Here is a 119,195-nt window from a genome sequence, read left to right on the forward strand (position 1 = left end):
ATAGAGTCCAGAAATAAACCCACGCACTTATGGTCAATTAATCTCTGACAAAGGAGGCAAGAATATACAATGGAGAAAAGACAGTCTCTTCAATAAGTGGTGCTGGGAAAATTAGAAAGCTACTTGTAAAAGAATGATATGAGAACATTTTCTCACAACATACTCAAAAACATTCAAAATGGGTTAAAGACCTAAATGTAAGACTGGAAGCCATAAAACTCCTAGAAGAAAACATAGGCAGAACATTTTTTGATATAAATCATAGCAATATTTTTTGGATATGTCTCCTAAAGCAAAGGAAATAAAAGCAAAAATAAACCAATGGGGGCTTCCCTGGTGGTGCAGTGGTTGAGAGTCTGCCTGCCGATGCAGGGAACACGGGTTCATGCCCCGGTCCGGGAAGATCCCACATGCCACGGAGTGGCTGGGTCTGTGAGCCATGGCCGCTGAACCTGTGCGTCTGGAGCCTGTGCTCCACAACGGGAGAGGCCACAGCAGTGAGAGGCCTGCGTATCACAAAATAAATAAATAAACCAATGGGACCTAATTAAACTTAAAATCTTTTGCACAACAAAGGAAACCACTGACAAAACAAAAAGACAATCTACTGAATGGGAGAAAATATTTGCAAATGAAAGACTGATAAAGGGTTAATATCCAAAATGTACAAGGAACTCATACAACTCATCACCAAAAAAAACAAAAACAAAACAAAACCTATTAAAAAATATGCAGGGTGTTGGCCTTGTTCTCTGCTATTGTTTTTCTTTTTGCAGATGCCACCCTGCTCTCATCAGCCTCTGGCCTGCCATCTCCTTGAGTCCTAACACCACACCTTCAATTAAGTTGCAGAGTTCTGGTGAAGAGATATTTGAAGTTGATGTTGAAATTGCAAAACAATCTGTGACTATTAAGACCATTTTGGAAGACTTGGGAATGGATGATGAAGGAGATGATGATCGAGTCCACTTGACAAATGTTAATGCAGCAATATTAAAAAAAGGTCATTCAGTGGTGCACCCACCACAAGGATGATCCTCCTCCTGAAAGTTGACCAAGGAATATTTTTGAGCTTATACTGGTAGCAAACTACTTAGACATCAAAGGTTTGCTTGATGTTACCTGCAAGACTGTTGCCAATATGATCAATATGTTGCCTGAGGAGATTCGAAAGACATTCAATATCAAAAATGATTTTACTGAAGAAGAGGAAGCCCAGGTACGCAAAGAGAACTAGTGGTGGGAGGAGAAGTGAAATTTTGTGTTTGATGCTGTAACACTGTAAGGATTGTTCCAAATACTAGTTGAACTGCTTTGTTTATAATTGTTAATATTAGAAAAACAGTCCACAAATGCAGCAGCAAATCAGTTATATTAGCAGAATGTTGCCCTCATTGCATGTGTAGTTTCAGTACAGATTCCAAACTTATGTCTGAGTTTCTTCTAGTATGACCAAAAGTTCATTTTTCTTTGCTCTGAATAAAATTGAACTGTAGGTTCTCTAGAGAAGTGGCATTTTGGGCTTTCCCTCTTTTTGTAAAGCAATTTCTGCCTAGTTTATTGTTCAGTTACCTTTAGTTTAGTGACTTGGCATTGTAAATAAAACAACTTGCAAAAAATTTTCTGAAATAGAATTAACATATTATCTTTATTTATGAGTTGGAAACTGGAAAAAGGCTACTTGAGGTAAATGCTATTAGAGTGGGGTTATCAGAATGTCTTCCAGCTTCCTGGAGTCAGAGTATGGCTGGTATTGATTAGCCTGTATGTAGCAGCGCTCCCTTAACTGGATCTGAGGACTTGTTTTTGCATTTTTAATCCTATCAGCTTTGAATATGTTGGCTAGAGGCTCAGTTTTTACTCAGTTTATAGTTTGGGAGGAAATAGAATTAGACAGTTTGCTGGCTTTTCAATTAAAGAAGACACTTAACCCAAGCAGTGTGTCATCTTTTTATAATCAGTAATCCTATGTGGGGAAAACCATAAACACTACTTGCATGTAAAAAATAATTTAACCTTTAATGTTAAAATGTGTGGCATAACCAGAAAGCATCAGTCACAAATGCAAGATACTTTCAATAAAAAGTTACATACTAGGTAAAAAAAAAAAAAAGGCAGAAGAACTGAATAGACATTTCTCCAATAAGGACATGCAGATAGCCAAGGTGCACATGAAAAGTTCAATCCCTGGTCAGGAAATTCCCACATGCCATGCAGTGCAGCCAAAAAAAACAACCTGATTACAAAACGGGATAAGGACATGAATAGACATTTTTCCAAAGAAGACATACAGATGGCCAGTAAACACATGGAAAGACGCTCAATGTCACTAATCATCAGGGAAATGCAAATCAAAACCACAATGAGATATCACCTCACACCTGTCAGAATGGCTATCATCCTAAAGACAAGAAATGACAAGTGTTGTTGAGGATGTGGAGAAAAGGAGACCCTTATAAACTCTTGGTGGGAACATAAAGGGGCACAGCCACTATGGAGAACAGTATGGAGGTTCCTCAAAAAATTAAAAATACAGTAAGTCCCCTATGTATGAGCAAGTTCCATTCCAAGAGCGTGTTCATAAGTTCAGTTTGTTCCTAAGTCCAAGAAAGTTAGCCTAGGTACCCAAATAACACAATCAGCTAGTTATGTAGTACTGTACTGTGATAGGTTTATAATACTTTTCACACAAATAATACATAAAAACAAACAAACACAAAAAATAAAGACAAAATTTTTAATCTTACAGTACAATACCTTGAAAAGTACAGTAGTCCAGTATAACAGCTAGCATACAGGAGCTGGAATCGAGTGAACAGGCAAGAAGAGTTACTGACTGGAGGAGGGAGAGGAGGTGGGAGATGGTAGAGCTAAAGGATGATCAGCAATAGGAGACGGAGGGCAAGCTGCAATTTCACTCACTCTGAAAGCATGTTTGCATCTTTGAAAGTTCACAACTTGAAGGTTCATTTGTAGGCAACTTACTGTAGAACTACCATATGATCCAGTAATTCTAATTCTGGGTATTTTTCCAAAGAAAATGAAAACACTGGTTCAAAAAGATATATGCACCCCTATGTTCATTTCAGCATTATTTACAATAGCCAAGCTATGGAAGCAACCTAAGTTCACATCAATAGATAAACGAATAAAGATGTGACACACACACACACACACACACACACACACACACACACAATGGAATATTACTCAGCCTTAAAAAGGAATGAAATCTTGCCATTTACGACAACATGAATAGAACTAGAAGGTCTTATGCTAAGTGAAATAAGTCAGACACAGAAATGAAAATACTGTATGGGAATTCCCTGACAATCCAGTGGTTAAGGCTCCATGCTTCCACTGCAGGGGGCACAGCTTCAACCCTTGGTCGGGGAACTAGTATCCCACATGCTGTGCAGTGTGGCCCAAAAATAAAAAATAAAAATAAATTTAAAAATAAAATAGCGTATGATTTCATGTATGTGGAAAATAAAGAGAAAATAACAAATGAATAAACATGACAAAACAGAAACAGAGTTATAGATACAGAAACCAAAGGGGTGGTTGGCAGAGGGGAGGGGGTGGGGGGAATGAGTGAAATAGCTGAAGGAGATTATGAGGTACAAACTTCCAGTTACAAAATAAATGAGGTATGGTTATGAAATGTACAGTATGGGGAATATAGCCAAAAACAATGTAATATCTTTGTATGGTGACATATGGTAACAAGACAATTGTGATCATTTTGAAATGTATAGAAAGATCAAATCACTATGTTGTGCAACAGAAACTAACATAGTGTTACAGGTCAATTATACTTCAAAAACAAACAAACGAACTCATAGATAAAGAGATCAGGTTTGTTGTTACAGATATGGGGTGTGGAGGTAGGCGTAATTTGATGTAGGTAGCCAAAGGGTACAAATTTCCAGTTGCAACATAAATAAGTACTACGGATGTATGTACAACATGATAAGTAACACTGTTGTATGTTATATATGAAAGTTGTTACAAGAGTAAAGCCTAAGAGTTCTCATCACAAGATAAAAAGCAACTAGCCAGGTGGGGGCACAGCCCAAACCGCTAGCAGGCTGGTTCCTTAAGACTCCCTGAGCCACTGCTGCTCAGGACAATGCCCTGTCTACCAGAGGGCCCAGGACTTGGCCACACACACCCGTGCACCAGCACCAGCCCTGGAACACCAGAAACTCTGCACTGAGAGACACTGGGACCCAGCTCTGCTCACCAGTAAGCCAGCACTAGACTGCGACCTCCCTGGGGCTATGCAGGCAGCCATTTTGTTACCTGGCCCCACCCACTAGTGGCTGGGAGCCTCCACACAAGGCATAGCTGGCAACCAACCAGACTGGGGGCTAGCCACATCTACCAGGCCACCCACAGTTGTCAGCTCGCCACAACAGAAGTACCAATGCAGCCCATATGGAGGCACCCCTAGAGAATATTGCTCTGGTGACCAGAGTGGGGTGCATTGCTGGGACACAGAGGATATTTTCTAAAAAGGCCATTTATCCAAGTTTGGGAGATGCAGCCAACCTCAAAGTACATAGAAATAAAAATAGCAAATCAGGCAAAATGAGGTGACAGAGGAACATGTTCAAACTGAAGGAACAATATAAAACCCCAGAAGAAGAACTAAGTGAAGTGGAGTTATCAATCTACACAATAAACAGTTCAGGGTAATGATTGTAAAGATGATCAAAGAACTTGGGATAAGAGTGGATGAACAGGGTAAGAAGTTAGAAGATTTTAACAAAGTTAGAAAATATAAAGAAGAACCAAAGAGATGAAGAAAATAATAACTGAAATGTAAAATGCACTAGAATGAATCAACAGGAGATTAGATGATACAAAGGAATGGATCAGTGAGCTGGAAGACAGAGGAGTGGAAATCACTGCACCTGAACAGAAAAAAAAAAAAGAATGAAAAGAAATGTATGATTTCTTTAAGAGTTTAAGAGACATCTGAGACAACATCAAGAGTAACTAACATTCCCATTATAGGGGTTCCCGAGAAGAATAGAGAGAGAAAGTGTAAGAGAACATATTTGAAGACATAGCTGAAAGCTTCCCTAACCTGGGAAAGGATACAGACGTGCAAGTGCACCAAGGAAAGCAAGTCCCAACTAAGTTCAATCCAAAGAGGACCACACCAAGACACATTGTAATTAAAATAAAAATTAAAGGTAAAGAGAAAATATTAAAAGCAGCAAGGGAAAAGCAACACGTTACTTACAAGGGAACTCCACAAAGCTATCAGCTGATGTTTTGGCAGACACTTTGCAGTCCAGAAGAGAGTGGCACAATATATTTAAAGTGATAAAAGGGAAAAACCTACAACAAAGAATACTCTACCTGGCAAGGATTTCATTCAGATTTATGGAAGAGAGAAAGAGTTTTACAGCAAGCAAAAGCTAAAAGAGCTCACTACCACCAAACTAGCTTTTAAAAAGTATTAAGGGATTTCTCTAAGTGAAAAAGAAAAGGCCACAACTAGAAACATGAAAATTACAAAAGAAAACATCTTATCGGTAAAGGCAAATACACAGTAAACATATTAAATCAACCACATATAAATCTAATAGGAAGGTTAAAAGACAAACACAATGGGCTTCCCTGGTGGCACAGTGGTTGAGTGTCCACCTGCTGATGCAGGGGACACGGGTTCGTGCCCCAGTCCAGGAAGATCCCACATGCTGTGGAGTGGCTAGGCCCGTGAACCACGGCTGCTGAGCCTGCATGTCCGGAGCCTGTGCTCCACAACGGGAGAGGCCACAACAGTGAGAGGCCTGTGTACCGCAAAAAAAAAAAAAAAAAAAAAAAAAGACAAACAGAGTAAAATCACCTATATCTGCAATAAGTAGTTAAGGGATGCAAAAAACAACTAGATGTAAAATATTATGTTAAGAACAGTAAATGTTGGGGGAGGGGAGTAATACTGTTGTTAAAATGAATTTGAACTTAAGAGATCACAGCTTAAAATAATCACATCTGTATAGATTGCTATACATAAACCTCATGATAACTACAAATCAAAAATCTATAATAGGTAGCCATGTAAAAAAGTAAAAGGTATTCAAACATAACACTAAAGATAGTCATTAATTAACAAGAGACAAGAACAAAAGAAGAACGAACAAAAATGAATTAAAAAACAATCCCAGGGCTTCCCTGGTGGCGCAGTGGTTGAGAGTCCACCTGCCGATGCAGGGGACTCGGGTTCGTGCCCTGGTCCGGGAGGATCCCACGTGCCGCAAAGCGGCTGGGCGCATGAGCCATGGCCGCTGAACCTGCGCGTCCGGGGCCTCTGCTCTGCGGCGGGAGAGGTCACAACGGTGAGAGGCCCGCGTACCGCAAAAAAAAAAAAAAAAAAAACAATCCCAAACCAATTAACAAAATAGCAATAAGCACATATCTATCAGTAATACTTTAAATGTAAATGGACTAATGCTCCAATCAAAAGATAAAGGGTGGCTGAATGGATACAAAAACAAGATCCATCTTTATGCTGCCTACAAGAGACTCACTTCAGATCTAAAGACACACACAGACTGAAAGTGAGAGGATGGAAAAGGTATTTCATGCTAATGGAAATGGAAAGAGAGCCAGGTTAGCAATACTTATATCAGACAAAATAGACTTTAAAACAGAGACTGTACCAGGGACAGAGACAAAAGTTACACTATGTAATGATTACAGGATCAATCCAACAAGAAGATACAACAATCATAAATATATATGCACCCAACATAAAGACACCTAAATACATAAAGCAAATATTAACATACATATAGGGAGAAATTGACAACAATACAATAATAGTAGGGGACTTTAACACCCCATAAAGTCTATGGAATGCAGCAAAACCAGTTTATAGGAATTTTCTACCTCAGGAAAAGGAGAAAATGCTAAAAACAAAACAAACGAACAAAAAACTTACCTTATACCTAAAGGAAATAGAAGAAGAACAAACAAACCCAAAAATAGTAGAAGGAAAGAAATCATAAATACTAAAGCAGAAATTAATGAAATGGAAATTTTAAAAACAGTAGAAAAGATCAATAAAACTAAAGCTGGATTTTTGAAAAGTTGATAAAATAAAAATGATAAACCTTTAACCAGACTCACTGAGAAAAAAAGAGAGTCCAAATAAATAAAATCAGGAATGAAAAAGAAGTTACTGACACCACAGAAATAAAAAGGCTCATTAGAGTTTACTACAAACAATTATATGCCTATAAAAGTGACATCCTAGAAGAAATGAACAAATTCCTAGAAATGTACAATCTTCCAAGAGTGAGTCAAGAAGAAATAGAACATATGAACGGACAAATTACCAGTAATATAATTGAATCAGCAACTTAAAAAATTCCCAACATACAGAAGTCCAAGACCAGATCGTTTCACAGGTCATTTCTACCAAACATTTAAACAAGAGTTAACACCTATCCATTTCAAACTATCCCAAAAATTTTCAGAGGAAGGAACACATCCAAACTCATTCTACAAGGCCAGCATCACACTGACACCAAAACCAGGCAAAGATACCAAGAAAAAAAATTACAAGCCAGTGTCACTGAGGAACACAGATGCAAAAATCCTCAATAAAACATTAGAAAACCAAATTCAGCAATTCATTGAAAGTATTATACATAATGATCAAGTGGGATTTATCACAGTGATGCAAGAATGGTTCAGTATCAGCAAATCATTCAGTGTGATACACCACAGTCACAGATTGAAGAATAAAAATCATACACTCATCACAATAGATACAGAAAAAGCTTTTGACCAAATTCAACACCATTTATGAGAAAAAGCTCTCAACAAAGTGAATATAGAGGGAACATAACTCAATATAATAAAGACCATATATGGTAAGCCCACAGCTAATGTCATAATGATGAAAATCTTAAAGCATTCATCTAAGATCAGGAACAAGACAAGGATACCCTCACTCACTACTTTCATTCAACATAATGTTGGAAGTCCTAACCAGAGCAATCAGACAAGGAAAAGAAATAAAAGACATCCAAATTGGAAGGGAAGAAGTAAAACTGTCACTATTTTAGATGACATGACACTATATAGAAAATCCTAAAGATGCACTAAAAAACCACTACAGTTCATCAATGAATTTGGTAAAATTGCAGGATAAAAAATTAAGATAGTAATCTGTTGCATTTCTATACACTAACAACAAACTATCAGAAAGAGAAACTGAGAAATCAATCCCATTTATAAGCTGATAAAAAAGAATAAAATACCTAGGAATAAATCTAAGGAGGTAAAAGTCCTGTACTCAGAAAACTATAAGACGCTGAAGAAAGAAATTGAAAATGACACAAGAAATGGAAATATATACCGTGCTCATGGATTGGAATAATTAATATTGTTAAAATGACCATATTACCCAAAGCAATCTACAGACTCAATTCCATTCGTATCAAAATACCAATGGCGGCTGGCCCGTGCCCTCCTCTCTCCTAGACTCCCCTGACTCTCTTCCTGGGGTCCCAGGAGACGCACGCCACGGTGACCACACTGAAAGACCCCGGACGCCTGCGGCAGGCCGGGCCCACCGGCCAGAGTCAGAATGAATTGAGATTTTTAAGTATCTAAAACACTCCATGTGGAAAAAGATATCTTACATTGAATTTTACTGAGACACTGTGGTTTCATTACCTGATGAAAAATAAAATACAAGATACACCAGAAATACATCTACACGTGGAACAACTCCTACAGAACACCTACTGAAGGCTGGCAGAAGATCTCAGACCTCCCAAAAGGCAAGAAACTCCCCACGTACCTGGGTAGGGCAAAAGAAAAAAAAGAAAAAACAGAGACAAAAGAATAGGGACGGCACCTGCACCAGTGGGAGGGAGCTGTGAAGGAAGAAAAGTTTCCACACACTAGGAAGCCCCTTCGCGGGCGGAGACTGCGGGAGGCGGAGGGGGGAGCTTCGAAGCCGCAGAGGAGTACACAGCAGCAACGGGTGCGGAAGGCAAAGCGGGGAGATTCCCGCACAGAGGATCGGTGCCGACCGGCACTCACCAGCCCGAGAGGCTTGTCTGCTCACCCGCCGGGACTGGCGGGGCTGCGAGCTGAGGCTCTGAGGGTCCGGTTTCGGACGGAGCGCAGGGAGAGGACTGGGCTTGGCGGCTTGAACATAGCCTGAAGGGGTTAGTGCACCATGGCTAGCCGGGAGGGAGTCCGGGGAAAAGTCTGCACCTGCCGAAGAGGCAAGAGACTTTTTCTTCCCTCTTTGTTTCCTGGTGCGTGAGGAGAGGGATTTAAGAACGCTGTTTAAAGGAACTCCAGAGACGGGCGCGAGCCGCGGCTAAAAGCGCGAACCCCAGAGACGGGCGGGAGACGCTAAGGCTGCTGCTGCCGCCACCAAGAAGCCTGTGTGCGAGCACAGGTCACTCTCCACACCCCTCTTCCGCTGAGCCTGTGCAGCCCGCCACTGCCAGGTTCCTAGGATCCAGGGACAACTTCCCCGGGAGAACGCACAGCGGGCCTCAGGCTGGTGCACAGTCACGCCGGCCTTTGCCGGCGCAGGCCCGCCCCGCACGCCGTGCCCCTCCCTCCCCGCCGGCCTGAGTGCGCCAGAGCCCCCGAATCAGCGGCTCCTTTAACCCCGTCCTGTCTGAGCAAAAAACAGACACCCTCCAGCGACCTACACGCAGAGGCAGGGCCAAATCCAAAGCTGAGCCCCGGTGACTGTGAGAACAAAGAAGAGAAAGGGAAATCTCTCCCAGCAGCCTCAGAAGCAGTGGATTAAAGCTCCACAATCAACTGATATACCCTGCATCTGTGGAATACCTGAATAGACAACCAATCATCCCAAATTAAGAAAGCGGACTTTAGGAGCAAGATCTATGATTTTTTTCCCTATTCCTCTTTTTGTGAATGTGTATGTGTATGCTTCTGTGTGAGATCTTGTCTGTATAGTCTTGCTTCCACCATTTGTCCTAGGGTTCTATCCGTCCATGGTTTTTTAAAAATTTTTTTCTTAATAATTAATTTTAATAACGTTATTATACTTTACCTTCGTTCTTTCTTTCTTTCTTTCCTTCCTTCCTTCCCTCCTTTAGACAACGAATCATCCCAAATTGAGGAGGTGGTCTCTGAGAGCAAGATTTATGATTTTTCCCCCTTTACCTCTTTTAGTGAGGGTGTATGTGTATGCTTCTGTGTAAGATTTTGTCTGTATAGCTTTGCTTCCAACATTTGTCCTAAGGTTCTATCCGTCCCTTTTTTTTTTCTAAATAAGAATTTTTTAATTCAATAACTTTATTATACTTTATTTTATTTTTACTGTATCTTCTTTCTTTCTGTCTTTTTTCCTTCTTTCCCTCCTTCCTTCCTCCCTCCCTCCCTCCCTCCTTTCTTTCCTTCCTGCCTTCTTTCCTTATTTGCTTCCTTCTTTCTTTCTTCCTTCCTTCCTTCCTTTCCTTCTTTCTTTCCTCATACTTCTACTAATTCTCTCTACTTTTTCTCCCTTTTATTCTGAGCTGTGTGGATGAAAGGCTCTTGGTGCTCCAGCCAGGAGTCAGGGTTCTGCCTCTGAGGTAGGAGAGCCAACTTCAGGACACTGGTCCACAAGAGACCTCCCAGCTCCACATAATATCAAATGGCGAAAATCTCCCAGAGACCTCCATCTTAACACCAGCATCCAGCTTCACTCAACGACCAGCAAGCCACAGTGCTGGACAACCTATGCCAAACAACTACAAAACAGGAACACAACCCCACCCATTAGCAGAGAGGCTGCCTAAAATCATAATAAGGCCACAGACACCCCAAAACACACCACCAGATGTGAACCTGCCCACTAGAGAGACAAGATCCAGCCTCTTCCACCACAACACAGGCACTAGTCCCCTCCACCAGGAAACCTACACAACCCACTGAACCAACCTTAGCCACTGGAGACAGACATCAAAAACAGCGGGAACTACGAACCTGCAGTCTGCAAAAAGGAGACCCCAAACACAGTAAGATAAGCAAAATGAGAAGACAGAAAAACACACAGCAGATAAAGGAGCAAGATAAAAATGCACCAGATCTAACAAATGAAGAGGAAATAGGCAGTCTACCTGAAAAAGAATTCAGAATAATGATAGTAAGGATGATCTGAAATCTTGGAAACAGAATGGACAAAATGCAAGAAACAGTTAACAAGGACCTAGAAGAAATAAAGATGAAACAAGCAACAATGAACAACACAATAAATGAAATTAAAAGTACTCTAGATGGGATCAATAGCAAAATAACTGAGGCAGAAGAACGGATAAGTGACCTGGAAGATAAAATAGTGGAAATAACTACTGCAGAGCAGAATAAAGAAAAAAGAATGAAAAGAACTGAGGACAGTCTCAGAGACCTCTGGGACAACATTAAACGCACCAACATTCTAATTATAGGGGTTCCAGAAGAAGAAGAGAAAAAGAAAGGGACTGAGAAACTATTTGAAGAGATTATAGTTGAAAACTTCCCTAATATGGGAAAGGAAATAGTTAATCAAGTCCAGGAAGCACAGAGAGTCCCATACAAGATAAATACAAGGAGAAATATGCCAAGACACATATTAATCAAACTGTCAAAAATTAAATACAAAGAAAGCATATTAAAAGCAGCAAGGGAAAAACAACAAATAACACATAAGGTAATCCCCATAAGGTTAACAGCTGCTCTCTCAGCAGAAACCCTACAAGCCAGAAGGGAGTGGCAGGTCATACTGAAAGTGATGAAGGAGAAAAACCTGCAGCCAAGACTACTCTACCCAGCAAGGATCTCATTCAGATTTGATGGAGAAATTAAAACCTTTACAGACAAGCAAAAGCTGGGAGAGTTCAGCACCACCAAACCAGCTTTACAACAAATGCTAAAGGAACTTCTCTCGGCAGGAAACACAAGAAAAGGAAAAGACCTATAATAACGAACCCAAAACAATTTAGAAAACGGGAATAGGAACATACATATCGATAATTACCTTAAATGTAAATGGACTAAATGCTCCCACCAAAAGACACAGATTGGCTGAATGGATACAAAAACAAGACCCTTATATATGCTGTCTACAAGAGACCCACTTCAGACCTAGAGACACATACAGACTGAAAGTAAGGGGATGGAAAAAGATATTCCATGCAAATGGAAACCAAAAGAAAGCTGGAGTAGCAATTCTCATATCAGAAAAAATAGACTTTAAAATAAGGACTATTAAAAGAGACAAAGAAGGACACTACATAATGATCAAGGGATCGATCCAAGAAGAAGATATAACAATTGTAAATATTTATGCACCCAACATAGGAGCACCTCAATACATAAGGCAAATACTAACAGCCATAAAAGGGGAAATCAACAGTAACACATTCATAGTAGGGGACTTTAACACGCCACTTTCACCCATGGACAGATCATCCAAAATGAAAATAAATAAGGAAACACAAGCTTTAAATGATACATTAAACAAGATGGACTTAATTGATATTTATAGGACACTCCATCCAAAAACAACAGAATACACATTTTTCTCAAGTGCTCATGGAATATTCTCCAGGATAGATCATATCTTGGGTCACAAATCAAACCTTGGTAAATTTAAGAAAATTGAAATTGTATCAAGTATCTTTTCTGACCACAACGCCATGAAACTAGATATCAATTACAGGAAAAGATCTGTAAAAAATACAAACACATGGAGGCTAAACAATACACTACTTAATAATGAAGTGATCACTGAAGAAATCAAAGAGGAAATAAAAAAATACCTAGAAACAAATGACAATGGAGACACAACGACCCAAAACGTATGGGATGCAGCAAAAGCAGTTCTAAGGGGGAAGTTTATAGCAATACAAGCCCACCTTAAGAAGCAGGAAACATCTCGAATAAACAACCTAACCTTGCACCTCAAGCAATTAGAGAAAGAAGAACAAAAAAACCCCAAAGCTAGCAGGAGGAAAGAAATCATAAAAATCAGATCAGAAATAAATGAAATAGAAATGAAGGAAACAATAGCAAAGATCAATAAAACTAAAAGCTGGTTCTTTGAGAAGATAAACAAAATAGATAAACTACTAGCCAGACTCATCAAGGACAAAAGGGAGAAGACTCAAATCAATAGAATTAGAAATGAAAAAGGAGAGGTAACAACTGACACTGCAGAAATAAAAAAGATCATGAGAGATTACTACAAGCAACTCTATGCCAATAAAATGGACAATCTGGAAGAAATGGACAAATTCTTAGAAATGCACAACCTGCCAAGACTGAATCAGGAAGAAATAGAAAATATGAACAGACCAATCACAAGCACTGAAATTGAAACTGTGATTAAAAATCTTCCAACAAACAAAAGCCCAGGACCAGATGGCTTCACAGGCGAATTCTATCAAACATTTAGAGAAGAGCTAACACCTATCCTCTCACACTCTTCCAAAATATAGCAGAGGGAAGAACACTCCCAAATTCCTTCTACGAGGTCACCATCACCTTGATACCAAAACCAGACAAGGATGTCACAAAGAAAGAAAACTACAGGCCAATATCACTGATGAACATAGATGCAAAAATCCTCAACAAAATACTAGCAAACAGAATCCAACAGCACATTAAAAGGATCATACACCATGATCAAGTGGGGTTTATTCCAGGAATGCAAGGATTCTTCAATATACGCAAATCTATCAATGTGATAAACCATATTAACAAATTGAAGGAGAAAAACCATATGATCATCTCAATAGATGCAGAGAAAGCTTTTGACAAAATTCAACACCCATTTATGATAAAAACCCTGCAGAAAGTAGGCAAAGAGGGAACTTTCCTCAACATAATAAAGGCCATATATGACAAGCCCACAGCCAACATCATCCTCAATGGTGAAAAACTGAAAGCATTTCCACTAAGATCAGGAACAAGACAAGGTTGCCCACTCTCACCACTCTTATTCAACATAGTTTTGGAAGTTTTAACCAGAGCAATCAGAGAAGAAAAGGAAATAAAATGAATCCAAATCGGAAAAGAAGAAGTAAAGCTGTCACTGTTTGCAGATGACATGATCCTATACATACAGAATCCTAAAGATGCTGCCAGAAAACTACTAGAGCGAATAAATGAATTTGGTAAAGTGGCAGGATACAAAATTAATGCACAGAAATCTCTAGCATTCCTATATACTAATGATGAAAAATCTGAAAGTGAAATCAAGAAAACACTCCCATTTACCATTGCAGCAAAAAGAATAAAGTATCTAGGAATAAATCTACCTAAGGAGACAAAAGACCTGTATGCAGAAAATTATAAGACACTGATGAAAGAAATTAAAGATGATACAAATAGATGGAGAGATATACCATGTTCTTGGATTGGAAGAATCAACATTGTGAAAATGACTGCACTACCCAAAGCAATCTATAGATTCAATGCAATCCCTATCAAACTACCACTGGCATTTTTCACAGAACTAGAACAAAAAATTTCGCAATTTGTATGGAAACACAAAAGACCCCGAATAGCCAAAGCAATCCTGAGAACGAAAAAAGGAGCTGGAGGAATCAGGCTCCCTGACTTCAGACTATACTACAAAGCTACAGTAATCAAGACAGTATGGTACTGGCACAAAAACAGAAAGATAGATCAATGGAACAGGATAGAAAGCCCAGAGATAAACCCACGCACATATGGACACCTTATCTTTGATATAGGTGGCAGGAATGTACAGTGGAGAAAGGACAGCGTCTTCAATAAGTGGTGCTGGGAAAACTGGACAGGTACATGTAAAAGTATGAGGTTAGATCACTCCCTAACACCATACACAAAAATAAGCTCAAAATGGATTAAAGACCTAAATGTAAGGCCAGAAACTATCAAACTCTTAGAGGAAAACATAGGCAGAACACTCTATGACGTAAATCACAGCAAGATCCTTTCTGACCCACCTCCTAGAGTAATGGAAATAAAAACAAAAATAAACAAATGGGACCTAATGAAACTTCAAAGCTTTTGCACAGCAAAGGAAACCATAAACAAGACCAAAAGACAACCCTCAGAATGGGAGAAAATATTTGCAAATGAAGCAACCGACAAAGTATTAATCTCCAAAATTTACAAGCAGCTCATGCAGCTCAATAACAAAAAAACAAACAACCCTATCCAAAAATGGGCAGAAGACCTAAATAGACATTTCTCCAAAGAAGATATACAGACTGCCAACAAACCCATGAAAGAATGCTCAACATCATTAATCATTAGAGAAATGCAAATCAAAACTACAATGAGATATCATCTCACACCAGTCAGAATGGCCATCATCAAAATATCTAGAAACAATAAATGCTGGAGAGGGTGTGGAGAAAAGGGAACACTCTTGCACTGCTGGTGGGAACGTGAATTGGTTCAGCCACTATGGAGAACAGTATGGAGGTTCCTTAAAAACTACAAATAGAACTACCATATGACCCAGCAATCCCACTACTGGGCATATACCCTGAGAAAACCAAAATTCAAAAAGAGTCATGTACCAAAATGTTCATTGCAGCTCTATTTACAATAGCCCGGAGATGGAAACAACCTAAGCGCCCATCATCGGATGAATGGATAAAGAAGATGTGGCACATATATACAATGGAATATTACTCAGCCATAAAAAGAAACGAAATTGAGCTATTTGTAATGAGGTGGATAGACCTAGAGTCTGTCATACAGAGTGAAGTAAGTCAGAAAGTAAAAGACAAATACCGTATGCTAACACATATATATGGAATTTAAGGGAAAAAAATGTCATGAAGAACCTAGGAGTAAGGCAGGAATAAAGACGCAGACCTACTAGAGAACGGACTTGAGGTTATGGGGAGGGGGAAGGGTGAGCTGTGACAGGGCGAGAGAGAGTCATGGACATATACACATTAACAAACGTAGTAAGGTAGATAGCTAGTGGGAAGCAGCCGCATGGCACAGGGATATTGGCTCGGTGCTTTGTGACAGCCTGGAGGGGTGGGATAGGGAGGGTGGGAGGGAGGGAGACGCAAGCGGGAAGACATATGGGAACATATGTATATGTATAACTGATTCACTTTGTTATAAAGCAGAAACTAACACCATTGTAAAACAATTATACCCCAATAAAGATGTTTAAAAAAAAAAATACCAATGGCATTTTTCACAGAACTAGAACAAATAATTCTGAAATTTGTATGGAAACACAAAAGACCCCCAACAGTCAAAACGATCATGAGAATGAAGAACAAAGCTGGAGGTATCATGCTCCCTGGCTTCAGACTATACTGCAAAGCTACTGTAATCAAAATAGTATGATACTGGCACAAAAACAGACACATTGATCAATGGAACAAAATAGAGAGCCCAGAAAGAACCCACAATTAGATGGGCAATTAACCTACGTCAAAGGAAGCAAGAAAATACAATGGAGAAAAGACAATTTCTTCAATAAATGGGGTTGGGAAAACTGAACAGCTACATGAAAAAGAGTCAAATTGACTACTCTCTCACACCACGCAGAAAAATAAACTCAAAATGGATTAAAGACTTAATGTAAGACCTGAAACCATAATACAATACTCCTAGAAGAAAACATCGGCAGTATGTTCTTTGACCTTGATCTCAGCAATATTTTGGGGGTATGTCTTGGGGGAATATTTCGGGGGTATATTTTGGGGGAAACAAAATCAAAAATATACAAATGAGACTACATCAAACTAAAATGTCTTTGTACAGTGAAGGAAACTACCAACAAAATGAAAAGGCCACGTGCTGAATGGAAGAAGATATTTGCAAACAATATATCCAGTAAGGGGTTATATCCAAAATATACATAGACTCAACATTTTATCTTCATGTTGTTTGTGGAGGGGAATATATTTAATGCTGTGGAGTATGTGAGTCGTATGTAGAAGTACAGGTTAAGTAGTGCTGTGGTGGCTATAACATAGGTAAGATAGTAGCATTGTTTTTTGTTATTTCTTGAATAATCATTCATTTAGGCATGAATCCTGATAGTGGCGGGAGTCCTCCTATTAAGAGTAGGGTGATTATGATGAGGGTTGTGATGACATGTGTTTTGTTCCATGTGTGTCATAGTGATAGTGTGGTGGTGGCTGAGCTGTGAATAAATAGTATGAATATAGTGAGGTTATTATGATATAAATTACTAGGTTGCAGATGGTTATAGTTGGATTATACAGTAAGATGGTTGTCATTCATCCTATGAGGGCGATTGGTGAGTAGACCATGATTTTTTTTTTTTTTTTGACCATGATTTTTTGGAGTTGTGTTTGAGTTAATCCTCCTTAACCACTGACTAGAATAGAAAGTATGGATAGAGATAGTATTACGCTTAAATTAATTGATGGTGAGATTTGATAGAGGATTGATAGGGGTGCCAAGTTTTCATCATGTTAATAGGATTAGACCTGCTGGGTTTTTTAATTAGTTATCCATTTTATACATATTAGTGTATATATATATATATATATATATCAATCGCAATCTCCCAAATCATCACACCACCATGACCCCCTACCACTTTCCCCCCTTGGTGTTCCTATGTTTGTTCTCTACATCTGTGTCTCAATTTCTGCCCTGCAAACTGGTTCATCTGTACCATTTTTCTAGGTTCCACATATATGCGTTAATATACGATATTTATTTTTCTCTTTCTGACTTACTTCACTCTATATGACAGACTCTAGATCCACCCACATTTCTAAAAAGGGCCCAATTTCATTCCTTTTTTATGGCTGAGTAATATTGCACTGTATATATGTGCACATCTTCTTTATCCATTTGTCTGTTGATGGGCATTTAGGTTGCTTCCATGACCTGGCTATTGTAAATAGTGCTGCAATGAACATTGGGGTGCATGTGTCCTTTTGAATTATGGTTTTCTCTGGGTATATGTCCGGTAGTGGATTACTGGGTCATATGGTAATTCTATTTTTAGTTTTTTAAGGAACCTCCATACTGTTCTCCATAGTGGCTGTATCAATTTACATTCCCACCAATGGTGCATGAGGGTTCCCTTTTCTCCACACCCTCTCCAGCATTGGTTGTTTGTAGATTTTCTGATGATGCCCATTCTAACTGGTGTGAGGTGATACCTCATTGTAGTTTTGATTTGCATTTTTCTAATAATTAGTGATGTTGAACAGCTTTTCATGTGCTTCTGGGCCATCTGTATATCTTCTTTGGAGAAATGTCTATTTAGGTCTTCTGCCCATTTTTGGATTGGGTTGTTTGTTTTTTTAATATTGAGCTGCATGAGCTGCTTGTTTATTTTGGAAATTAATCCTTTGTCAGTTGCTTTGTTTGAAAATATTTTCTCCCATTCTGAGAGTTGTCTTTTCGTCTTGTTTATGGTTTCCTTTTTTCTGCAAAAGCTTTTAAGTTTCATTAAGCCCCATTTGTTTATTTTTGTTTTTAATTCCATCTCTCTAAGAGGTGGGTCAAAACTGATCTTGCTGTGATTTATGTCATAGAATGTTCTGCTTATGTTTTCCTCTAAGAGTTTTATAGTGTCTGGGCTTAAATTTGGGTCTCTAATCCATTTTGAATTTATTTTTATGTATGGTGTTAGGGAGTGTTCTAATTTCATTCTTTTACATGTAGCTGTCCAGTTTTCCCAGCACCACTTATTTAAGAGACTGTCTTTTCTCCATTGTATATCCTTGCCTCCTTTGTCATAGATTAGTTGACCATAGGTGTGTGGGTTTATCTCTGGGCTGTCTATCCTGTTCCATTGATCTATATTTCTGTTTTTGTGCCAGTACCATATTGTCCTGATTACTGTAGCTTTGTAGTATAGTCTGAAGTCAGGGAGTCTGATTCCATCAGCTGCATTTTTTTCCCCTCAAGACTGCTTTGGCTATTCGGGGTCTTTTTTGTCTCCATACACATTTTAAGATTTTTTGTTCTAGTTCAGTAAAAAATGCCATTGATATCTTGATAGGGATTGCCTTGAGTCTGTAGATTGATTTGGGTAATATAGTCATTTTCACAATATTGATTCTTCCAATCCAAGAACATGGCTTATCTCTCCATCTGTTGGTATCATCTTTAATTTCTTTCATCAGTGTCTTATAATTTTCTGCATACAGCTCTTTTGTCTCCCTAGGTAGGTTTATTCCGAGGTATTTTATTCTTTTTGTTGCATTGGTAAATGGGATTGTTTCCTTAATTTCCCTTTCAGATTTTTCATCATTAGTGTATAGGAGTGCAAGGGATTTCTGTGCATTAATTTTGTATCCTGCAACTTTACCAAATTCATTGATTAGCTCTAGTAGTTTTCTGGTGGTATATTTAGGATTCTCTATGTATAGTATCATGTCATCTGCAAAGAGTGACAGTTTTACTTCTTCTTTTCTGATTTGTATTCCTTTTATTTCTTTTTCTTCTCTCATTGCCATGGTTAGGACTTGCAAAACTATGTTGAATAATAGTGGTGAGACTGAACATCCTTGTCTTGTTTCTGATCTTAGAGGAAATGCTTTCAGTTTTTCACCATTGAGAATGATGTTTGCTGTGGGCTTGTCATATATGTCCTTTATGATGTTGAGGTAAATTCCCTCTATGCCCACTTTCTGGAGAGCTTTTACCATAACTGGGTGTTGAATTTTGGTTTTTCTTCTTCAATTTGTTAATATGGTGTAGCACATTGATTGATTTGTGTATATTGAAGAATCCTTGCATCCCTGGGGTAAATCCCACTTGATCATGGGGTATGATCCTATTAATGTGTTGTTGGATTCTGTTTGCTAATATTTTATTGAGGATTTTTGCATGTATATTCATCAGTGATACTGGTCTGTAATTTTCTGTTTTTGTAGTATCTTTGTCTGGTTTTGGTATAAGGGTGATGGTGGCCTTGTAGAATGAGTTTGGGAGTATTCCTTCCTCTGCAATTTTTTGGAAGAGTTTGAGAAGGATGAGTGTTAGCTCTTCTCTAAATGTTTGATAGAATTCCCCTGTGATGCCATCTGGTCCTGGACTTTTGTTTGTTTGAAGATTTTTTTTTTTTTTTTTTGTGGTACGTGGGCCTCTCACCATTGTGGCCCCTCCTGTTGTGGAGCACAGGCTCTGGACGCGGTCTGTTCATATTTTCTATTTCTTCCTGGTTCAGTCTTGGAAGGTTATACCTTTCTAAGAATTTGTCCATTTCTTCCAGGTTGTCCATTTTATTGGCATAGAGTTTCTTGTAGTAGTCTCTTAGGGTGCTTTGTATTTCTGTGGTGTCTGTTGTAACTCTCCTTCTTCATTTCTAATTTTATTGATTTAAGTCCTCTCCCTCTTTTTCTTGATGAGTCTGGCTAATTTTTTATCAATTTTGTTTATCTTCTCAAGGAACCAGCTTTTAGTTTTATTGATTTTTACTATTGTTTTCTTTGTTTCTATTTCATTTATTTCTGCTCTTATCTTTATGATTTCTTCCCTTCTGCTAACTTTGGGTTTTGTTTGTTCTTCTTTCTCTAGTTCCTTTAGGTGTAAGGTTAGATTGTTTATTTGAGATTTTTCTTGTTTCTTGAGGTAGGCTTGTATAGCTATAAACTTCCCTCTTAGAACTGCTTTTGCTGCATCCCATAGGTTATGGATCATCATGTTTTGTTGTCATTTGTCTCTAGGTATTTTTTTATTTCCTCTTTGATTTCTTCAGTGATCTCTTGGTTATTTAGTAACGTATGGTTTAGCCTCCATGTGTTTGTGTTTTTTACGTTTTTTCCCCATAATTCATTTCTAATCTCATAGTGTTTTGGTCAGAAAAGATGCTTGATATGATTTCAATTTTCTTAAATTTACCAAGGCTTGATTTGTGACCCAAGATGTGATCTATCCTGGAGAAAGTTCTGTGCGCACTTGAGAAGAAAGTGTAATCTGCTGTTTTTGCATGGAATGTCCTACAAATATCAATTAAAACTATCTGCTCTGTTGTGTCATTTAAAGCTTGTGTTTCCTTATTAACTTTCTGTTTGGATGATTTGTCCATTGGTGTAAGTGAGGTGTCAAAGTCCCCCACTATTTTTGTGTTGCTGTCAATTTCCTCTTTATAGCTGTTAGCAGTTGCCTTATGTATTGAGGTGCTCCTATGTTTGGTGCACATATATTTATAATTGTTATATCTTCTTCTTCGATTGATCCCTTGATTATTATTATTATGTAGTGTCCTTCCTTGTCTCTTGTAACATTATGTATTTTAAAGTCTATTTTATCTTATATGAGTATTGCTACTCCAGCTTTCTTTTGATTTCCATTTGTATGGAATATCTTTTTCTATCCCCTCACTCTCAGTCTGTATATGTCCCTAGGTCTGAAGTGGGTCTCTTGTAGACAGCATATACATGGGTCTTGTTTTTGTATCCATTCAGCAAGCCTGTGTCATTTGCCTGGAGAATTTCATCCATTCACGTTTAAGGTATTATCTATATGTATGTTCCTGTTACCATTTTCTTAATTGTTTTGGTTTGTTTTTGTAGGTCCTTTTCTTCTCTTGTGTTTCCCACTTAAGGAAGTTCCTTTAGCATTTGTTGTAGAGCTGGTTTGGTGGCACTGAACTCTCTTAGCTTTTGCTTGTCTGTAATCTTTTGATTTCTCCATCAAATCTGAATGAGATTCCTGCCAGGTAGAGTAATTCTGGTTGTAGGTTCTTCCCTTTCATCACTTTAAATATGCCATGCCACTCCCTTGTGGCTGTGGAGCTTCTGCTGAGAAATCAGCTGTTAACCTTATGGGAGTTCCCTCATATGTTATTTGTCGTTTTCGCCTTGTTGCTTTCAATAATTTTTGTTTGTCTTTAATTTTTCCAATTTGATTACTGTGTGTCTTGGCATGTTTCTCCTTGGGTTTATCCTGTATGGGACTCTGTGCTTCCCTGACTTGGGTGGCTATTTCTTTTCCCATGTTAGGGAAGTTTTTGACTATAATCTCTTCAAATGTTTTTTCAGGTCCTTTCTCTCTCTCTTCTCCTTCTGGGATCCTTATAATGTGAATGTTGTTGTGTTTAAGGTTGTCCCAGAGGTCTCTTAGGTTGTCTTCATTTCTTTTCATTCCTTTTTCTTTATTCTGTTCTGCACCATTGAATTCCACCATTCTGTCTTCCAGGTCACTTATCTGTTCTTCTATCTCAGTTATTCTACTATTGTTTCCTTCTAGTGTAGTTTTCATTTCAGTTATTGTACTGTTAATCTTTGTTTGTTTGTTGTTTAATTTTTCTAGGTCTTTGTTAAACATTTCTTGCATCTTCTTGATCTTTGCCTCCATTCTTTTTCCGAGGTCCTGGATCATCTTCACTATCATTATTCTGAATTATTCTTCTGGAAGGTTGCCTTTCTCCACTTCATTTCATTGTTTTTCTGGGGTTTTATCTTGTTCCTTCATCTGGTACATAGCCCTTTGCCTTTTCATCTTGTCTATCTTTCTGTGAATATGTTTTTTGTTCCACAGGCTTCAGGATTATATTTCTTGCTTCTGCTGTCTGCCCTCTGGTGGATGAGGCTATATAAGAGGCTTGACTGGTGGTGGGTAGAGCTGGCTGTTGCTTTGGTGGGCAGAGCTCACTAAAACTTTGATCCACTTATCTGCTGATGGGTGGAGATGGGTTCCCTCCCTGTTGCTTGTTTGGCCTGAGGGAACCCAACACTGAAGCCGACCTGGGCTCTTTGGTGGGGCTAATAGCAGACTCTGGGAGGGCTCACGCCAAGGAGTACTTCCCATAACTTCTGCTGCAAGTGTCCTTGTCCTCATGGTGAGACACAGCCACCACCACTCCCACCTCTGCAGGAGACCCTACAACACTAGCAGGTAAGTCTGGTTCAGTCTCCAATGGGGTCACTGTTCTTTCCCCTGTGTCCTGATGCACACACTATTCTGTGTGTGCCCTCCAAGAATGGAGTCTCTGTTTCCCCATTCCTGTCGAAGTCCTGCAATCAAATCCCGCTAGCCTTCAAAGTCTGATTCTCTAGGAATTCCTCTTCCCGTTGCCGGACCCCCAGGTTGGGAGCCTGACATGGGGCTCAGAACCTTCACTCCAGTGGGTGGACTTCTCTTGTATAAGTGTTCTCTAGTTTGTGAGTCACCCACCCAGCAGTTATGGGATTTGATTTTACTGTGATTGTGCCCCTCCTACTGTCTCATTGTGGCTTCCCCTTTGTCTTTGGATGGGGGGTATCTTTTTTGGTGAGTTCATGTCTTCCTGTTGATGATTGTTCAACACTTAGTTGTGATTCTAGTGGTCTCACACGAGGGAGTGAGAGCACGTCCTTCTACTCTGCCATCTTGATCCAAAAACAGACCTGCTGTTAATGGTGCCTTGTGTTACTTCGGGCACTCAAAAGTGAAAAGGGGATAGTCCTAGTTTTATGGCTAGGGCTATCATTATTATGGTTGATGCTGTTGGGTTGAATAGTTTTGTGATAGTCCACTGGCCAGAGTGTAATAGGTAATGATGACTGCTATTTTAAGTAGTATTATTGTGGTAGCTTGTGTTAGAAAATATTTAGTGGAGGCTTTTATGGCTCGTGGGTTAAAGTTTTTTATTATAATAAGGATGATGGCTATTATATTTATTTCAAATCCAATTCAGGCTAGTAGTCAGTGAGAGCTGGTTATTACGATTATAGTTCCTAAAATGACAGTTGTTAGGATAATGATGGAGATGATGGGGTTTATTAGTACCAGAAGGATGTAAACCAACATTTTCAGGCTATGGGCCCAATAGCTTGTTTAGCTGACCCTACTGCAGAATGTAGTGTACTATGGTAGCATGGAGAATATTGAATTCTTAAGGGTACATTCAATTCCTATAATTCTAGAAACAAGAGGGCTTGAACCTTTATTATTTACTCTATCAAAATAATTATTTTGTCAGACATATTTCTTATGTTTGTGGGGGGATGCTTGCCATTATGATGGGTAGTGATATGTGTCATATGCATAGGGCTAGTGTTAGAGGCAGGAAGCTTTTTCAGAGTAGGTGTATTAATTGCTCATATCAGAATCGAGGGTAGGATGCTCAAATCCATAGGAAAGATATTGTTAGTAATAATGTTTTAATGGTGAAGTTGATTGTGTATAGTTCTGGTGTATAGGGGTTGTGGAATTCTCCTAGAAATAAGATTGTTGTGAACATATTTATTATAATGATGTTGACGTATTATGCTAGGAAGAACATGGCGAAGGGGTCTGCTGTGTATTCTATATTGAAGCCAGACATGAGTTCAGATTCTCCTTCTGTTAAATCAAAAGGGGCTCGGTTGTTTTCTGCTAGGGTAGAAATAAATCATATTATGGCTAGTAGTCACGATGGGAAGATCAGTCATAGTTGTTCTTGTGTTGTGGTTAGTGTTGATAGGGTGAAGGACCCATTTATTAAGAGCTCTGATAAGAGGATGATTGCTAGCATTACTTCATATGAGATTGTTTGTGCTACTGCTCATAGGGCCCCAATTAGTGCGTATTTTGAGTTGGAGGCCCATCTAGATCATAGGATAGAGTATACAGCTAGACTTGTTATTGCTAGTATGAATAACACTCCTAGGTTTATGTTGATGAGGGGGTATGTCATGGGTAGGGGGATTCATATTGTTAGGGCTAGGATTAGGGCTAAGATGGGTGTAATGATAAATATAGAGGTGGAGGACGTGGCTGGTCGTAGGGGTTCTTTAGTGAATAGTTTGATTGCGTCGGCAATAGGTTGGAGTAGGCCGTGTAGTCCTACAATGTTTGGCCCTTTTTGGAGTTGTATGTAGACTAGGATTTTTCATTCTATTAATGTTAGTAATGCCACAGCTAGGAGAATAGGAATGATGAGCATTAGAATGTTAATTATAAACATTTGTTAGAAAGAGGATTTGAACTTCTGGGCATAAAGGTTCAAGTTTTACACAATTCCAAGCTCTGTCACCCTAACTAAACCCTGGTCTCGGGTGATTGTTTTGTGCTTGTTTATTAAGTTGAGGTTAGATCATTAATTGTTTTGAAGGTGCTTGTTTAAAGTGGGCCTTATCTCTCTTGTTCTTTTGTACTGGGAGAAATGCATAATAGATAGAAACCAACCTGGATTACTCAGGTCTGAGCTCAGATCACGTAGGACTTTAATCATTGAACAAATGAACTCTTAATAGCAGTTACACGATTGGGATGTCCTGATCCAACATAGAGGTCGTAAACCCTATTGTCGATATGGACTCTAGAGTAGGGTTGTGCTGTTATCCCTAGGGTAACTGTTCCGTTGATCAATTTTTTCGATCAATAAGTGATATTATGCTTTGGCTAGTGGGTCTAGGCTTTAATCACTCGGAGGGTTTTTTGTGCCCTGAGGTCACCCCAACTGAAATTGTCAACTCATGTGAAATTTTGTTATTCCTTGGTGGTTTAAGATTATGATTTTGGGGGGTTGATTAATTGAAGCTCCATAGGGTCGTCTCGTCTAATTTTGTCATCCCCACATCTTCATGGGGAGGTCAATTTCACTGATTAAAAGTAAGAGACAGGGCTTCCCTGGTGGCGCAGTGGTTGAGAGTCTGCCTGCCGATGCAGGTGACACGCGTTCGTGCCCTGGTCCGGGAAGATCCCACATGCCGCGGAGCGGCTGGGCCCGTGAGCCATGGCCACTGGGCCTCCGCGTCCGGAGCCTGTGCTCTGCAACGGGAGAGGCCACAACAGTGAGATGCCCACGTACCGCCAAAAAAAAAAAAAAAAAAAGTAAGAGACAGTAAAACCCACGTGTAGCCATTCATACAAGTCCTTATTTAGAGAACAAATGATTATGCTACCTTTGCAAGGTCAGGATACCATGGCCGTTTAACGGTTGTCAGTGGGCAGGTGGTGCCTTTAATACTGGTGATGCTAGAGGTGATGTTTTTGGTAAACAGGCGGGGTTTATATTTGCCGAGTTCCTTTTACTTTTTTTAATCTTTCCTTGGGTGCACACCTGTGTTGGATTAACAGTGTATTTAATTAATAGTTTAGTGTTGGATTGTATTTATTTACTGTTAATTATCAATATATTATTAGTTGCTGATGTAAACTTGTGCAAGGAGAAATATTTCTTGTTACTCATATTAGCAGTATTGCTTCTATAATTTTATAGATTAGTCCAGTAGTATAACTAGGAGTTGATTTACTTAATATTGGAATTGAGATGTGTTTTGTTGTTGGGCTGGAACACTTTCTTAATTGGTGGCTGCTTTTAGGCCAACTATGGTGTTGTTTTTACTCTCTAGTTAAGGTTGTATCCATTTCTAAAAAGCTGCACCTTTTTAGACTAACATTTAAATATAAGTTGAAGCTTATTATGGGTTTTAGTATTATTTAACGTTGAACTGAATTCTTTTCCTGGTCAACCAACTATCACCAGGGTCGTTAGGCTTGTCACCTCTACTTATAAATCTTCTCACTATTTTGCCACATAGATGAGTTTGTTCTAGTAACTGTTCATAAGTAGCTCATCTGGTTTTGGGTAGTTTAGCTTAAGTTCTCTTTGTTAAGTTGTTGCTAGTTAAGTCATTATGCAAAAGGTACAAGGGATAAGCTTTGCCTTTTAATACTTTTAATGTTTCTTTCATCATTCCCTTATGGTACTTTCTCTATAGCACCATCAATGTCTAAATTTCTATCTTCTATACTTTAGATGTCTGATGAATGTTTTATTTGACTAGCTTGTGTTAGTATGATGGGAAGAGTGTGGGCTAGGCTTAGTTCAAGACATACATAGGTTATGAAATCTTCTAGGTGTAAACCAGATGCTTTATTTAAGCTATGCCTTGGTTTATCCAAGCACACTTTCCTGTATGCTTACCTTGTTATGACTTATCTCCTCTCATATAATTGTTTAGCTTATGTTAATGAACTGTGGCTTTGTCATAGCACTTGAGGAGGGTGACAGGAAGTGTGTGCATGCTTCATGGCCTTATTCAATTAAGCGCTCTATTCTTAATTTACTACTAAATCCTCCTTTAGTTTTTAGGTTTCATAAAAACTTTCGTATAAAGGGTATTCTTGGTGTAGAAAATGTAGCCCATTTCTTCCCACCGCATAGGTTACACATTGACCTAACATTTTTATGCATTATAATTGTGCTTACTTTTGCTTCTTTTTAGGATTTGCTGAAGATGGCGGTATATAGACTGGATTAGCAAGGGTTGGTGAGGTTTATCGGGGTTTATCGATTATAGAACAGGCTCCTCTAGAGGGGTGTGAAGCACCGCCAAGTCCTTTGAGTTTTAAGCTGTTGCTAGTAGTACTCTGGTGAATAGTCTAGTTCTTATGATTATTTGGGTTTAGGGCTAAGCATAGTGGGGTATCTAATCTCAGTTTGGGTCTTAGCTATCGTGTGATCAGGATATGTTAAAGTCACTTTTGTAGTTTATTTTTACTTTAATTATGGCTTTTTACAGCTTAATTAAGGTTTAACTTTATCTTGTATAATTCTTTAACATGCTTTATGCCATAATTCTATTAATTCGGGTCAATCGTATGGCCACGGTGGCTGGCATGAAATTTACCAACCCTGATTAATATGACTTAGTCAAACTTTCATTTATGGCTTAATTCTTGTCACTGTTGTCTCCCGTGGGGGTGTGATTGAGCAAGATGCTGTGAGCTGCTGGTGTGGCATGCTTGTTACCTGCTCCTTTGAATCTCAGTGATTTAGAGGGCATTCTCACGGGAGTGCACATACTTGCATGTGTAATTCTATTAAAAACTAATAGAGGGCTTCCCTGGTGGCACAGTGGTTGAGAGTCCACCTGCCGATGCAGGGGACGCGGGTTCGTGCCCCGGTCCGGGAAGATCCCACATGCCGCGGAACGGCTGGGCCCGTGAGCTATGGCCGCTGAGCCTGCGCGTCCGGAGCCTGTGCTCCGCAACGGGAGAGGCCACAACAGAGAGAGGCCCGCGTACCGCAAAAAAAAAAAAAAAAAAAAAAAAAAAAAAAACTAATAGAAAGGCTGGGACGAAAACTTTATTTTCATGGGGACAGTGAGCCCATCTAGACATTTTCAGTGTCTTGCTTTAAGAAGTGTTTAAGCTACATTAACTTGTTATATATAGGTGGTATTTGTATGGTTGTGTTGTGTGGTTTACGTCAGATTTAGTATTAAATTTTTGATAAAATGGCTGTCGAATCTATTTGTCTGTCTATATGGGTGGTGAATATCTAAGTAGCTCATTGGTATGATAGAGGGGGGGTTAAAGGTTAATTTATTCTGATAGGTAAATATTTTAAATCAGGGGGAGAATGGAGTGCTATATCCTGCGACCATTGAATTGCACAATGAAGGTTGTTCATGCTAGTAAATAATTTTAATTAAGTCCAGCTACCGTTTGCTTGACTGTGTTAAGAACTTTTAGGGTCATAACTGAGCCCAAGCATCCCCCCTCCCAAATTAAAAAATACCAAATGCATGAAGCCATAGTTATGTGTGAGCATGGGCTGATTAGTCATTAGTCCATTGAGATGTCTTATTTAAGGGGAAAGAGTGGGAGATTTTAGGTGAGATGGCCCTGAAGTAAGAACCAGATGTTTGATAAAGTTCACCAATAGAAACCCCCACAAGTTATGGGTCCAGAGCAAGAAGAGGGACATCAACCCACTCGGCAGGGTTGATGGTTTCATGCAGCCTGGTGATCAAGCTCGTGGTCCAATGGACAGGATTATAGGTACATTGGTCGAGACTGATTTAACCTAATGTATTATGTATGACCAATAAATTATATGTACGATGCAATACCAATGATTTAATGTACATGCTTATTAGGCATGTGGTGAATAATGTAATGCACGGTTATACATACAATTTATATATGTATGTATGGAATGCATGTATTTATTGATGTGACAGTGCAGACATGCACAAAATATATGACATGTATGTGATAAAATGGGTTGTTTTAGTACTGACATTGTACTGTAGTTTTATGAATGTCTTATATTTCAGGGAATAGTTTATATAGAATTTCAGCTTTGGGTGCTGGTGGTGAAGTTTAGGGCTTCTTCCTTGAGTCTTAGGGAGGTGTGTCATTCTCCTTTTCTGGTTTACAAGACCAGGGTATTGTGTTATACTACAACTCTTCATTTTAGAAATCTGTTTTCAATGATAGTAGTTACTGGTATTAACACTAGGATTAAAAAAAAGTATAAAATAGATGCAAGTTGTCCGATAATGTATGGATGTTCTACCGGTTGCCCTCCGATTCATGTTAGTGTTAGTAAGTCTGCTACTAACATTCAAAATAGGAGTTGGCTGAAAGGTCGGAATATCATGCTTCACTGTTTGTATGTGTGGAGTATTGGAATAAATGCCAGGGTTAGGACTGAGAGTAATAGGGCTAAGACTCCAACTAGTTTGTTAAGGATTGATAGTAGGATTGTATACGTGAATAGAAAGTACCATTCTGGCTTGATATGAGGTGGTGTATTGAGTGGGTTTCCTGGGGTGTAGTTGTCGCGGTCTCCTAACAAGTCAGCTGAGAATAGGGCTAGTATTAGTGAGGCTAGAATTAGTAGTAGGGCGCCTAGGATATCTGCTTGTGTAATAGGGGTGGAATGGGATTTTGTCTGTGTTGAATGGGATTCCTGTGGGGTTGTTGGATCCTGTTTCATGAAGAAATAGTAGGTGGACGGCGGCTAGCACTGTGATGATGAAAAGGAGAATGAAGTGGAAGGCAAAGAACCGTGTGAGTGTTGCTTTATCTACAGAAAAGCCACCTCAAATTCATTTGACAAGGGTGGTGCCAATATATGGGATTGCCGAGTAGGTTTGTGATGACTGTGCGTCTCAGAATATTTGTCCTCAAGGTAGTACGTAACTTATGAATGCGGTAGACATGACTCTAAGTAGTAGGATGATTCTAATGTTTCATGTTTCTTGAAAGGTGTAGGACCCATAGTATAGGCCACGTCCTACGTGAGTGTAGAGGCAGGTAGAGAATATGGAAGCTCCGTTTGCATGTATATATCGAATATTTCATCCATAGTTGACGTCTCGGCAGATGTGTGTTACTGATGAGAAGGCAGTTGTTGTGTCTGGTGTGTAGTGTATTGCTAGGAATAGGCCTGTTAGGATTTGTAGGATCAGGCAGATGCCTAGTAAAGAGCCAAAGTTTCATCATGACGAGATGTTTGACAGGGTTGGGAGGTCAATGAATGTGCTGTTGACGATCTTCATCAGCGGGTAGTTTTTTCGAATGTTGGTCATTGGTGTTCTTATAGTTGAATGACCATGATTATTTTTCATGTCATTGGTCATGGTTGGAGTCCATGTGAGAATAATAATGACATACATTGTATTTATTTTAAGTATTATTTTTGTGATTAGTTCTGTGGGGGTTTCTTCAAAACCTTTGCCTATTTATGGGGGTTTAGGGTTGATTGTGAGTGGTGGTGTTGGGTGTGGGATTGTGTTGAATTTTGGTGGCTCACTTTTAGGTCTGATAGTGTTTTTGATTTATATAGGGGGAATGTTAGTCGTGTTTGGTTATACAACAGCTATAGCCACTGAGCAGTATCCTGAGGTTTGAGTTTCTAATAAGGTTGTCTTGGGGGCATTTCTTTTAGGGTTAATAGTAGAGTTTTTTATGGTATTTTATATTTTGAAGGATGAGGAGGTGGGAATTGTGTTTAAGTTCAATGGGTTGGGGGACTGAGTTATTTACGATACTGGTGATTCTGGTTTTCTAAGTGAGAAGGCTATAGGGATTGCAGCCTTATATATTTATGGTACTTAGTGATTGTTACTGTTTATTGATGTTGTGGTTATTATGGAGATTACTTGGGGTAATTAAATAAGGGTATGCTAAGGGTGAGGGTGATGAGAAATGATGGGAAGTATAGTTTAATAAGGTCTTTGTGGTTTGAGATTAGCGTGGAGGATTTTAGTTGAATGAGGGATGTGGTTTTTAGTAAGATAGTTTCTAATCCGATTAAATATAGAAGAGAGGATGCTAATTTTTGGCTCATTAATAAGTTTAGATAAGGGGGTAGGTGGTGTATAATGGTGGGGGAATATCCTAGGAGAATCGAGAATTTAAAGGAGTTTGAGGGGTAGGTATATTTTAAGTTTTGTGTGTTGAGGTTAATTTCGAGTGCTAGCACGAAGCCCAGAGTTGTTACTATAAAGGCAGTTAGTTTTAAGTGCAGAGGTATGGTTATTAGGGGGATGGCTGTTGGGGGAATGTTGTTGGAGATGATGAATCCAGCAAAGATACCTCCGATTAGTAGGCGTTTGATAGAGTTAATTAGGAGGGGGTTGTTTTCATTGATAGGAGCTGAGGGGGAAAAGCGGGGTTGTCCCTGTAATGCGAAGAAGATAATGTGAGTACTATAAGATGGCTGTGAGGGAGGTGGCAGTTAGAGTTATTAATAGGGCTCAGGCCTTGGTATAAGACGTGTTGGCGGTTTCAATGATCAGGTCTTTAGAATAAAAACCGGTGAGGAAAAGCATTCCTGTCAGTGCTAGGCATCCAATGATAAGGGCTGTTGCAGTAAAAGGTAAGGTCTTGAATATGCCTCCTATTTTTCGAATATCTTGTTTGTTGTTTAAGCTGTGGATAATAGATCCAGAGCACATGAATAGTGTGGCTTTGAAGAAAGCATGTGTGCAAATATACAAGAAGGTTAGATAGGGCTGGTTGATGCTGATTGTTACCATCATTAGGCCTAATTGGCTTGAGGCAGAGAAAGCAATAATTTTTTTAATATCATTTTGGGTGAGAGCGCATATAGCTGTGAATAGAGTGGTAAGGGCTCCTAAGCATAACGTTATTGTTTGAATAAGTTTATTGTTTTCTGTTAGGGGGTAAAATCGGATAAGTAGGAAGACCCCTGCTATGACTATTGTGCTTCAGTGGAGTAGGGCTGATACGGTCATGGGACCTTCTATTGCTGAGGGGAGTCAGGGGTGAAGTCCAAATTGAGCTGATTTTCCGGCTGCGGCTAATACAAGTCCTGTAAGGGGGAGGTTTAAAGAGTAGGTCGAGTATAAAACTTTGTTGTACGTCTCATGCGTTTGAGTTAGATAGAAATCATGCTATTGATACAGTGAATCCGATAACCCTGATGCAGTTATATAAGATTGCTTGGAGGGCAGCTGTGTTTGCGTCTGCTCGTCCATATCATCACCCGATGAGTAGGAAAGATATGATTCCGACTCCCTCTCACCCAGTGAAAAGCTGGAAGAGATTGTTGGCAGTAACAAAGATTAGTATGGTAATGAGGAAGAGGAGTAGGTATTTGAAGAACTGATTAATGTAAGGATCTAAATGTATGTATCATATTGAGAATTCTATGATAGATCATGTAATAAACAATGCTACTAGTACATATATTATTGAGAAGTAATCTATTTTGAAGCTGAGCATTAATTTAAGGGTTTGGATGGTGCTCCAATGTCAGTTTGAAATGATTATTTCTTGGCCTGTGTGAAGGAATATTGTCATTGGGATTAGGCTTGTAATAAAAGCACATGAAACAGTATTTTTTACATATGATGGGTATTTATCACTTTTGTAGAAACTTGTGTTAGTTATTAGAATCAGGATAATTAGTACTCAACATCAAAAAAACAAACAACCTGATTAAAAATGGGAAAAGGACATGAATAGACATTTGTCCAAAGAAAACATACAGATGGCCAATAAACACATGAAAAGATGCTTAACATTGGTAATCATCAGAGCAATGCAAATTAAAACCACAATGAGATATTATTCACACCTGTTAGAATGGCTATCATCAAAAAGAACAAAAATAACAAATGTTGTCAAGGATGTGGAGAAAAGGGAACAGCGTACACTGTTGGTGGGAATGTAACTTGGTTCAGCCACTGTGGAAAACAGTATGGCAATTCCTAAATAAACTAAAACTAGAACTACCATATATACTGACTATATGTCTGAAAAAAAAAGAAAACACTAATTCCAAAGGGTACTTGCACCCCAGTGTTCATAGCAGCATTATTTACAGTTCCCAAGATATGGAAGCAAACTAAGTGTTCATCAACAGATGAATGGATAAAGAAGATGTGATATATATATATAGAATGGAATACTACTCAGCCACTAAAAAGAATGAAATTTGCAGCAACATGGTTGAACTTGGAGGGTATTATTTCACTGAAATAAGTCAGACAGAGAAAGACAAATACTGTATGTTATCATTTATATTTGGAATCTAAAAAATAAAACTAACTAGTGAATATAACAACAAAGAAACAGACGCACAGATATAGAGAACAATTTTGTGGTTACCAGTGGGGAAGGGTGGGGGGGAAGGGCAAAATGGGGGTAGGGGATTAAGAGGTACAAACTACTATGTATAAAATAAATAAACTACAAGGATATATTGTACAGCACAGGGTTTATAGCCAATATTTTATGATAACTATAAATAGAGTATAATCTTTCAAAATTGTGAATCACTACGTTGTACCCTTGGAATTTATATCATAAGTCAACTATACCTCAATAAAAAATAAGACAATGAACAAACATAACAGAAATAGAGTCATAGATAACAGAGAACAAACGGGTGTTTGCCAGAGGGAATGCGGGTAGGGAGAATGAAAGAAATAAGTGAGTGAGATCAAGAGGTACAAACTTCCAGCTGCACAGGAAATGAGTCATGGGTATGAAATGTACAGTGTGGGGAATATTGGCAATAACTATATAATATCTTTGGTGACATTGTAACCAGACTTATTCTGGTGATCACTTTGAAATGTATAGAAATACCGAATCACTATGTTGTATATCAGGAACTAACATAATGTTGTAGGTCAATTATGCTTCAAAACAAACATAGAAAAAGAGATCAGATTTGTAGTTACCAGAGGCACGGGGGTGGGAGGAGGGGGAATTGGAGGAAGGTGGTCAAAAGGTACAAACTTCCAGATACAAGGTAAATAAGTGCTAGGGATATCATTTATAACATGATAAATGTAATTAACATTTCTGTATGTAAAATAAGGAAGTTGTTTAGAGAGTAAATACTCAGTTCTCATCACAAGAATAAAAAAATTTTTTTTCTATTTCTTTAATTTTCTACCTATATGAGATGATGGATGTTCACTAAACTTATTATGATAATCACTTCATGATATATGTAAATCAAATTATTATTCTGTATACCTTAAACTTATACAGTGCTGTATGTCAATTATACTTCAATAAAACTGGAAGAAAAAGAAATCAGGGGACTTCCCTGGTGGCACAGTTGTTAAGAATCTTCCTGCCAGTGTAGGGAACACAGGTTCGAGCCCTGGTCCAGGAAGATCCCACATGCCGCAGAGTAACTAACCCCGTGTGCCACAACTACTGAACCTGCACTCTAAAGCCCAAGAGCCACAACTACTGAGCCTGTGTGCTATAACTACTGAAACCCTTGCACCCTAGAGCCTGCACACCTCAACTACTGAGCCCATGTGCCGCTACCACTGTAATGTCCATGCACTCTAAGGCTAACGTGCCACAACTACTTAGCCCACGTGGTGCAACTACTAAAGCCCATGCACCTAGAGGCCATGCTCCACAACAAGAGAAGCCACTGCAATGAGAAACCTGTGCTCCACAACGAAGAGAAGCCCCCACTCGCCACAGCTAGAGAAAGCCCATGCACAGCAACGAAGACCCAAGGCAGCCAAAAAAAAAAAAGAGAACTGTCTTGAGGGGAGCTGGTTTTAAAAAAAAAAGAAAAAGAAATCAGTATGAGATGTCACCTCATGGCTGTTAGAATGACCATCATCAAAAGACAAGGGATAAGAATTTCTTGTGTGAATGTGGAGAAAAGGGAACATTTGTGCACTCTTGGTGGGAATGTAAATTGGTATAGCTCATATGGAAAACAGTATGGAGGCTCCTCAAAAAATTAAAAACAGAACTACTGTATGATCCAGCAATTCTACTTCTGGGAATATACCCAAAGAAAATGAAAACATTAGCTCAAAAATATATCTGCACCCCATGTTCATAGCAGCATTATGTACAATAGCCAAGACAGGTAAACAATCTAATGTCTACCAATGGATCAATGGATAAAGAAGTCATGATATATAGATATATACTATAGATAGATAGATAGATAGATACTATATATATATATAGTATGAAATATTATTCAGCCATGAAAATGAGGAAGTCCTACCATTTGCAACAACATGGACAGATGGTGAAGGCACTATACTGAGCGAAATAAGTCAGACAGAGAAAGACAAATAGTGTATGATCTCACTTGTATGTGGAATCTTTTTATATTTTATATATTCATTATATATATATTTTATATATAAAAAAGAACAAACTCATAGAAAAAAGGAATCAGACTTGTGGTTACCATAGGCAGAGGTTCAAGGGAGAGAAACTGTAGGAAGGTGGTAGAAAGGTATAAACTTCCAGTTATAAGATAAATAGGTACTAGGATGTAATGTACAACATGATGCCTATAGTTAACACTGCTGTGTGATGTATAGGAAAGTTGTTAAGAGTATATCCTATGAGTTCTCATTACAAAAAGAAAATATTCCCCTTTCTCTCTTTTTTTCTTTCTTTTCTTTTATTGTATCTTTATGAGAAGATGGATATTCACTAAACCTATTGTAGTAATCATATTACAATATATGTAAATCAAACTATCATGCTCTATGCCTAAAACTTATACAGTGATGTATGTCAATTATTTCTCAATAAAACTGGAAAAAATTACAATCATTTAGCTTTGTAAGAAATGGCAGAATGTAGCCTTAATAATGGTCTTCAGACTTGAAATGTTTTTGCCAAAACAGTAACAATTTTGAATCTCTCTTGGGTACAGAACAAGAAATGTTTTTGAATGCTCAGTGTTAGCAAATACACCTGCTACTTTTCCTTATGACCCTTTACACAAAATAGTCTGATGTTCTTATCTGTAGTTTTCTTGGTCTGTATATTAACTGATGCTTATTGGCCTTCTCAATGTAAGGATATTCATGAAGAAAAAGTGATTTCTAATCTGCTTCCCCCTTATACTACTGTATTATGGAATACAAAAGATAATGATAAGGAATGTTGGTGTGTGAGCTCCATGCTGAAAGCCTGCATTTTGACAGCCACGAAGAACCTTGTTAAAGGCTATTTCTAGCACTAAAAAGAAAACTCAGGCTGAGACCTCCCATAGAAGACCTTCTCTCTTGACTTATGAGAGGACTGACTGGGCCACACCCCAACAGGGGGCTTGAGAAAACTTTTGTCTTTTTACTCAGGATCATGAAGAGAAAGAGTCCACACGGCTGCCATATTAGAAGAGAAGAAAAAGGAATGCTTCCGTTGATGACTTGTATGTCTCTTTACAGGCATACATGTCATCAAGACTGCCCACAGCCCTCATAGATTGGAGGGGAAAAGCAGTCTCTGGTCAAATGTGGCTGCATAAGATAATAAAGTGCATAAAATAATAGAGTCCATAAAATGTGTCAGTCTTTCACCAAAAGTGTAATGCACATTATTGCTTCCAGTCCTGTCAATAAAACCTCAGGAAGTAGAACCTACTCCCACTTTATTACGGGTGAGAAAGCTGAAACTCAAAATGGCTAAGTAACTTAAAGTCACAGCCAGAAAGAATTTAAGCTGAGATTTAAGAACATGATTGTCTTCTTAACCACACTATATGGCTCCCCTGATTCACAGGGACTCTAATCAGAACACTCCGCCAGGAAAGCTGCTAGAGCAGGACACAGGCTACAGGGTCAGCATGCACCAGCTCTCATGGAAAGGAAGCACAAGGTTACCTTGACTTCCAACAGCAAAGCAGAGATTAAAAAGTAAGTATTGAGCTTCCCCTGGCCTGAGGCCCCTGCAAAATTCAAACCCTGTGTAAGCAGGCCAGAGTGAAGAATTAAAGCCCCTAGGACTAGGATCATGGATAAGAAATCAGCATGCAGCAGCCTAAGTTAAGTATTGTGGAGTGAAATGTCCAGGCTGACATAAGGCTTAAGCCAATTCTGAAAAAACAGGAATAGAATTGAGTTTAGACCTGTTTGGATCAGCATCACAGACTCTTTAAAAATAGAGGGTATCCACAGAAGAGTAACATTGGTCAGGACTGACTCACTACCCCAAGGACAGGGCCTTTCTGTCCTATGCTCTCACTTTAAGTTGTTGTATGTGGGTGAATACAGCCAAGTCAGTGTGTTTAGCTATCAAATCAAGGCAAGGTTCTGTGTATTCCCTTAAGAGAAGAAGATTTGGTCTTCTGCAGAGCCTTCTTAGTTCTAATGGAGCTGATGTAAACATAAAAGAGATGACATTTATAATAATCTGCACCAGTTGGAGTAAAGGTACAAATATTGCAAATTAACATATATATATGCAAACCCAAATGCAAGAGCACCAGTTTTCTTACCCAACAGTTTTTTTTTAACATCTTTATTTGTTTACAATCTCGTGTTAGTTTCTGCTGTAGAACAAAGTGAATCAGCTATACATATACGTATATCCCCTTATCCCCTCCCTCTTGCGTCTCCCTCCCACCCTCCCTATCCCACCCCTTTAGGTGGTCACAAAGCCCGAGCTGATCTCCCTGTGCTATGCAGCTTCTTCCCAAGAGCTATCTTTTTTACATTTGGTAGTGTATATATTTCAATGCTACTCTCTCACTTCGTCCCAGCTTACACTTCCCCTTCCCTGTGTCCTTAAGTCCATTCCCTACGTCTGCATCTTTATTCCCATCATGCCCTTAGGCTCGTCAGATCTTTTTTTTTTTTCTGGATTCCATATATATGTGTTAGCATACAGTACTTGTTTTTCTCTTTATGACTTACTTCACTCTGTATGACAGACTCTAGGTCCATCCACCTCACTACAAATAACTCAATTTCGTTTCTTTTTTATTTTTAACATCTTTATTGGAGTATAATTGCTTTACAATGGTGTGCTAGTTTCTGTTGTATAACAAAGTGAATCAATTATACATATACATATGTCCCCATATCTCTTCCTTCTTGCATCTCCCTCCCTCCCACACTCCCTATCCCACCCCTCTGGTGTCACAAAGCACCGAGCTGATCTCCCTGTGTTATGCGGCGGCTTCCCACTAGCTATCTATTTTACATTTGGTAGTGTATATATGTCCATGCCACTGTCTCACTTTGTGCCAGCTTACTCTTCCCCCTCCCCGTATCCTCAAGTCCATTCTCTAGTAGGTCTGCATCTTTATTCCCATCTTGCCCCTAGGTTCTTCTGACCACTGTTTTTTCTTTTTCCTTTTTTTAGATTCCATATATATGTGTTAGCATACGGTATTTGTTTTTCTCTTTCGGACTTACTTCACTCTGTATGACAATCTCTAGGTCCAACCACCTCACTACAAATAACTCAGTTTCGTTCCTTTTTATGGCTGAGTAATATTCCATTTTATATATGTGCCACATCTTCTTTCTCCATTCATCTGTCGATGGACACTTAGGTTGCTTCCATGTCCTGGCTATTGTGAATAGAGCTGCAGTGAATATTGTGGTACATGTCTCTTTTTGAATTATGGTTTTATCAGGGTATATGCCCAGTAGTGGGATTGCTGGGTCATATGGTAGTTCTATTTTTAGTTTTTTAAGGAACTTCCATACTGTTCTCCATAGTGGCTGTATCAATTTACATTCCCACCAACAGTGCAAGGGAGTTCCCTTTTTGCCACACCCTCTCCAGCATCTACTGTTGTAGAATTTTTGATGATGGCCATTCTGACCGGTGTGAGGTGACACCTCATTGTACTTTTGATTTTCATTTCTCTAATGATTAGTGAGGTTGAGCGTCCTTTCACGTGTTTGTTGGCAATCTGTATATCTTCTTAGAGAAATGTCTATTTAGGTCTTCTGCCCATTTTTGGATTGGGGTGTGTGTTTTTTTGATATTGGCTGCATGAGCTGCTTGTATATTTTGGAGATTAATCCTTTGTCAGTTGCTTTGTTTGCAAATATTTTCTCCCATTCTGAGAGTTGTCTTTTTGTCTTGTTTATGGTTTCCTTTGCTGTGCAAAAGCTTTTAAGTTTCATTAGGTCCCATTTGTTTATTTTTGTTTTTAATTCCATTTCTCTAGGAGGTGGCTCAAAAGGGATCTTGCTGTGATTTATGTCATAGAGTTTTCTGCCTATGTTTTCCTCTAAGAGTTTTATAGTGTTTGGGCTTACACTTAGATTTTTTTTTTTTGTGGTACGCGGGCCTCTCACTGCTGTGGCCTCTCCCGCTGCGGAGCACAGGCTCCGGACACGCAGGCTCAGCAGCCACGGCTCACGGGCCCAGCCACTTCGTGGCATGTGGGATCTCCCCAGACTGGGGCACGAACCCGAGTCCCCCGCATCGGCAGGCGGACTGTCAACCACTGCGCCACCAGGGATGCCCACATTTAGATCTTTAACCCATTTTGGGTTTATTTTTGTACACAGTGTTAGGGAGTGTTCTAATTTCATTCTTTCACATGTAGCTGTCCAGTTCTCACAGCACCACTTGAAGAGGCTGTCTTTTCTCAATTGTATACTCTTGCCCCCTTTGACAAAGATAAGGTGACCATATGTGTGTGGGTTCATCTCTGGGCTTTCTATCCTGTTCCACTGATCTATATTTCTGTTTTTGTGCCAGTACTATACTGTCTTGATTACTGTAGCTTTGTAGTATAGTCTGAAGTCTGGGAGCCTGATTCCTCCAGCTCCGTTTTTCGTTCTCAAGACAGCTTTGGCTATTCGGGGTCTTTTGTGTTTCCATAGAAACTGTGAAATTTTCGTTCTAGTTCTGTGAAAAATGCCATTACTAGTTTGATAGGGATAGCATTGAATTTGCTTTTGGTAGTATAGTCATTTTCACAATGTTGATTTTTCCAATCCAAGAACATGGTATATCACTCCATATATTTGTGTCATCTTTAATTTCTTTCATCAGTGTGTTACAGTTTTCTGCATACAGGTCTTTTGTCTCCTTATGTAGGATTATTCCTAAGTGTTTTATTCTTTTAGTTTCAGTGGTAAATGGGAGTGTTTCCTTAATTTCTCTTTCAGAATTTTCATCATTAGTGTATAGGAATGCAAGAGATTTCTGTGCATTAATTTTGTATCCTGTTACTTTACCAAATTCATTGATTAGCTCTAGTAGTTTTCTGGTAGCATCTTTAGGATTCTCTATGTATGGTATCAAGTCATCTGCAAACAATGACAGTTTTACTTCTTCTTTTCTGATTTGTTTTCCTTTTATTTATTTTACTTGCCTGATTGCTGTGGCTAAAAATCCCAAAACTATGTTGAATAATAGTGGTGAGAGTGGGCAACCCTGTCTTGTTCCTGATCTTAGAGGAAATGGTTTAAGTTTTTCACCATTGAGAACGACGTTGGCTGTGGGTCTGTCATATATGGCTTTTAATATGTTGATGTATGTTCCTTCTATGCCTACTTTCTAGAGAGTTTTTATCATAAATGGGTGTTGAATTTTGTCAAAAGCTTTTTCTCATCTATTGAGATTATCATATGGTTTTTGTCCTTCAAGTTGTTAATATGATGTATCACATTGATTAATTTGCATATACTGAAGAATCTTTGCATCCCTGGAATAAACCCAACTTGATCATGGTGTATGATACTTTTAATGTGCTATTGGATTCTGTTTGGTAGTATTTTGTTGAGGATTTTTGCATCTACGTTCTTCAGTGATATTGGCCTGTAGTTTTCTTTTCTTGTGACACCTTTGTCTGGTTTTGGTATCAGGTTGATGGTGGCCTCGTAGAATGAGTTTGAGAGTGTTCCTCCCTCTGCTATATTTTGGAAGAGCTTGAGAAGGATAGGTGTTAGCTCTTCTCTAAATGTTTGATACAATTCGTCTGTGAAGCCATCTGGTCCTGGACTATTGTTTGTTGGAATGTGATTTTTAATCACAGTTTCAATTTCATTGCTTGTGATTGGTCTGTTTATATTTTCTATTTCTTCCTGGTTCAGTCTCAGAAGGTTGTGCTTTTCTAAGAATTTATCCATTTCTTCCAGGTTGTCCATTTTATTGGCATATAGTTGCTTGTAGTAATCTCTCATGATCCTTTGTATTTCTTCATTGTCAGTTGTTACTTCTCCTTTTTCATTTCTAATTTTGTTGCTTTGAGTCTTTTCCCATTTTTTTCTTGATGAGTCTGGCTAATGGTTTATCAATTTTGTTTATCTTCTCAAAGAACCAGCTTTCAGTTTTATTGATCTTTGCTATTGTTTCCTTCATTTCTTTTTCATTTATTTCTGATCTGATCTTTATGATTTATTTCCTTCTGCTAACTTTGGGGGGTTTTTTGTTCTTTTTTCTCTAATTGCTTTAGGTGTAAGGTTAGATTGTTTATTTGAGATTCTTCTTGTTTCTTGAGGTAGGCTTGTATTCCTATAAACTTCCCTCTTAGAACTCCTTTTACTGCATCCCACAGGTTTTGGATCATTGTGTTTTCATTGTCATTTGTCTCTAGGTATTTTTTGATTTCCTCTTTGAATTCTTCAGTGATCTCTTGGTTATTTAGTAGTGTATTGCTTAACCTACATTTGTTTCTATTTTTTACAGTTTTTTCCTATAACTGATAGCTAGTCTCATAGAATTGTGGTCAGAAAAGATTTGATAATGGTTTCAATTTTCTTAAATTAACCAACACTTGATTTGTGACCCAAGATATGATCTATCTTGGAGAATGTTCCATGAGCACGTGATAAGAAAGTGTATTCTGTTGTTTTTCGATGGAATATTCTATAAATATCAATTAAGTTCATCTTGTCTAATGTGTCATTTAAAGCTTGTGTTTCCTTATTTATTTTCATTTTGGATGATCTGTGCATTGGTGAAAGGGGTGTGTTGAAGTTCCCTAGTGTTATTGTGTTACTGTTGATTTCCCCTTTTATGGCTGTTATCATTTGCCTTATGTATTGAGGTGCTCTTATGTTGGGTGCATAAATATTTACAATTGTCATATCTTTTTCTTGGATTGATCATTATGTAGTGTCCTTCTGTGTCTCTTGTAATAGTCTTTATTTTAAAGTCTATTTTGTCTGATATAAGAATTGCTACTCCAGCTTTCTTTTGATTTCCATTTGCATGGAATATCTTTTTCCATCACCTCACTTTCAGTCTGTATGTGTCCTTAGGTGTGAAGTGGGTCTCTTGAAGATAGCATATATATGGGTCTTGTTTTCGTATGTATTCAGCCAGTCTATGTCTTTTGGTTGGAGCATTTAATCCATTTATATTTAAGGTAATTATCAATATGTATGCTCCTATTACCATTTTCTTAATTGTTTTGGGTTTGTGATTGTAGGTCTTTTCCTTCTCTTGTGTTTCCTGCCTAGAGAAGTTCCTTTAGCATTTGTTTTAAAGCTGGTTTGGTGGTGCTGAATTCTCTTAACTTTTGCTTGTCCGTAAAACTTTTAATTTCTCCTTCAAATCTGAATGAGATCCTTGCTGGGTGGAGTAATCTTGGTTGTAGGTTTTTCCCTTTCATCACTTTAAATATGTCCTGCCACTCCCTTCAGGGTTGCAGAGTTTCTGCTGAAAGATCTGCTGTTAACCTAATGGGGATTCCCTTGTATGTTATTTGCTGCTTTTCCCTTGCTGCTTTTAATATTTTTTCTTCATTTTTAATTTTTGATAGTTTGATTAAAACGTGTCCAGGTGTGTTTCTCCTTGGCTTTATCCTGTATGGGACTCTGTGCTTCCTGGACTTGATTGACTATTTCCTTTCCTATGTTAGGGATGTTTTCAACTATAATCTCTTCAAATATTTTCTCAGTCCCTTTCTTTTTCTCTTCTTCTTCTGGGACCCCTATAATTTGAATGTTGGTGTGTTTAATGTTTTCCCAGAGGTCTCTGAGACTGTCCTCGATTCTTTTTATTCTTTTTTCTTTATTCTGCTCTGCAGTAGTTATTTCCACTCTTTTATCTTCCAGGTCACTTATCCATTCTTCTGCATCAGTTATTCTGCTATTGATTCCTTCTAGAGAATTTTCAGTTTCATTTATTGTGTTGTTCATCATTGTTTGCTGTTTAGTTCTCCTAGGTCCTTGTTAAACATTTCTTGTATTTTTTCCATTCTATTTCCAAGATTTTGGATCATCTTTATTATCATTACTCTGAATTCTTTCTCAGGTAGACTGCCTATTTCCTCTTCATTTGTTTGGTCTGGTGCGTTTTTACCTTGTTCCTTCAACTACTGCGTATTTCTCTGTCTTCTCTTTTTGTTTAACTTACTGTGTTTGGGGTCTCCTTTTCGCAGGCTGTAGGTTCGTAGTTCCTATTGTTTTTGGTGTCTGTCCCCAGTGGGTGAGGTTGGTTCAGTGGCTTGTGTATGTTTCCTGGTGGAGGGGACTGTGCCTGTGTTCTGGTGGGTGGGGCTGGATCTTGTCTTTCTGGTGGGCAGGGCCGTGTCCGGTGGTGTGTTTTGGAGTATCTGCGAACTTAGTATGATTTTATGCAGCCTCTCTGCTAATGGAGGGGGGTTGTGTTCCTGTCTTGCTAGTTGTTTGGCATAGGGTGTCCAGCACTGGAGCTTGCTGACCACGGGTTGGAGTTGGGTGTTAGCATTGAGGCGGAGATATCTGGGAGAACTCTCATCGTTTGATATTATGTGGGGCTGGGAAGTCTTTGGTGGTCCAATGTCCTGAACTTGGCTGTCCTACCTCAGAGGCTCAGGCTTGACACCAGGCCGGAGCACCAAGACCCTGTCAGCCACACAGCAACAACAACTCTGTCAACTGTCTTCATCCACCAAATGAGCAATGCCAATGTGGGACCCAGGACCACTCACTCAGTGCAAGAATCCCAGGTTCAGGCAGGGGACAGGCAGAGTGCAGGTAATATCTGGATATTGCTTGATATCACTCCTTCATTCATTCAGTCAGTATTTGTTGAGAACAAACTGTTGGATGCTTTTCTAGGACATTTACAGTCTGTTCTCAGTGGATTTACCTTCTTTGCTGAGCTTCAAAGCTTCCACGATCTTGGCAGCTGGGAAGTGAAAGGCAGAGGGAGGGAATGCAGGGCAGGAGCAACTCCTGGCCCTGTGCCCACAGGGGTGGCTGCCTGAGGGACCCTCCTGCCCAATAGTTGCAACCACCGTCCACTCTTTAGCCTTTGTATATTTTCAGTTCAGAGCTCTGGACATACTGTTGCCATCTTCCCTGCCAATAGGACTTCATTTACACCCTAAATGTTTTCAACTGGAGAGAACACTGAACTATATCTTTGCTCAGTAGGGTGACTTCATTTGAGGCATTAACAGGAATATCTTTTTATCCAAAGAAGCACACCTGGAAGCTTTGTTCTTCATCTGAACAAACAAGTCCTATGAAAATGACTTATTCTTGCTTTTTGGTTTATAAAACCTAACATTACTCTTCTATCTTAAAGTGAATATATTTTGAAGCCAAAGCCATTGCAGTTAGTATGATGCAAGTTTATAGGCTTAGGGTGAAGTTTAGATGGAAGGCTCACTTCTGTCATCTCACTGTGCCCAGGCCAGGACAAGGAAGCAATAAACCCATAAATTCATTTGTCTAATAGGAGCTGATTTTGAATTTATTATTGAGAATAATCATAATGCTTTAGTCTTAAAAATTATATATTTCACATTTCCACCACATATACTGCTTTATGTGATTTTACAAAGGTTAATTGGAGGTTAATTGAATCAACAAATGAATACGTGAGTTCCTCCTAACTATAAAGCACAATACCCAGTATTATTAAGGACACATTATTCACTCTCATATTCCTGGTAAAAATTGCCAATACCTATAAAACTTAAAATTACATATCTTTTGATCAGCAATTGAATTCCTAGGAATTCATACTACAGATGCATTAGTACATATATCAAATAGCATGTGTAAGATGATTCATGCAGCAGGATTTGATTCATGCAGCAGGATTTGTACTAGCTAAAGATTAGTGCTATTGATCATCAGTAAGTATTGGTTAAACAAATTAAACAAAAGACAAGACATGGAAGCAACCTAAGTGTCTATCAATAGATGAATGGATAAAGAAAATGTGGTATATATACACAATAGGATATTATTCAGCCATAAGAAAAAGAATGAGGGACTTCCCTGGTGGTCCAGTGGTTAAGACTCCATGCTTCCACTGCAGGGAGCACAGGTTCGATCCCTGGTCAGGTAACTAAGATCCCACATGCCACACAGTGCGGCCAAATAAAAAAATAATAATAGTAATAAAATAAAATAAATAAGTCATGGGAATGTAATGTTCAGCAAATGACTATAGTTAATAATACTGTATTGTGGGGACTTCCCTGGTGGTCCAGTGGTAAAGAATCCACCTTCCAATGCAGGGGATGCAGGTTCAATCCCTGGTCAGGGAACTAGATCCCACATGCCATGGGGCAACTAAGCCTGAGCACCACAACTGCTGAGCTCGCGCACCTCAACAAGAAAGCTCGTGCCACTAACTGCAGAGCCCACGTGCCCTGAAGCCCATGCACCGCAGCTAGAGAGAAGCCCACACACTGAAACAAAAAAGATCCCACGTGCCTCAACAAGGATCCCACATGCCTCAACTAAGACCTGGTGCAGCCAAAAAAAAAGAAAATAAATAAATAACATTTAAAAAAGAAAAAAGAAAAACTATCACAAACAATTTTTTTAATTAAAAAAAATACTGTATTGCATATTTGAAATTTGCTAAGTAAGTAGATCTTGAGTTCTCATCACAAGAAAAAAACTTTGTAACTATGGTGACAGATGCTAACTATTGTGGTAATAATTTCACAATATACAAATATCAAAACATTATGTGTATACCTGAAACTAATATAAAGTTATATGTCAATTATATTTCAACTAAAACAGAAAATAAATAAATAAAATTACAGCTTTTCATGAGATTATAAAAAAGAATGAGGGTGCTCTTCCCGTACTGACTAGTAACTTTGCCAAGATATAATGTTAAATAAGAAAGAAAGATGCAGAACAGTCTGTATAGCATGTCATTATTAGTGTTATATATGATGTATTTGAAAAGATACAAAAGAAACTTAAAGCAATGGTTGTCTTCTGGAAGAAAACTGGACCTATCTAAATGCCTCAAATTTGATCCATAGGCTTTTTTTTTTTTTTTTTTTTTTTGCAGTACGCGGGCCTCTTGCTGTTGTGGCCTCTCCCGTTGCGGAGCACAGGCTCCGGACACGCAGGCCCAGCGGCCATAGCTCACAGGCCCAGCCGCTCCGTGGCATGTGGGATTCTCCCAGACCGGGGCACGAACCCGTGTCCCCTGCATCGGCAGGCGGACTCCCAACCACTGTGCCACCAGGGAAGCCCTGATCCATAGGCTTTTGATGTTGATCCTGGGATATGATGGCCAAATGGCTGAGGTCATAGGTCTCATTATGTATTAAAGATTTACCTTTCTCATTCTCAGAGTTCCTGGTACATGCCTCTTCCCTTGGGTGGATTCTTGGCTTTTCTCTCAGCATGGTCCCCAAACACCAGTCTTCACTTCCACCCCAAGCAAAGAAGCCGAGACTGACTCCTATCTCCAGGCCAGAGGAAACGTCTGCTTCTCTGAACTTGCTGAAGGAAGAAAAAGAACTGCAAGAAGCAATTGAACGTATTGATGAAGTACAAAATGAAACAGACAGACTTAACGAACAAGCTAGTGAGGAGATTTTGAAAGTAGAACAGTAATATAACACACTCTACCAAGCATTTTTTCAGAAGAGGTCAAAATTGATTGGCAAAATCCCAGATTTGGGGGTAATGACATTTGTTAACCATCCACAAGTGTCTACACTGCTTGGGAAGGAGGATAAAGTTTAAAATGACTCTTTTAAAAAAAATTCTCTCCTAGTGAAAAAATTAAAAATAATAGTTATGTTTCTAGTGAAAAGTAATTGATGTCTTATTTCTATTCATGCCTCTTTAATATTTTTTACATGTGGGAAATCCCAATTTACTTTCCAATGTTCCAGCCAATTGGCAATTTAACCAGTCTTTGAATGGCTTCCAGGTCCTTTCCATCTTGTGCTGAATCCCAGTGGTGTCTAAAAGAAATCATTCCCTTCTTGCTTGCATGTGCATCCTGTCAATTTTTCTGGGAACAATATTTTGTAAAACCAATGTAAGTGCAGGAATTCCTTGGCTGTCCAGTGGTTAGGACTCCATGCTTTCACTGCCAAGGGCCCGGGTTCAATCCCTGGTCAGGGAACTAAGATTCTGCAAGCGATGGGGCGTGGTCAAAACAAAATTCAATGTAAATACATGTCTTTAAATGTTAAAATGTGATGGAAAACAGACTGCCTGAGAGAAAATAAGACTGCAAATAAGACATACAGATGGCCAACAAACACATGAAAGGATGCTCAACGTCACTAATCATTAGAGAAATGAAAATCAAAACTACAATGAGGTATCACTTCATACCAGTCAGAATGGCCATCATCAAAATATCTACAAACAATAAATGCTGGAGAGGGTGTGGAGAAAAGCGAACGCTCTTGCACTGTTGGTGGGAATGTAAATTGATACGGCCACTATGGAAAACAGTATGGAAGTTCCTTAAAAAACTAAAAATAGAACTACCATACGACCCAGCAATCCCACTACTGGGCATATACCCCGAAAAAACCATAATTCAAAAAGAGTCATGTACCACAATGTTCACTGCAGCTCTATTAACAATAGCCAGGACATGGAAGCAACCTAAGTGTCCATCGACAGAGGAATGGATAAAGATGTGGCACATATATACAATGGAATATTACTCAGCCATAAAAGGAAATGAAATTGAGTTATTTGTAGTGAGGTGGATAGACCTAGAGTCAGTCATACAGAGTGAAGTAAGTCAGAAAGAGGTAAACAAATAACGTATGCTAATACATATATATGGAATCTAAAAATATGTATAAATAAAAAGGTTATGAAGAACCTAGGAGCAGGACAGGAATAAAGATGCAGGCATAAAGAATGGACTTGAGGACATGGGGAGGGGGAAGGGTAAGCTGGGACGAAGTGAAAGAGTGGCATGGACTTATATATACTACCAAATGTAAAATAGCTAGCTAGTGGGAAGCAGCCACATAGCACAGGGAGATCAGCTCAGTGCTTTGTGACCACCTAGAGGGGTGGGATAGGAAGGGTGGGAGGGAAATGCAAGAGGGAGGAGATATGGGAACATATGTATATGTATAGCTGACTCACTTTGTTATAAAGCAGAAACTAACACACCACTGTAAAGCAATTATACTCCAATAAAGAAAAAAGTAGACTGCTAATAAGAAGAGTGAGCAAAAGAAGTCAAAAAAGAATGAGAAAAATCAAGGATTAAGTTAGTTAAGGCTTGAAGTAAGAAGGATTACATGTATGCCTTAAGAAACTAAAATGCCATTAAAAACTACTATATGTGGTAAATTTAAAATTGTTTTTTACCCTAAGAAACTTAGTGTCATCCTGGTGGTGATTTGGGATCCAAGACCTGCAGGGAAAAGATCAAAGGGAAAAGAATTATAATCTTGACATTTTAGACTCAAAGGAAGAGCCATCTTCAGTGCCTGAGGAGCCACAAAAGAAATTTGGTAGAAGAACAGAGATTATGTTCTAATAATTCCTCTCACATTTTATGATTCAATCAAAAATATTTATAGAGGCACTTCTACTTCCACCAAGATGAAGCAACTGGTAGCAGACTTGTCTTTCCACTGTAAACAACTAGAAAACTAAACAAAAATATGTGAAACAACTGGCTTTAGACCTGAGACAACAGACACTCCAGGACTTTGATCACTGAGAGAAGAGAATAAAATGAAGCAAGCCCTACAATCACCTCTGCTTTCTGCCTGTATACATTTTCCAGTCCACAGCATAGTGAGGGGGGTCCAACCAGAGAACAGCAGTTGTCACCAGGTAAAGAGAGAAAATTATTCAGGAAAGTTGAGAAAATATCATCATCAGTTGAGCAGTGAGAAAATGGAAATGTATAAAAGTTTGTGAATCATTTTGCTTTTATTTAACAAATTATAGCAGAAATTACAAATACATACATAGATGTATTGCAATAACAATGTCATTTTTGCTCATGGTGAATTCTAACATGCTTTCTGGAATGAGAGGTAAAAGCAAAGGTCATGTGGTTTTCATGCATGTGAATGTCACCCATTATGTATGTTGTGGAAAATTGTTCTAAAAATTATTTTAACGACTACAAAATATATCATCTTACAGATATATAGTAACAGTGATGTCTAAGAACAGGGCTTTGATTAGGTCATGAGGGCCTGTCCTCTGCTTTGAGAGTCCAAAGAAAGTGTGTGAAAGTCAGACACATATTAGTAATATCAATAACAATAACTATAGGAATAACACAACTGTCATTTATCAACTTTTATTATGTACAAAGCACTTATACAAGGTGGCATTTAATCTCCGTGACAACCCTGTGAGGTACATTAGCATCACTATTAATATTTTACAGTAAGGAAACTGAGACTTCTAAAGGTTAAGTGACTTGCCTATGATCATTGGAGAAGATCTGATCCCAAATCTGATTCCAGAGGTTATACTTAGCCATTACACAGACTGCCTATCAAATCATGATAGGATGGCTGCTTAGGGAGCATGAAACTAGAACCAGGAGAGTGAAGTGAGTCAAATGAGAATTGAGATGTCAGTCAATATTCAGTGCAGGAAACAAACAACTCCAGGTATTTAAGACAAGGGATTTAATAAGGAATCATCACTGTTGGAAGGAACAAAGAGGTAGGAGTAAAGGGGCTGCCACTGGAGCTTCTGTGGTTCAGTAATAGGGGGATCAGAAAGCTGGAACCAGCAAGCCATAGCTGCTTCTACTACTTCCATAACTGCCTCTCAGCACTAGACACCAGAACACTGAGTCTGGCCCCTACAGTCACGCTTTTCACCTCTTGACACATTTCCATGGCTTGTTTGCCAGCAGAAACAGCATCAGAAAGATGGCTTCAAAGAATAGACAATGGGGAAAGGATAATCTCTTTAATAAATGGTATTGGGAAAACTGGACAGCCACATGCACAAGACTAAACTGGACCACTATCTTACACCATACACAAAAATCAACTTAAAATGGATTAAAGACTTTTTTATGAATTAAAGCTCTATAAGGACAAGAGTCATCTGTCTTCCCCTCTGTTAAGTTCTCATGAACCTAATACAGGTCTAATACATATCTCTTGAGTGAAAAACTACTTAAAAATCTTATATGTTCTTTGTTGTCAGAAAGATCTGGATTCAAGTACTGATGTCTCTTCATCTGTGAACTAAATACAAATAATGAAATTTCTCTCAAGAGTTTTTGGTGAGAATTAAAAAATGCATGTAAAGCACTTACCACAAGGCCTAGTACATAGCATTCAATGTTTGTTGTTATTATTGGTATATCATTATTATTATTCCTGCCCCTTTTACCTAACTCTACATTATGGATCAACTTGCCAGTCATCATCATGGATGTATTCCAAGTCAGAAGGCTATACCTCCCTGTCTTCCCTGGACAGTGGCTGAGTGAGCATTACCAAGGCTCTCCTTGTGGATCTTTTACTCTGTGCTCGCAAGGCTGCCCAATCGCTCATCTGAGTAGTACTGTAGGCTTATTTATATAGAGATATGCTTTAAATCTGCTATATCTTTAGTTTTATAAGATCAACTCCTGCTGCCTTATAAGTCAGTCAGTCACTTCAAACACCAAAACATTTTATATGAGGAAAATATGGCTTTAAACTACAGTTCTTTAATAACTGGTGAGCCTGAGCATTTTCTGAAATTATTTTATTGGCCACTGGGCTTTCTGTGTATGTGTGCTGTGATTTCCTTATTCATTTACCTATTAGAGTATTAGCCTTCTTCTCATTAATTACTAAGCACTCTTTACATATCTGAGATATGTTTAATAAGTTAGATGTTTCTTGTATGCATTATATTTTTATTTTTATCATTGTATTTTTTTACAAACATAAATTCTTAATCTCTTCATGTATGTTCCCACCATTATTTTTAATCTTAGAGAATTCTTTCCCACCTTAATATGAAATATGTATACTTTTTTTTTGTTTGCAGTACGCATGGCGTGCAGGATCTTAGTTCCCCGACAAAGGATCAAACCCATGCCCCCTGCAGAGGAAGCGCAGAGTCTTAACCACTGGACCTCCAGGGAAGTCCCAAAATAGGTATACTTTTGTTTCTGATTTTACTTAATATTTTATAACCATAATTTTAGTGGCTACAAAACATACCAGTAGGGTTTATGCTGTAATATAATTAATATAATTAATCAGTCCTCTATCTTTAGATATTTCATTTTCTCCCAACAGTTCACTATTAAAATAATAACCTGATTCAATCCTTGTGCCCATCCTCCTGTATTCCATATGATCAAGACCAAAATACATAAACATTCCATTATTCTTTCATATTTATTTATTTATTTATTTAATTTATTTATTTGGCCTTGCCGGATCTTAGTTGTGGCACGCGGGATCTTCATGGCCATATGTGGGATCTTCTTTGCAGCATGTGGGACCTTTTTTTAGTTGTGGCATGCAAACTCTTAGTTGCAGTCTGTGGGATCTAGTTCCCTGACCAGGGATTGAACCCTGGTCCCCTGTTGGGAGCACAGAGTCTTAGTCACTGGACTGCCAGAGAAGTCCCTCATTATTCTTTATACATGTTGCCATTTCAGTACTGTAGGACTAACCTACTAACCAGTTCTGTATGCCCATTCACCCTACCATTTTTTTTTTTTTTTGTGGTATGTGGGCCTCTCACTGTTGTGGCCTCTCCCGTTGTGGAGCACAGGCTCTGGACACGCAGGCTCAGCGGCCATGGCTCACGGGCCCAGCCGCTCTGCGGCATGTGGGATCTTCCTGGACCGGGGCACGAACCCGTGTCCCCTGCATCGGCAGGCGGACTCTCAACCACTGCGCCACCAGGGAAGCCCCACCCTACTATTTTGACTATTAAAAACTCATATTAATATGGAGAATAAATTCATATCCAAGAATCCTCCAAAAAATATATTAAAACCTCCTAATAAAATAAATGTGGATTAACTGTTTTCCAGGGTAGAAACTTTAGATAGAAATACCATATAATTTATTGTCAAAACAGCACACTTTTGAGAGTAAAAGGGACATATTAAGAATTAGTCTGAGGTGGCCAAGATGGCAGAGTAGGAAGACCTCCTCCTATGGGCACCCCAAAATTACAACTATTTACAGAGCAAGTATCAATGAGAACAACCTAAAGACTAGCAGGAACAAAATTTCCACACCTAAACACATAAAGAAGGAACCACAACAAGACAGGTAGGAAGGGCAGAGACATGGTATAGTTAAGACCCACACCCTCAGGGTAAGTGACTTACAAACGAGAGGATAATCACAAGTGCATACGTTCTCCCTAAGGTGCAAGGGGTTCAGACTCCATATCAGGCTCCCCAACCTGGGGGTTTTGCACCAGGAGGATAAGCCCCCTGGGAAAGCTGGCTTTGAAGGCTGGAAGGTGGGGTGGGGGGCGCTAGATACAGGAGAGCTGGAGGGCTATAGAAAACAGAGACTCCATTTTTTTTCAATTTTTATTGGAGTATAGTTGATTTACAATGTTGTGTTAGTTTCAGGTGTACAGCAAAGTGAACCAGTTGCACATACACATATATCCACTCTCTCTCTTTTTCCTTTTTTTTTAGATTCTTTTCCCACATAGGCCATTACAGAGTATTGAGTAGAGTTCCCTGTGCTATCAGAGACTCCACTCTTAAAGGCACACGCAAAACCTCACATGAAATTCTCACACACTCAAGACCCAGCACAGAGGGAATAATTTGAAAAAGGATTAGATGATAGTTGATTAGATGATACAGAGGAACAGATCAGCAAACTGGAAGACAGAGTTGTGGAACTCATCCAAGCTGATGAGAAAAACTAAAAAAGATTTTTTAAAAAATAAGAACATGGGGCTTCCCTGGTGGTGCGGTGGTTGGGGGTCCACCTGCCGATGCAGGGGACACGGGTTCGTGCCCCGGTCCGGGAAGATCCCACATGCCGTGGAGCGGCTGGGCCCGTGAGCCATGGCCACTGAGCCTGCGTGTCTGGAGCCTGTGCTCCGCAACGGGAGAGGCCACAGCAGTGAGAGGCCCGCATAACGCAAAAAAATAAAAAAAAATAAAAAAATAAGGACAGTTTAAGAGACCTCTGGGACAACATCAAGCATACTAATATTCACATTGTAAGGGTCAGAAGGAGAAGAGAAAAAGGGGCAGATAACTTACTTTAAGAAATATTAGCTGAAAACTTACTTAACCTGGGAAAGGAAACAGACATCCAGGTCTAGGAAGTACAGAAAGACTCATTTACAAAACAATTCCAGTTATAATTGCATTGAAAAGAATAAAATACTTAGGAATAAATCATATAAGACATTGAGAAAAGAAATTGAAGATGACACAAAGAAATGGAAAGATAAACTGTGCTCATGGATTTGGAATAATTAATAGAGTTAAAATGATCCTACTACTCAAGGCAATCTACAGATTCAATGATATCCCTATCAAAATACCAATGGCATTTTTCACAGAACTAGAACAAATAATCCTGAAATTTGTATGGAAACACAAAAGACCCCCAGTAGTCAAAACAATATAGAGAAAGAAGAACAAAGCTGGAGGTATCATGCTCCTTGACTTCAAACTATTCTACAAAGCTACAGTAATCAAAACAGTATGATCCTGGCACAAAAACAGACACATAGATCAATGGAAAAGAATAGAGAGCCCAGAAATGAACCCACACTTAGACTGGCAATTAACCTACATCAAAGGAGGCAAGAAAATACAATGCAGAAAAGACAGCTTCTTCAATAAATGGTGTTGTGAAAACTGGACATCTACATGCAAAAGAATCAAACTGACTACTCTCTCCCACCATGCAGAAAAACACACTTAAAGTGGATTAAAGACTTAATGTAAAACCTGAAACCATAAAACTCCTGGAAGAAAACATAGGCTGTAAGCTCCCTGACATTGATCTTGGTGATGATTTTTTGGAAATGTCTCCTCAGGCAAGGGAAACAAAAGCACAAATAAACAAATGGGACTAAATCAAACTAAAAAGCTTTTGCACAGTAAAGGAAACTAAATTAAAAGGCTGCCTACTAAATGGGAGAAGATATTTGCAAACTATATATCTGATAAGAGGTTAATATCCAAAATTATACAACTCAACATTAAAAAAAAACTTGATTAAAAAATGGGAAAAGGACATGAATAGACATTTTTTCAAAGAAAACATACAGATGGCCAGTAAACACATGAAAAGATGCTCAACATCACTAATCATCAGGGAAATGCAAAACAAAACCACAGTGAGATATCACCTCACATCTGTCAGAATGGCTATTATCCAAAAGACAAGAAATAACAAGTGTTGGTGAGGATGTGGAGAAAAAGGAACACTTGTACACTGTTGGTGGGAATGTAAGTTGGTGCAACCACTATGGAAAACAGCATGGAAGTTTCTAAAAAAATTTAAAATTGTACTATCATATGATCCAAGAATTCCACTCCTGGGTATTTTTCCGAATAAAAGGAAAACAGTAATTCAAAAAGATATACCCAGCCCTATGTTCATTGCAGCACTATTTACAATAGACAACATTTGGAAGCAACCTAAGTACACATTGATAGATGAATGGATAAAGAAACTGTGGAATGTGTGTGTGTGTGTGTGTGTGTGTGTGTGTGTGTGTGTGATGGAATCTTAAAAAAGAATAAAATCTTGCCATTTGCAACAACATGGATGGACCTAGAAGGTATTATGCTAAGTGAAATAAATCAGACAAAGACAAATACCATATGATTTCACTTTTATGTGGAATCTAAAAAAACAAGGGAACAAATATAACAAACAGAAACAGACTCACATAGAAAACAAACAAGTAGTTGGCAGAGGAGAGGGGAGTGGGGGATGAATGAAATAGGTGAGGGAAATTAAGAGGTGCAAAATTCCATTTACAAAATAAATGAGTCACAGGGATGAAACGTACAGTGTGAGGAATATAGTCAATAATGTTGTAATAACTTTGTATGGTAACAAATGGTAACTAGACTTATTGTGGTGATAATTTTGAAATGTATAGACATATCAAATCACTATGTTGTGCACCAGGAACTAACACAGTGTTGTAGGTCAATTGTACTTCAATAAGAAAGAGAGAGAAAGAGAAAGAATTAGGCTGAGACAAGAGGCCTCTAAACCAGGGCTTATGGTCACCTACTTACAGGATGCATTCTCAAGTGTGTAGTATAAAGTAATAATTAGGAGTTCATAGGGAAGGTGTCTCAATTAGTGTATGTATTTGGTCACAATCTGACACCAACAAAAGTGTCCCTGATTCCCGCTACCTTAAATCTTCCTTAAACTCCATGCTTGGAGAAAAGTTTCATAAAATGTATAATGAAGAGGGGCATGGGTACTCAAGATTTCCTCTGGTTTCAGAAAAAATAGCTCTGAGCATACAGAGGAGTCATTCTCATTTGCCTTCTCTGTTAGTGAGACCCTTCCAGTTTGATTTCTCATCCATGGACAGCTCTGAATGAGATCACTGTGGACTAAAACTAAACATTTCTGCAAATATGATCCATGTTTCATTGGTTAATTGTCACTTTCTAAATCTTCATTTTTCAAATGTTATCATAAAACAATTTGACTCTAATTACAGCCATGTAGACATTGACTTAAACTTGCTTCTACTACTTCAGTAAATCAATAGGGGAGGAGATAGATGAACACACTTTTGACGTCCTCTCTTGTGTGGCAGCTTAAATAATGAAGATAAAGTTAAGAAACAATAAACTAGAACTTTGACTAATCTAATAGCAAACAGGCATCTCAGAATTTTAGAGCTGGATGGGATTTTAGAGATAACCTACTCTAGCCCTTTTATCTGTAAAATGAGGACACTAAGGCCTATAGTGTTAAGTGGCTTATCTAAGGAGTACAACTAGTGGAGGCTGAGCTGAGACAACTACCCAGTTCTATGACTCCTAGTCCTTTGTACCACAAATCAGAACCACGTTTTCTTGTTGTTCTGAGGATAAAGGAAGTGATGTTTGACTTTTCTGTTTGAGACAAGTAAATGTAAGGTATTTGTTCTCATTATAGAATAGTTAGAAGATGTTTCCTGACTTGCTTCTTATTGGATAATTGGCCATAGTGCTTACACAGAAGCACATAAAGCCTATACGGAAGACACTAAAAAGAAAAATACAAAAATAGATTGAATCAAAATGGAAATGCTCTACAAAACATAGACTGATTGCTTATTGTATTACTTCTTCTCTCATGGAGACATAAATTCAGTTGGCCATGATGGAAAGACAATGATGAGTTGATTGTCTCATTTGTACACTATGTCAAAGAGACAGAAAATTACTAAGGTAAATTGAGAAATAGGAAAATTCAAAAATTATCTTGCCTGAAGACATTATTTTTTTGCACTAATCTTTTCAAAATACAATCAAAACTGATGTCTCCAAGATTCCATCACATTGTCAAACAAATAAGTAGCTCCCGTGGCTTGCCAATAACCCCTGAAGCATGATCCTGTGAAACAAAATGTTGGTGTGGACTGCACCAGCTATCACCAAACTCAGAGCAGAAAAGAAGGTGTTGGGGAAAGAGTTATTTTAGGAAAAAAAATTCAACGCTGCAATATTGAAGGAAGACATAACTGCAGATCGAAAGGGGAAGATCAGTTTGAATTCTTTGGCCCAGGATCCCTTTAACTCTACATCACTCTTCCACAAGGGGTATCCTTCTCTTGTCATATTCTCCACAATGCTTCTCTCCCATAGCCCCATCCTAACTTGCATGTTCCTGGAACAATAACCTTGGAGTCATTCCCTCTCTCTGCTCCAAGGCCTAGGAGTGGAAAAGGACCCTGGGTCAGAAAAAGGAAGTTGGTGAAGAATAGGACCACTCAGTGAAACATAACTTCATAAGCAATTTCATCTCCACTAGGGCTGGGATCTTTCTTTGGTTGAATGTGTCTGAGACATTAGAACAGTACCTGATTCATTGAATACTTTTAATAAAAATTTGTTAAGTGAATGAACAAAGTTCTGAGTCCTTAACAACTAGAATGGTGGAAAATTGCTTCTCCATCATCATTGGGCTTCTTTCTCTCCCCTTCCAGGTTTTCATCAAAATTTGATCATCCTTCATGAGTCCCAGGAAATAATAATCTCCAACCTATTCTGATCACTCTAGCCATCTTTGTTGGTCAAGCCCACGGCAGTTCTCTGAGGCCTCCAGTTAGTGCTGAGGCACTACCCTGTCTCAAATGGAGCAGAGGCATCTTTGGTGAGGCCAGGAACCCCAGGCCTGAGGTACATCAGGACCATCTCCTTGAGGCCAGGCAGCACTGCATAGCTCCTCTTGCAAACAGGGTCAACAACCCAGGCTCTCCTGCCCAGGATTAGGGCCCTCCTTAACAAGGAGAATCCTGTCACTTTCTCCAAGCTTATTTCCTCAAACTTTAGCCTGTCCCTAGGTTTTTGACTTTTGGAAATAAAAGTCACAAAAATTCCAGACTTATTCTGCATTCCTCCCTGACTTCCCCCAGGCACTGACACATGGAACTTTCTGTCAGATTAAATGGATAGAATAGAAAGGGGAAAATGAAGGATTAAAAAAAAAAAAAAACATAAATATCTCAAAACATTATCCAGCCACGTCGGTATGTGATCAGGTGCATATACTTAAAGCAACTGTGAACCCTATAGGTTATTCCACTGACTACAAAAGTAGCATAACAAAGAATGAACACCTGTTTGTGTCCTTTAAACTCCAGTACAGAAAGAAAATTCACATTTAGTAACAGGTTTTGGGGGGGTTTGTTTTTTGGTCTAATATGCTCCTGCAACCAACAGCTTCAAAGAACTAAACTCTTCTGAAAAATGTTTGGATGTTAAGATGACCACCAACTCAAAAAGCATCAGAGCCACTTCAATAAAAGGATGTAGACTAGGTTTCAAGGCACTTGATCTGCATAAATTTATACTTTTAACCAAATTTAATGGACTTTCTTGTGAGAAGGGTGAGCATTACTAATTTCACATTTTAATATATTTTAGGGACATGAAAACTTGGATAGTGAAAACATCCCACCTAATGCAAAGGAAACTTCCTAGAAGGAATCTGTTTGGAATGAAATGGGAAGGGTTGGCTTACAGGTAAGGGTGGACAGGGTGGCAGGATTCTTTAGGATTTATGGTGTTTCAAGAATATTTGCAACAGTGAAGCCATGAGAGAAGATGAAATTATGAGGCAGACTGACATTAATTATTATACAAAGGCTCAAAACCAGCCTTTAGAAATTATTTTTTTCTTTTCTCAGGTAGTAGGAAATAGAAATATCATGGAAATACTTTATCTGGAAGGAAGGCCATCACTAAATACAATTTCTATTCCTTACTCCTAGCCACTTCTTTCTGCATCCTATGTCACCACTTATGTTCCAGAACAAACGTATACTTGCAGTCTCCAGGAGAAAAAAGGAAACACAAGTCAGAACAATATTTTATAGTAATTATAATGATCAGAATTCCTCATCCTCCTTTCTGCTGTCATTTTGCTGTGACCTTTAGATAAGCTCATATTTCAGCCCCAGGCAGATCTCTGCTATAGTCTGAATATGTACCATGTTACAGATAAACACTTCAGAATTAAGTAGGAGTGCCTAACTTTAAACTGTAGGGCATAACTTGTGAGAGGCCAGTTAAAACACTATTAATCTTTACTCTTTTTATGCTTTTTAAATGCTATTATATTTATAATTGTTTACATTTTGACAATCAAACCATATAAAATATAGATCCCTTCAAAATGAATATTTATATGGCATTTTGTTTCAGGAAAGAGTAATTATGAAATACATGTCCCCCTAATTCAAGGTTAGCTAACCTCAAGTTATCACAGTTGAGATAAACCATATTTTCTAAAATACATTTTAACATTGTTCATTCACTTCTGAAGCCAAAAAACCCAGCAAGAATCAACTTGTGCCCCTTTACTTACCCCAGGCTCAAATCAAGTTCCAGCGTCATAAAATTTCAGCCATGTATATAATTCCAAAGATTTTAAAGTCCCACCTTCTTCAGTTGCTTCCATTTTTTAGACAAAGCTGCACTCTTCCTATTACACCAAGACAAATTATTAAAAGGAAATAACTTGCTGTTATTGAGCCACTGTCAAGTCTCACATAGCACTTGTTCTGATATTACCTTCTGTACCAGAGTTCACTACCGGTTCATGAAATACAACTAAGTTTAAGAAGACACCAAGCAGAACTCACATCTATAAAGACCTTATAATAAGTTCTAATGTCAGATAAAATTTTTCTATTTTTCATTGTACACAAAAGTTCTTCTCCATTAAGCACAGGCAATCAAGGAATGGTGAAACAGGTAGAGTTCTATAAGAAGTATGATCTCCTGAAGTGACTAAGTAACTAAACCACAATATGAAGTCATAGATTCTGGTATAAAATTACTAACATACCTGTAAAAGTCACAGATAGTTACTTGTCATATTAACCAGAAACCTCAAGAATGAAAGATACTCCTTTGAAAATGTTAAAATCTTCCTGTGTGTTAGGTACTAAATAGGAAGCACCATCTGCTGTGTGCTCAGGAGACTTTCCTGCTACACATACTGAAATATGTCCCTGATCAAAGTGGTGTGAAACAAGACTGCAGCTAAACTGGTTATGATGGCAAATTTTAAGATATTTTGAATAGCAACATGAGAGTTAGAACATGCCCTGCTTAGTTCCTTCAGGACCAGAAGGAACTGTAAATATTTTTTAATCTAGCATCTTTTAAACTGAGGCAGGAAGATAATGATAGACATTCAATGAATTACATTCAATGCAGTTTAAAATATCACTTTAATTCACAGAATCAAAATATAAATACAAAACCTTGTTGCAAGAGGCTGTCTTTTACAAATAAACTTTTTTTAAAGAAATGTTTCTTCCTTCAAATGTTCATTTTCTGGAGGAAAATATTGCTGTGTCTTCATTTTCATTATCAAGATTCAGTTTGGCTCTTGCTGATATTAAATTAAATCATTCAGTTTATGTGCTTTGGGGAAAAAAAATTATGGGATTTGGGATACAAATACATAGCCTGATGAATAAGTATCTAAAATTCCTACTGAAGTTACTGTTTGGCAATGAGAAACTCACTGATAATCACATATACAAAGAAACTAATTTTTAAAAATAATATTTCATTCTGTTAAGTCACTTTATAATGTTAAGAAATGGAAAAGATCCTTTAGGGAACAGTTTGGAGCATGGCCCAGATGCCGGCTTCAGGACCAATGCACTTAATCTCCCAGCCGCTGAGAGTACTGGTTGCCGATGACTCACAGCGGGGCATTCCACATTTAAGGACAGGTCAATAACAGGGTACAAAGGCATGCCCCCTTGCCTCTAATCAGGATGACTCTGAAAGGAAATCCCAGCTCCAGAGCTCCCTATGGAGTTGCCTGAAGAAAGTGTTCATAGAGCAACCCCTCCCTCTGCCCAACCCTGCTTCCATCACTTCAGTACAGATGTCGTTTCCAAGGGCACACCCCAATAATTCTGCACACAAATCTCCCACTCGAGTCTCTTTCCCAGGAAACTCTATCTAAGACAGTTAGCATTGCAAGTGATTCCAGAAATGAGACTTTAAAATGGAGTTTTGGAGTTGGATCCCTGCCAGCCAGCTGCCAGACAGACCCCCATCCCTAGTGCTTGGAGAACTGTTAACACCTGGCTATTGCTGTACCAATGTGATTACTAATTTGAATCCACTTATGCCAAAGCTGTGTCCCACCTGGTTACCTGTAATTGAAATAAATTAATAAAACTGGGCTTTCTGCATTTATTGAATTTTATCTCGTTATAGCTTGCACAAGACTGCCACCTCCTGGAGAGGCTAATGAATACTGGGGGCTGAGGTGTTCTCATCCATTTGGAAATCAGTATTACGAAATTGCGTCTCGACGCCAACCCCGTATCTCTCCATGAGGTTAAACCAATTCCTGACCCCTCACAACTTCTGTGAACAATTTTTTGCATAGGACTGAGATTTCAAACAACTTGCGCAACACAACTTATTTTTACGTGAAAGTTTAAACAAAAGCTAATATTTTAGAATGCTCAATATGTGCCAGGTGCCTTCTTAATTCTCACAACATTCATCTGAGATAGGAACTATTATCATAAACATAGCCAAGTTACGGATGAGGAAATTAAGTTTTAGTGTACTTACGGTGACCAGACTTTAAGCGGTAACTACACCGAGGTAGTCAGAACTCCAAGGCTGCGGAGCTCCGTAACTAACCGCCCCGCCCTACGTGGGCATGCGCAGAAAAAAAGCACAAGTAAATTCCGTAGGAATTGTAGGAGGCGGGCACTGAGGGTTGTGGTGGGCCTCTAAGATCCCAGCATTCCCTTCGTGCCGCCGCTAACATGGCGGCGCCCATCTTGCGGTGCATTTCCCGTGGCCAGGGGCTTGGTACCCCAGGCCTGTCAGGAGTCTTACCCCTGGGGCTGCGTGAGGCCCACTCGGGCGCTCAGGGGTTGCTGGCGATGCAGAAGGCTCGGGGTCTGTTCAAGGAGTTCTTCCCTGAGAGGGGTACGAAGACAGAGCTCCCAGAGCTCTTCGACCGTGGCACGGCGGGCAGTTTTCCCCAGACCATCTACTGCGGCTTCGACCCCACGGCCGACTCGCTTCATGTGGGGCATCTGCTGGCACTATTGGGCCTGTTTCACTTCCAGCGAGCGGGCCACAACGTGATCGCCCTGGTGGGCGGTGCCACGGCGCGCCTGGGAGACCCGAGCGGCCGTACCAAGGAGCGCGAGGCGCTGGAAGCAGAGCGCGTGCAAAGCAACGCGCGCGCCCTGCGCCAAGGGCTCAAAGCCTTGGCGGCTAATCACCAGCAGCTCTTCGCTAATGGGCGGACCTGGGGCAGCTTCACCGTGCTGGACAACTCGGCGTGGTACCAGAAGCAGGACCTGGTGGACTTCCTAGCGGCAGTGGGCGGCCATTTCCGCATGGGCACGCTGTTAAGCCGGCTGAGCGTGCAGACTCGGCTCAAGAGCTCCGAAGGCATGAGTTTGGCCGAGTTTCTATACCAGGTGCTCCAGGCCTATGATTTCTACTACCTGTTCCAGCATTATAGATGCCGGGTCCAGCTGGGTGGATCTGATCAGCTGGGCAATATCATGTCCGGATACGAGTTCATCCATAAGTAAGCGCCTTTAGACCTGGAGAAATCCTAGACCAAATAATTTACACACGAATAGCCTGTGTTGCATTGTTAGCATTGTGGAATGACGCCCTTCGTTCCTGCCCTTGTTGGTTCTATTTCCATTAAGGGTCCGTAATGGGATTAATTTAATATCACTGGCTAATGAGAACTAAAGGGCTGAAGTAATGGTATTAGGTATGGGACATATTATAGAGCTCTGCAGGAAATAGACCCTCCTAGTCAGGATTCGGATTGTATGTGTTTGCTGCTTTTAAGAAGCTTTTTCTGTGTTTCTGATTTGAAAGACTGCTTGTTTTCATTTATAACCTGAACGTGACTGGGCCTCTTTGAGTAGTCTCTGCTTTGCTCTGCACCTTCCGTGAAGCTAAGTGTTAGTCATTGGTTGGCATCTCAAAAAAATTTTTTTCAGCACCAAATATTTGGCGAATAATGTAGATTTCAGTGGCACTTGCTTGAGGGAGATGAACTACAGGACTAGCTCATGTGCTACTGATTTTTAAAATCCCTTTAAGACACCTCTTTTGGTGTCTCTACCTGACTCCTCTTTACCCAGTTTTCTCTCCCCTTCCTACCCAACCTTTAAAAATGTCTAGGCCCCAGTTATGCAGTACTTCCCTTTGGCTTGCCCAGAGTCACTGGTTCAATTGCAGCTCAGAATGACAAATGTCACAATAGAGTGCTGTGAAAGCAGTAAGATGGACAGTAATCCAGGTTTAGGAGGTCAAGGAGGTTTTCTTAGATCAAGAAACCAGACTGAAATCTGAGAATGATTAGCAGAACCTACCACCACTTGAGCTTAAAGCACATAATAAAGTTCTTCTTTATGCATAGGTTGACTGGAGAAGATGTATTTGGAATCTCTGTTCCTCTAATTACAAGTACAACTGGAGCAAAACTGGGAAAGTCTGCTGGCAATGCTGTGTGGCTAAACAGAGATAAGACATCTCCTTTTGAATTGTATCAATTTTTTGTCAGGCAGCAAGATGATTTGGTAGAAAGGTGAGTTCTTAATTGTGTGCTGAGAAAAATTAAGTTCATTAAAACTCATGATAAATTTTAGCCATTGAATCTCCCTGTACCCTTCATAGTTTTTTTGTTTTGTTTTAACGTAGATTCTATTTAAGGCTAGTACATCACAGAACATTGTAGTTAAACACTTTTTGTTGGTTAAAGCAGAAAACCACTATGGGTGCTAGAAAACTTAGAGCCAAGTTTGTCATCTACATCTAGCAGGTTCTTAGGACATTATTGCTTGCATATTCTAGTTTTTTACTCCTTTCATCTTGACTTTTATTTCACCTTTGTCTCTAAAGTTCCTTTTCTTTAACATAAAAGAAGATCCTTTTGAAGGTCCTTTTTTAAAGTGATTTTCTTATTAATTCACAATATCTTAAACTCTTAGAAGAATATAAATTAATGAGAAATACACCTGCAACAAAGGAGTGAATTTTTCAAAAAAATATCATTTGACATAACTATCATCAAAATAACTTAGGAATAATTCTTAAAAATTTTTAAATGTATAATACTTGCCTGCAGAACATTGCAAACCACTATTGAGCAAAAATAAAGAACGCTACATGAATGGAGAGTTCTCTTGGAGGGTAAACGCTTGAGGATTGCCAGAGGTGACCAAAAGTGGGATTTGGATGTGTGCATAACAGTTGGTATATAGGGTAGGAAGGCCCAGGAGGCAAGAATTAAACAAGATGAGGGCCTGGAGCGAGAGTTCAGTCCATTTGGGGGACCACTTGCCTAAAACTAATTTCAGGAGTGTCTCTTTAAGGAGGCCAGTGATGCTCAGTGAGGCCAGCTGCCTGGGGCTATAGCCTAGATGGAAATTCCAAAGAATATTATATTGGAGAGCCCTTTGTTTAATCTCTGGAGAGGTAAAGTGGGTCAGAGTCAGTAATGTCTGGCGATCCAAAGGGAACGAGAATAAATTTAGTGAGGAAAGAGATTTGGGAGTTGCCCAAAGGAGTCCCGTGTAAGTATTAATGACTGTGAAGGCGTATCTGGAGGCCCCAGGAGAAGGGGGCAGTGGCCAGTGAAATCAGCCTGCCAGTGGGAGCATGGTTGGTCTCCCCAGGGAATATGTCCCCATCTGGATATCCTCCATTGTTTGGTTTGGGAGCAGAGAATAGTCGTCTATCACAACTTTGGCTGCTGCTGAGGAGATGGGAAGTCCCCTCAATTAAGCCCAAACTGTTAAGGCATTAATTCCTTGGTGACCCAAGGTTGTGTGGGCCCATTTTTCAAGCTGGTAGGAAGGGTCTGTGCTGGGCAGTGTGGTGGCTTAGTGAGGGAATCTGCAGTACTGTTGAAAATGGCTTCCAGCATAGAGCAGGTAGTCTGAGCGGAAACATGAGACTTAACAATGATAGGAACTGGGGACTCCTTCCATGTCTGGGCCAAATGGGCTTGTCTTATATGAGAAAATTGTCCCTTAGCCATTGGCCAGACGAAACCGCGAGGCCATTAGCAATAACCCAGGAGTCTGTGAAAATGTGGATCTGCCAGAGGCCTCTTTATGGGTCTCTAAGGGCTAAGTGAACAGCTACAAGTTCTGCCAATGGGGCTGAGCCGGGACTGCCTTCTTCAATTGGAGAGGTGCCTGAGACCGGGGGAATGCTACAGCCCTCCAGCAAGCTGCAGTGCATACATGGTGGTGCTGCCATTGGTGAAGAATATGGATTCCCTGTCCGTCTCAGACAGTTGGTTCCAACGGGCTCCCCAAGCAGCCAGAGGAAGAGGAAGGAGCTGATCATGAGGGAAGCTACACCCTCCTATAATTTTTTTTTGATTTTTCAGATATATAATTATAACTCTGAATCATAATATAGTTTTCCCTACTTTTTATTTATTTATTTTTGGCTGTGTTGGGTCTTTGTTGCTGTGCATGGGCTTTCTGTAGTTGTGGCGAGCAGGGGATACTCTTCGTTGCGGTGCATGGGCTTCTCATTGTGGTGGCTTCTCTTGTTGTGGAGCACGGGCTCTAGGCTCACGGGCTTCAGTAGTTGTGGCACGTGGGCTCAGTAGTTGTGGCTCCCGGGCTCTAGAGCGCAGTCTCAGTAGTTGCGGTGCACAGGCTTAGCTGCTCCCTGGCATGTGGGATCTTCCCGGACCAGGGCTCAAACCCATGTCCCCTGCATTGGCAGGTGGATTCTTAACCACTGCGCCACCAGGGAAGCCCCCTCCTGTAATATTTAAAGGCTTTGACATCAAGGTTAGCCCTCTCCTGAAGGTACCATTTTCATTTTACCAAGGAGGCATCAGTTGTGGTGTTAAGCTTCTGCCAGAGGCATCTCTAACCCAGGGCGTTAGGGAGTAGTATTGATTGGGGGCCAGTTAGGGCCTCAGTTTCTAAAAGAACTCTGTAGAATCCTTTGGGGTTAGGCACTTAATCCAAAACCCCATAGGAAATCAGGTAGACTTATGTTTGGTCCAGAGACTCCAAGGGGGCATAGTCAGATATGGTCAAGCACTGACTTGGAATGTGGAGCCAGGTGGGACTAAAGGTAGGGCTCCTTGGACTGCCTGCTGGGCAGCTTCCAAAACACATTGTTGTGCCTCACCCCAGTGGAAGGTGGCAGACTTGCATGTGATTGTGATTGTGGCAAAGAATTAGTGAGCAGTGAGGGCGTTGCCTGCAGAACATGAAAAGGCCTGTTACCTGTTATATCTGAGTACAGTGGTGGTTTAATGAGTAATTTCCTCCATGTATAGGAACACTGTCAGTGCTCTCCAGTGCCTTTTGAATGGTTTTGACAGTCCCAGTAAGATGTAGGAGCACTACCCCGTGATTAGAGGGAGCACTTTGTAAAAAGAATTTTCTGGACTCAGGGTCAAATGGGACTTCTTCAGGGTTAGAATGAAGAGGGGGTCACTTGAGTGAGTCTGGTCATAGAAGTGATAAACCCACTGGACCATGCCACTTTTGCACAGCAGGAGACAGGCCTAATCTCATGTTTTCCATTCACTGTGAGCCTTGGAATGTTGGTACTCAGCGACACTAAGCAACATCCAGGAAGCATCCATAGGGGTTCTGTATTATCGAGGAGCTGGTGTACCTCCTCAGGGGTCTTACGAGGCATTGGCACAAGATGTTCAGGACATTTATATTTGTCCATTGTTTAGCAACATCATACCAGGTACTGGACCCACGATATCCCATCGAGTTTGGGGGACAGAGAGTGACAGCAAGACTCGACTGTATTTCCCCTTTTGCTCTGCCAATAGTTTCCTGATACAAGGCTGTTCCATTCATCCAGGTTAGGAAGTGTAATCCCATTATGACCCACCAGTCCCAGGGGGAGGTCTCCCTCCTTCTTACCTGTGGGAATTATTCTTTCCTCTTGCCTTTAGCTCAGAGCCTCAGCTTGGGCAGTGATAATAGCCTTGGGGTCCATTCCACCCTCATTAGCTTTCCTTGGCCTTGAGATGTGGAGGACCTTCATGTACTCATGTACTCAATCAACGTCTGTATAATTTGTGGTCTGATCATCTCATTAGACCATATGGCCTTGATCACTGATCACACTGCTCTGCGGAGATCATTGAATTATGGCAGCAGTGACGTTTGGGGATGGATACTGCTGGCAGCACAGCAGAGGCAATATGCAAAAGGCATAGAATGATAGACCTCCAGCATGCATTGCTGTCCTCCCAAATGGTGTTGCCCACCTGGGTTAGCCAGTTAGTAAACTAGTCAAAGCTAAAGGGCAATCATGCAGTCCTGCCGACTATGCCATTGCCAGTTGTTGTGTGGGCCTCAGCCTGTTGGTAGTGATACCATGAGCTAGAAATGCCTGGGGGTGCTCACCTCGGTCCATACTGTGTAGGAGCCCTCACAGACATTTCCTGGGCCAGAGCCAACCTTGTGGCTGGACCAGTGCTGTGGTCCTTATGATTGTAAGAGACAGCTCAGCAATAATCATCAGGGAACTTTAAAAAAAGATGTGTTACTTACAGTTTCTGGAGGGCACATGGCACTACAGGGGCCACACAGTGAGTCAAGGATGGGGAAGGAGGGAGCATGGGCCCGGAGCTCTGTCCTTATTGGGGTGCCTAGGATTTCGCAGGTTCACTCTTCACTGGCTAATTTAAAACATAGAGTGAGAATTAGGGAGTGGGAAAGGTGAAGAGGGGTCACTCAAGCAGTCAGTTATCTCGACTACCCAGGGCTTTCTGAAAGGGGACTTTCATGAGTGGCGGCAGCCTGGTTCCTTATCTGGTTGGTTTGGTACTAGCTGTGTCATACATTTGGCAGTATGCTTATTCGAGATCGATGTCTTTGAAATGGATACCTTGGCATTAAGCAATCAAAAGCTTAATGTCAAGCACTTACATTACAGGTATAGAACCACTTGGAAAAATATGTGGCTCTGCCTACTCAGGTCAAATACTCATGACTTGTGATCAGCAGTCCCTCCCCCTGGGCACATCCCTAACGGATGAGTGCACATGTGCACACCATCAACCACTGTCCAAGAGTAGGAACAACACAAATATCCACACTAGAATAAATACATTACGAAGCATTCATAACATGGAATGTGTACTCAGCAGCTGTACACACAGCAACATGGGTGAATCACCAACATAATGGTGTGCCAGAGTAACCAAAAGATATATATTCTGTATGATTCTGTTTATATAAAGTCTAAAAAGAGGCAAAACTAAGTGATGCTGTTTAGAGAGGCATATTGAGATGGTAAAAATATAAAAACAAGGAAGTAATTACCATGAAAAGTCCAAAGAGCGGTTACCTTGGAGGGGTGAGGGGATTTGGGTAGGAGCAGTGTTGTATACCTAGACAGGTGATAGTTACACAGCTATTTGCTTTATGATTCATTAAACTATGTCTGTTGTTTGTGTATTTCTCTGTGCTTTTCACCAAAGATAAGATTTTAAAAGTTGATACATATAAAATATTTGTCAGTTTTTAAATTACAGTTTTTATTTATGAGTACATACACAGAAAACAAAAATATAAAAACATGCTTGGGAAGGATGCCTACAAATTTAGATTAGTGGTTGTCTCTGGGGCAAGAAAGAGAATATATCTGAGGTGGATGGGGCCCTCATCTATATCTATACTATTTTATGACTTTTTTAAAAAGGAAGGATTTGAAACAAAGATGGCAAAATAGTAACATCTTCAGTCAGGGTGGTGTGTGTATTATTGTCATTTTCAGTACATTTCTGTATGTTATATTTCATAATTAAAAATAAGTTCTAAAGTAAGCAGGATGTTCTTTAAAGGGTAAGGGAGCTGGAGATAAAAATTAGGTATGTTATATAAATCTAACGGGATTTTTTTTTTTTTTGTCCCAAAGGTACCTGAAGCTCTTCACTTTTCTGCCCCTTCCAGAGATTGACCACATAATGCAGCTGCATGTCAAAGAGCCAGAAAAGCGGGGTCCTCAGAAACGACTTGCTACAGAAGTAACAAAGCTTGTTCATGGACAAGAAGGGCTGGACTCTGCTAAAAGGTGGCCTCTTAGAATAATGAACACTTGATTAATTAGTTAAGAGACTGGAGGACATTTGGAGCCAATGTTTTAGTCATCTTTTACCACTAACAAGGACTGTCAGTGTTAACTGCTTTAAAGTACTAGCCTACATTTACTAGAAAGAAAGATTATCCTGAATTAAGCTTATAAATTATACAAGATCAATGTTGCTGTTTGAAAAACTTTCCATCTGGAACATAATGGGTACTTCATAACTGGTTTTTGGGTGTTAGAACACATGTCTAAGTAAGCACTCAACATGATGTGGCTCTCAAAATGTGTTTTTCAGGTGTACACAAGCCCTTTATCATAGCAGCATAGAGGCACTGGAGGTCATGTCTGATCAAGAGTTAAAAGAATTGTTTAAAGAAGCTTCATTTTCTGAATTAGTTCTTGACCCTGGAACAAGTGTCCTAGATACGTGCCGCAAAGCAAATGCCATTCCAGGTGGTCCCCGAGGGTAAGATTGTTTAACTTTTAGGTTCACAGTTAAAATTCACAACCTGTGTTTCTAGAGGTGGTGTTTTTCCTGATAATGGCATCTCATTCCTTGTAGAAGTTAAGTTAGTCTGAGAATCAAGTGAAAACTGAGTACTTACTGCTGAAAATACCTTAAATTTTCTTTAAAATCTAGTATTACTATACTCTCTCTAATTAGTCTAACCTGGTCAGTTTTTTCTCCAGCATTGGAAAAGGCTTACGTTTAAGTAACCACTATTGTATAAATACACTGGGATCAGTCAGCTTAGGGATTGTCACAATTTGAGAAGATCACAGGAACAGAGGCCCTAAGTAAACAGATTCACATACCCCTCTCACATTCAGTCTGTATCCTCTTTATTCTGGGGAGTAGTGGGGTTGCCCAACCTATTTAAAATATTAGTTGAATTTCTCCTTTAGAACGTTAAAGGGGAGGCAGAATCTAATAAACATGAAGATAACAATTTAGTGCTAAATGGTTTCAATAGGAGAGCCTTTGAAATTAAATGAAATAATGATGTATCTGTATTATTGGGAGCGGTCAACAGTGATTAGATTTATCTAATTACTGAACATTTTTATTTTTCAGGTATCGGATGATAACAGAAGGTGGAGTCAGTATAAATCACAGACAAGTAACAAATCCTGAGAGTGTTTTAGTTGTTGGACAACATATTCTTAAGAATGGGCTTTCGTTACTTAAAATAGGAAAAAGAAACTTCTACATTATAAAATGGCTTCAGCTATGATGAAAACTCCTTCCAGTGGTTCAAACTTATCCATCATTCATTCTCAAGATGTACGAATTTATACCTTCACTTATGCAACTCAAAGACAAAGAATGGAGTGTACTCTAGGCCTCACAGTGTGAGTAATTTCATTATTTATATAGGTTGGATAAGTTTGTGTAATAGTGGGATATTTTATTTCCTGATCCTTAAACATTAAGGACTACCACAGAAAAGCATGATTTCTAGGGTTAATCTCTATTTTAATAATTACGCTTTATGAAAAACTAAATGCTGTCTTTCCTATCCTGTCCTTGCTGTTTTGGAGATAAGGAGGAACAATGAAAAAGAGGTAGTATAAGTAATCGTGGATACTTTTATATCAGGTGTGTATCTCATTAGAGGTTTTTTGTTGTTTAGGAAGCAAATACAGCTCTCCGTAAAAAGGGAGAAAAGTTAGAGGAAGCCGTAGCTGGCATTAGAAATTACAGTAGAAATAGTTTCTTTTCAAGGAAAAGAAAAGTCAGTACTTGACTTTTCAGAAAGTTTCTAATTCAGTTTTCCAGTCCCTTGACTGTGTTTCCATAAAATTAAATTTACTCATAGCCTTGTTTTCTAAAATTCAGTAAAAAAAAGGTAGCAATGTCTTATAAATTTATCAACTTTTAAATTAGTTTTAAGTTTCAACTTATGTCCCCAAGCAGATTGCAGCTTGAGATGAACTGAAAAGTTAAGTAACCAACAAGATAAAATAGAGGCAAAATATATACACTAAATATCTAATCATTTGAGAATATCAAAAGACATTCCAGTAAGGGAAGTTTTCAGGTCAAATTTAAAGGATTTGGAATCAAGACTTAGTTAAATTAAGCTCTACATTCTTTAGGCAAGTTGATTCTCCAGAACTATTTCCAACATCTGAAATATTGAAGGTAATAGCACCCCTATTTGCCCTGAGCATCAAGTGAAGCACAAACATAAACACAAAATGGCTTGCAATCAGATGTGTTCTAGAAAAATCTTACAGGCAGCAAAGCATGCCTTTAGAGTTCAAATTCTAGCTATTTACTACCTGGATTACTTGGAGCAAGTCATTATCTTCATATGCAAAACATGGAGATGTAATAATACCTCAGTCAATTATGAAAATCTAAAAAGAAGAAAGTCATAAAACTTTCATACAGTGTAAGCTGTATTGCTATGTTCCAAAGTAGATTTATATGTTAAAAAAGCTATAGTTTATCTAAACCTTCTTCTAGGAGTAAAGTTAGGAAGAATTCATTTATTGACAAACTTTAATGTCACTTCATACCAGCAAGTTTATTTACATAGTAAGAACATACAGGTATCCATTATAAATGTCAGAGATCATCTCTGCATTTCAGAACTTTACTCAGTTTAAGTGTCAACAAAAGGAGGTTTTCTCTTTGCATACCTCTTGTCTCTGTTTTTCTTTGTACACGGTGTATAGTACTAGCAAGTGCATTATCATAGCAGGTAATGTTTTCAATTTGAAATTTGCTAGAGAAAGGTGCATTGTAAGTTTTCTTCCCCTCTTACAAATTAAAAAAGCTAGACTAGAATGGAAGTCATCTGATCTATCTGAAATAAGTAAATCATGGATGGCTATAATTTCAAAACTGAGGTTTAATAATGGCAGAGTGATTTTAAAGTATGCTAATAAACATTCTGGAAGCATGTATTCTATGAAGATGGTACTGCTAAGTATAAGTAGTACCATATCATATCAGACTGAATCTGTTTTTTTATGTTTGAGATCAGTTGCTGAGTCTCTTGTGTCTTAGTACAGTAAATGGGTGCCATTAGCCAAGAGTAACAGACATATTCATATGTTCCTGCCAATAGTCCTTCATAAATGTCGTAACTTAAAAATAGACTTTAATATCTGTAATATGTAATTTATCATTTTAAAACTTATAATGTAATTCATATCAAGAATCACCTGGGGAATTTTGGTAAAATGTATATATGTTCTAAACCTTACTCCCAACCCCTGAAAGCCTTTAAGAGTATGTGTGTGTGTCAGGATGTTTTTCCTTAAATAATAAAGCCCCACCATTACTTTCTATTCTAATGTACTTTGTTGGTGTGAAGCAAAAGTAACTATTAACAACTAATAGGAAGAAGATACACTTAAAATCACCACAGTATTTGGTTTTAAGTTTTAAGTCCCACCTCCAAGTGAATCTTGAAGCATGGTCTGAGGGCTCCAATTTAAAAATGTATCTGAATTATTACTATTATATTTGAAAACCAAGGGGAATTTATTAGGACTTCTGAAAACTAAAAGGAAAGATGGTCATTACCAAGTCTTACTAGATAATCAAGGCTAGATGTTCTTAATGCAGGAAAACATAACTCATGCTTCCAGGTTTAAGTAAGATCAAAGATGATATTGTAATTTTTAACGCACCAGGGGAATGTGGATCCAGAAGTGGAAGGACTGTAGCTACACATTATGCACATCACATCATTGTCAATGTTACAGATCCTCTCGTGTGTTCAGCTTTCTTACAAACACATCAAAGGTTTCAGAGAAGCTCAATAAAACTAAATCAAAGAACAGGTGGAATAGTGACTGACTACTGAGTAACTTGTCAACCCACCTCTTTCAAAGCCAGTTCGGTTTAAATAATAGTGCATGCATTATAGTCGTATGACATGGTGTCTTGGTGCATTCTTCTTGAAGGGCTATGGCAGCAGCTTTAAGACTACTAGCAGATTACACAGGTCATCTTATCCACAGACAAACTGCTTGTACAACTAGAATTATTAACAGTTCTTTTTAAGTTCAGATGAAACTGTCACAAGATAGACGATGTATTTTATATATACTAGGAAATTTTAGAAACAGCCATTTATTATTTGGATTAAATGTGTGATTCGTTCTGCAATACAGAGAATAATTTTCAGTTTATAGCCAGTCTTCACATGAGCAGATTCATACCATTGCAATACACAGGAGTTCATAAATAAAATTCTACTCAAGTAGGCAGTAACTAGCAAGTCAGTGAGTCTCAGTATTACATAGTTCTCTTCACCAAAGATGAGTCTCTCGGATTTCAGCAATAATTTGACTGGCTCCTTGTAATGCCTGCATTAAAGAAAATTATAAAAATTATAAATGCTTAAGTTATAATAACAAGGAATATCAAAGAAAGAATCTGAATTAATGTGGGATAACCTCTCCACTTTATATGTGGTTGATTTATACTAACCAGCGTCTTCTCTGAAATTTGAATCTAATCAAGTGCCAAAAGAAAAAAAGATTAGCCGTCATACAAAGACTATATATATGTATCTCCAAGGATCAGAATGCATTTTAAACAATAAATGTTTATACCTACAACCCAAGTAAGAAAATTCAAAAAAATTCACAGTAATTACCTTCAGCATATCAGCTGCTTCTTTCCTGCGCTGTGCCATGTCCTCGGATTCAGTCAGAAGATCATCCAATAAGGATGATTTATACAGCTGTCCTACTAACTCACTCTGAAGAGTATCTTTTACATGATTAACCAAAAAATGCATTACTGCCTTTGGCACACTGCAAAACATCAGATAATCCATTTGATTTAGAATAAAAACGTAAATTTTTTAAAATATTTGTATTTTCAAAACAGATTATGAAATCATCTCGCAGTATTCTAGTCTGATTTATATAACAGTACTAACCTGTCTTGAATATTCTTTCTGACAATAAGAAAATAAGATTTGATGAGTCTTTCAATAACTTCACAGTCTCGCTGTTCACGGGCAGATAGTTTTCGTGCAACAGGTACTGGCTAAATGGGGTGAGGGGGAGAAAAAAGTTACTTTTGTGCCATTTTGAAATGACAACATTTAACATTCAATAAGTTTTTGAGACTTCAGTTCCTTTTGTCTTTTAAAGTGTTTTCCTGGTAATTTGGTTATTTGTCCTCAAGCAAATTCTGCAGCTTACCACATCCAGCAAATTCACAGCATGGCCTTTTTGTGGACTGGCTGGCATAATTGGAATTGGTTTTGATTTTTCCTCAGCTAGTAACTCCTCAGCTTTTGAAGTTTTCAGCATTCCTCTCCAGTTGCCTGTTGTTGGTTCTTGAACACCATCTCCAACCCCACCACCTCCAGATGCAACCTGAAAAAACATATTCCAAAACCTATACCAACCATATCAAACTGATACTAACTAAACAAAGTTAATTTAATTTCCTTTGACAGCAGTCAAGGAGAATACACATCCAGTAACCACCTGGAGTTTAATCTATTCAGAGAGATGGCAGGGTCAGAAAGACATGATGGGTGGCACGTATAACTGGAACCCTGAGCTGTCTAAATAAGAGGTTCGGACTTCCCTGGTGGTGCAATGGTTAAGAATCCACCTGCCAATGCAGGGGACACGGGTTCGAGCCCTGGTCCAGGAAGATCCCACATGCTGCGAAGCAACTAAGCCTGTGCGCCACAACTACTGAGCCTGAGCTCTAGAGCCCGCAAGCCACAACTACTGAGACCTCGTGCCACAACTACTGAAGCCCATGATGCCTAGAGCCTGTGCTCCACAACAAAGAGAAGCCACCGCAGTGAGAAGGCCGTGCACTGCAACGAAGAGTAGCCCCCACTCGCTGCAACTAGAGAAAGCCCACACGCAGCAACGAAGACACAACACAGCCCCAAAAAAGTGTATTTGTAAAGAAAATAAAGAATGGCAGAAGTAACACTGTGGTTTATAAATAAATAAATAAGAGGTTCTGTTGTAAACTGTTTGCAAGGCCTCAGCCAGTATATTTTAAATTCCTTTTTTATTATTTGCTAACTTCTCAAAATTTTTCCTCTTCTCCAACTCCTCTAACATTAGAGATTGTGGAAAATGTAGAAGCTGCACTTTAAAATAGGACTGCTCATTAAAAGCACAAGAAAAACCAGAACTGCTATTCACATTATTTCTTCGAAGTAACTTTAAACACTGTTGAACTATGATCTCTCTGAAAGGTCAATGAACTCATTCTCCAAAACTTAAGACTTTATATATTTCTCAAATCAGTTTATGTTCCTAATAGTCAATACCATAGGATAAAAGTAGAAATCCTTTACTTGAGAAAGGATCTACTGAAAAAAATCTAGTGCTACCATTAATCACAAGTGCTCTTGCACCTTCTTTTTTAGGATATCTGTTAGTCTTGATTTCTAAAAGAAAAATAACTGTTTAGGATAATGGGGAAAACAGTAATTCATCAACATTTAAGAGATGTTTTTAGATGTTCTTTAAGGTTTTACAATCTAAAATGGAGATAAAATGGCATCCAGAATTATAGATAGAAATAAAAATGGCTTATATAAATTTAACAGAGGAGTGTTACAGCAATTGTTAAAAAATGTTTGGGGTATCATTCTGAATCAAAACACTGGACAAAATTTGTCTCCAAAATGTAGTTAAGATAATGTATATCAATATACAAGTAGTATATTTATACATTACTTTTAAAATGAGTGTATTTTTAAATGCGTGTTAACTATACATGAATGATAGATCATATGAAATCTTAAGGAAAGTGAGCAAATTCAGAGTGATACCAGGAGTTAAATAAAAAGCAGTGATTTAGATGGTTCTCTTAAGACCTTAGCACAGCGGGCTGAGAGAAGATAAGACATTTATAAGGTTTTATTTGAGGTTCAGAATCTTAAACCTGGACAATAAGTAAGGAAAGGAGCTAAATGGCAAAAAAAAAAGCTAAAAATAAGAATGGATCTGAATAACTTACAGATTAATTTTTTTAAAGGTTATCAAGAATTGGCAACAGTTTCAAACTCTCACAGTCCCCCTGTTTGTTCTGAATTTGCTTAAGCTGTTGAGGCACATGTTAAACTACTAAATATATTTAGGGTGAAAAGAGCAAACTGAATGAAAGCATAAGAAAGAAGCCTTAGAGGATTCTCCATTAGCACTGGACAGATCTCAGAACCTTTAAAGAGGAAAAGTCCAAAAGTACAGTTTCCATCTCCAGAATTTTAATTCCCTACCAAAATATTAAATTCAACACTATTCTTGAAGGTAATAGAAAACAGTGGGAAAGGCTGTTGTTACTATTTAAAACAATGTTGAAACTAGAATTAATACCATCTTAGAAGTTAGTTAGATAAGAGAAACATTAAAAACATAACACAGACAACAAGAGATAGATGCCACTGTTACAAACAAGTTCTTTAGTGGTTTTGAAGACAGTGTTTTGGTGAGAACCAAAGGTACCAACGTTTTCATTCTGAAGCAAGACTCACATTTTTAGTTTCTCTTCTGCTGTCCTGAATTAACTGTTAAAAGATACGTTAAAACATGCAGTTTAACAAGCAAAATTTAAATACCAATGGCTTGAAAATTTCCTCTTTAAATTCTTTTTCTGTGTGCATTGTCTATATCGCAAGCAAAAGCATGTCAACAATAATTTATGAAGTATACATTGTTAAATGATTTTAAATTTCTGTTAGACTAAAATTTGACCTTAGCACAATATCCCATATTAATATTCTGCTGTTCCGTGTCTTGTTTCCAGATGATTATGTTGCACCAAACTAGGCATGCAGGCTTAGATTAAGAATCAGAACAGACCTTGCCATCAGCCTCAGCAGAAGCAGCAGGGGAGGGCTCCTGGGAGGCAGGTGCCAAAGCACTTGGAACTTTAGAAGACTAAAGGCAAAAAATGCAGGGAAAAAAATCAAGGATGCCAAAAATGCATTCAGAAACATTCTGTAAATATGAATTTTCCCCTCTGTATAATAACATGAAAAACAAAAGTAATGGGACATAAAATTAATGTTTATTTTGCCTTATTTCCTGTACTATTGTCACCTTTGTTTAAGGCTTTCTTCAGATGAATTCCTAAGAAAAATCCAAATCCAAAAACTTCATTTTGATTTTTGGAAGTTGATAAAATCTTTTCTGGTAAAGAATTCAAGGTAACAGATTTTTACACAAAAATTTTAATATCTGCAACTATTACAGGTAACTAAAACCTGGTATGTACATAATGTCATCTTCCCTCTCCAAAAAAACCTTGTTATAATAAAGTCATTAGTCATTTCAACTAATTTTACAAAGTTGATAAAGTCATTGAATTTCTGTTAAATCCTTGATACTTAAAATCCACCTTTAAGCATTTATTCCTATGTATTCAAAATATTTTATCTTTAAATTACTCAAAGCCTATTTTTAAACTTGCGTACCTTTACTCAAACAATGAAATAGTGCCAATGGAATATTAAAGTAAGAAGAAAAAATTACTCCTAGAACTGAGTAATATTCTGAGGCTTACCAGTCCATCTTTGCATATTGGGAATATGCTTTAAAAACATTTTTTACCTTGTCTCGTGATACAGCTGAAGGTAATTCTCTTGCAAGCCTGTTTCTCCTTTGTTCCTATAAATCACAACCAAGCAGAAGATTCATGATTATCAGAACACAGAGATGTAAGCCTACTTTAAAAAAATGTTCAGCTTAATTGAAAAGTGTGAATAACTTACAGTATATCCTCTCACTGTTCGGACTCATGCCATAATTATATTTTAAAACAAACAAATCATTTAACCCAATGCTTCTCAATCTTTTTTTCTGCCCCAACACACCTGAGGGATATAATACAACGTCAGTAACATTGGCTTCCTGTACCAGGGGTTCTCAAGCGGACCAACATCATCTCTGCCTTTCCCACCAAGTTAAGAATCACTGATTTAAACTGTTCCCATATCAAAGTGTACATAAGCCTTCAGCATACCATATAGAATTTGAAGTACACAGATCACAGAAAAATTAAGTAAGCAAAACCTTTAAAAATCATTCTAACCTGCACACATTTGTGTTAAATTCACACACAAAACCATAAGAAATATCTATAAGAGTGTTCTGTTTTCTTTATCCTTAACTATCTCCAGGAAATAAATGTAATGTTGAAAACTGACAGTCCTTTCTGTAACCTGGCTAATTTTACAGACTGATCACCTGCCCACTCTTCTAATCTGCTAATATTAGCAATGTAATTCTGATACTGAGCTAAAGCAACTGTAAATTCAAATTAATAGGTACTGAACACCTACTGTATGTCAAGCACCATGATAGGTGCAAGACTATGAAAATATAGAAAGATGTAGGTATTAATAGTGGCTCTCTCAAGAGCCAATAGTGGCTCTTCAGGCAGCATCAAATACAGTAGGAAAGTATTTACATTAAATGAAGTCAAAATGCTCCTGAGCAGAAAGCATTTCATGAACACTCAAACTTGCAAAAAGGTGTAAAATTAACAAAGCTTCACAATGATGTTTCTGGGTAAGAAAATTTTTTAACAGAAATTTTACCCACTTTTCATTTATCCAGTGATAAAAAAATATAGATAATAAAAATATATGGATTTTAACAATCTTCAGAATAAAAAGTTAGCATTTAAATATACATTTTGAAGAAGGACACAAAGGAATCTAGAGACTAGAAATTCTCACCCTAGTCTGTTACCAACCATTTATGACCTTAGCTGGCCCTGAAGACCTGGCTTACTTGCTTTGTTAACTGTATGGGTTACCAACTTTTAACCCCCGGTTTCCTAGTCTATTAACATTACCCTCATAGGGTTGCTATAAAGATTAAATGAGAATATCCGCATAAAGTTCTTTGACACATAGTCTTAAAACCAGAGACATTCATTTGTACGAAAAATACTGATCTGAAATCATATCATAAATGACCTTGTCAGTATTAGAAAAACTGTTCCAGACACAAATTTTCCATGAAGGCTTCAATGTTACAAGAACTAACTCCTATCTTAAGATAGTGTCTGCATGCTAATTTTTAACATAATAACTATTATCTAGTCCACTTTCTGAGTGTTTTAAAGTGCCTTACTTATATGCATTTTGGAATTTTTTCTTTCTTCTTTTTTCTGGCCGTGCCACACAGCTTGCAAGATCTTAGTTCCCCAGCCAGAGACTGAACCTGGGCCATGGCAATTCCCTGGAATTTTTTCTGACAGTAGGAGTCACCTCAACTATGTAGCTAAAAAACAGTTCCCTGTACCTGTTACAGAGCAGATGCCCAGCAAAATAAGCACTAAAGTAACAGCTGTTATCATCTGTGGATCTCAGGTTCCTCATCTGTTTAACCAAAGGGTCCCTTCCAGTTTAAACCCAGGGTCCCTTCCAGTTCCCAAATTCCACGTTTACAATATTCTCCCCACCCATATGCATAAGAGGAAATTTGATACAGAAGGGACTCAGGTCTTACTGGACTATGGAATTGCAGAAAATTTTACTGTTTTAGATAAAAGTGGCAGAGAAAAAACTGCATCCAGATAAATCACTCTATCCACCAGCCTTCGCTCCAGCTGAGCTATTATGCAACCTACAACGTTAGCCTCAAATGGAAAAAAAAAAAAAGGATCCATGAAATGCAGGAACCACAGTAATGGTGAAACAGTACTGTCTTTCCAAATTTACTATAATTTAGGTAATTCTTGGAATGTTTCCTTCACAGCTTTCAGAGTCAAATGAAAACAATTTTAAACATCCACTTTGGGCTTCCCTGGTGGCGCAGTGGTTGAGAGTCCGCCTGCCGATGCAGGGGACACGGGTTCGTGCCCCGGTCCGGGAAGATCCCACATGCCGCGGAGCGGCTGGGCCCGTGAGCCATGGCCGCTGAGCCTGCGCGTCCGGAGCCTGTGCTCCGCAACGGGAGAAGCCACAGCGGTGAGAGGCCCACGTACCGCAGAAAAACAACAGCAACAACAAAAAAAAATCCACTTTGTTTTACATACTTCAGTCTAATAAACTGCAACAATAGTTACTGAAATGGAGCCAGGCAGTCCTTCAACACTAAAACAATGAGTCCCAGATCATTTCCGAGTTACAGTTTCACAAGCAGAAAATGAGAACAATGCCTCCAGGTGGTTTTGAGAATTAAATTTAAGAAAACAATGTAATGCCCTCAGCATACTTCTTAGCATATAACAGACAATAATATGGTGCATATATGTCTTATAGTTAGTTATTCCTTGCCCAGTAAATTTGATATAACTGAGCTAAAACAGATTTTCTCTCAAAAAAAAGACAAATTCGAATTGTATTTACCTCTATATTATTGTTCATTAACCCACAAGCATCAGCAAAGTCTGGATGTTTTGTGTTGATATAAGCCAATTCAATTGCCACTAAGTTATGGACCTAGAAAAAAATAAAATTAGGCTATATACAAAATATGCCAACCTAATTTTACTTAAGGAAACATATAAACTTATTAAACAGATAATTCTAAAAGACAGTACAGGAAACTGATGCCTAAATAAATACTTGATAATTATACTCCAACTGACAGAGTTTATAACAAATAACAATTTGCTCTATCTTTTGAATTATCTATATTTTAGCATCTAAGATTGCATTTCTGACACTGAAGTAGTTAGAAGTATTTGTTAGGGAAAAAAAAGTTATCTACCTGATGCATATCTAACTTCCAAGCAACTTTGCTATTAAAACCTTAGATCATCCACTATTCCATGTCAAAAGTTCAGGTTCAACAATAAGAAAACATTTCATAATCAGATGTAAGTTAAAGATTTTAACTTTATTTGGGTAAAGGATACATTTAACGACCTGAGATAATGATTGATTAGCCTTAATTATGAAGCACCTAGTTTAAATATATGTGGTTCAATTGGGACAATTGGGACAATAATCAAAAAGGAAAGTTGAAATTAATTTCTCTAGCGTTGTAGAGAGATTAAACTAACTCCTTCATTTGCACTGTCCTTACAAATCTTAGGTATCAGAACAGCACTAAAAGATCAAGAACCAGTGAAAATTATTTATTTAAATGAAATTCCAATGATTCTGATATCAGTAGGTAGAGTCTGAGATCAGGCTAACCATGTTCTTACTCATTTCAATCTGGTGGTTATGCTTGCTAGGGAAACAACTAAGCAGCAGCACTTACATTCTATACTTCCAAGGATGGTTTTGTACTCTTTAAGTAAATGTCCATTGGGGCTCACCATCCGGAGCCAAAGACCCAAATGCACTTTTAGAGACCAGAAAGGAAAAAAAGAAACCAGCCAACAATTAGAGGCATACGGACAATTTCAAATGCTTATTCCATATTTCTGCCAATTTCAGGATTTTTATTTTTAAGGATAGCAACCATGATATTATGGTATTAGGTCATCAAACAAGGAAACTGTACAAATGGCCAAATTACCCTGATGTACATCAGAGTTAAAAAAAAAAGAGCTTGCTATATGAAGGCTCAGTTTACTGAGGCTAAAGATAAAACTAACTTTCCATTAAATCAGTGCTGCTATATAATAAAGCAAAACTACTCACAATCCTCAACAATAACTCCATTTTCAGGAAAATCTGTGGCTGCAGGCTAACAATGATTAAAATATGGAGAAAAATGCATTTTATACCAGAATTACTGAAGTTTCCTTTGAAATAAGACAAACTTGCTTCTTTTTCTTTTCAATACACTGGGAATCATTATGCCTAAATTCATAAAGCTGTACAAAATAACTTATTAACAGTGATTACAATGATTTATGAAATAATAGCTCACCATTTCATTTGTAACAGGCAACCGTTTACGAAGAAGACAAGTCACTACTTCAACTATGGCATCATGAAGTTTAGGGAACCGCAACAACTCCTACATGTGGTGGAAGAAACAGTCTGTTTTGTTTAAAGGAAAATTAAATAATCTCTGAAGTACTGAATCAGATTTGGACTGAATCAGATTTGGAAGCTACATTTAACTATACTATTTCAAATCACTTTTAGATAAGGGAACTACATTTTAACTTTTAGCCCATCTTCTATATTTCCTCCTTCCCCTTGAAACCACCACCTCATGTCTTTTACTACTTAATCTGAAACCTGTTACATTTCTCAATTACCTGTGTACTGTAATTGCTACAGTGCTGAATGATCCTTTGCATTTCTTCATGAACCAGTTCCACACAACGGAGGCTGGGCTCTTCCAGACGTTTGATTTGCCGTTTGACCAGCAACTCAAATGAAACTTCAGGCACAAACAAAGCAGGACGAGGACCCTAAAAAAATAAAACTATGAGCTCTTATTATAGCCACATATAATTTTGGTTCTTCCTTAAGTTTAAAATAAATCACGTTTTTGGTATTTTTCATAAAAAAGCACTTCGTAATTTCAAGAATGAGAGCAAAATAACAAAGTGTACAATTCATTAAAAAAAAAGAGTTATATGGATTAAAAAATAATCTTTAACCTCATTTCAAAAAATTCTAAAAGTTAAGCATACTCACAGTTGCATTTCTAATGGCAGTCAAAATGTCAATAGTGTTAAGGCCACCTAGTGGGTCAACAGATTCTAAGGTTCGCCCAAAAGTCTCATGGAAAATATAACATATTCTAGCACCACCGCATCTGAAAGGCAATGAAGTATATGACTTCTAGTATTACTAAAAGGGAGGAAGCTACAAGTTAGAAGTCTCACTGTAAGCTTTAAGACTGTCTCAGATGAACAATCACACTTAGACCATTTCCATGTGTTCTCAAATCCATTATGAACCAGTTTCTCTAATTTTTTTAATGGGGAAAGGAGTCATTTCACAAAAGGCATTCACATATGCACATGCACACTGAGTAACTGTTCTTTCAGAAAACATCAGTTATCTAAGAACTACTAAACATTTTTCTCTGCCCTAGTTTTCTTCAACTAGACTATGAGCTCCTTAAAGATAAGAAACAATGTCTTATTTCTATTTATTCACAATCTGGAGATCAGCAAACTTTTTCTGTAAAAGGCCAGATAATAAATACTTTAGACTTTTCACAACTCTGTCACAACTCGCCAATTCTGCCATTGAGCACAAAAGCAACTACAGACAGTATGTAAACAAATAAGCACAGCTATGTTCCAATAAAACGTATGCCCACTAAAATTTGAATTTTATATAATTTTCGCATTACAAAATATTCTTCTTTGAATTTTTTTCAACCACTTAAAAGTGCAAAAGTCATTCTTAGTCAATGGGCTATATATAGTTTGCCTATCCCTGCTTTAAACAAATTAAATCTCTGGGCCTACATACTGGACACCTTGTGTTTCCTATCTTAATGACTAGAAACCCTGGTTATTATCTTTTATTTTTTTCATTCAAGTCTAGTTGAAAATTTACAAATACATTTATATCTCCCCAAATCATCCCATCTTCTCTGTTTTCACCATCACTATTCACTACTTTCTTACAGTGATCTAGGCAGAAGATACCAGCCTAACATTATGCTAAGTGAAATAAGCCAGACACAAACGGACAAATATTGTATGATTCTCCTTATATGAAATATCTAGAACAAGGAAATTCATAGACAGAAAGTAAGTCAGAGGTTACCATGGGCTGGGGGAAGAGGGGAACACAGAGATATTGCTTATTTGGATACAAAGTTTCTGTTGGGATAATAAAAAATTTTGTAAATAGATACTATTTGATGGTTGTACAATACTGTGAATATACTTAGTGCTACGTATTATACTTTAAAATAGTTAAAATTACCAATAACTGGTCTCTCTGCCTCCAACTTTTCCCTTCTCCAAATAGTTTCCATAATGACCAGAATATCTTTCTAAAATGGGTTACTCCTGTGACCAAAAGTGTTTTATTTTTTTATAGTAGGAAGTTCTTCAAATTCTGAAGATACTAGACTTTCCACAGTCTTGTTCTTAGACACCTTTCCTGCCTTACCTCCTGTTACATCCCATCATTGTATATGCCATTCTCCAAATTCGCCCTGCGTTAATCTTTTTTATTCCAAAGCCTAAAATACCCTTCTACTTACTGCCTTCCCATATTCTATTCAGAACCCAACCCAAATGCATTCCTAACTATGGAGCTCTCCCAATCCTTGAAAGAAATGAAAGTGGTCTCTCTTCAATGTTCTAATAAGGTTTGATTAGGTAATTACAAAGATATTGCTTAATTAACTACTTATAAAACTGTCCATATGTTATATGCACTTTTCTGGTTATGTATTATATTTAATAAGAAGTATTTAATTAAAAATTATACTCCTTTTGCCACCTAATCAACCCTTGTGTTACCCTGACCTACCTTACCCACTGAACTCTTTAAAGGTTTATCTTAGTAATCTTTACTTCCCTTAATATGCATACATTTAAAACCATTCAGTAATTAGTTTGTTAAATATTCTACAGTATTAACTCACATAGAAGGCTACCTGGGTCACACGAAAGTACATAGAACTTTATATACATACATACAAACACACAGACATGAAGTATGTGTATAATTGGAGAAATCTGAATAAGCTGTGTGGATTGCACCAATGTCCATTTTCTTGCTTTTTATTGTACTAGAGATATGCAAGATGTCAACGCTGGGGGAGATGGGGTGAAAGGTGAATGGGACCTCCCTGTACATTTAGTTGCAACTTCCTATAAGTCTATAATTATTTTTCAAAATTAAAAGATTTTTTTAAAGGTGAGAGTTTAGGGAAATGGATATTCTTTTACATTGCTAGTAGTAAAACAATACAATCGGGGCTTCCCTGGTGGTGCAGTGGTTGAGAGTCCGCCTGCCGATGCAGGGGACACGGGTTCGTGCTCCGGTCTGGGAAGATCCCACATGCCGCGGAGCGGCTAGGCCCATGAGCCATGGCCGCTGGGCCTGCGCGTCCGAAGCCTGTGCTCCGCAACGGGAGAGGCCACAACAGAGAGAGGCCCGCGTACCGCAAAAAAACACAAAAACAAAACAAAACAACAAAAAAAATACAATCGGGCTTCCCCGCGTAGTGCAGTCGTTAAGAATCCGCCTGCCAATGCAGGGGACACGGGTTCAAGCCCCGGTCCGGGAAGATCCCACATGCTGCGGAGCAACTAAGCCCATGCACCACAACTACTAAGCCTGTACTTTAGAGCTCGTGAGCCACAACTACTGAAGCCCACGCACCTAGAGCCCGTACTCTGCAACAAGAGAAGCCACGGCAATGAGAAGCCCACACACTGCAATGAAGAGAAGCCCCCGCTCGCCATAACTAGAGAAAGCCTGCACGCAGCAATGAAGACCCAACATAGCCAAAAATAAACAAATAAAATCAATAAATTTATTTTAAAAAATACAATCTACTAATAGTATAGCAATAATAAGAGACTTTGAGGATGTCATATACCCTTTCATCTAGTAATTCCACTTCTAGAAATTTAACCTAAGGGTTTACTTGGATACATGGCCCAAAGATAGTCCATCACAACATTGTTTATATTTGTGTATAACTGAAAGCAAACTATCAATAGTAGGGGACTGGTTGAACAAATAAGAGTGTATGTCTAAAAAGTAAAATACTATGTAAATCTTAAGACTGAGAGTACAAATATACAATTACTACTAGTTGTTTGTGACATGTTGATTTAAAGAAATGATTCCATAGCATCTGATTTCTAAAGATGTGTATTACAGGCAGTTATATGTTTTATAGAAGCATAGAAAAATGTCTAGATTAATGCCAAAGTAACAGGGATTATTTCTTAATGATGTAATTAAAAGCAATTTTGTCCTTATGTTTTACTCTTCTTACTTATATGCATTTTTGTATTTTTTCATGAACAATTATATTGTGTGTATTAAAGAAACAACAAACATATTTTAATTATGAAAATTTTATAAATGCTTATCAATTAAAGTCTTGTTTTAAAGAAAGCCCTGAAACTTTTACCGTGCTTTACATAATTTATAAAGCATTTTACATACATATGAGACATTATCATTTCTACAAAATGATATTCCTGTTTTACAGATAATAAATTACAATCAGATAATCTCAGAGTTAAGTCACTGTAACTAAAGATCTTTATCTTTTATCTTTATCTAACCTATCAATCCAGGTAACCAAATCCATAGAGAAATTTCTTACTTACAGCTCTGAAGTTTCAATATATTTCGCAGTTCCTTCAATAGTATTACAATATTCTGTGGCAAATTTGGTAATAAGCTGGAGTAAAGTAGCACTTTTATCATCCACAGGTTCACCATAGCTATTTAGAAGAGACTGATATTGAGCAGCTAGAACATTTATTCTTGTTTTCAACTCTGGCAAGCAATCTCTGATGTGATGCATCAGTAGCCTAACAAAGGTGAGAAAGGAAGAATTTTAAAGTAATTGTGTATTTTGAAGACCCAGGCAGGTCAAATTTTAAAATGCAAATAATAGGGAAACCTGTCAATTTGCCCTGGTAGGAAATAATGCAATCTTAGACTAGAAGGTAAATATGTAGCCTGAAAAAAATGACATGAAGGAAACCATCTTAGTAAATGCTTTTTAAATGTGCCTTCAACCCATCAAATTGTAGCAACTGCTAGAGAATCAAATATAAATTTAAAAAAAATTTTTATATTATTGCAGTTACCTCAAAGAATGTAAGCTACTCAATCCAATTCCACCTACATTATTTTGGTTTCCGACTTATCTTTTACAATGGATACTCAGCATAGTGAAAATCAATCTTGTTAAGATACATATCCATCAGCCTTTAATTTATTTAGGGAATAAGCCAAAAGTAAAAGAAAATAGCTTTTACTTCAGTCATTTATAAATTATTTAGAAAGGCCTTCTAATCCCTCTACCATCAGTGCATACTCAGAATTCAAGGTGTATAGTTTACATTCTTTTTATGAATAGGAACAGAAGACATCCTAAATTAAGAATAGGTTATGTGAAAATTATAAATCTTAATTCAGTTCCTGAAATACAAAATGGAAATGAAGTCATCTGCCATCTAGTTCTATCATCAAAAGTAAAATGACTGTCAAGAATTTCATGATTAAGGTATTTTAAAATTCACTTGAGCATTCCTAGACTACACGATGATTTAATGCCAACCACCTCAATAAAAATAAATATCTACATTATAAGAACCTACTATACAAGAAACAAAAAGTGAAATTTTACAGACAAGGACACTATAAAAATGTAAGGAACTGATAATCAAAGGTCTCAGACACCTATTGGCAACCCAGAAACATCTCATTTTCCAAAAGGTAAAAAATGTTACCTGTTTAAAGTCCTGGCAAGATACTTTGTTCCATTTCTATTGGCCAGAGATGGGTATTTCTTTTGAAGGAAAGCATATTCATCACGGATTGAATCAGTTACACTCTTCTTATTATTAATATCTAGCTGGCTCCTAAGGTTGAAAAATAACAAAACTGTTCAACTAAAGTCAACTGTGGTACTAAGTACTCTGGATAATGAGGATGATGATAATGATGATGGCACGAGGCACTGTCTATAATGCCTGACATGAATTGTTAATTCTCACAATCAGTCTATGCAATAGGTATTATCCCATTTTATAGCAAAGTAACTAAGGCCCAGGGAGATTAACTAACTTACCCAAAGTCACATATTAAGTAGTTCAGCCAAGATTCAAACTGTGTGACTTTTAAGTAAGCAATGCCTGAATAATTTAGGCCTCATTATTACCATTACATTATTACCATTACCATTAACTACAGTCAAAAGCAGTACTCTTAAGTAACAGGGATAAACAGGTAAAAATATATGTGTGTCTTAATCAACTGTATATTTTATCCATGGACAGGCAACTAAATTGAGTAGCCATCTACAAATACAACAAATAGTTTTATATCACCTGCTTGCATGAAAAGAGATAATAGGAATTTTTAAAAAAAAGAGTAGGGGTGAGGGAGAAGGACATGTGATTAGAAGCAGACAACTGTAAAGACATCACTTAGTAACATTTTCATTTTAAAAGGTCTGAGACCAAAGATGTTAGGAGCCATTTAAACCCACATTATATCTAGTTTGTAGATGAACTAGGAGTAGAACCCAGATCTCATTACAATTTCAGTGCTTCCTATTTTATAAAGGCTTTGGACTAAGATCTCCATTTGAATCTGGCTCTGCTTTCACCAGCCATGTGACTTTGGTAAATGTATAACAAGTTTTCTGATTATAAAACAGACCAATATACATATCTCACAGGGACGTTGTAAGGGTTCAAAGAGATACCCTTAAACATTTTTCACAGTAGAGCATCTAAAACTTAAGTAGACACTCAACTGTAGTTAGTTTCCTTTCCACAATTTTTTATTTCACCTACTTATAATTAGGATACGTTTAATAAAATTTCTCCAAGTCACTTCCTGGCAGTTATGTAGAATCACTAATGCTAGGGGTTAAATCGATCTATTAAAATACTACCACCCTAAGAACACTTGACTGGTGTAAACTAAATAATACGTTTTTTTATCCAGTGCCCTCCTCATACATAATGTAATAGACAGGGACTTTTTAAGCCTAGCCATTAAATTTTCTTCCATTTTGTGGCACTGCTTACTTTAGAAACACTTTCTATTTAAAAATATCTACAGGAGGCTTTAGTGAATCTATTCCTTTACAGCAATGAATTCTTTAGCAATACCAAGATTATAGTAAAAGGGGAAAAAGTAGGGACACTATCACATTTTAGACTGATTCAAAAAATTCAGATTTGCTTTGAAATGAGAATGCTGCAATTCTTATCCCATTCTTGATTGCTAACCTGTTAACTATTCCAATTATTCCCAGTTTGACTGGTATAACCCTTCCCATCAATACATCCATGGCATCAGTACCCGCATCCATGAGATCAAGTTTAGTGATTACAGCTAGGGTTCTGCGACCTGGTAAATGCAAAAAAGAAAAGAAATGACCCATTAAATTAAGCTATTAAGTATTAATAAAGGAAAATCCTAATCTATAATCCCACCTAACATTACCGTTGACATCATTTTGGTAATGTTTTTCTAACCTTTGCTTACAAATACTTTTTAAAAACTACTTTTAATCATCATGTTTAATTGTAAAAATTTTTCACATATTTTTTATTAGCTCTTCGGGCTTTTTTATTAGCATTTAAAAAATTTGTTTAAAATTCACTCATGCCTAGTGAGTGAATTTTTTTTTTTTTCTTCATTACAATTTATTCTTTCTTTCTGCCCACCCCTCGGCATCTCTTGCCACATAACCAGCCCACCCAACACTGTCTTGGGTTCAGGGCTGCTTCACAGAGGTACACAGTTCCACTGGTTCCAATCACAGGGCATGGGATATGATGCAGACTGTGACTTAATTTTCTGTATGACTTTGTTGGCTCTGTATGGTTATATACAGGGAAGCCGAGTTTGTCCAGAGCCTGGGTGTGGACAAACAACATATGGGAGACGAGACCCTGGCCCCGGTACTCAGGCAGGGTGACCCCCAACTGCACTTCTCCTGTCTAGTCCATCAGGGACCAGGACACAGGGGAACCCTCTGGCCCCAGCAGGCAGAAGGTGGGGAAGGCCCGGATACAGTGCTCAATGAATCGCTGGCTCCTCTCATTGCCACTAAAATGCCAGAATTTATTCACCATGGCAGCGTGGACAGGATCCAGGGATGAGAGTTTAAACATCTCTTGGTTAATGGTTTTTTTTCAGTTCTATGAGTTTTGACAAATGCAATGTCACCACTACCTCAAAACAAAACAGTTCCATTGCCCTACAACCCCCACCAAAATTTCCTTGTACTATCCCATTCCTAGTTTTGTCTCTTCCAGAATGCTATATAAATGGAATCATATATATAGCCTTTTGAGTCTGGCTTCTTTCACTTGGCATAATGCTTGTGAGAGTCATCTATTTTGTTGAACGTATCAATAGTTCATTCCTTTTTATTGCTGAGTAGTATTCCACAGTATGGACACACTATAGTCTAGTTATTCATTCCCCATTTGAGAAACATCTGTGTTGTTCTCAGTTTTAGGAGATTAAGAATAAAGCTACTATAGATATTTGCATACAGGTTCTTTATATGAACATAGGTTTTCATTTAACATCGGTAAATAACCTAGGAGTGGAATTACAGATTTAACTGTTTAAGAAACTGAGAAACTTTTTCCCAAAGTGGCTATACCATTCCCACCAGCAATGTATGAGAGTTCCAGCTGCTCTGCATAATTTCCAATTTTACATATGGCATTTTCAATTAGAAGCATTTTTGTATTTTGGTCCAAATCTATAAAATCATCCTTTTCAATGATTCCATATTCTATTATTATCTTATCATTCCTACTGTGGGCCATATATTGATTCTTATTTTTTATAAATAATACTGGATTGGATTATTTCCTTATACTATATTACTAGATTAAGATCACTAGATCAAAAGTACGATTATATTTATGGCTCAAGGGTCAGTTTAAAATAGAATTAATGTATATAAAATGCCTAACAGTTTACTTTATATAATAAAAGTAAAATTTAGATAAACATTTTGATATAGTTTATCTTTTAATCTAAAATGAACATTAATTACTCATATAATAAAAGTTTCTTAAAAACTTGAAATAAAAAATTTTAAGAAATGACGCCGTTTATAGGAATTTTAATTAGCAGTCTTAGCATTAACATTTCCTACCAAATTTTTATTTTAAATTTTTATTCAAAGTAGGAAATAAGAAACATGACACTGCCCACAGACCCTCAATACTCAGATGAAAAAAAAATGGCTCCTGTATACAGCAAAGCATACATTTATTAGCAGCAATAATAACTTACAGTCTGGCATCTTATATAAGATGCACACTGCAGCATTAGTCAGGTATCATATACTGACTCACAGCATGAACTATATTTCGAAGAATCCCCTCTGCCTTGAACCTCTGCAGAATGTAGATACCATAATTACCTACTATACTATAATAGTCTACAATGATTATCTACCATGACAGTTATTCTTAGAAATCAGCCATTCAAAAACCTAAATCATTTTATTTATACAAAACAAACTTTTTGCGAAGCCATCTTCTTATTTTAAAATCATTAGGTAATCATTACAAATATGGACATCATGTGAAGTATTTTTGCCTAGCCTGTACAGCAATTTATCCATTTCCACCAAAATTTCTAGTTGATAATATAAGTAAAATAGAAAAGCATTATTTTTAAAATAGCTAGAGATATTCTTTTTAAAAATAAAAACTCCTCTCGAGGGTAGATTTACCATGTTAACCAAGTATCTCATTAAAAATTAACATCTGTCCTTACCATCTGGATCTACCTCCCTTGAAATTTTAAGTGCCTCTGATGTTGCCATATCCGTATTAGCAGCAGTGACAGCAAGGATAATGGAATTTGGATTACTGATGAACCGAAGAATGAGCTCTCTGATTTGAAGTTCAATATCCTTAGGTTGATCACCTACAGGCACCTGGACCAAAAAGAGATGATCAAGGAACTAGTAATAAAAATCAACTCTGCTTTTTTTTTCCTCCATTTAATCCAAAGAATATAGGTATTACTCCATTTATAGATAATTAAAATGAAATTATATACTACAGTATATATGAATTTGGTAATATGTAAAAGTCTCAAAATGTAATCTTGCAAATATCAAAAGTCTACCATGTTAAGGATTGGTCAATATTAATTGCCTAGAGACAAATTCATTCATTCACTCAATTAGCAAGTATTTATTGGCAACCTTTATTTCAGGCACTGTTCTGCATACCAGATTATATCACAGTAGTGAATAAGAGAAAGACCAAAATTCCTGCCTTCACTGAGCTTTAGTGATGAGAAGCAGATAATAAACTCATATATACATAGTATCTAGGTGGTGGTAGGGCTATGGAAAAAATAAAGGCGAACAGGAAGCTAAGGAATACTTAGTTATAGCTTATACTTTTAGGGACTTCCCTGGTGGTCCAGTGGCTAAGACTCTGCGCTCCCAATGCAGGAGACCCAGATTTGATCCCTGGTCAGGGAACTAGATCCCACAGGCCGCAACTAGAAGATCCTGCATGCCACAACTAAGACCCGATGCAGCCAAATAAATAAATATTAAAGAAAAAAAAGCTTATACTTTTAAATCATTATTTTAAACGGGATTATGCTTTTAAATTGAGTAATCAGGGGAGACCTCACCCAGATAATGACATTTGAGAGAATGACCACAAACTGAAAGAGATAAGGGAGAGGTACAAGAAGATACCTGGGGGAAGAACATTCCAGTAAAGTGAACAAAATAGCAGAAGGCTGGAGCAGAAGGAGCTAGAAGAGTAATAGAGACAGATCAAGTAGATACTTTAGATCTCTTTAAGAACTTAAGCTTTTACTCTGAGTGAAGTGGGAAGCCACTACAAAGATTCTGAGCCAAGGAATGACACAATCTAATTTTCACTTTAATAAAATCACTCTGGCTGCTTAGTTAATAAATTATGAGGAAGACCTCTTAGGAGACTATGGTGGTAATCCAGCTGAGATGATAGTGGCTAGCTCAGGATGGTAGCTATGCGTTTGTAAGACGTGACAGAGTTCCAGATATACAGGCACACCTTGTTTTATTGCACTTTGCAGATATTGCATTTTTTACAAATTGAAGGTTCGTGCCAACCCTGTGAGAAGGAAGTCTATTGGCACTAATTTTTCCAAGAGCATTTGCTCGCTCTGTGTCTCTATATCACATTTTAATAATTCTTGAAATATTTCAAACCCTCCACCAGCAGAAAGATGACATACGACTCACTGAACATTCAGATAATGGTTAGCATTTTTCAGCAATAAAGTATTTTTAATTAAGGTATGTACATCGCTTTTTTACATAGTGCTATTACACGCCTAACAGACCAAAGTACAGTTGACCCTTGAAAAACAGTGTTGGGGCACTGACCCCCTCAGGTAGTCGAAAATATGCTTTTGACTTCCCCAAAATTTAACTACAAATAGCCTCCTGTTGAGTGGAAGCCTTACCAACAACAGGCAATTAACACATATTTTATATGTTATATGTATTATATACTGTATTCTTACAATAAGTAAGCTAAAGAAAATGTTAATAAGAAAATCGTAAGGAAGAGAAAATACATTTACAATACTGTATTTATCGATATTTTATGTCATCCGTTTACAAGATAAATCTTCTGTCAGTACCAACATCAATAGTCTTATATGATAACAAAACACTGTAGATGTTATTACTGACACTAGATATCAAAAATGAAAAGATAACGTAAAAAAGAAATTCATATTTATTTACATATATAACAATTCACACATTGATAACAAAGAAGCAGCAATACGATTGCTTTATGGTAGCCTAGTGTAATCGATATGATTGCTTCACAGTAGCCTAGCCTATACACTAACGAGTGAATCGTTATAAAATTTTTATAGCATACAGTGTTAAAGTCATATTCATAATACAGTATGGAAACCACTTATCTGTGATGACAGGCTGATACACAGTTTCTCCAATTACAAAAGAAAGGCATACTGCATGGTAATATAATTCTTTGAAAGCAAAGTTATAAAACAGTAAGAAAACACATTAATTTTACATTAAATATCATTCACCTTATACCTATATAAAGACAGGCTATCCATTTCAATACAAGTCTTGTACATGGTGTTCTACATAATGAGTACTTAGGCAATGATGACAAAAGACACGAAAACATCTCACACAGTTCTTTTTTAATTTTTTTTAAAGGAACTAATTTTTTTTTTTAATTTATTTATTTTGGGCTGCATTGGGTCTTTGTTGCTTCACGTGGGCTTTCTCTAGTTGTGGCAAGCAGGGACTACTCTGCGTTGCCGTGCACAGGCTTCTCATTGCGGTCGCTTCTCTTGTTGCGGAGCATGGGCTCTAGGCACACAGGCTTCAGTAGTTGTGGCACGCAGGCTCAGTAGTTGTGGCTCGCAGGCTCTAGAGTGCAGTCTCAGTAGTTGTGGCGCATGGGCTTAGTTGCTCCACGGCATGTGGGATTTTCCCGGACCAGGGCTCGAACCCATGTCCCCTGCATTGGCAGGTGGATTCTTAACTACTGCGCCACCAGGGAAGCCCTCTCATACAGTTCTTGCCATACAGTTACTAGATTTCACAAGAAGACACACACATATACAACAGAACTCTATGGCATGATGATTATTTGCTATTCAATAAGTGGAAGTGGATCATCCTCATCGTTGTTCATGTGAAGTAGATGGAAGAAGAGGCGGATCTGGTCTTGCTGTGTCAGGAGTGGTAGAGGCAGAAAAAGTGGAGGAGGCAGAAGGGAAGGCAGGAGAGGCAGGCACACTCAGTGTAGCTTGACAGAAATACATCATAATTTCTGTCTGACTCTTGTTTTTTCACTCTAAAAATGTTTCTATATGGTGCCAATCCTTCTTCCACCAAGTCAAAATCAGTCTTGAATAATTGGAACTCTTTGACAGATCGTGTAATGTCAATTTGTTTTCGGGCACTGCTTCTTTTACATCTTCTTCCTCATCATCTGGCACTGTTTCAGAAGTACTCATTTCCATCAAGTCATCTTCTGTTAATTCCTCCCATGCACTGTCTACTTTAGCTCTTGAATTTCTACAAGATTCATATCTTGAAACCCTTCACCCACCCACCCACTTTTTTTTGGACATGTCCACAGTCTCTTTCATGATTTCCTTGATTGGCTCTGTCATAAATCCTGAAGTCTTACACAACATCTGGACACAGCTTTCTCCAGCAGGAATTTATTATTTCAGACTTAATTGCCTTTCATGGCTTTTTCAATAACAACATCTTCAATAGTGTAATCCTCCCAGACTTTCATGATGTTCTCTCTAACAGGGTTCTCCTCCGTAGTATTGACAATCATTTCCATAGAGTTCCATGTGTAATAAGCCTTAAAGGTCCATATGACCCCCTGATTTAGAGGGTGAATAAGGGACATTGGGTTTGGAGACAAGTAGACCACTTCAACACCTGTGGCCAGGGGCACTGTCTAATACCAAAAGAACTTTAAAAGGCAGTCCCTTACTGGAAAGGTACTTCCTGCTTCAGGGACAAAGCATTGATGGAACCAGTCCAGGAAAAGGGTTCTCTTTGTCCAGGCCTTCTTTTGGGGCAACCAAAAGACTGACAGCTGACTCTTTTGCCTTCAAGGCTTGGGGGTTAGCAGCTTAATAGATAAAGGAAGTCCTGATCATGAACCCAACTGCATTTGCACAAAACGGTAGAGCTGGCCTATCCCTTCCTTCCTTACATCCTTGTGCCTGCTTCTCTTCCTTACTAATAAATGTCCTTTGTGGCATTTTTTTCCAGAATAGGGCACTTTCATCTGCATTAAAAACCTGTTCAGGCAGATATCCTTTCTCCTTAATGATTTTCTTAATAGCATCTGAGAACTTGTCTGCTGCCTCCTGTTACCTTGATATTTTTTAAGCCAAACCTCTTTCTGAAATTATCAAACTATCCTTTGTTGGCAATAAATTATACAGCTTTAGATCCTTCACCTTCCTTTTGCTTTAAGTTGTCATATGTTGACTTTGCTTTTTCTCAAATAACGTTATAGTCTATAGGTATGCCTTTCCTACAGCAATCCAGCACACACATAAAAGTTGAAATTTCAATACAAGATATAAAGGCATTGCACATAAAGTGCAAGGTTTTCATGCCTTCTGGCATAGCTGCAGCACTGCCTTCATGAATTTCCTTTTCTTTTTTTTTTTACAATGGTTCTTAAGTTGGATTCATTTATCTTGAAATGGTGGGCAACTGCAGACCTCAATCTACAGTGCATATCAAGCAATTCAACTTTTTCTTGTAACATCATGACTTTTCACTGCTTCTTGGGAGCACTTCCAGCATCACTAGTGGCACTTCATATGGGTCTCATGGTGTTAATTCAAGGTTTACGGTACTACACTAAACATGATGAAAAATATGCAAGAACCACAGAGATCACCTTTTACCATTATTTACTGGAGAGATGAACTGCTCAAGCAGAGATGATTAGCATCACACGGCATTTTAACAGGCTATTCACAATACTTGAGCTCAGCACAACAGCAACAGAAGGTGGCTATGAAATTATTACAGTAGTACAGTATGTACTACAGTTCATCTTACGCAGTTATGATTAAATACTGCATCTTTACATTTGTTTACATTTCTTTCTGCTTCAAACGGCACCATGTACAGTCTGTGTGTGCATAGGTTTTGATAAATTTTAACTTTTTATAATAGATTTGTAAGTTAATTTTTATTAATTTTTTCAGTATTTCTAGGCTATGCAGTTGTCTGCAAGTTTTTTCAAATTGTCACAAATCTCCAGAAGAATTTTCCAATATATTTATTGAAAAAAATCCACATATAAGTGGACCCATGCAGTTCAAACCCTTGTTCAAGGGTTGACTGTATAGTGTAAACATAACTTTTATATGCACTGGATAAACAAAAAATTTGTGTGATTTGCTTTATTGCGATATTCACTTTATTGCAATATTCACTTTATTGTCGTGGTCTGGAACCAAACCTGCAATATCTCCAAGGTATGCCTGTATTTTAAAGGTAAGGAGAGCTAGAGGATTTGCTGACAGAGAAAGTAGGGTGTAGGATAAGAAGTATCAAGGATGACTACAAACTTTTTGGCTAAGCAACTGGCAGAACAGAGTTGCCATTTACTAAGATGGAGGAGACTGTAGAAAGATCAAGTCAGGTTGAGGGACAGATCAGGCATTTGGTATTAGACACATCAAGTTTGAAATGCCTATTAGACATCTGAAGTGTGTATGTCAAGTAGACAGTGGATATACAAGATGAATATGCAAGTCTGGAGATATTTGAGTGTTGTCAGCATACAGACACTCATATTTAAAGTCATAAGACTGGATAAAATCATCAAGAGGTTAGGTGTACCCCTTTGACAAGAGGTCCAAAAACTTAGCTTTGGGGCACTCACTGTTTAGACACTGGGAAGACAAGAAACCAGCAAAAGAGACTGAGAAGGAGTGACCAGTAAGATCAGAAATAATCCTCTAGAGTGTGGTATCCTGGAAGCAGAGTAAAGAAAGTGTTTCAAGGAGAAAGAAGGGCTCAACTATGTCAAATGCTGCTAATAGATCAAGGTAGTTGCCAAAAAAAAGCTGATTAATCTATATGAGGTTAAGGAAAAACTACATTTGTTCAAGTGAAAACAAACATGACCATACCCACAATGAGTAACAACTATTCTTTACCTTAGTCATTCCTGGCAAATCCACAAGTGTCAGATTGACAACATTGGGTGAAAAAATCTTAAGATGAATTGGTTCAGGGCTTACTCCCTAAAAATAAGTTTTAAAATATCATATTAAAATCACATTAAAACTTCAATGAATAAAAATGCTAAAGTAAACCTCATTTTAAGTATTATACATTAGATGCTTTTAAATATTAAATAAACCATGATTTCTAAAACATTTCAACAATCAAAACCCGATGAAACATATAGGAAATAAGGCAGCTAGCCATAGGTTATAATCCCATCCAACCTTATACTATTAATATACATAATTTATTTCCCCTATATTATTTCACATTCTTTTCTCTGGATTCTCAGCAGATAACGTTTCTTAAATATGTTTAATAGACTTAGTGCTGAACAAAAGAATAATGTATCACTATCCAAATTTATGAAGTTCTTGAGTTCAGGGAGTGAGACATAGGTAACAAGTTATCCAAATCAGGGAAGTATGGCGGCAGCAGCAGTAACTAAAAGGTAACCTGCCCAGAGACCAATAATAAACAAAGCTTAGTCAATCACTAAAACAGAGACAAATATCCTGAATAGGCATAAAGAAATTAACATGGCTCCAAAAATGCCTTTTTGTCAGGAAAAACCTCTCCAGCACAGCATCCGGCAGATAAAAGGACTCAATAAGTATTTTTTAATATTAATACTTAGCTAAGGCCCACTTGTGGGATTAAACGTACCCATACAAGAATGTAGGTAACAACAAAAGAGAAGGGAACAGAAAAGTAATAAGAATAAAGAAAGAAGAGAGAGAAAACAGAAGCATTTAAGGGAGTCAGTGATAGTGCCTCGTGTCAAAATTAATCGTATCTTAGACACCTAATTTACTTTAAATTCTCAGAATCTGAGAAGACAATTCAGCTGTTAACATTACTTTTCATTTTCATTGAAAAAAAAACCCTTAATTTCCCGTTTGCTTTCATAAGTAAATCTAGCCTTACTCAGGTAAGAAAAAGAGCTCTTCAAAATACATGGATCTTGTAAGTTATATATTGCTTCTTAAATTAGAATACAGTCAATCCAGCAGAAAAAGATAACACTGTAGGAAGTATTAAATTAAAAAGTTACATAATAAAGTGATATATAAATCTCAAGATCAAGAATAAACACCTAAATGAAATATCTGATAGCATATAAAAACTCTAAGAAACAAAAGGTATTAAATAAAGTTTTTATATATTTGGGAAAATACTCCATTAGTTTCAAAGACCAGAATACTCTTGATGATATATTTATCAATGGGTATAATTTCCAGCTCTAAAGAGATGCCTACCTTATTATTTCCTGAAATCCTTTCTGTTTCATTTTCAATTTCTTGTCGAATTTCATCAAAATCTGTGTAAAGCTAAAAATTATTGAAACAAAAAACACGGTATTCAAAATAAGATTAAAAGTTCTTAAGCAGGGTTTGATAAATTTCAAGGATGTCTATGGATCTGCTTCAGAGAATTAGTAAACAAACTCTAATATACACATATATTTTTTCTGAGCCAAAGAGTCATAGTTTATATCAGTTTTTCAAAGCTGCCTGAGCCCACAACAGTTAAGAGTCTCAGAGAGAACAGGGCTCAACTTAAATGTTTTCCAAATAAACTACTATGGTTAGAAATGTTAAGATTTATTTTATAAGGAACAGCTGCTTCAAGATAACAATGCTACATTGCCAATCATAAGAAACTAAATTATCAACTACTTGTACCCCCAAAAAATGTTTTCAACATGTTACTTCTTCACCATATTCTTCTACAATTACCTTATTTTTGGTGTGAAGAAATTTACCCCATTCTTCTGCTTCAACCCCTGGAAAAAGAAAAACTCCATTTATTGGAAACTATGGAAATTACTTTTTATCTTTATTTAGGAATTCAAAAAGGCAGTACAATATTATTTTTTCCTATTTTGCCATTAACTACAAGTTAACGTATATTTTAAGATCTGCTAAATTATACTCTCACATTTTAAGAATTGTACCAGGTATTTCAGAAACGACTAATTTCAGAGTTGCTCACAGGTCTTCCCACTATTTGAAATCTAGATTTCAACAAATAAAATTGTTTACCTCTCCTCATATTATAGTAAAATATGTATACTTTATTTTTAAATATCTTACACATAAAAAGCAGTTTATCTGATGAAAATACTCAAGCTAATGGCTAAAAGAAGAAAACTTATGAGTCACACTGAATAATAATGCAAAAAGCATATATAATAGATTTACATGTAACTCATAAAAATTTGCAATATGTGAATGAAACAGCTAACTTTTCATTCTGTTTTGTCGTTTTTATTTTAATTTGGTTTCTTGTTGGTAACCCATAAAGTCACAATTTGTCGTTACTTTAAAGAGCTCTCTCAGTAGTGTGAAGCTACTCCATAATTTATATGCATTTTCAACGTGATTTTTCCCCCCCAGGAACAAGATTATGTTCTCCCTTGGAATTGAAGGTAGGTAAGAAATGAAATGGCATGGGGTGTGGGGAACCTGGCATATGCCCTGTATGGAGTTGCTACTCGCCAGTAGTTTCCAATAATAGGTCTGCTCCTCTTGCACTTGCTGAAAAAAGGAAAAATTATTCACTGCAGGTACTGTTTTGAGTGATCTGAGACTTGGAGAGCAAATTTTGTTCTGATTTTCCCAGAAAAGCTAGAAATGCTTAATTGTAGAAAGGTAAACTAACTTTGCCTCCCCGAAGCACAGCTATTCTGTTTTTGCCAAATTCAGAGTTTCAAACGTCTTAATGATTAAGTTTATGAATAACACATACCAGCCACCTGAGATCAAATTAAAATGACTGTAAGATATTCAAATAAATATTTACTGAGGAAAAGGTGGATCAATTTCTTTGGTGGGATAAAGGTAAAGAAACTGGATCCTTTTTGCAAGTAAAATGCTCACCTACTTGAAGCTTAGTACCTTCTTCCAAGAAGTCTCATTGGAGAACTGGAGTAATCTAGATGAATAGAACTCAGAGGCAGGTACTATATACCAAAGGGGTGTTCTTAATTTACCTTATCATATAGAAGAGGCCTGGCTTCACAAGCATGTTTTTAAAAATAAAAATAAAATAAATTACATTCACCACCAAAAAAAGCCTGCATTCTGATGCAACGCCAAAAGGTAACAAGAACCACTAACACCTGCAATCAATCAATGTGGATAGGCAAATAAAAATGGAAGAAAAAAAATGCACACAGCCTGTAAGAGTACAAAAGCACACATGCAGGCACAATAGGAAAAGAAGGGCCAAAAACAAATGGATAAAGGAAACCTTTAGAAAGGTGTCTTGAGTTTTTCCATGTAGCAGGGTCTGTAGTTAAAGAGAAACAGCACAGAATGATAAGTTTAGTGCTTATCCCTAATATTTGAAACCTTTCTAAAAAATCAAGTGTGCAAAAAACCTGAACACATTTCAAATGCCATTTCAAATGCATTCAATTATTCCAAATTTACAACTATAAAACTTCCATTACAATTAGTTATAATTAGAGGGATTATATAATATTTTAAATGACACAAATGAAGTATATAGTGTGCCATAATTTATTTTTTATTTTCCATTACACCTAATTATATCACCTCTGGTTTCTAATTCTAACAAAGTGGATTAAAATTAATTTACTATTCAAAAATTTGTCTTAGACATCTGATAACTATGGGTAAAGATAAATTACCTAGTGGAAAAAAATCTACAAAACATATCAAACACATCTTTCAAAACCTTTAAAGTAAATATGAACGTATTTACCAATTGAGCTTTCTAAGGGATTATTTTCTTTGAAATATATATTGAATTTAACAGAACACCACAGAAACAATTTTGGTCTTTAGTCAGCATGCTACTTTTGGATTTAGTCTACAAGGAGATCTGAGGAAAACTTAATTTATTTCTTATAAATATATAAAAGGTAATCATAGAGTTCAAACTAAATCACCATCTCACTTGAAAACAGTTTTTGTTTTTAATAAGATTTTATCAGAAAATTCTTTTACATTGGCAGAAGTGGGGGGCAAGATGAGAAATACTATAAATCTATATATTGACACCTCAATTATCCTATGTAGTTGGCAGAATGAGGGATCTCATGTTATATAAATTTTCCTGATAATTGAATTATACATAGTAATACTTAAATAGTTTAGCCAGTTTTGATGGACCTATATTTAAAATGGATTATACTGCTCCATGTCATGTTAGAATCCACTGCTCTTAAACTTACCTATTAATGGTAACTTATGCCTTTGTTACATAATAGAGCCCTTTGAGGCTACAAATCCCTATACAAAATGGTTAGACACTGATTTTTTCTTTTTTTGAAGTTCTCCTGTCTTTATGTTTTCCTCCCCTTTCTCCTGTATGGTTGCCAGGCTGTCAGGTAGTTCATACTCTTCTGGCTGTCTCCTGCTTCACTGTTCCTAATTTCCTCTAGGGTAGAATGATTTGTGGTAAGGTAGAACTGTTTATCCTAAGGATAAATGGGCTCTGATGAGAAGTTAAAGAACTATTCTAGTTATTAATAATATATATGACATTTAGTACTCAAAATTTACAAAATCTATTTTGTGTTCTGGGTGGCTGAGTTGTCATTTGAAGTGAGGTTTTATGTTTTTTAATATAAAAAATAAGCACTAAGCTTGGGGAAAAAAAAATATATATATATAGGTAAAGATATGCAGATTTACTGACCAACCACCAAGAAGAGACATCAACAAAACAGAGTGGACATACAAACAAAGAGATACCAAGGAACTGACACTTCTATAGCTGAAATGTACACCCCTTCCAGAAGCACTGCCCACATCTGCAAATAGTTTCTGAGAGACAGGATATCATCTGCCCTTTTCAAGGTGACTGAAGAAAATGAAGAGTTAAAAGCAACAGACTTAACACCATACAGTTTCTTGAAGTCTTAGTTTAAGGTATTTGGTAAAATTGATGATGTTAGTGAGAATGAAATTTTTAAAGAGTTATTCTATACATTTGAAGCTGGACCATAAATTAGTCCAAAATGATTAAATTCAAGGTTCAGAATTTCAATAATAAAGAAATATTACAGAAAAGCAAAGCGATGAATAATATACCAAGAAGCTACCTAATATAATTAAAAGACTCCTACATATCCTCTGGCAGTCTATCCAAAAATATTTATCATTATATCATTATATGTTAACATCTACAACTTCATTAACTTGCTTTAGCGATTAACTTTCTGTAGTCATTGCAGATGCTCATGACAGGTCTTTTTTTTTTCCCCTTTAAAAAAAAAATCAAACTATCACAACAATGCTCCTATAATAAGTAAAGGAAAAGATCAGATACAAAAATTAAAGTAACTCCAATTGCATCAAATTATCATCCCATCTTAGATTAGAATATAAGAAACAGAATGAAACTTCACTGAAAACAGATCTCTGCAGAATGAGAAACAAACATGGTACTCTGCTGCAAATGCAATTTAATACTTAGAACATTTTATAGACTTTTATAAATAAGACAAAATGTGAACCAAACACTGAAGATTAAACATATTACTCTCATCAAATATTCCAAACCTCACTAATGTAAAAGTATGATTAATAGAGGATACATATTTAATAGGCAATTTAAAACATGCTAATAAAGATAGTGTGTCTTAGGGCTTCCCTGGTGGTGCAGTGGTTGAGAGTCCGCCTGCCGATGAAGGGGACGCGGGTTCGTGCCCCGGTCCAGGAAGATCCCACATGCCGCGGAGCGGCTGGGCCCGTGAGCCATGGCCATTGAGCCTGCGCGTCCGGAGCCTGTGCTCCGCAACGGGAGAGGCCACAACAGTGAGAGGCTCACATACCGCAAAAAAAAAAAAAAAAAAAAAGATAGTGTGTCTTAAAATATTTTCAGTTTAACCAAAGAAGAACTGCTATAAAGGATGGTGCATATTTTCTTATCATGATACTCCACGTTTACTATTTGGGTGAGGGAGGACTCTAAAAAGTATGTGCTATATAGGTAAGCCTTAGCAAGAGAAGGATAGTAAAAAAAATAATAATAATTAGGGACCTCCCTGGCAGTCTGGTGGTTAAGACACCATGCTTCCACTGCAGGGAGCGTAGGTTCAATCCCCGGTCGGGGAACTAAGATACCTCATGCTACGTGGAGTGGCAAAAATAATAATAATTTTTTTAAAAAAAACTCTTTCTAAAAATAATATTCATCTTAGGGCTTCCCTGGTGGCGCAGTGGTTTAGAGTCCACTTGCCAATGCAGGGGACACGGGTTTGTGCCCCGGTCCGGGAAGATCCCACATACCGTGGAGCGGCCGGGCCCGTGAGCCATGGCCGCTGAGCCTGCGCGTCCAGAGCCTGTGCTCCGCAACAGGATAGGCCACAACAGTGAGAGGCCCGCATACTGCAAAATAAATAAATAAATAAATAAATAAATAAATAAATAAATAAATAATAATAATAATATTCATCTTAGATTGAAGGGCCAAAGATTCAAAATTAGCAGACACATGGCAAGACCAGAAAAGGGAAGGTAAGATAACATTGTCATGCTGAAAAGCTAAATCATTTTAATTTTATTTAAAAGTAAATATTTAAACTAGAATCTAAAATATTTAAATTCTAGGGACTTCCCTGGTGGTCCAGTGGTTAAGACTCTGCGCTTCCACTACAGGGGGCACAGGTTCGATCCCTGGTCGGGGAACTAAGATCCCGTGTGCCGCGTGGCGTGGCAAAAAAAAGAAAATATTTAAATTCTAAAACAAAGTGAAAAAGCAAAAACATTGTTTTAAACACAAGGAAAAAAAGTTTAAAACACTCCAAAAGACACAAAAACTTTTAAAAATAACTGATTCTCATTTACCAAGTAGCTCACTAGATCCCCCACTAAATAGCATTAACAACAGTTTACTAAACTGAATTACCAAAAAGGTTCTTTTTCAAACAAGTTGACTCACGGTCCTCAAAAACAATAAAAATTACTCTTTTTTAACATGAGAAAAGACGCATACCACTTTTCTTCACAAGACTCCTGATTTTGCTACAGCCACTAATTTCTAATTAGCTCATATCTTTTGAAGATTGGACCAAAAATGAAGAATTTTTAAATAATTTATATTCCAATTCTAAAATTTACCATTTTCTTCTCCTGTTGTTTTTCGTTTATCTTCGGGTGAAACATGGACTAGCTGCAGAATGAGAGGTCTCCGGGTGACAATACCAGTGCCTCTGGGAAGCAGGTCCCTCCCCACTAGGCTTTCTAGCACTGAGCTCTTTCCACTGCTCTGAAAACGGAATACACAAGAGCAAAATGAGTTTCTTAACAGGTTTTTTTGTAACTCAGTAAGACTATGCTATATAATTACTTTAAAAAAAATTCTTGCCAAGTCTTTTAAAATGAAAGTTTAAAATGAAGTTTATTATCTATTATATGATCTTTATTTCTTTAAAATAAAAAAGTACAAAAAGAGAAAATATATACCCTAGTGCAAAATCAATTAGTTATGTGGTAACAATATCTATGATTATTTCATGGGATATATAAAAATTTATAACTCAAAACAAAAGAGAGTGACAATATGAAAGCCCCAATTCCCCATAATTTTCCTACCTTTTCTGATACTCTCAACCATATAATATTAGGTATTTTCAAAACCTATATAATATTGGTATACATAAAATTATGCCCAGAATATGTAGATATTTTACTTTAAATGGGATAGTAGTACTATGTGTATTTTTCTCTAACCCACTTTTATTTTTAATATAACAATCAGGGATATCATTCCATATCAATATATTTACTTCTGTGCTTAATAGTTAAATAGTATTCTGTATGTAAAACCAAACCCCAACTGATGGACATTTAAATGGTCTTTGCCACTATTAACAATGCTGCAATAAACATACTTTGTACATATAACCTTACTCACTTATCCTATTACCTCATTAGATTTACTTAGTTCATTAAATGAAATTGCTGTGATTAAAGAGCATACAGATTTTATGCATTCAGATACTACCAGACTGCACACTACAAGATGGGGGGCACCAAGCTATGCTTTATGTTCAATCTGCTGCATTCCCATCAGCATTGGGCATTACCACTTTTTTGAGTCTGCTACTTTTTTTTGATAGATAAACACTGACAGTTCATTTAAATTTGCATTTCTTTATTATTCAGCCTAGTATCACTTTGTTTAAGGGCCTTTTGTATTTCTCCTTCAGTGATTTGCTTGTTCAAATGCTGGTGTATTATGTGTCTTATTAGTTTATAAAGATCTTTATCCATATAAGTATTTATTTTTTGTTGTTTTGAATATTTTCCCCCAACTTTTTATTTTGAAAATTTCAAAGCCACAAGAGTTGCAAGAATATTAACAGTGAATACCCATATACTGCAACAAAAGTACCATATACCTTAACTAATTATTAGTATTTTGACACATTTGCTTTATGTCTCTTCTTACACACACACATCTTTTCTTTTGCTGTCCCTTTTGAGAGCAGGTTAATATGTCATGACATTTCATCCCTAAATATAGTGGCATATCTCTAAGAATAAGGGCATTCTACTATATAACCACACTACAATGATCACAGTGAGGAAATTTAACATAGACACAATACTAATAAACAGTACATAATCAAATAATATATAAACTTGTCTCTATTATGCATTTTTATATTATACATAAATGTTTACAAATTTTCTATTTTTTCAACTTTGTAATTCATATTTTTCTGTAACAGAATGTTTTCCTTACTGTATTTTTTCTTAGTCAAAACTAGTACATCTTCTAATTTCATACTTCTACAAAAGCAAACACCCTAAACTCATCTACTGTATCAGAAAGGGTCTACAAGAAACAGATGGCCCATTCAAGTTAGAATAATTTAAGGAAAGTTTATTTACAAGTGGACTATTTACAAAGTTTTGGAAGAGGGGGATCACAAGGGATAGTGCAATAACGTGGGCTGGTAATGACAGAGCAGCTCTTATCACTCACAAGCTCCAAAAGATGGATGAGAACTTTTAGAGAGCCAGCCAAAGGCACCTACACATAGGAAGTAAGCCAGGGGAATAAATACCCAGACTTTAGTCTCCTCCTTTCTCTAAGTCCTGCCAAGGCTCCCCATTTCCAAACCCAATAGGCAGAGGACATTCCTATTGTCCAGAAAGGTCCCCTATGATGGAGAAAACTAATGTTGAGTGGATAAGGAGTGTCAAATTTAAGATTATGTGGCACATCCGGTTTTGCTACGTTTTGGAGTCCAGGTTTGCTGCTCTCATAAGTAAAATGGGTGCTTCCCCCATTTCTTTTCTGTACTCTAAAATAATTTAAACAACACGCAATGGGGACCTTCAAGATGGCAGAGGAGTAAGACACGGAGATCAGCTTCTGCCCCACAGATACATCAAAAATACATCTACAGGGACTTCCCTGGTGGCACAGTGGCTGAGAGTCTGCCTGCCAATGCAGGGGACATGGGTTCGTGCCCCAGTCTGGGAGGATCCCACATGCCGTGGAGCGGCTAGGCCCATGAGCTGTGGCCGCTGGGCCTGTGCGTCCAGAGCCTGTGCTCCTCAACGGGAGAGGCCACAGCAGTGAGAGGCCCGCGTACCGCATAAAAAAAATACTAATAATAATACATCTACAGGGCTTCCCTGGTGGTGCAGTGGTTGAGAGTCCGCCTGCCGATGCAGTGGACACGGGTTCGTGCCCCAGTGCCCCAGATCCCACAAGCCACGTGGCGCCACGTGTGCCCCAGATCCCACAAGCCACGTGGCGCGGCCAAGAAAAAAAAAGCTAATAGTATGGCAATGGCATAAAAACAGACACATAAACCAATGGAACAGAGAGCTCAGAAATAAACCTACACATATACGGACAATTAATTTACAACAAAGGGGTCAAGAATATAAAATGGGGAAAGGACAGTCTCTTCAATAAATGGTGTTGGGAAACTGGACAGCCCACATGCAAAAGCATGACCTAGACCACTATCTTACACTATATCAAAAAAAAAAAAAAAAAAAGTCAGCTGAAAATGCGTTAAAAACTTGAATATAAGCCCCGAAAATATAAAACTCCTAGAAGAAAAAAACATACGTTGTAAGCTCCTTGACATTGGTTTGGGTGATGATTTTTTGAATTTGACACCAAATCAAAGCCAACTAAAGTAAAAATAAACAAGGGGGAGTACATCAAACTAAAAAGCTTCTGCACTGCAAAGAAAACCATCAACAAAGTGAAAAAGCAACCCATGGAGTGGGAAAAAATATTTTCAAACCACTTATCCAATATGGGGCTAACATACAAAATATACAAAGAACTCACACAACTAAAGAGCAAAAAACAAAAAACAACACACATACAAATAACCGGATTTAAAAATGAAATTAAGGGAATTCCCTGGTAGTCCAGTGGTTAGAACTCCCGGCTTTCACTGCCAAGGGCCCAGGTTTGATCCCTGGTCGGGGAACTTAAGATTCCACAAGCTACACAGCCAAAATAAATAAATAAATAAAAATTAAAATAAAAATGAACTTAGGACCCAAGTAGCCATTTTTCCAAAGAAGACATACAAATGGCCAACAGGTGCATGAAAAGATGCTCAACATCACTAATCACCCGGGAAATGCAAATCAAGGCCACAATGAGATATCACCTCACACCTGTTATAATGGCTATTACTAAAAAGACAAGAAATAAGTGTTGCTGAGGATGTGGAGGAAAGGAAACCCTCATACACTTTTGGTGGGAATGTATATTGGTGCAGCCACTATAAAAAACAGTATGGAGGTTCCTCTAAAAATTAAAAATAGAGCTACCATATAATCCAGCAATTCCACCTCTGGGTATTTATTTGAAGGATACAAAAACACTAAATTGAAAAGATCTATGCATCCCTATGTTCGTTCCAGCATTATTTCAAAAAGCCAAGAAATGGAAATAAACTAAAAGTTCACCAGTGGATGAATAAAGTAAATGTGGTGTGTACATCACACACACACACACACACACAGGAATATCATTCAGCCATAAAAAAAGAAGGAAATCCTGCTATTTACAACAACATAAATGGACCTTGCTAAGTAAAATAAGTCAGAGAAAAGCAAATACCACATGATCTCATTTATATGTGGAATCTAAAACAAAAACAAAACAAACAGCAAAAAAAACAAACTTATAAATACAGAGAACAGACTGGTGGTTGCCAGAGGTGGGGGGTGGGTGAAATGGGTAAAAGTGGCCAAAAGGTACAATCTTCCAATTATAAAGTAAGTCCTGGGGATGTAATGTATAGCATAGTGACTGGAGATAATAATACTGTGGTGTATATTTTAAAGTTACTAAGAGAGTAAATCTTAATAGTTCTCATCATAAGAAAAAGAACTTTGGGACTTCCCTGGTGGTCCAGGGGTAAAGAATCCACCTTCCAACGCAGGGGATGCGGGTTTGATCCCTGGTCAGGGAACTAAGATCCCACATTCCACAGGTCAACTAAGCCCACACGCCACAACTACCGAGCTCACACATCTCAGCTAGAGAGCCTGTGTGCCACAAACTACAGAGCTCACACACTATGGAACCCACGCACCACAACTATACAGCCCTTGTGCCCTAAAGCCTGTGCACCACAACTAGAGAGAGAAAACCCGCACGCCACAACTAGAGAGAAGCCCACGCACTGCAACCAAAAAAATATTAAAATAAAAGAATTGTAACTATGTGTGGTGATGGACTACTAGACTTATTGGTACTCTAGACTTATTGGCATTCTAGACTTATTGTGGTGATTGTTTCCCAATGTTTAGACTTGTCAATCGTTACGTTATACAACTGAAACTAACATAATGTCAATTATATCACAAGTTTTTAAAAATTTTATGTGTCAACACACATAGACCAAACAAAACATGTCTGTGCACTCCCAATTTTCACCTCAGTATTCTAAATGGCCATAGGTTTCTTCAACAATTGTTTAGATCAGTGCTTGTTTCTCCCTGGTGATTTAAACACTCCATGTCTGCACTCTTTCCAGGAAGGTGAGTGGCTACAGCAGTTCCAAAGTGGCAAAAGTCACAGCCAGCATGCTCTGAAAATAGGGCTCTCTTGGCACTGCAACGTCTTCTGCTTTTTTCATCTCTACATACTCCCCAAATCAATTCAATATCCTGTATATTTAGGGGCTAAAAGTTTGTGTGTATGCTTTCAGTGTCATCTTTTAGTTTCTTCCAAATTGCACTGTATTGAGATTTATAGTGTTTTGAATTTATATTTTGAGATGGAGCCTTAATGTTTTGTCATATTTTTAGTTCTCTGTGATACCTAACATCAACTGGGAGCAGGGAGTTGTATTCTTTTGATGCAATTGAAAATGGGATCATTGTAAATATTCATGGATGCCACATTAACCAAGGCTGATTCAGTTTTTCACTTCTAAATTTTTACTTTTCATTGTATAAAGCAGACCTCTCAATTATTTATTTGATATTAATATAACAGATAAATATGTACATTTCCTAATTTTTTAACTTTTTATTTTGAAGTAGTTTTAGATTTACGGTTTCTTTAATATTTGTCTTTTTTTAAATTTATTTAATTTATTTATTTTTGGCTGCTTTGGGTCTTTGCTGCTGCACATGGGTTTTCTCTAGTTGCGGCGAGCAGGGGCTACTCTTCGTGTGGTGCGTGGGCTTCTCACTGTGGTGGCTTCTCTTATTGTGGAGCACAGGCTCTAGGCACATGGGCTCAGTAGTTGTGGCACGCGGGCTCTAGAGCGCAGGCTCAGTAGTTGTGGTGCTCAGGCTTAGCTGCTCCGTGGCATGTGGGAGCTTCCCAGACCAGAGATCGTACCCATGTCCCCTGTATATTAAGGGGCTAAAAATTTGTGTGTATTGGCAGGCGGATTCTTAACCACTGTGCCACCAGGAAGTCCCTGTCTTATTTATTTTAAATAAAATATTTCTGAGTATCCTTAGAAATATTAACTTAATGGTATTTTAAATAAATAAACTAACAAGTTTTTACTGCAGAGCTCAAACACTCCACCTATTGGCAAAATATAAATCTAAAATTTAAACCACTTCAATTATCCAAGATCGAAACTTGCTAAAATGCTAGAGACCTAACAGTCCTTAGGGAGGAATTTTTTTCTTGGTTATAAAATACAGGCCCAGTTCTATCTGGAACATAAATTAAAAGAGTGAGATCTGGATAACTGAAAAGCAAAAGTAATATCCATAAAAATTCCCACTTTTTCCATAAAAGCAGGAAAACATGGGGAAAGTGACATGAATCTACATATTAAAGAACTCAACTCCACCATGCAGGATAAACACAAAGAGATCCACATGGAGACAAATAATAATCAAACTGTTAAAAGACAAACACAAACACTGAAAGCAGCAAGGGAGAAGCAGAGAATCAATTCAAATACAAGAGATCCTCAATAAGACCAATAATAACACAATAGAGTTCTCACCAGAAATCTTGGAAGCCAGAGGCAATAGCATGACTTAAAGATCGGAAAGAAAAAAACCTATCAACCTAGAATTCTAGATCTGATTTAATATTTAGATGACAATACTCCCCAAAGCAATGTACAGATTCAATACAATCCCTACCAAAATCCCAACAACCTCATTTGCAGAAATGGAAATACCAATTCTAAAACTGCTATGGAATGAATGGCAGGGGACTCCTAACTGCAAAAACAATCTTGAAAAAAAAGAACAAAGTTGGGAGACTCATACTTTCTGGTTTCAAAATATACTACAAAGCTACAATAATCAAAACTATGTGTGGTACTGGCATAATAACAGACCTATAGACCAATGGAAAATAACTGAGAGTCCAGAAATAAACCTATACATCTATAGTCAACTGATTTTCAACAATAGAGCCAAGACCATTCAATGGGGGAAAGAATAGTCTCCAACAAATAGTCCTGGATCAACTGCACAGGCAGTTGGAAAAGAATGAAGGTGAACCCCTACTTCACACCAAAGACAAAAATTTACTCAAAATGGATCAAAACCCTAAATGTAAGAGCTGAAACTAGAAGAAAACACAAAATAATAATAAATTTTCATGACCTTGGATTTGATAATGTGTTAGATATGATACTAAAATCACAAGCAACAAAAGAAAAAAATAGATAAATTGGACTTTATCAAAATTTAAAACTTTTGTGCATCAAAGGACATGATCATGAAAGTAAAAAGACAACCTACAGAATGGGAGAAAATATGTGCAAATCATATACTGATAATGGTCTGGTATCCAAAATATATAAAAAACTCTTACAACTCAACAATTAGAAGACAAATAACCCCAACAAGCACCTAAAAAGGTATTCACATCATTAGTCATTAGGGAAATACAAATCAAAATCATAATGAGATACTACTTCACACTCTCATCAGCATAGCTATAATAAAAGACACAATGACAAGTTTTGACAAGGATATAAAGAACTGGAGCCCTAGTATGTTGCTGGGGGAATGTAAAATGGTACAGCCACTGTGAAAAAGTTTGGTGGTTCCTCAAAAAGTTAAACATAGAATTACCATATGACCCAGCATTTTACTTGTAGGTATATACCCGAAAGAACTGAAAAGAGGTATTCAAATACTTGTACACAAATATTCACAGCAGCACTACTCAAAACAACCAAAATATAGAAACAATCCAAATATCCATCAATAGATGAATGATAAAACATGGTATGTATATACAATAGAATATTAATCAGCAATTAAAAGGAAGTACTGATACATGCTACAATATGAATGAACCATGTTATACTAAGTGAAAGAAGTCAAACATAAATGGCCACATACTGTATGATTCTGTTTCTGTAAAATATTCAGAATAGGTAAATCTATAAAGAAGGAAAGAAGATTGGTGGTTGCCAGGGACTAGGGAGGAAAGGAGAATTACAAAATGACTGCTTAATGGATACAGAGTTTTCTTTTGGGGTGATGAAAATGTTTTGGACCTAGAAAGAGGTGGTGGTTGCACAACATTATGAATGTACTAAATGCCACGGAATTGTACCCTTTAAAATGACTAATTTTTATGTTATATCAGTTTCACTTCAATGCTTTAAAAAAAATTTTTTTTAAGTAAGAAGCACATGATCTACACAGAGAAAACTAGTAAAAAAGAAAAGGAAAGGGAAAAACATAAGTTTATTTAAGAGTACTCACAAGAAAACACTGAAGGAATGAAACTAAGATCAATATTTGGCACCAAATTGCTAAACTTAATGAAGCCATCACCTCTACAAACACAAGACAAATGTAGGCATATCAGGCAGGAGAGAGCAAGATTTCAGAAGGAGCTAATAAAATGTAGATAACAGTGCTGCAGAATGCAGGAGGAGGGGATGGGGGGGGCTTTTTTTAAAATAAAGAATTCCAGAATGATTTAGCACTTTCTAAAAAAGACAATAACAAGAGTTGGTGAGGGTGTATAGAAACTGAAACCCTCATATACCAGATAAAGGTTTGTAAAATGGTGCAGCCACTGTGGAAAAGTGTGCAGTTCTTTAAAAAGTTAAATAAGAGTTACCAAATGAACCAGCAATTCTACTCCTAGGTACAGATGACCCCTGAACAGCACAGGTGGTTAGAGGCACTGACTCCAGGGTGGTCAAAAATCTGCATATAATTATACAGTTGGCCCTCTGGAGCCACAGTTCCACATCCACAGATCCAACCAACCACAGATCATGTAGTAGTGCAGTATTCATTGAAAACAATCTTCATAAGTTGGTAGTACTGTAGTATCTGCATGTAAAAAAAAATCTGCATGTAAGTGGACCTGCGCAGTTCAAACCTATGTTGCTCAAGTGTCAACTATACATATCCAAGAGAATTGAAAACATATGTTCACACAAAAACTTGTTAACGAATGTTCATGACAGCATCATTCAATATAGCTAAAAAGTGGAAATAACCCAAATGTCCATCAACTAATGAATGGATAAACAAACTGTGGCATATCTATACAAGGGAATATTATTCATCCATAAAAAGTAATAAAGTATTAATACATGCCACAACATGGATGATCCTAAAAAACAGAGCAAAAGTAGCCAGACACAAAAGGCCACATATTGTATGATTCCATTTATATGAAATGTCCAGAATAGGCAAATCCATAGAGACAGAAATCAGTGGTTGCCAGGCGAGAGGAGCGGTGGCAGGGGGGCATAAAATGGAGAGTGACTTCTAATGGATACAGAGTTTCTTTCTGGGGTAATGAAAACGCTCTGGAATTAGATAGTGGCAATGGTTGCATAACCTTGTGAATATACTAAAAACCACTGAATTGAACACTTTATAATGTTAGGGTTTATGTTATATGAATTATATTTTAATTTTTTAAATGTTAAATTTGAACAGTTGGTTTGCAGATTGGTCATTTAAAATCCAAGATTCCTTTTCCTTCCGTATTTGTCTGAATTACTGAAAGTAGAGTGCTGAAATTACCAAAATAAAAGGCAAAGTGAAAAGCACAGGGCTTCCCTGGTGGCGCAGTGGTTAAGAATCCGCCTGCCAATGCAGGGGACACAGGTTCGAGCCCTAGTCTGGGAAGATCCCACATGCCATGGAGCAACTAAGCCCGTGTGCCACAACTACTGAGGCTGAGCTCTAGAGCCCGCAAGCCACAACTACTGAGCCCGCACGCCTAGAGCCTGTGCTCTGCAACAAGAGAAGCCACCGCAATGAGAAGCCCAAGCACCACAACGAAGAGTAGCCCCCACTTACCTCAAATAGAGAAAAGCCCGCGCACAGCAACAAAGACCCAGTGCAGCCAAAAATAAAATAAATAAACAAATTTTTTTAAAAAAAGCACAATACTAGCAGCACTGAGCCAGAGTCTCAGGTTAATGTCATCTGTATTGAGATTCCTATATTAGGTTGTGGTTTGGATTACATACCTGGAGGGCTCCCCCTTCCAATTCTCAACTTAAGAAACAGTGATTAAATTTCCCAAGTTGAGTCACAAATGTCATTGAAATCTTATCTCCTTCTCCACCTGCAAAGTACACCAAGGTCTAAAAGTATCAACCTTCTCTCTCCCCATTTTCTGTTCTTTCCACACAGAGGATCTTGGCTAGAGAAAAAGGAAAGCAATTTATTCAGCTAAATCGTAAAAACTGTGAATGATCGACAGCTGTAAACATCTCTCTCCTCAACTACTCCAACTCTCTGGGCCCCAAAACAGTATTACTTGGACAATTTAAGAAATCAAAGTTTAAAATATTTAGGGGTCAGCAAAGGTTGCCTGGAAGTTGATACTTTGGAGCAAGAATGCCACCAAAACCAACCTACTACTTAACAGCAGTATGCCCTTAGACTAGGCTTCCCTGCTTTTTCCAGTTTCATGCGCTATAAAATCAAAGACTCACTAATATACTATATACATCTATGAACCATCTGCATCAGAATTGGCTATGGTGCCTGGAGCACCCCAGACTTATAAAATCAAAATCTTTGCGGATGGGGTCCAGGAAACTTATTTTCAAAGTCATTCTTATATACACCCAAGTTTGAGAATCACTGTTATAAAAAGTTCCCAAAAATGCGACCTGTAGCCATTTAAAGTACAGGTAAAGCGTAAGACAGAGACATGATCACTGCCACTGAGAAATTTACCAGTTGAACTACGTACAGAACATTTACTACATCTGGAACTCACTCACTGTACACTACTCCATTAAATATGAATGTGAGGTGCTGTATATATACATGTTACACAACATTAACTAGCCTAGATGACAAAGTAGTGGTGTACTTGTATTCAAATCAAGAAGAGGTTTTTTTCCAACATATTGAGGAAACTATGGGAGAAAAGACATTGCTTCTATTCTTATTTCTTCTGTACCTGAATAATAAAGGACTGAATTTCAGCTAATAAGGACACGAATGGAGATAACCCTCATTAAATCAAGTCTAAAAACTGAATATTTCCCTTCAGAGTAATTCCAAACATCAACATGCAAAAGTGGCATATAATTATCACTACTAGGATGGTTTTTGCTGGCATATGTTAATGGTTTTCACAATGGTGAAATCTTTACTTTTCTACCCTGTCCCCTCCCCAATTTTGCGAACAGGTGTACTCACTGAAATAAATTCTATTTCATGTAAGAAAAAACCTTCTTGATTTTAAACTATTTATACTGACACACTATAGCTCTGATTCTTTTACTGCTTCATGCTTAAAAAGCATTGAGACTCTCTTAAAAGTATATGGAAAGTTTCTGGTCTACAGCTAGGAAACACTTCCAAATTACTACCCAAGAAGATTTAATTTATATCATCTCTAATTTTATTTACAAAAACAGATCGGTTTTGATAAAAGCCCCAGTGTTTTAAAAATACTATCTAGTAACTCATTCAAAGTATTTATGGAGCATCTCCTACATACCCCAGACTGTTCCAAGAGCTAGGAATAGGAACACAACAGTAAACAAAATATACCAAAAAAGTATATTTCTCATAATTTATTATGTTGATGATCCAGAGTCTCTAGTCATTACAAATATTAAGGGAGGATTGGGCAGAATCTATACCAATCCCATGGCCAACAAAGGAAATGTGTTTCTGAAATAATTTCTATTGCTTTAACTATTGAAAAGTCCCTCCCGCCCACCTTAGGATATCTATGGTTTCCAAGGTTTCCAGTGTCTGGACATACTCTATTATACTTTTAACATTAAGTTCCCTCTCAAAATAGTTACACCCTGCACATCAATTTTGTAGCAAGATGTAGCGATGAACCTCGTGGAAAGTGAGGAAACCGTCCCCTTTCCAACAAAAAACATCATTAAAAAAGGAAAGCACCTAAAATCAATATACTAAGTAATCTCTAAAATGCGTTTCTCTGAACTCTAATAAAAAAAAAGGCCTATGGTTGATTACTCTTCAACCAGGAAAAGCAGCAGGCAGAAAAAATGAAACTTATACTTCTGTCACTTCTAGAAATAACATTTATTTCTTCAATATTTCCGCATATAAAAATGTGTTATATATAAGAAATGCCAACATGAAAGGATCAGAGACCCTTGATGCCCAATTTAGATGGACGACAAAAACCACAGCCTACGCAGAAAAATTGGATACCCCTCCTAACACTCACAAACTCCAAGTACAAGTTGGTTTGGTTTTTTTTTGTTTTTAACTGCTTCGGCGTTCTCGAAACCTGGATTACACTGCAGGAAAACACTCAGGTGCACACAGTAGCGGCCTTCTCGGCCCCGACTCCGCAGTTCCAAAACTGACTCCGCAGCCCCTGAGCAAGGCAACGAGGGAAACAAAACACCCCGCTGCCCTGAAACCAATCAAGAAGGGGCTACCCGCCCCGCAGTGCGGCCCCAAGTGCCCCGCGCGTCCCCCAGGCGCCCTTGGAAGCAGCGGCCCGCGAGCGAAGCCGCGCCCGGTCCCGACGGACTCCAGTTAGGCCCGCCCGCCCGTCCGTCCCGCCCCCGGGACCCGCCGGACCGCCGCGCCGGCTCCGCCCCTCGCCTCCGGGCCGGGCCCTGGACTCCAAGCCCCAGTAGAACGCAGCCGCGGGCGCCCAGGCGCAACAGCGCCCTCCTTCCACAGGCCGCGACGGCCAGTCCGGGAGCAAGCGCTGCCGCAGTCCCGTCCAGGCCCGCGCCCCGGGCTCTGGCCTGGGCGGAAGCCACTCTCGTCTCTCACCTGCGTTCCCACCACCACGATCTGAGGCAACTGGATGATGTCGGCGCCCACCGTGTTGAATACGTCCTGGAGCTTGTTGATTACAGGAATTAGCGCCTCCATAACTCGGAAAATACCGAACCCCCGCCCGGCCGGCCGCGGCAATGAATGGGGCCGCGGCCCAGAGCCCGCCTCCTTCCTCCTCTCCTCCGCCCTCTCCTCGGGAGCCAGCACCCATTGGACTCCGCCCCCCCGCTACCTGCCCCCTCCCGACAGGCCATGCGCCAAGAGGGAGGTGTGGGGAAACAAAAGCTGCCGGGAGTTGTAGTTCTGACGCGGAGGACCTCTGGGACCTACAGCTTCCAGAAGGCTGCGCGGCGCGGGCGAGTGGCCTATGAGGAGAGAGGGGTTCTTGGGGCGAGGATGCTTCCTTGGCTCCTGTTTAAAGATTAGGGAGCGAAGCCCAGAGAGTCGGAAGGAAGAGGTACATTTATGCCTATCCTCGAGGCAAAACCAGTGTGAAAATTCCGGATATGTGTTAAGTATAACGGAGTCTCTTGGTATCCAGGACGTCATTTCCTGATAAGGACACTTTTTCAAGTAGGGTGGGGTAGAAAGGCTTAAAGAAGAGCTCCATAGCCTCAGACACCCTAGCCACGTACGAAAGGTCTGTAGGCTGATACTAAAAGATGTGAGGTGCTGTTTTGCAACAATGCAAAACCAGCTCAGGTTAGAACACGAGGGTTCTCCAGGATATTTGTTAAAAATGTGTTTAGAAAGAATCTGAAAGTGTCCGAGTTTTAGAGGGGAAAGGCTGGGCCCTCATTCTCTATATTCTATATAAGTCTTTATTCACTGTGACCTGATTCCTGGCAAAGTGGAGAGCTGATAACTGCCTTACTAGTTGTTTGCTAAGTGTGCTTACTGTTCTATTCCTAAATGTTTTTCTTTTTAGACAGATAGTATCTCTCCTCTACTGTGAACCTCCAAAGGTTTCCTCTCTCAAAATAAAAAAAGGTGACATCTGAGCAAAGATCCAAAGTAAGAGAGGAGAAAGACCCCTTCCCTACTTGATTTTTTTCCATAGTGTGTATCTCCATCTAACATGCTATATACTGAACTTGTTTACTCTCTCTCTCTTCTAGATTATCAGCTCCTAGATGCCAGGGATTTTTTGATTGTTTAATTCACTGATGCATCCCTAGCCCCTGCAAAGGGACAAACAAGATAGTCCCAAACTCAGTACCCTCTGAGCTTACAATCTAACAGAGGATGACACCATTATAGACAAATGGATAAAGTGCTATGACTGGGTTTATTATGGAGTGCTTTTTCTAGTCTGAGAGGGGAGTGAAAGTTCAAGCAAGACTTCCTAGAAGTCACTAGATATAATCTTGAGAGTGAGGACTACCTCCAGTAGTGGAAGTTGTGCCCTGCACAACTTCACTGGGTACCATTAACCTGCACAGCCATACACAGTGGCCCTGGGGAATATGCTTGATTTGTTCAACAGAACACATGATAGACACTCAATAAATACTTTTTTTAAAATTTATTTATTTTATATATTTATTTTTGACTGTGTTGGGTCTTTGTTGCTGTGCACGGGCTTTCTCTAGTTGTGGTGAGCGGGGGCTACTCTTCGTTGCAGTGTGCGGGCTTCTCATTGCGGTGGCTTCTCTTGTTGCGGAGCATGGGTTCTAGGTGTGCGGGCTTCAGTAGTTGTGGCACGTGGGCTCAGTAGTTGTGGCACACGGGCTTAGCTGCTCCCTGTGGCATGTGGGATCTTCCCGGACCAGGGCTCAAACCCGTGTCCCCTGCATTGGCAGGTGGATTCCTAACCACTGAGCCACCAGGGGAGTCCCTCAATAAATACTTTTGAACAAATGAATTAAATGTCATCTAAGCTAAGACCTGAAGGTCCACTAGTGGTGTTTTGGCATCAAGTTTTATGAACATTTCATTCTCTCTAATTCTTTTGTTTGTTTGTTTTAATTTCAGAGACAAAAATGAGACAAGAACTTCAGAACTCCAAAAACAGAAAGCAGACCAAAGAGATTTATTCCAAGTCCTTTTATTTTCTACCAAAGATAATATTATATAACAGTCAGATGTTACCCACTTTGTTTCTCAGCCCTCCATTGCTGGAACTTTTGTTCTCTTCCTTTTCTCTGAGCAGTCTGTATTCCTTCCAAGAAGAAAAGGCAGACAAAAGGAGAGGGTGGGTTCACAGTGAAGCTCCATGGGCATAACCAGTAACTGCTTCATAGGGGCAAGGTGCCCTGGGGCAACAACGATGCAACTGCTTTTCCTTTATTT

At 38.0% G+C, this 119,195-nt stretch overlaps 2 protein-coding genes, 1 long non-coding RNA gene and 1 pseudogene across 11 annotated transcripts; 2 read left to right on the plus strand and 2 right to left on the minus strand.

The window, feature by feature from the left end:
* LOC115839089 (S-phase kinase-associated protein 1 pseudogene) overlaps nt 1-1,425 on the plus strand; it is a 3,651-nt pseudogene extending 2,226 nt beyond the window's left edge.
* A 44,756-nt stretch (nt 1,426-46,181) lies between these two features.
* On the minus strand, nt 46,182-61,442 carry LOC115839107 (uncharacterized). Of its 2 annotated transcripts, none has more exons than XR_009565327.1 (4): nt 61,360-61,442; nt 59,114-59,230; nt 48,441-48,486; nt 46,182-46,586 (listed from the first exon to the last, which is right to left on the minus strand). It is a non-coding gene; the product is annotated as an uncharacterized lncRNA (long non-coding RNA). The 2 variants fall into 2 exon arrangements; XR_009565328.1 differs by having other exon boundaries at nt 46,182-46,604.
* Nucleotides 61,443-61,536: 94 nt separating this feature from the next.
* Nucleotides 61,537-75,068, plus strand: YARS2 (tyrosyl-tRNA synthetase 2). Of its 2 annotated transcripts, XR_009565326.2 has the most exons (6): nt 61,537-62,341; nt 63,194-63,361; nt 68,701-68,856; nt 69,167-69,337; nt 69,947-70,224; nt 74,313-75,068. XR_009565326.2 is itself a non-coding variant. In XM_030830404.2 (5 exons), exons 1-5 carry the CDS (start codon nt 61,560-61,562, stop codon nt 70,104-70,106), a joined length of 1,437 nt encoding a protein of 478 aa, XP_030686264.1. In that variant the 5' UTR covers nt 61,537-61,559; the 3' UTR covers nt 70,107-72,174. The 2 variants fall into 2 exon arrangements, 1 of the variants encoding a protein (XP_030686264.1); XM_030830404.2 differs by lacking the exon at nt 74,313-75,068 and having other exon boundaries at nt 69,947-72,174.
* DNM1L (dynamin 1 like) lies at nt 71,380-117,088 on the minus strand. Of its 7 annotated transcripts, XM_030830396.2 has the most exons (21): nt 116,898-117,088; nt 104,307-104,454; nt 100,465-100,503; nt 98,949-98,995; nt 98,469-98,540; nt 97,140-97,226; nt 91,191-91,353; nt 88,667-88,787; nt 87,155-87,286; nt 86,021-86,227; nt 82,392-82,512; nt 82,007-82,162; nt 81,670-81,759; nt 80,190-80,282; nt 77,440-77,496; nt 76,690-76,767; nt 76,362-76,394; nt 74,050-74,226; nt 73,782-73,891; nt 73,494-73,653; nt 71,380-73,200 (listed from the first exon to the last, which is right to left on the minus strand). In XM_030830396.2, exons 1-21 carry the CDS (start codon nt 116,997-116,999, stop codon nt 73,144-73,146), a joined length of 2,250 nt encoding a protein of 749 aa, XP_030686256.1. In that variant the 5' UTR covers nt 117,000-117,088; the 3' UTR covers nt 71,380-73,143. The 7 variants fall into 7 exon arrangements, with proteins under 7 accessions (XP_030686256.1, XP_030686259.1, XP_030686257.1 ...); XM_030830399.2 differs by lacking the exon at nt 100,465-100,503; XM_030830397.2 differs by lacking the exon at nt 76,362-76,394.
* Nucleotides 117,089-119,195: the final 2,107 nt, after the last annotated feature.

This window comes from Globicephala melas, chromosome 10 (assembly GCF_963455315.2).
Source record: "Globicephala melas chromosome 10, mGloMel1.2, whole genome shotgun sequence".
In the NCBI taxonomy this organism is placed as follows: Eukaryota; Metazoa; Chordata; class Mammalia; order Artiodactyla; family Delphinidae; genus Globicephala; species Globicephala melas.

Bases quoted from the DNA above. Each gene is read 5' to 3' on its own strand.
- YARS2 (XM_030830404.2), top strand. From the start codon at position 61,560: ATGGCGGCGCCCATCTTGCGGTGCATTTCCCGTGGCCAGGGGCTTGGT. The intron at 63,362-68,700 runs GTGAGTTCTTAA...TTTGTCCCAAAG, and splicing joins CAAGATGATTTGGTAGAAAG to GTACCTGAAGCTCTTCACTT. The intron at 68,857-69,166 runs GTGGCCTCTTAG...TGTGTTTTTCAG, and splicing joins GGGCTGGACTCTGCTAAAAG to GTGTACACAAGCCCTTTATC.
- DNM1L (XM_030830396.2), bottom strand. From the start codon at position 116,999: ATGGAGGCGCTAATTCCTGTAATCAACAAGCTCCAGGACGTATTCAAC. The intron at 91,354-97,139 runs GTAAAGAATAGT...TTTTTGGTCCAG, and splicing joins ATTTGCCAGGAATGACTAAG to GTGCCTGTAGGTGATCAACC. The intron at 87,287-88,666 runs GTTAGCAATCAA...TTTCAACCTTAG, and splicing joins ATAATTGGAATAGTTAACAG to GAGCCAGCTAGATATTAATA.